The sequence below is a fragment of the Passer domesticus genome, chromosome 1 (genome assembly GCF_036417665.1).
Source record: "Passer domesticus isolate bPasDom1 chromosome 1, bPasDom1.hap1, whole genome shotgun sequence".
In the NCBI taxonomy this organism is placed as follows: Eukaryota; Metazoa; Chordata; class Aves; order Passeriformes; family Passeridae; genus Passer; species Passer domesticus.
In genome coordinates this window covers 51,754,270-51,898,448 of record NC_087474.1, presented here as the reverse complement: position 1 = coordinate 51,898,448, position 144,179 = coordinate 51,754,270, and the positions used below count along the sequence as shown (strand labels likewise).

The 144,179-nt window shown below is 40.6% G+C and overlaps 5 long non-coding RNA genes across 6 annotated transcripts; 2 read left to right on the top strand and 3 right to left on the bottom strand.

Annotated features, from left to right (window-relative positions):
- Window positions 1-3,820: 3,820 nt before the first annotated feature.
- Window positions 3,821-21,461, bottom strand: LOC135300464 (uncharacterized). 2 transcript variants are annotated; one of them, XR_010362326.1, is made up of 7 exons: window positions 21,133-21,461; window positions 20,037-20,871; window positions 19,691-19,824; window positions 14,454-15,171; window positions 11,940-12,055; window positions 8,255-10,783; window positions 3,821-7,303 (listed from the first exon to the last, which is right to left on the bottom strand). It is a non-coding gene; the product is annotated as an uncharacterized LOC135300464 (long non-coding RNA). The 2 variants fall into 2 exon arrangements; XR_010362327.1 differs by lacking the exon at window positions 20,037-20,871 and having other exon boundaries at window positions 3,821-10,783.
- A 1,578-nt stretch (window positions 21,462-23,039) lies between these two features.
- On the bottom strand, window positions 23,040-143,153 carry LOC135300475 (uncharacterized). The gene is made up of 9 exons (XR_010362328.1): window positions 141,657-143,153; window positions 136,520-136,592; window positions 134,287-134,368; window positions 133,586-133,710; window positions 132,169-132,257; window positions 92,759-92,831; window positions 62,224-62,361; window positions 60,896-60,973; window positions 23,040-26,871 (listed from the first exon to the last, which is right to left on the bottom strand). It is a non-coding gene; the product is annotated as an uncharacterized LOC135300475 (long non-coding RNA).
- On the top strand, window positions 97,229-99,053 carry LOC135288057 (uncharacterized). The gene is made up of 3 exons (XR_010351399.1): window positions 97,229-97,438; window positions 97,573-97,804; window positions 98,805-99,053. It is a non-coding gene; the product is annotated as an uncharacterized LOC135288057 (long non-coding RNA).
- Window positions 103,015-130,210, top strand: LOC135300458 (uncharacterized). Its single transcript, XR_010362325.1, has 3 exons — window positions 103,015-115,927; window positions 118,260-118,353; window positions 129,615-130,210. It is a non-coding gene; the product is annotated as an uncharacterized LOC135300458 (long non-coding RNA).
- Window positions 103,728-106,043, bottom strand: LOC135300452 (uncharacterized). The gene is made up of 3 exons (XR_010362324.1): window positions 105,984-106,043; window positions 104,076-104,189; window positions 103,728-103,822 (listed from the first exon to the last, which is right to left on the bottom strand). It is a non-coding gene; the product is annotated as an uncharacterized LOC135300452 (long non-coding RNA).
- Window positions 143,154-144,179: the final 1,026 nt, after the last annotated feature.

Below are 144,179 nucleotides of genomic sequence, written 5' to 3'. Positions count from 1 at the left end.
ACCCATCCTATTGCTGTGCAGACATTCCTATGTTTATATCCAGTAATAAAGATCTTTGCAGTGTTTTCCCAAATGGTTAACATGAAACTGTGTCTGTTCCATATAAAATCCCTTTGAAGAACATCTAAATTTTAATTTAAGAGCAGTATAGTTCTGCTCTGCATTAGTTACTGTTAAATTTCTCAGAAATGCCTTCATGTTTCAATGTCCATACATAAAAAATATGTAGATAGCTGAAAAATCTCTGTGTGTATATGTATACATATCTGATGAACATGTGATAAAGGGACACATATTTATTATTCTGGACCCTGTTTGTAATACAACACTGCTACCTGTATATAATGAGATAATAAAAAAATTATATAGAAAGAACTGGAGTTTCAACTTTGTCATTGCTAACATTCAACCCTTGAGAGGAATTCACCTCAGCTGACCTGGGGCCTCAGCCTTGAGCTAGTTGTCCATATTCCTTTCATAGCCCATGGAGAAAAATGCATAGTTGTATTATAGTTGTATCCTTCATATCTTCCTAAAGTGGACACCTTACACAGCTCTGATGAATCCCTCCTTGCATGTCCTGTCTCTCTGTAAGTTATCTACAAAGTCCAGATAAGGATGCCAGAAATGCTACCAGCCTAAGTAGTCAATGGTGAGCACCTAAATGGGGTGTGAGTAAGTCTGCACTTAGATGATATAGGTGGAGGTCTGACCCTCCACAGAAGAAAATAAAACAAACCAGAGCTCCTCCTGAAGCTCAGGAGTTCCAAATTACTGGATACCTTTGATTGGCTTTTTATTTTTTATCCCAGTTCTCCTTTCCTCATCTGCAAAATTGAGACAACAGTCCCACTGTATCTCATATTTCAGATATCAGTTTCACTGTTTTAAAAATATTCACCCAACTCTTGCTCTCATAACACCTCATAAGTGAGCTTACAAGGAAATTAACAATTCTGTACTCACTGCAGGGCCTGATGATACGTATTAAATAAAGCCTGGGGCCTCATGTCACCTGGGGGAATAAAAATAAATAATGGATGCTTCTCTGAATTGTAAAGCATCACAGAGGAGTGACACTAGCAGAAGACTGGAGTAACACACAGGCAAACTAACATCTTAAATTCCAGTGTTAAACATAGTGAAGTGAACACAACACCACATATACGTGCATGTACCCATTCTGATACATTTTCTGTCTTCTTCTATGCTACATCATCTCTGCTACATAGAATACAGACCAAGCAGGAAGAGAGAAAGTATATCTAAGATATAATTCAGTCCTCTGAACACCAGTGTACAAGTAAATACAGGATAAAGCTCTCTTTATCAGACAGATCCTCTTCTGATTTTTAAGAAAGCTGACTGATCACTACCAAGAAAAAAATGCCACCAATATTCATCCCTCTAAACATGAGACAGAGAGGTCACCAGGACTGGTTTTATTATGAGGTTTCATGTTTTCAGAAGTGGTATGGGGGGGTGTTTACTTACCGTACCAAGACCACTCCTGTGCTGGAAGACACAGTAAATACACATATGAATGCAGAATAACTCTCTGCCTTAGAATTAGAAAAAGAGAGAAAATGAGAGCAAAATCTTGACTGATATGATAAAAATATTCATATGTGCTGATATGAACTCCTCTTTTCTCTGAGTTACCTTTTCTTAAGTTCAAGCTTTGGCTAGAGCAGATTTGCATGCTTTATTCTGGGCATCCTTATCTTAGGCCCGTTGGAATGAAGAGGTTTGACTGTAACTGAATTTTCATCTCTGCTGTGAGAAGTATGAATGTCACTTCAAACTCACCATGACCCTCTGAGGCACAGTGCAGTGCATACCATCAGGCCTTTCTAGGTTATCTGCAGCCCCTCTATGCTGTGTTTCCCTTTGAATCATATACTGTAAGATAAAAATGAATGAAACTTGTTAAAAGAGCACACAGCTAAGTTGAAGGGACACAAATGTATGAGATCAGGTAGGATTTTTGAAAGGATGACTGAAAGAGAGCTCTTTTCAAGCAGCTGGTTACTGTGATAAAAAGCAAGTTTCTCCCTGTCCATTTGGTGTGGATATGATCTCATCTCAGGTGGTTTAAGAAATCACCTCATAAATGTAATTAGGTTGGAAAACCATGCTCACTCAGAACTGGAAGTTTTGGTAGCACGGCATGGATTTCTGGTGAAGTATGACTGGAAAACGCAGACGTGATATCACTTCCCTTATCTGAGGATGTGGAGTTGTCCTAAGACACAGAAGTGCTGGAAAAGCAGCATGGAATGTCAGTAGCTCTAAGTACCCAGGGAGAACAGCCCTGCTTGCTAACTCTCAGACTGTGCCCTCTTTCAAATCTTTTCTACCCACACAGCTCATATTTCTAACACACTCCCAGCTTTCCCAAAGTCAACTACAACACTGAATCGCAGTGGTATTAACAGGACTTGAATCAAAGGACAACACCCAAGAAAACCAGAGACCTCCAGAGATGGACCTCTGGGTTTGTCCAGCCAGCTCCTGTTGCCTTTATTAGCACTTGAACAAGAGCAACTGTGTTTTGCAAGGCTGAGCACTTTGAAGAGCAAGGTCCTTCGGTTTATACCTCAAAACATCGGAGGTGCTAACACCAGTATTTCCAGTGGGGGGATGACTCCTCTGTAAGCAGGAAACTGCTCAAGGACTGCTCTCATACATGCATGGTGACAGACAACATTCCTCTGGGGTTCTTTCAGCAGCGATTCAGCTCCTCCAAGGAACGAGCAGAAAAGTGCTACAGAAGATACTCCATCCATCCTCCTTTTAGGGCTACATAATTCTAGGATATTGGAAAAGTTCTGGAGACAGTAAAGCTAACAAAGACTATTTTGGATATTAACGTCACAACCTTGCACAAGTACATTTGCTAAGGTGACTGGGGTCTTACCACTGAAATTCAAATGCTGATGGATGCAATCATCTGTACAAAAGTATTTTTAAAATTAAAAGCACTGTAGAATGCACAGGGGAAAAAAAAGTGGTTGTCTTTAAAAAACAAACAGAAGTAGCATGTCAAGGTTCTTTCTCCCTGAAGTTTTCTTCCAACACTCATGGTTGAAAGCAATATAAATCTTGAGTGTTGTATTGTACAACAAAGGTTCTCACAGACAGTGTTCAGTAGTCTGCCAGGTATACCCCATCTGAAAATAATGACAATTTTCCATACCTTAGGATAGGTGTACTTCATATAAATGTCAAATAACAACTCAGCCTTGCCATAATTGGGCTTTCTCTGCATTAGAGAAAACCCATATGTTGATTTGTAGTCACCTCTAGTAGAGTAGCTTGCACAGAAGAGATATAATTTAGCCAAATGTAAAATGTAAGCATAATTGCACTTTAAAGAATTGCAGTTTTCAGCTGCATAAACTGAGATAATCTATGATGACCGGGTTCTGTTACATCTGGAAAAAGATTAATTCTCTGACATTGAACCCTGAATTTCTGTTTTGTTGAACTTACAACTGTTTAAAGATTCTTTCTAATATAAACTTGAGATTGGCATATGAGTAGTGCAGATTACTGTGTAAAGCCCCAGCTGGAGCAAGTCTCTGAATGTATTGTGTAATTGACTCACACAGGAAGGAAAGGAGAACCTGGTAAAATACTTCATTCACCTATAAAATGTGAGCTAAATTTTTGTCTCTACCAGTGAACAGCCCTGAATTCAATACAGTTATATACAGGTATAACTGAAAGAAGAATCTGGCCACTTTAAGAAACAAGAAACCCTTTATTTCATTTGTCATTTCTTAGCAAGATATTTGTATAAATAAAACACTGGATGTCTTTACAACTGCAGATCTTGTCTGCAGATCCTACTGGTTTTAAAGAACAAAAAAATGTAGGAAACAAGGAAAAAAGCAAGAGTCTGCCTACAAAAAACTGAATAAAGAGTGATGCTTGAACTTTTTAATAATTTCTGATGTTTTGTCTTATTCTTTTAATGCAATGAAAAAAAAAACCCAATTTCTGTCCTCTGTCCTACTCATAGAATCCACCAGGTATAAAACAACATAATTCCATTGAGATGAAACAGTCTGGACTGGTTTCTTTTAAATGGCCAATACCATGAAATATTATACAAGCAGCGGCAATGAAGATAATTACAGTGGTGATTTTAGATCCCTAATACACTGCCAGTTTGTGATCAATTAATTAGTTTAAACAGCATATGACAAATCCATTGTAAACTGGAGTATCTACTAAGATGAAATATCAAGAACTACTAAAGGTGAAATCCAGCAAGAAAAAAAAATCAGCTCTTGTTTTCTCTTCTTTTCAATATACATTTTTATGGACTTCTTCAGAGGGTGATACTGCCAAACAGTACCCCTCATATTAATCTGGTGGTCTAGCACCATTCAGCTGCTAGTGGCTGTGTTCCAGATACTAGAGATAATTTTAAGTTATGAATTAGATTGCTTGCTGATTCCTCTTGTATGATAATTATCTTCCTAGATGTTGTCCTTGTCTGACAGTCTTACTCACTTAACAGAGATTCTGAGGTACACACACACAAATGCTTGTCCTGCACACCCTACACACAGTGCTGCATGTGCATGTGCGTGCAAACAAACACACAAAGACACGAAAAAAAATTCTACAGGTACATATACCATGTCTGCATCTGAGTCTCTTGAAAGAGACACCCAAAAAATATTATTATTATTTTCCACAGGGACAGTGGCATGGAGCGTCCAAGTATAACGTGGCAACACAGATCCTACAGACTGTATGGCATGGGAAAACTTTGGGGGTTCCCTGGTAACAAACACGAAATAGTTCAGGAAATGCACAGAAACACAGAAGCACAGTCACAGAATACTTTGTTGTCCATTCAGTTATTATTTAGCAATTTTAAATCTGATATTTAATTTTGCAATTCTTTCAGATATTTTACTTCTCAGTTCACTAGCCAAAATTAACATCCTTGTGAGCCAATACTCCAACCATCCCCATGCCTACAGCAAGCATCACCTCATCCAGATGTTCCCTGCCAAAAAAAGGCGTAATGTGTGTGGAATCGGGATACATGTTGTGTTTACCTTAATTTAATAATTATTCTTCTGGATGACAGTGACCACATCTCAAACATTAATAGCCTCTATTGTGTGATCACCGGTATCAATCACAGCTGTTCCATAATGAATCTCATAAAAATATTCAATCAGTGATGGAGAGGGCCTTTGAGATCCACAGAATGAGTTTCAGATGTTTGCAAAGTACTCTGAGGTAGGCTGCAGCTCACACAAGGGAAACTCTACCAGGTGTTTGCAGTTTCATGCCTGCTGCATAAGTAATGTAACCCATAAAAAGGATTTTTTTTTCCTCCTTCAGAGCAACTCAGCCCAGGGAAGCAGAAAAAATAAGAAGATAAAGAAGCACTTTTAGAAATGGAAATTTTGACCAATAGGGGTGAAATTCACTTTAGTGTTATAGCATTGGATAGGGAAAAGGTAAAATATGTTGGGGTTTCATTCTTTTTTTTTTTTTCCTTTTTGGAGAGGGTGGGAGGAGGTGTTTCAGATGTAGATGAATACGTGAATATAGTCTGAATGCTGAAAATCATAATGTGTTCAAATTTGTGACAGAAACACTCAGCATTTTCACAAGTTCTGTGGACTATTTTCTCTCCTGTCTTGAAGAAAGTAACATAAATAAATATATCTAAACTTTTCTCCTGCTAGCCTTGGTCTCAAGCTATGCACCATATTACTTCCCTCTTAAATGATTCCTTTTGATGAAGTACAGTATACAAAACCCTAGATTCTTGAGCTAGAGCACTCTGCAACTGTTCCAAGTTTGAAGAAAACAATGATATGTATTGGTCCTCTATACTACCATACAGAAGACAAACTGGGATAAGGATCCAGAAAGTTTCATACTTGGTTTCAATAATATTTCCTTCCAATAACTGGGGTTGTGTCCACTGAAAGGATGGGATTATGTCCACTGAAAGCCAGGATGCAGCCCTATGTGCTGATCTTGTGTTGTGGATTGATTTCAGGCCATATACCATCACAATTTTCCTTTAAACAATGCTTCTTTTCCCTAAATGCTAGTTTTTCTCCGACTATTGCACATCTCTGACAAGAATTTTTACCCCTTTGACTCAATGTGTTTGTATTAGTGTAGGTGTAGAATCCACTCAATCTTACAGACAGGCCAACCGCTATAACTTAGAAACCAATTATCTCATCCCTTGTACCTTCAAAACGAGGCCATTACACGGCAACTTCCTCTCATGTGAAGCCTATGAGTAGTTGTGCCATTACTCACAAGGGGAAAAACCCCAAACCAGCAAAAAAACAAAAGGCCCAAACCCTGAGAGGGAAATCCCATGAGAGAAAACTGTCTTATTAAAGTTTCCATTGGCAGACCAGCACACCTCAAGAACAGCTTTCTGTGGTAAGTGAAGTTACCTGTTTCTGGAGACCAGTGGGGATGTAAAATTGGAAGAGATTAAGAGGGGGAAAAAAAAAGTTCACCAACATTTATTTCAGCCTTGAAAGTACTGCTGGACTGGACAGCTCTGTTGCATACAAATCTGCACGTCCCAAGCCCAACACAGAGACTTCAGTAGTTGCCATGGCAGAGTACGGTTGGGCTGTCAGTCGGATGTGCTCCTTTGATTCCCTGCCCAGTTCCAGGGTAGCCTCCAGCAGTCTGAGGCCGAGGGACAGCTTTAATTTGTGGCAGCTGGACACAGTCATTGAGGAACCATATGGCAGCTGGGAGAAGCCAAGTCAGGCCAGTGTCTTCCCCTGTCCTGGGATACCCTTTGCAGAGGAGGGAGGGAAGCTCTGGTGCCACACAGATTCTTCCCAAGCCCTGTGTAGCTTCAGCCCTGGATCTTGCAAGGTGTCTTAAGGGGACTGCAAAGGGTTTCATGCTAATTTGTCTCCAAACATCTGTCCAGACACATCCTCCGATATCCAGAGAGATTACAGTCGCTATCTCCTCCCAAGAAATCTCCCACGGAGTTAAATGCTCTTCACAAATTACACAAAAAACAAGACCTTTGCACCAAGCCCATCATTTCTGCACCACTGCAGTAGCAGCCCCCTGGACACCCTCCCATGGTGTATCTTGGGTGCTGGCTGTTCCCGGGGATTATAGATTAGACAAAGCATCACAGATTTTTGAGCTAGATGCTGCAAGGCATCTGGCTTCAATAAAACTGGAAACTGGGCCAAGTTTGGTCTGCAGAAGTTTCTTCCAGGTACAGCACTGACGTCTTATCTCAGCATCTTAGCTTTTCCATACCCTTGCATTAAAAGTCAAATAATATTTATGTGGATACACATACAGCTCATGTTGCAATCTTCTTAAAATAAATTAATGCAATATCTTCATAGCTGATACAGTTACAATACTATAATTATAAATTACAGGGAACAATAAATTATAATACGTCTCTCTGCATCCTTTAGACCCTTTTCTTTGCATTGCAAGACTCAGAGTTGTTGGTTTTTTGGTTTGGGTTTTTTTGGTTGCTTTTTTTTTTTTTTTTTTAAATTTATATGCAACCTAAGACAACAGCAGTAAAAGAAAACTGAAAAATGTCTGTCCAAATCTCATATGTGAAAACAGGTTTTTCTATCTGGTTTAATCTAAAAAAACAAGACAGTCTACCTTCCCAAAATGGCCAGACATAAAAACAACTTTACTTGTGGCTTCAGACATTCAGCAACATTCTGGATTAACTTTAACCATTAGGTAATGTAAGATTAAAAAAAAAAAAATAGCCCTTCCATAAACCTAATTCATGAACCTTCAGCTGAATGGTACATTCATGTATTTCATGGATGCATAACCCAAGAAATAAAAGTTTAATAAATTCTTGTATTCAATTACTGGATCAGGACATGTGTCTTCTCTTTAGGAGGTTTTGAAGTAGATGTCCACACTGAACACAAAACTCAACAAGCTTTTTCATAAATTTCTTGACTTCCTCCACAAAGGTCATTTGGCTTGTGAGCATGATAAGCCATTTCAAAAATTGCTCAGCTCACTACTTTTTGAGGTTCACTAGTGTCTGAAAGATATATATTTAAAAATTTTTAATTAAATGAGAAAAATATACCATATTTAAAATGCTTGCCCTCTGCTACCCATAGGTTTTGCTAAGTGAAAAAAATCCACTATCAGATATCAGAGTCAGTGTGACTTGAAGACAAAGGGAGAAACCTCTTAGCTCATCAGGTTTACACTTTACCTTTTGGCCTCACAAAGCAATCACCAGGGCTCCTTGCAGGCTGGGAAAGCTTTCCTGTAAGATTCAGGCTCTTCTGGTGCAAAACAGAAAACTTTTTCTTTCACGGAGCCTGGCACTCATTTTGAATATGATGTGTGACAATGTGAAAGAGAAAATACATTTGGTATTATGCTACTAAAAGGAAGCTGGATCCTCTCTTTACTGGTTGTCAGTCAGACTGTATCTTGTGGTCTGAAGCTGCAAAAGCAGCTGCTAAATCTGTAGCTGCAGTGATACAAAACTGAGGTATTACTCAGCACTAAGAGCTGCATAAACAAAAGCTGAGAGCAACAATGTGCACTATACTGAGCTCTAAAAACTGCCACATTAACTCATTTCACTCCTCTCCTCTCTCTAGAACCACAAACCCACTAGTTAGGTGTGGGGATTCTGGGCCCCTCTGGCTCTCTGCCTCTCCCTAAGTGGACAGGGAAGGGCTGTGACCATCCAGGATAAGCAAGGAGGTGGTGGGATCAGGGAAAAAAGTTCTGGTAGCAAAACAATGTGGGACAAGGATGGGCTTGCTTTGGTAGTACAATGACAGACTTACCTTATATTACTCTAATGAGATTTTGTTGACAGATTAGTTTGGAGCTGTTGAACCTCAGGCTCTCTCCTCCTCCCTGTGTCTCCCATGGTTTTTACTGTATTCCTTTCTTCTCATGGCTTCCCTTTTGAGGGATAAGGAGAAGATGGGGCAGAGGTGCATGAGGAAGGCAGTCTGCAGCACATGCCCTTCGTTAGCAGGAATGTCATATGAGGATGATTTGGGTGGAGAAGCCTGAGGATCTGGCAGGAGTGAGCTGCAGTGATCAGTCACGCACAGGGCACAGCGAGATCGTAACAGAAGAGAAGAACATAAGCAATGCCAAGGATTTGAGGCTGCTGTGATTTGTATCAGTGCAAACACGTAATGGCAAAAAAATTGAAGTACTTTAAATTTACAGTGATAGACCTCAGGTTAGAATGAGATCCACAGGTCTGAAAAAAGTGGAAAAGGGAAAACTATGCAGAGAGCAGTATGTGAAGGCAAAATGGAGACATAATGAGAGGGTATGCTGCACGAGGATATTGTATCAGCAACTATGGAAATGGTTAAAGTAGATTACATTTTAAGGCTCATTCTGGCCTGCTTGACTATCATGAATATTATAATCAAAAGATTGATAATTCTGATATCCTAGCAGAACAGAAGTATACAGTCCCCAAAAAGTGTTAGATTGTATCAGCGTGGAAATCCCACTAACAGAAATTTCAAAGATCTCCAGACAGATCCTTAACTGCTTCTGTGGCAGTGCTCACTTCTCCAAGACTACATTTTGTTATTTAATTTTTAAAAAATCTCTTATAATAATTAATAAAGATTTGTATCTGAGAAAATAATCTCATTTGCCTGTTAGGTAGGAGGAGATCAAAACTTTGCACAGTGACAGTCCCAGGGGACAAAGGCTGGCAGCTCCAGCACTCCACAGTGCCTCATCAAGCTAATTCACAGTGTCATAGGCAGCAGGAACCCACAGGTGCTAAATACAACCTCCACTAGGCGCCTGTCCTCAACAGGTTTTCCTGAAGAAGCTTGCTTTGTGCAAGGGAGTTGGCAGACATTGTATTCGGAATGAATGCTGTTTAACCAAACCACTGAACGAACCAGCCCACTCACTCACCAAAATGACTGAAAGCAAAGATATTCATTGGGCTCCCTGTCTGTCTATGCTAGAGAACTTACTCGTTTGCCAGAGGTGTATTTCTCATTGTTGCTGTGAAAGGTAGCAAGATTTTCAGAACTTTCAAATTTTCAGAACTTTATCCATAAGTGCTAATGATTCCGCTAATACTGAGAAAGGATACAGTGACAGGAGGAAAAAAGCCAAGTCCTTAAAATAAACTTTTTTTTTTCCAAGCCACAAATAGCATCTTAGCTTTCCTTTTAACAAGCATTCTGAGTTGGATTGCCAATGCTGCTATTGCAAATTTCTGCCAAATTTCTCCTGCAAATTTTACTCAGTTTTTAGTCTATCAAAATCATATTCACCTCAGTTGGAGTTTTATTGGCATTGTAAATGAATGAAAACCCTGAGCAAGGACTTTGGAATGTGACTGAGATATTATATGTCTTTGCATGTGTGTTTATTCATTTTTAGACATTATTATTTATACCCTCTGGAAGCAAGAGAAAAGAAAAAAAATCTAAAGGAGGGGATGTACTATAGGTTAGTTTAACAAAACAACAATGATTTGCATTGCTGCTGACAACTATCTTGACTCTTCAGCACTGAGAAGTGCCAGATGGTGAATTTGGAAGAGTTAGTAGCAAAAAATGTGACCATCCCAGGTTCAGGGAGTCTCTGAAAGAAGGATTTGGAAACTGGAGCTCCACATAAGGATACAATCCAGAAGGAGATCTCACTTTTATTGAAGAGGCAGCTGCAGGTAGCGTGCAGTGCATTAAAAGTTCTTTAAGGTCTCCATTCTATTGTTTATCTCCAGCTGCTGAAAATAAGAAGGAAAAATCTCTTAATAATGTGTATATATATATATATATATATATATATACACACACACATACATACATACATACATATATACATATACATATACCTATACCTATACCTATACATATACATATATATGGAGTTTGAGATGTGTATATGTGTGTGTGTATATATATAGGGGAAGAAGAGACTGACAATGAAGAAGTCAACTTAATAAATAAGTACATGTATCATTGCAAGCAGGAACCTAGAGCAGAGTTCCAGTTCAGTGTTCTGGGGAAAGATTCAATGGCTATACTCATAATATATGCTGCCCAAACAAACATTTTCCGTTGACTGATGTTGCCTGGCAGGATTTCACACCTATACATTTTAATGGGAAGGAGTGGTCACATATCTGGCCAGCCAGGGTTAGAGTGACCAGCTGGCACTGCTGTGTCAGGGAGACAACATATGGATCCAGCCTGAGAGTCAGATGCATGTTTCATTTCTTAACACAGTCAACCCTGCTAGGAGATAGGAGGCAAAAGAAATGGTGCATGGCATTCCTGTCTCAAGACTTTGCATCTCTAGGTACTTACCCAGGAGCCCTCTAATCCCTCTAGCACCAAGAGGCAGACATGATCTGAGTGAGTTACTCCATCTGGAGGTGCATATCCAAGACACCCTGGGTAAATCCCACCTTTTAGGGTACATATTCTTCCTGACTACACTGAAAGCCTTTAGGTGAGATCTGAGTGCCTGAACGGACACATCATTGTCAGCACCTGACGGTGACCCACCTGGCCTCTCACTACCTCCCCAGAAAGGCACAAGTCTCTTGTAAATCATCTTCTTTGGCTCTGACTTTTGAAGGAATATTTTCATTACATTTTACAGCCTGTTGAAATGTCCTAAATGTCTCTGGAAACATTTACAGTGTAGCCAAGCACCTGAATTGCTCTCCTTGTGAGGGAGCAGTAACCAGGTAAACACAAATCCATTTTGTGTTGTCAAAAAAAATTTGCATTAAAAGAAATGACAGGAAGGCATTGCATATCACAGCAACAGGCCATTGAACACATCATGCTTTCTCCAACAGTGGTAGTTATACCTGAAAGAAAGATATAAAGACAGGCATGTTTGAAATTTCCTATTAGTAATGCCCCACTTACCAACTACTTTCAGTTTGGGAGTTCTTGATTAGGATATGGTGCGTGTGTATTTAGTAATCTTCACTGATTTTTCTTCCAAGAACATGTTCCATCTGGCCTTGAACTCAAACTGACTTCTACCAAAAACAGAAGCAAAAAAAGACAAACATCCTGCCTACTCCAGAAGGAGTACAGAAATGTATCCAATAATAGAGAAAGTCCTCAAAGACCATGCTGGCTTTGTAAAAGATAAATAAAGTGACAGAGCAGAAATAATTTGCAATTATATTCCTCTAAAAGTGGTGTTGGGACAGGTTACAGGTGAGACATGTAAACATCCACTGAGTTGCATGAAGGCAGATGCGAGACGCCAAAGACTATGCTAGTCTGGAAAATATTGGCCTTTTTGAAGTCCTGGGGAACTGTAACGGATTATGTCAAGATAATTTTTATATATACTAAGCAATGAAAATAAATTATTGCAGTATAGATGGAAAATGTGTTCCTTTAAACATCCAGTATGCATCCTTGCTAATTAGTAAAAATAGGACATTCTGCTTTTTTCCCTTTCTCCCATTGATCCCAAATTTAAAATACATGTTTTCAAACCTCATACATTACTATAAATTTTAGAATTGTATTCATAACCCCTTATTGCTTCGTAGGTTCATGTATTAAATTAATTTATATTTGAAAATACCAGGGGAAGATATCTCGTAGAATATAAATATTTATTTGTAAAAGCAGAAGTGTAAATACTGAGATAGGAAACAACACTGATATGGAAATCCCATGGCAAGTCCATTTGAATGAAGGCAAGAGAACATGTCAGTAGCATAAGGCATAATATAGGAATTGTGAATGTTCCAAAATCACATGTAATAAACTCAGGAAATACATAGTGAATATGGGAACAGGCTATACAAAATTGCAGAAATAAAGAAACCAAACAACCTGACAAAGATCTCAGGTGACAATGATTTTTTCCTCCTTTTGAGTCTCCAAAGGGCAGAATTCAATTTTTCATGAATGTAAATAATTACAAGAGAAGATGGTAAATTAATTACTTGGACAGAAAAAGCAATGTTGGAGTACTCATAAGGAACTGATATTTAGCTATTGCCTTGTGATATAGCTGAAGATACAAGAGACCTAGAGTAAATTACAGCACCTCTCTGGAGGCTGCTGTGTTCATTAATACCAGAAAGTGTATTTCACATGCTCTCGGGACACTCTTTGGGGTCACTAAGAGTTGTGCAAAGCCAGAAAAACTCCTCTGGCACCTTTAGATGTACCCTTTGAACTCCAGGGCTGTAACAAAGATGAGACATGTGCCTGGGGACCTTCCACAGGCCCAGGTTTTGGGGCTCTGATGCTGCAGCCATCAGAGAATACTGAATGGAATAACAGTAGGAACTGGAGAGACTTTGGCTGATGTTTTCATAAGTTTACTGAGTTCAGAACTGGTCTCTGAGGAAAAAGGATGACTAATGCATAATGGCATAACTTTAAAAGTGAACCTATAGAGACATAGTAGGAAACTACACACTAGTCAGTTTGACATGAGCTGTGAGCAAAAGCCTTTGAAACTCTTTTAAGAGTCAAAAAGGAGAACATTTGGAAAAGAGCAGATTAACAGAAAATAGCCAGCATGGTTTCAGGAAGGGGAGGTCACCACGGCTCACTAGCAGAGGGGAATTCTTTGCGGATGTTACTGCTGGACTAGGGAAGGGGCTGTGGTGCACCATCACTAAAGCTGGGTGTTCCTCAAAGCAATCTGACAAGCTCCACAGTGGGACTAAATGGACAAGGTACAGAGTTTGTGGAACTGGAGGAGACTGGACATTCAGACTGAGTAGGAGCCGAAGCAGAGGCTAAAAATGATGACCTAAATGACGACTTTAAAATTTTAAAGGTGAAAAGTAAAAGAGGGCTCCAAAGTGCTGCAGGAACTTGAACTGGCTTGAATAAAGGAAAAAAAAAGAGAGAGATACAAAACCAAAACAAACAGAAAAGCACAAAAAAGTGAGCAAGGCTTGTTACTGATTTAGCAAAGTGATCATAATCACCAGTCCTAGAAAAATAATAAGCCTCTCAATATACTGTAAGTTAGGTAAGAATTGCTATGGTCTTTTCATACAAGAGGGAAAACAGAAGCACCACAATTGCTCAAGCTAACACCTCCTGCTTCAGCTGTCTGGCTCATCAGCAGCACTTGAAGGAGAAAGGGAAAACCTTGGACTAGGATCCTCACATATAACTAACAAGGAAAATGTTTTTTCAATATCTTGTTTTAAAATTAACATTCTTCAAATCTGAGGGAAAAATCTTGTGATACAAGGGAAAGATGTTGTTTGATTTTCCCTGGGAATCTGTACATTGAATTCCACCCTCTGCCCTCCCTGGTGAGGTCCCTAGTGCTGAGAGTTCTCAAGCACCCAAATTTGACTCAGAGCAATTTTTTCCAGTTACCCTCACAGCAAGATATTTTCCAGCAATACCCACCCTTTATTTCCTGGTAGAAATATACCATACCTGCTGATGTTTCAAAGATGCAGATGAAAATAGCACCATAATGCAATTGCATTTCACCTAATTGCCAGGCAGGAAACAACACAAAGCTGCTCACACCTGAAAAAAAATATCTTAGAGGAAGGTCCACAAACATGTACTGCTGTTACCACCATATTGTTGACACCACTTGCAATAAACCCGCTTTTTATTTAATTAGTAGCCTTCTGCTGTTCCCCAGTATCATGATTCTCAACTGCTGCCACACGGACCCCAGTTCTGGGAGCCATGCCAGAGTGTAGGTGCAGCAGGGAGGCTGCAACCCTGTCAGTGGGGATTGAGTTTTTAGTTTGGTTTTTTGTTTGTTTGGGGTTTATGTTTTTGGGTTTTTTGTTTTGTTTTTTATTTCAAAAAAGTCTAGGTACACAAAGCTCAAGTCTGCCGCCTGGGAAAAACTGTGATCCTGGAGCGCCGTCCAACTGCCACGAGACCAAGCAGCTCTGTTCCAGGCACAGAAATGCTGGGGCTGCTCAGCCTCCTGTGCTATGTTAAACCTCCCCTTGAAGTAATGAATCACAGAGCCACAGATTTCACTGTACAACCTTTTCTAGGCTTCTCCTGCTGTTGACGGGAACTATAAAGGCCAGGACTTTCCTCTGACTGCTTGTGGGTTTCAAGGCCTCTTTTTCCTTTCCTTTTCTGGTGCTTCTTTGCCCTGTCTTACATGTTGTAATTAGCTTTCCTGGAGGAGTTTTACAAGATGAAGATAAGAAACAGCTTATCCCAGGCAGTTGTTTGTCTTCACATTTTCCCTGTGAAAAAAAACTTCTAAGAACTGAGTTTCTATCTGAACCATTATTTGAGGGGCTAGAAAACAGAAATGCTCTGGGCAGTCAAGCAGGGAACTTTAAAAGGAATCCAGCTGAAATGCAATAATGCAAATATTTGAAGGGATTTTTTAGGAATTCCAGGACAACCCACTCCTCCCTTTTTATTAGCTTCACCAGTGCTCGATAAGGTGGTTACATTTTCCAAGTGATTGATAAAAGCCACTTTTTAACCACCATTTAAAAAGCAACTGTGTGGCTGCATGATTGTGTTACCGTGAGAAGTCTTTTGAGCCACGTACAGAGTTGACATTTCCTCTTCCCAATCTCACTATTTTTGTGAAAAGAAATTTGCTTCCCTTTAACAACTAGCTTTTGGAGTCAGCTGAGTGTAGCTGGGAGACAGCATGACAAATATTGCTAAGCCACGGGGTGATTTTTTTTTTTTTTTAATAAAAGGTTGGGACCTGGGTCTCTCCAGATAGTCTGGTACTTACTACCTCTGTATCCTGTGAGTTTGATTTCACAGTCTACAGCTTGGACCACAAATTGATAAAACTGAACTTGGCTTCCCTCACACATTCTTTGCAGTCCTGGTTCTAGTTTCATGATGGAGGTCAAGCTTGTACTTCTTACCAAAATGGTTTCCTTGTTTAGAAAAAACTGTGGAACTCCCTCCTCCCACATGCTGTAGAAGTCAAAATACCAAAAAGCTTTAAAATATAAATAAACAAATTAATGGAAGTCCACAAGGGGTGATTAAACTGGAAGATACAGACATAACTTCTAATTCAAAAGTGCCTAAGCTGCAGACTGCCAGAAAGGAGGTAGAAATATTGAGCATATATCACTGTAAGATAACCTTGTTTTCATGTTAAGATATTCTTTTTGGTAAAGCAATGATGCAGTGTCCACTAAAGAGCTAAGTAGCCTAGCAGATGTTGAACTCAGAGTTGAGCCCTGTGAGGAGGAAGTAATTTTTCACAACACTGAGCTACAGCACATATATTTTATTCTGCACATGTTCCTGTTGCCATCTCTTTTTTTCTGAGTCTTGTTTTGATGTATGTGCAACTTATGTTCAGCTTGTAGAACAGGACAAAAAGTAGGCATAGGTACACACAAGAGGACTACAGCATCTGCTAAGGTAGTATCTGGCTTCAGGGCTGCATATTTAGAGGAGGTTTCTATACAGGGAAGAATGGGAGGTCTAGGAGAGGATTTTAAGATGGATTGGGGATTGAATGGCAGAGAATTTTGAAGTTTGAGGTGGGTTTGGTGAAAAGAAATAAAATTTGGTTCCTGGGTGGGAGGATAATGAAGAAATTAGGCTTAATATGGACACCCTTTTACCTCTGTTCACATGGGCATTTTTAATCACAGTGACCTTTCTGAAGGGAAGAAAACAAACTTGCTTTCTTCCAATATTCTCTTTCTCAAAGACATGCACAGGTAAAAAAATGCACATGTCCCTGACTGTCCAGTTCCTACTCCTCCTTCTCATTTTTGCTACTGGGACCACAGTATAAGTTTTTTATTCTACTGGTAGAGTTTAGGGTAGTGAGACTGTCTTCACTTTAAGTGGTGATCTTGACTCACTTCAGAGAAGTCTGATTGTTGAGCAGCTTCCCCCATGGGAAAAAAACCAACAAACTCCATGGCTCACTCATTCCCCATCCCAACCCATCCTGTCTCCTGCCTTATTGAGAGGAATACGTATTTGAATCTCTGCCTCTTCGCTCCTTCTTACCTAACAGATTTTCAGTCCAAGAGAAGAGGCTCTTTTTAGGTTCTAAGATTACAGGCTATCAAGGGAATGACCCAATTGGAGGTGTTATGGACACCTCATCCCAGAAAATAATCAATTAATCTGAACTTTGTCATGGAGAGACTTGCAGCAGTTTTGGGGTAAGTTGCAAGAACACAGTTTTTCAAAGACATCACAGAAGAAGATAATTGGCTGACCAGAATAATTGCATGAGTTCAAAGTACTTGAGGAAGAGGATAGATATACTGACTGCCAGAATATACAGGCAAACACATTTTTAGTATAAATAATATTAACCAAATTAAATTATCTGCATTATTATGGATTTTTAAAAAGTTTTACATGATTTTTATAAAGGAAAAAACAAGCAAACAATTTTACGAAGGTTTTATGAAGTACTATCTGCTTACTGGGATTGCTTTTTTATTGCATGTCTTTCCTTAGAGGGAAAACTATAGTATTTTTATAGCTCAGGAAAAATTATGAAGTATATTATCTGAAATACTTACAATGAATTTAAGGTGACCATCAAATTTTCATTATATACAATCTCTCTACGTATATACTTGTACATTTTTTTGCCTGTCCTTGTAGTATATGCATGTCAATCAAACCTACAGCAAAATAGAATTCAAATGCCTTCGAACACAAGAAGAAAAGCCAAAGCCAGAAAGTCTTCCAAACCTTACCTCAGCCAAAAAATCTATGGCTAAACAGTCCCTGAAACATTAAGAAGTTAAAAGTTTAGGACCATTTCCACTGCTAATAAATCTATCCTTCATTATTAGCCACCACATGGGTGCTTTTATTTTTGTCCAAATCTCCTACTGACAAAGCAGACAAAAAATGTGGTAAGTTATGTATCAGATTCTCTTGCCCTTGTTGCTATGCACCTTTCCTGTGTGCTGATGACATCATGTCATTTAATTAAGCCCAACAGCTCTTTTCCTTTCTTTTTTCCTTTTTAAGAAAATGGATGTTAAGAACATTCTTTTATGAAATTGTTGTATGGTTTTGAACACATTTTCTCCAGAGTAAAAGCAATGGTTTTTCACGGGCTGTGTTTTTTGGGTTTGGGCTTGGATTCAGTCAAAAATTTTTCTTCAGCATTATTAAAAGAGGTGATAATTGACCTCTGAATAACTGAGAAGAACTAGAAATGGAATGGAAGGAAAAATATGGAAGTGAATATTCAAAATACAGAATGCAGTCTAGCTATCGGTCCTTTCCTCTCCTTGGTAGGCCACTCTAAAAAGGGAGCAAGGAAACAAACAAAGGAAAATGAGGAAGGTAAGAAATATGAAGTGGCTTCTAGACAGACTAGGATTCTTCTTCTCTGAGAGGAGATGACTGTGAGGGGTGACTGTGATATGGATTCTTCAATTATCTTATGTCTTGCACAGCATTTTTAAAGACCATCCCAGCCCATCTGGCTGGTGTAACTTGGAAGTATAGTTGCTAAAATGAACAAAAAAATATGTGCATGAAAAATATTCATGATGCATGAAATAAGAAAGGAAGTTATTCCTTCAGAGAGAGAAAAAAAGAGATTATAATACCTAAAGTATGGGAGATATTAATGACTACTGTAGTGCTGGCAAGAACATGTCAAGAATTGGTGCACATATGCAATTCATAACTTTTTAGACATCATCCTCTTTGCTGCACAAATAGATTTACAGCATGTTTTTAACCAGCTCAGTAGACAGATGAAGAAAATGGTACAGTGTGGCAGAAGGCAAGTATTTTTAATTCCTCCACTACAAAGATAAAACATTCTTAAAAGAAGGCATTTTCCACTCCTTTATCTCCGGCTACTCTGCCATAACAAGTCTCTTGGATTGGCTCAAATTATATGTATGCCAGATTTAAACTCCAGAGTCAAGTACCTAATTTTCTGAGTTTGGAGGTATGGATTACTGGCTAGTACCAGTCTCTACAGCCAATATGAAATTAATCCCAGAGTTTCAAACTCCTTAGTGACCACTGTATGTATTTGCATTTGATCCTTCCAAATCCATGCCTTTGTTTTAGGTACTAGTGGCCTAAGTTATGGAACAGTACATATCAAATCATCAGGTGCATTTATACACTGTCGTTCCATGGCATGGGGATCTGGCTTGAGAGACTGGGTGAAAACAGTTAAAGCCAAAACTATATTTAGAGTGAAGAAACACAGGAAATATACTGAGTGCCCACATCAAAGTGTCTGTGACTACTCTGAATGGCATCTGCACTTTCAGGCTCCCACAGTATTATTTGCTTTAGCATTTGTGGTTGATCTGCAGTCAGACCAAGCAATATACTTCAGGGGTGCATCTGAGGAGATAATCTAAGAAAACAATGGGCTTTTGCTCTGTTTCCTGAACAGCATCATCATCAAAACATACTGAAATCAAAAACTAAAACACAGTGAATCACAAAAGGGTCAAGTCTCGGTCAGGCTGGAACCAGGAGAGTGGCACATATTGCTCTCCCTCCAATCAATGCATTCCCACATCTACTTCAAATTATGGAAATCACCAAGCAAATCCTTCCTGGCCTAAATGGGGTGCTGAAGAAAGGCAAATTAAGATAAAATAATGGAAATTATGGAGGTATTAAGCTGTGGTCAGAAGCAGATTTGAAAATTACATTTAAGTAACCAAAAAACTACTAAATTTCACCTGATGCTTGTGAAGTGGCCACAGAGGTTCATTTGCTCTGGGTCTTCTCCATGGTCACAATCAGGGGGATGTCCGAGTGTCCAATAACTATGTCAGTGGGTGAGTGAAGAACAGCTTTGTGCACCACCCCTTAGCTGTATGCAAAGGATGGAATAAATTAGCAAGACACATAGAACTGCAACATTGAAGCACTGCCCATTTTTGCATGTCTTTCATTGGCTCTTACAAGTTCCACCTGTATTCTTTCAGGCTTGATAAACCTTATTTAAAGAAAAGCTTAGGATCACTTGTCATCCTCAGCCTGTTTCATTACTATATCTGCCCTGGGATAGGAAATGGAAATTACCTATCTTAATTATTCTTCTTAAATCAGTGCTGAGGCTGGAGGAGTGCTGCAGTAGGTGCCGGGGTCGGCTGTTGCTTGTCTCTGCCCCAGCACGGGAAAAAGTGGTTCTGGGTAGGCCGCGCTCTCGAAGAAGGAGTCTGGACTCTTGCTTTCGGTCTTCAGTCGAGTTTATTATTTCTTATCTACAAAGATTTTCTGTCTGTCCAGCCGAGGTCTGTTCAGCAGGACAGCCAAAGGCACTCTCTCCCGCCCACGAGGCGGTTGTCTCTTTTATAATGAAAATTACGTATTCGATATTTACCTTTACTTCCCAATACTTTCTGCCCTTGTTGGCAAGTGTCCTCTTTCTATGAACCAATCCACACATGCCAACATCATCCTGAACATGGATGCCAAGGAGAAGAAAGAAGAAGGACAGGGCACGCCCAAATTCCTCCATCTTGGGACTCCTGATCCATGTACAGAATTCTAGACCCCCCTGTACAATACATAAAACCCCCCTGTACAGTGCATTCTAACTTAAGTTCTAACAAGTGAATAACATCCCCTCACCATTTAGACATGAAATTCTCTCATCTCCTCACCTTCAGGTGTCATTTCTTTAAAAGGATCAAAGTCAAGCCACCAGGTACTTTTGGCAACATTCCAGGGCCTCCGAGCCCCCCAAGGGTTGTCTCGGTAGCTCTGGACATCCGGAGTGACGTACTGAGCTCCCACAGTAGGAACATTCAATTCACTGTAAGCAAGTACAGCCCCTGGCATAGAGCATCCAAATGAAAGGCACCACCAACAATAAAACATACACTGCCAAAAATGAATCCATGAAGAAGGAGACCTGAAAGTAATTTTACACATTATTTTCACAATTTTTTATAATGTCCTTTCTATACAATGTGGTTTTGGTCTGTTTTGTTCTTTACTACAAAACGTATTCTCAAGATAGGCTATTCCTTCATAGAGTCATTTACAATATTAACTGTAGGAACTATTCCTGGACTAGGTAAAACACTAAAATTGGAAAGAGCCTCTGAAGTTGGTTCTTCTAGTTTCTACACATTATCGTTTTTACCCATGCAGAGTTAGTGTAGACACCTACCAGGACAGAACAACAACAAAAGGCTGCAGCAGGACTTCCTGGGGGCCATAGCAGAAGTTTAGTCTATGATCTTTTCTGTATTACGTTCTGAGTCAGAGACTTCTCTGCTTCTCAAAAAAGAGAAAAAAAAAGTGGCTGAGACAAAGTGCTCTACTCTGTCATCATTTTCCATCCTATTTCAGGGTATAGAAGAACCAAAACCCAAGTGCAAATACTATCTTCAACTTTGAAATGCAGAAAAACTTTGAGAGGATAATAATTCACTTAGGACTGACTTACTCATTTTATGTTTCTCAGGTTATATTCTCAACTGAAATAAGTGACTGAGTCTCAGGCACAAATTCATGTATGTCCTTTTCTTTCCGATAACAGGGAGTATCTCACACAACTAAATTTTGTATTCCCTCCCCACATAAGGACTACTTCTTCTTCCATATGCCGTTAATACTTCCCTTGCCTGAGTTCTTCCTACTTTCACTCGGTTCTGATTTGTCTATTTTGATACATATGGGCACAGTATCCCACATGTTAAGTGAACATATACCACATACTTAAATGCCTACTAATATTTTCCATGCTATTTTTTCATGTGGTTCTAATACAAAATTATTCCATTACTTGTTTGGTTTTTGTTGGTTCATGGTTTTTTTACCTACCATTTAATATTTAGCAGACATCATTAATGATGTGATAACATTAAAGGTATTGATTTTTTTCCAAAACAAAGTAATGACATCCAACATAAATATACTTTTGTAAATAAAGACAGCAAACCTGATAACTACTGAAAAATTCTGCAAAAAACAATAACTCATTTTCAATGTAGATATAAGGACTGGTGACAACCAAAGGATCATCAATTAATTCACCACCACATCTTAGATGGTGTGTTTGGCACATAACTCGTGGGTGGTGTATCTGCTGGCTGACAGAGATTCATAAAAAGTTTCTGCCCAAAAGTAATTTCATTACTACACTTGACTCTAAAGTATCTATAAATATTTGTACAATCAAAATTCTTCCCTTACTGATGTGCCTCAACAACACATAACATAGAGATAAAAACAGGCTGAATGAAAATTCTTTTTTAATGTGATGTAAGCCTTTTCTGAAGAAGCTTCAAGGCATGCAGGCAGTTGTTCCTGGTTCATTAGGCAACAGTAGCTCCTACAAAACTTTCCTTCCAAAAACCATTATTTTGCAGTTCAACAAATTGCTATGAGTTTCAGGACCAGCTTATTTTGTGTATCAAAGGAATTAGGAAATTACAGGATAACAGCAGGAGAACATCAATGTCTAATCTCCACAGGCTGTTGTAGTAATTTTGACATCAGATGAACATGGAAGAACCCAAATAATAGTTAATGGTAGAGTGGTCTCTTCAAAAGATGAATGTATTACTAACATTGAATAAATGCTGACATGAAAGCATCACTTTTTAATTTTTTTTTTTTATTCCCATGTGAAAATATGGTAGATTTTCATCTTCTCCACAAACTTTTTAAATTACTTGAAAACTATCCAAGTCCTTATTTTAGCTTCTTTGGAAGCCTACAAACACTTTCACACATGTCCAAGTGGGGGAAGTTGCAGTTAGCAATGTGCAGCTAGCTTTGTATTTCACCATGTGTTTATCACGGTCAGAATATTCACTTCTGAGCATTGTATTCTAAGAGATTTCATTCCAGGAAATGTGTCAGGCAGCAGAAAGCAAATAAAAAGACTCTGATTGAAGAAAACCATGAGAAAGAATGGAAGATGGGATGCATCTGACCAGCAGTCCCTTGAGTTTCAACCAGACCACAATTATCTGCCAAAGAGCTCACTGATGGTGCAATAGCAGAGTCCATCTCAGCTCTGTGCAGCAATTCCATTACTCACAGTCATCCCAAACAACTCACCTCCCAGACAGAGAGGAGCCAGTTGGGGTACATGGTCTTGCATCTCTTGCACATTCCTTCAGGCAAAAAACGTCAACAATTTTTATATAGTTCTGAAAACTAAGCATTTTATAAGGTATGCTTTTATATGCACACATATGTTTAGGTGTTAAATAATGGGTTTTCCTTCAGTTATGGATTTTAGTTCCCCTCCCCTTTCTTCATCTCCTTCTTTATTCATTCTAGGTGTTCTCCTTGCATAGACAACATTTCTTATCTCTATACTTTCAAAATTATTTCCACCTGGAAATAAGTAAGCTATTCCTTTATAACCCATCTCATGGATTTATAAGATACTACTATTACCTAATCAAAATACATGTTAAAAAAAACTTTTTCTTTGATTTTTTTTATTGTAATCAACACAAATTGTTACATTTTGCAGAGAGAATTTGTTTTGTTTCAATTCCTGAATTTAAAAACAAAGTAACTCACCCAAAGAAAACAAAATCAGACCCACATACTATGGCAAATGAAATAAAGGAAAATAACCAGTACTCTCAGAGGGTCCCTTATTATTTCAGCAAATCATAACCCAGCTCAAAAATTTCAGGAACTTTGGATTTTCAAAATGGTTGAAAAACAAATGTAGATAAAGTTTACCAAAGGAGAGGGTTTGGTTTTTTTTTTTTTTTTAGTACAGCTAAGACCCTTGTGTTTTCTATTAATTTGAGGATTATAAAAGATGACAGAATTCATAAATCAAACAAAAATATTAGTCACAAACAGTCCAATACGTTTTCTCATACTCACATAATAAATCCCCTATGCATTCAGGTCATTCCCATGATCCATCTTTATGCACTTTTATTAGACTGGCATTCGGAGATTTCTGATTAGTTCATTCTTACAGTAACAGCAGTTAAAAAGCAGAGATGTAATAATGTACAGACAAACTTTATGGGATATACATAAGACCAAAGAACACAAAGAGATCAACAACATCAGAAGAAACCATCTGGCAGTGAGGTTTTTGTAAACTGTTAAATGTGCTATTGATTTTTATTGCAATAGTTTATCAATAGAGAATACAGATTATTGCCTCCTAATAGCTTCATATCACTGACATTCTTGACAGTAATTGTAGTGTCTATCAAGCAAATACAGCAATCTAAAAATCAGATACATAGAGGAAAAGACAAACCAGGAAATTCAGAGATGGAGATGGGCCATTTAAAAAATATCTGGTTAATACACACATTTTTTTTGAGTACTGCTGTTACTAATGACTTAGTGCATAAAATCAGGACCTACAGACCATTTGTTGGGTGCTCTGGGAACACACACAGAGTCATCAAGAGAAAACTAAATGGAGACACAAGTGTGAGCTGGAAAAAAATGGGGCATTCAGGCCAGATTAATTATTAGTAATACTGGGAGGCCAACATGAGGAGACGTGATTTGAGATGGGACCTCAGATATCTATCAGTGTTTCCTTCTCCCCTAGAGGAACAGTGGCTCCCAACAAGGAAGAATAAGTGGGGGAAGAAAGAGGAGAAACTACAGGGATACTCATCTCTAACCTGAGCCTTAGGAGTGTCTCATCTTCTCCTCCTGATTCCCACTAGGTAACATTTCCAGCCTCTCTTGGTCCTTCTCTATGTCAGTTGCAGCAGACAGGTGAGTTTGACCTATATACATACCATTATCAACAAAGACCAACATCAAGTTTGGATGTGATTTTGATAAGCAAGATGTTCTCTCTCTTTCCAAGGCAGGGAAGAAAGACTGGTGCCAAGATGGAAGTGATTTTATTAAGTACTAGGATGATAAGTAATGTTCACAGGTCTGCTCACCTGCTGTATAACACTTCTGCCTGTACTCTACAAGTACCTGAGTTTTAATTTCAGCCTTATTACTTGAAATTGCATTTTTGCACAGCCTTCAGGGTCCCTGTCTCGCTAGGGAAGAGCAGGGTGGGTATATGACTCATATCTGAGCTCTGGGATGTGCATTTGTATCTGCCTTGCAGGGTTCATCTGAGTAGCAGTGGCTAAGAAGAGATCAGGGCTCCCCACTCCTCCCAGGTGTATCAGAACTCTCGTGGATGACACAGCCTTTGGAAAGTACATGGTGACCAAGTTTGTCTTCACAATCTCTTTCTCTTTTCTCTCATTTTCTGACAGCTCCCAGGGTCCCACATCAAACTGGCTCCCCTGTCCAGTTAGGTGCAGCTTCACAGCTCTTAATCAATTTTCTGTGAAGGCATACAGCTGCACTGGAAGTAGTGAGGAGTAAGGAGTATGTCATCCAAAACAGTCTCTTATTTATGGTCAAAGTACAAAATGGACAAATAACAGAGCACACCCAAATGGTCTTATCTGTCCCAATTTTTTCACTTTATGTAGGTCCCATCCTTCTTGTGAAAAACTGTAGATATGTCAGGTGAGTGCTGAGGCACTGGGAACTCTTTTGGAGGTGTCACTTAACAGCACAAGTTCACCTTCAGCAGGATGCAAGGAGTACCCTTAGCCTGGGCTTGGAAAAATTTTTTTGTACACTTGGCATAACTTGTGTCTAAGTTTATGGCTGGAGCTTGGAGTCTTCTGGTTCTGAATACCAACCAACTCTGCATGTGGCATCCTAAATTTCTACATTTAGTAGAAATTTCATGCAGAGATTTAACAAATGTTGCCGTGCCATACTGTAGGAACATGCCTTTCTTTAAGCCCTGACTTACTCCTAATATTATCCACAATGGGTGAGTCATTGTTACTGTAAACTCTGAGGGAACTGAATTTGAGGATTTAAGAACAAAGAACACAGACCTTAAGGAAACCAGGCTTCATTACCTACATTGATTATGGAACAGCTTGTTTCTATATATATCACTTAAGAATCATATAGAGCATGGTCATTTTATTTCTGAGGAACATGATTAAGCATCAGACATGTGCACTTTGTTTATGAAGGTGTATTTTTCCATAGTGCATGTAAGGATATTTTCAATGGGTTTAGCTAGGCAGCTCATGTTTTCCTTACATAGCTGAAACATTGAACTTGATTATTGTACCTCAGATTAATTAAAAACATGAAACAATGTGATTAGAAACACTGTAATGAAATTGCAGCAGAGCCAAACTGACATTATCAGAACAAAACGTTCATGTCCCAGTCCAATTTTTAGCCTGTTTAAACCTCCCTGAATGAAAGCATTGCTTGTCTGTTCACTTGACTGCTCACATGTCACTTTTATTGCCAGGATTTTTAATTTGCAAGATATTGACATAAAAATCAACAACAACACATAAATACAGGTTAACCCCTTTCCCCCTGTGCAGTAATAAACTATCTCTTAAGCACTAACCCACAACTGCCAGATGAAAGAGAACAAAGCTTTTTGTACTACTTTTCTGTCAGAAAGGCTAGCCATTGTGTTACTTTAGCAGTTTGCTGAATAAACTAAAAAGAGGACTTCCAAAATGCACAACTGAAATTACTGAGCTATTGAGATGCAATTAGAAAGGAAATTAATATGGACAGTGGGGTGCCTTAATGTAAAATGTGACAATGATTAATCAAAGGAAACCTGGATTTTGAGCAGTAGATATTTCACCCAACTAGCAAAGATAACTTACATTCTGTTTTCATAGTCAATTTTGCATTTGCTCAGAAAGACTAAGAGGCTCAATAATTGCAACAATATATTAAAAAACCAAACAAACAACAACAAAAAAAAAAAAAACAACTAAAAGACCCATATGAAAAGCAAAGATATTCATGCAAATAAATTACCAGAGCTTTCCTTCAATTCCTGCCGTAGAAGGCAAAGACTCCAGACAGCTATACACCAGGAATTCTGTGGGACAGGAAACAAGGGACTCTTCATTACTGGAACAAAACACTCATACTTTCCAGAGAAAAGGTCCTAATTTTTCCAGAGGGCAGACCACATTTAGGGGAAAATCACAGGTTAAGAACTGAAATGGGCCATAAGTGAAAACAGAGTTAAGACATTAAACATATGCTAAGTGCAGTAAACACTTTCATAGTTCTTTTGCAGTAATAGAAATCAGTTACCAGGTAAAGTTTTATACCTTAAATATAACAGCTGTATGCATTTTCTTTTAATTGTTGTATTCTTTTTATTGATTCACTGAACTTTTCCAACTGTTGGATTTTTACAATACATTGCAGCTTAGCTGCAGAAGTCAACAGAATATGAAGGACACAGTATAGATCACTTTCCTAACATCACAAGCTATAATTAAACTTGGTTGTAAAAACTGGCAGAGCCACCATAAACCCATTCAACTGAAAAATATTCCAGTCTGAGGAACAAGTGTTCATTTTTAAGATGTTCGGAGCAGCAGTTGCTCAACCATGGTGCCTATGAAGGGGAATTTCCATGTTTATTTTCTTCATAACATCCTCCACAGTCAACCTTCCCTATTCTGTGTGGCCACAGGAAAGAAACAAGGTCCAAGGCATTAACTTAATATTACATTTCAGAAGATTCCAGATATCTCCAGCTTTCAAAGTGTCATTAATCCCAAAGTATTTGCAACAGACCCTGTAAGTAAAACATGGATTTTCTGAAGGGACTAAACTGATGATGGACAAAAATGTCCTCAGGGACAAATCAGTCTTGTGTCCTAAGCTCAGCTTATCTGATAGAGCTTCAAACCTACACAATTTACAACATTTTTCTTTTTACAGTCCCTCCTTTGCAGTAAGATGTAGGTCTCAGACATCACTGCAGAAAGGTTGATTTGTAGTGAGATGCAGCACACAATGAGCCATCCCTGTGGGAGGAAAATAATCCATGCAAAATTCAAAAGGAACTTATGTTTACTAGGACATCCCATTCTGCCTTGTTTGTGCTAAACAAAGAACCAGAGGGGACAGGAATGTCTGCTCAGGAGCAGACAGAAAAAATCTCAAAGCGGATTCACAGGCCTCTTTCAAAAATGCATGAGAACCCTTCCACTACTCTCGCTGTGGAGTTCTTTGCTGGAAAGAAGTCACACACAAGGCTTTCTTCACTTGAAGGTCTATTTGGATATAATTTGTATACTTGGTTTCTTTAGGATGCATGAATTTAATTAGAAGCACAAAAACTGGACAATAGCATCATGATGAGGAATGGGGAATGGATGCCTGGTCAGATTCAAGAACCTTCATGTTTAGTAGAAAGCACTGTAAAGATCATGCCAGTTTCTCAAGTCTCCCTAGGCAAAGACACAGAAATCAGGTATCATGCTTTCAGTATTCCTTACTGGAAGAGGAACCAAAAATGTGCTTGGCTGCTGGTTAGCAGAGAGGTAGGCAGGATGAATTGAGACTGCTCTCTGATGTGAAGAGCACTGAGAAATTAAATACTGAAAACTTTCCACTGTGTCATACTAACTACAATATTAAAACAAGACTAGTCTCCTTTTCCTGCCCAGCTTCATCCTACCAATTTGAAAGAAAAATATTACTCTGTCTAATCTGAAGAACAGCGGAGAAGTTGTGTGGTAACTCTGAGAAGCAGAGGGAGCTCACCCTGAAGTATCTGCTCTACTTGCTTTATTTGTATTGATGAGGACCATACAGGGGGTCTGCAAGCAGTTTGTAGCTAAGACTGTACAGCAAGACACTCTGTTTTCAGAAATCTTCTACATTTTAGAAAAAGGATTTATTAATAATACACAAAGTGTGAAATGTGAACTTGCCCAGGTGGGTAAGTAAAGCAGAATCTGTTTGGGATTCCATAGTGGCTAATCAAAGCTGGCATTACCTCCAGATGGCCTAAAGGCCAATTTAACCCAGCTTAAAAGTATGCAAACCATTGAGTGATTATACAGATTGTTTTGAGAAAGCTGAAAAAAGGTCGATTTAGGCTTATAGTTAGAAATACATGTTTGGAGTAATACAGAGGGATTTTTAACAGCAGTGAAGTATGTTCTGCAATAGAACATCAAAATCACAAGGAAGAAACAGCAGGGAAAGGATAAATGGTGGTGTTTTGTACATGACAGTGAGCTACAGTGGTGGAAGAATCAGTCTTACAAGTCTCTTTTGGAATGTGGACAGATTGCAGCAATGCAGCAGTTGAAAAACCCATGCATCTGTGAGGAAAATTACAGAGGTTCAAGTGCAGACTGAGTTGGTCAAATTAGTTAATAAAAAAATTATGTAAATACTTGTGTTATTGTATGTGAAATGTATAGCATATTAATTAATCCCTTTCTTCCCTACAGGATATAAGGATATGGCCTTGATTTTGGCAGTGTATAAAAGCAGAACATTTAAACCAGAGAAGGCAATATATATATATATATATGCATTCAAGAGGATTGTCATTTAGGAAGTACAGGGTCTGATACAAAGAATTTCTGCAGGATCTCTTTGAAAAGCCTTGTGTAACGCAAGCTGCAGCTCCCTTTGAATGCCATCTTGAATGACTTTTTTCCTTGGAATACTGACCATCCACAGAGCTTTTAAAGCATCAATCATTACTGTGGGGATATTGCAGGAACACAGGGATTTACATCTCATAGTTATCTTCCTCAGCTGAGACCTACAGTCACCACTAAAATGCAAATAATAAATATTAATAACTCTTCCTAAGAGTTAAAGTGATCATTTCAGACAGTTAAATATTATTGAAACAGGCCCCTCATGTGCTTGTCTCATGCGTATTTTTCTGCTGCACTATAAGCACAGTAAGAACAATTTAAGTGTATGCCACGTATTCATTACATGTCTTTCCTTACACGGGATCATAGCAGTGAGTCAGTGGACCAAGCTCCACTTTCAGTTACAGCAAGGTGACTCTGGAGTAAATCACTTGGATTCAGTTGAATTACACTGGTATATAACTGAGAGGAATTTCCTCTGATAGATATCATTTTCATGCATGATATACGTACGTTCTTCAACAGTAATTAAGACCAGATGTTGCTTCATATTTATGCTGTAAGTCCATGGCTATTGTTTTTCTCTGATACCTCAAAAGACAGTTTTCTGCCATTCCCACACATGGCCGGTACTTTCCCACACATTCTACAGCTAATAAGTTGCAAAGATTCCCGTGAACAAGTACCTAGCGCAGCAATTCAAAATTGAAAAGCTTGGCAAGGAGTTAGGCAACAGGTGCCTGGTATCCATCTATTGTGTATTTACAGCTGGAGGAATTGCAAGCTGGGTCTTTCTAAAAAAGGTTTGGAACTCAGTGTCCCCAGAGGAACGTGTGCCAAAGGCTTGACACTGGGGTGGGGACACCAGCCACTCTCCAGGGACTGCAGCTACAGAAGGGAGTGAGGCACAGCGTGGATGCGGGCTGTAGAAAGCGGATATAAGATGAAACACACAAGGCAAAAGGAGCAGGACGTGTCAGCAGCGCAGAGTTAAGCAAACAGTACCTCAGGTGAAGGAAAGGTAGAGATGCCCATATGTGGTGAACTGTGATGTTGTTGGTTCAGCCAGAAGAGCAGTGTGCTACCACGTAAGGCAATGTTTAAGGTCATTGGGTGGTTGCAGCACTCAGAGGTCCGATATAAACACCATGTTGGGCCAAATAAACCAGCTTCTGATCATCGACCAGCCAGGGGAACATCTGACAGCACGGGGGCCAGGGGGTGTCTGCACAAGGGGCACATGCAGGAAAATAAGGTTAATTTACATTTTCACACTGCCAGTCCTGGTACTTTCCATACGTGTGCTGGGCTTGGGAAGACTCCAGAAAAGCCGGCCAAGATTGTCAATTTATTCAAGCTTTGAAGGAAAAACCCTGAAAACTTTGAAGCTATATATATCCATTATATATTATACATCAATATAATTTTTTAACATATATAATATATAGGTGCATACACACACAAATATGTGTGTTTGTGTATGTATGCATATTTTTAATGTTCACAACCCTTTGCTTGCCACCTCTTAAGCCAAAAGAAAAACATCTTACAGTGACAGAAACATTAGAACCACTCTAGGAGTTAAAAAGGATACTGATTGATAATTGCAGTCACCATCTCTGATTCAATTAATTTCTCAGACATAAGCTCTCCATAAACACACAATGAAAGACTCTTTCTGTGGGGTAGAATATTACCCTAGAAAAATTTGCAGAGGCTACATTGAGGTTCTTACAAATTTATTACCCTGTTTATTTTCTATGACAAAAGCCTCTAATTGTGTCAGTCATAAATAACTGCTGCAGTGCAGGCTATAGGTTTTTATCAGTAATCATATTTCTGTAAAGACTAGCCTTTGCTGAACTGTTTCACTGAACATGAGTGAAAGCTTAGAACCAACTTTGCAAACAAATTCTTTAAGTATTCAGAGCTGAGTGAAGAACAAGCCTAGATTTTGAAACAAGATCCTTTTTTCCCTTCTGATTTCTTCATATATAACAGCCAACTGGGGGAGGTCATAGATTCATAATTGGATAACAAATTCTGTGGTCTTCATAAGAGTACAAGTTAGGGTTTCTAAAAGCCAAAGGATATTGATGCTTTGTCTTTACTGGGTTACTACCTTTTTTTGCCCCCAGACGTACTCAGAGTATGCACTTTGTTATATGCCTGTCCACTATTCAGCCCAAAGGTTGTTTGGACCTGGACTGTAGTTTAGAATGTAAGCACATCTGCAGTACAAAAATCAGAAAAGACAACCACTGAAGAAAGATATATATGCTTTTCTTTATAAAACTTTCCAAGGTATCAGCTCAGTATGAATATTCTGTTTCAAGCAGATGAAAGTATGGATCAGATTTCAGAAAGTACCAGGATGAATTCTTACAGAACAGAACTTCTCTTTTCTAAAACTTCAAAAGCACTCCTCCTCCTTTGCCCTTCCACAGATATCCATATGTGCCTTTGGGGTTGTGTATGGTCAGAGGGAAGCAGAACAGCCACCAACAGAGAAACAAAACCATTGTCTACATCTCCACTGCCCCTTCCAGCTGCCTTGCTATAACTTAAATGATATCTAGGTGCAGAGTAGCTGCTTTTATACAGTAAGGTAAACATTTTGCTCGTAGAGGCAAGAAGGCATTTTGAAGGCTTTACCTTCTCCGTACTGCCAGGTCTCGTAGCTGTAATTATTGTTTGTTTTGCTCAGAGCTCCAGATTCTGGAGTTGTGAAAAATCTAAGCTTTCATTAAAAGAAAAAGTAGGTTTTGTGCCTGCAGAGACAAGTCTGAAAACATGAACTTAAGGCCTAGGAGATAAAAAAAGAGTTAGAAAAAAAGTACTTTAAAAGGTATTACCTTAGAAAAAGTTAATTACACTAATTTTTAGGGCTTAATGTATCATTTCTAAAGGCAGAAGACTGGATATGATACACCTTACAGCTAAAAAACTCCTTGCAAATGCAGATAACTTTAGTTTTCTGAGCACATTTGGCTTCCACAGAGCTTGCAGAAATAATGGAAAGGAAAGAACAAAGTTACAACCTTCACTCCTATAACAATCAAAACTAAACCACCATTCAGCTGCTCAGGCATGTTGCTGAGTGCAGCATATCAGAATACCCTGCCACTGGAAATCATCTGAGAGATGGATGGGAAAGTCCCACACATCCTCATGTAGGTGCTGCTGTGGCAAAATGAGCAGAGCAGGTCGCTGCAGCCCACATAACTTCTGACTGGGGGATGTGTCACCACCTGCCTGCTTCACACTGCCCAACACGAGTGGTCCCTGTGCTGGACCTGGCTCTCCAGTAAGGATAGGAAAGTAGCTCCTCTCCACTAATTTCCTATGCCTTGGTGCATTGACTTTCCCAGCAATAGAACTGAAAGCCAAAATGACACAAAGCTTTGGCAGAAGATGATTCTGCTTTTGTCTTCACAAGGTCAACAAGTATCCCTCCAAGCAATTTCTCCACCCTTTAATCTCTCCTTTTTTCTCCAGATTAAATAGTCAAGACATTTTTTCCCCTATCTTCTTTTTCCTTTACAGCCAAGAAGATGTGTTTGTGTTGCCGCCTCCTCAATGCCTTTTCCATTCCCACTCCTGCCATATAGACTTATATAAGGTGCTGATACCCTTGCAGGCTCAAAATCTATCTTGCTGTAGGTGAAAGCTTTTGCATACACCAGTATGGGATACAGTGCCTCACAAATCACTAAATAAAACTATATGGGGTGTTTTTTTTCCCCAGAAACTAACTTGTTTCACAAATTTTTTACCTTTGTTTTCATTCTGGTCCTGGAAGGCCTCAGAGGAGATACTACACACAAATGCTACTAAAAGGATTGAGAACACAGTGCAAGCACAAGGAAAGGAGAACTGAGGATTGCTGAGGTTCATCTATCTGTGACAACTTTGTAGACATCAGCAGGAAACAGGTGTTGCTCAGGGCAGCAGGCAATGCACAGAAAACAAAATCCCTAAGACAGGATGGATCAGGAAAATCACAGCGTGATCTGTTGTGGTCAGCCAAGGTGCTCTGTAATTTACAAGAAGGTCCCCAGGAATTGTCCATCTGTGCAGCCAGCTATATGTCTGGGGAATACAGATATAACCTCCAGTTTTCTGGGAATGATCTGAGAGCTTCTGGAATTTTGTCAAGAGTCTAAAGTCTAAAGGTAACAGAAAATTGTGTAGCACTTGTTTCAAGTAGAGTAAGCATAAGGAGAGAGGAGGTTCCTCTTATTCAATAGGCTCCATATTTAATAATTAAAATAGTAGAAATAAATAAATAAATAAAAGAAAAATAAAAATTCGTTTTTAAGGCTCACGCTGAGAGTTTGTGTACTATATGACTAACATGTTCAAGCTGTAAAATTGCAGCCATGACTTTACAAGGGGATGAAATATCTATTTCTTAATGTGTACATTGCCCCCATAACTTCCAACTTGTTCCATTTTAATTACATTTCCAATCAGGGACCTTAGTTTTGGCATTTCCCAACTGCTGAATTCTGGTTCTAGTTCTTTGACATTTTTTTATCTTCTTTGTACCTTGTAGCCACAAAATAACTGATGACTAACGCAAATCATTCACTGGGAATGCTGGTCTCTCCTCACTAAACTAGTATCAATAAACAAGTATGGTCATTATTTCACCAGTTTTCATAAAAGCAACCTAAAATGTCCAGTGCAATCCTCCTCTACTTACATTGGTCTCTGTAAGCACTTGAGGCTTTACTTATTAGATATGAATCTCTGCTGCCTGTGCCTAATTTCTTCTGTCTGTTCAAATGTTCTCTTCTCTTTATTGCTGTGTAAAAAACTTACACAAACAACAGGGGAAGCACTGAAAATGGTGCATTAACTATATGTAAATACTCTTGATGCACAGTGTAAACTAACTGCAATAAACAAGAAACTTCCTGTCCCTTGTCACTTTCCATTACAGTTACCTTATGTATTATTTGTTACCCCAGATGGTAAAAAAATTTAAATGGAAACTTGTTTTTATGCTGCCAGTGCTCCTGCAAGCAAAAGAAAGGAGATGCATTAGGAGAGATCAGCAAAAGTGAGTATGGCAGTGACAACACCTAAAGCAGCAGAAATGGTTTGGGGTAACATGCCACTGACGCAAATGGAGAAGGCCTGCACCTTTCTACACCCAAGCTACATTTACCTTTGTAAAATATATGGATAGCCTTTCATTATAGTCAAAAGCAACCAACCCTTACAACTGCTTTCCGTGCAAGTTGTAGCTGGATTTCCTTAAACTGGCTTTGCAATGAAATCAATTAAATCAACATTTCCCCTCAGCATGGATTCTTTCATGCCCTGCAGCAAAATAAATGCATGAGTCTTCTTATCTAGAATAATCCAATCATCCCTAATTTTGGATGCTTGAGAACAGTGGGCAGGTGGAAAGTTGTGGAGACAGAAATTCATTGTCATACCTAAATGCAAAAAGCATAACCAAAGCTGGTATTAATTTCTTAGTATCCCACAATCAGGTCAAACCATTTCCATGCCTGTTCTAGATCCTGCCCTTGCTTCTGTTAATGTCATCTTTCCACAAGGAAGCTTTTGGATATATCCAAGACCCTTTCCCTGTCTCTGAGTCCAGCTGGCATGTTTGGCTGTATTTATAATATTAGTCTCTCTCATCCTCTAAATCACAGTAAAAGGAACTAATAGCATCTGATTTGCAGCCAGACTGCTTTGGGAACTATCCCTGGTCCATGCAAATTCTTGCAGCATGCTTGGAAGTTGTTTGGGAGAGGGCAGGTTGGTGCAGGACGAAACCGCAGCCAGGAGCAGAGTAACGAAGGTGCCAATGACTGAGCTCCAAGGCTCAAACCTTGGCACTGCTTAATTTACAGATTTACCTGAGCTAAGAAATCCAGGAACTGCCCTGAATTGTGTTAGTAATCTTTCATCTTAGATCTGATCTATTGCTAAGAAACTTAATTCTAGCGGTGACCAGACAGTAAAGTCTTTTTTCTCCAGCAACACAGGCTGTTGCATGTTATCAACGTGCAGAGACTTTTGGCTCATTCCAAAGGCAACTCAAGTCAGCGAGGAGCTGGAAAATTAAAAAAAAGAAAAACATGAAAAATCATTGTGCCACTGTACTATTCCTCCATTCCCTCCCTTCAGTATTGTACCCAACTTGAGAGCCCTGGAAGAGGGACTCAAAGAAAGGAAACGGGAATGATCAAAAGTATGAAATGGCTTTCATGTGAGGAATCCCTGAGTAGTCTTGGACTCTTCTGCCTAGACTTGGTGGAGATAAAATAAAGGTCTACAAAATCCAGAGTAGTGAGGAGTGGCTGGATTGTGAATTCCTTTTTCCAATAAATGAACCAGAGCCACCAGATGAAGGTAAATGGAACGAGGTTTGTCACATAGAGAAGTGTTTTCTTTAGTCAGCAATTAGAGAGCCTGTAGAGCTTTTACCAAAGAAATACATGAATGTAAAAAGTTTACATAGACTTGAGGAGAGACTAGACTAGTGCTTGAAATAGAAATCCCCTGGGTGACAAAACAGAAAAGCTTCAGCAAGGCCAGGAAATCCCCTGAGCTGAAAATATTTGTAGGCTGGAGAAAGGAATTACCACATATGGTTGCCCTGTTCTCATCCCTTCCCTCCTAGAGGCACTACTGGGAACAGAACCCTCGACTAGGTGGTCAAGGGTCTGAACTGCCTTAGCCAGTTTTACATCCTCACTGGTGACACCGAAAAACTCTGGATTAAATATTATCTTTTCACCATCCTCAGGGCTGAAGTCACACTGACACTGTTCCTATGGGAATTGCTTTGTTTTCTGAAGGGTCCTGGCCTTGCACAACACCAGGTAGAGGCTGTCAGGCTGTCAGGCTGTCAGGCTGAACACCCCATATCATCTGTATTTACCCTGCAGGGTGGCCAGGTGTCTAAATCAACTTTACCTAATCTCAACAACACTAAAATAAAACATCAACTTAGCCAAAACTTAAGGAACAGGGAAATAATCCTGATGGCTGTGCACTAGGTCATAACCTTGGTTAACACAGCAAAAATAAACTCAGCTTTTTTCCAGTCAGTTTTTCAATGTCTTTCAGAGGTAGTATGGGGATCCTCGCCAACTCTTAGGACTGCAACTTTGAATCCTCCCTGAAATCCTGCCGGATTCAATTTTCTGTTCAAAACTTTGCTTGTGATATTACACAGGATTTGGGAGTAAGGGAATAGGGAAGGGTGAGTATCACTGCATCTGGGATTTGAAAGGCTGTTCCAATCAGTTTTCTCTTCTGCCACAGGAAACAGTGATTTATTGGTGAAATGCCTAATGCAGCTGGGAAGCTCTGCTGAAGTCTTGAATTTGTGTGAATATTTCCCACGTGAGAAAAACCCAGATGGGAAATAGTCACACAATGGGAGGGAGAAACCTGGAAAGCGGTAATGTCAACAGAGATTTAATAGTAGTAGTATGCAGCAAATTGGACATGCAGTGAAAAGTAATACAGTAGCAAAACAGACCAAAGATGTTTTGGCTTGAGTCACTACAAGCTTCGTTTCAGGCACTGGAATGTAGTCTTAATTTCTGGGCATGCTGTTACCTGAAAGATAACTGGAATGAATTCTGAGAAGGGCAGGAAAACTAGTGTGGAAAGAGATCCCAGTTGCTAACAGCACATTCTGACTGAGTTCTGAGCAGGGAGGCACAAGGGGAGGGAACACAGCTATCTGCAGGATGTGAATGCTGAGCCGAGAGGAGACAGCAGAGGGCACGGTGCCTTATCATGAAAGAGAAGTGTTGCAAAAAACCATGAGCTAAAAGTCACGGAGGAGTTTTCTAACGCTGGGATACATTAGGTTGTGGAATGGCCACCAGAGCAAAGATGCCAATTACTGAGATGGTTTAGGTGTAGAAGGGAGGTAAAAGCACAGCACAGTGGGAACATTCTACATTGGTGGACATACACAGATGGGTTGGAAATACTAGGGTTTCTCAGTGCTGAGCTGCAGATTCATGATCTTCTTAGTGAAGATGACACAAAACACTCAAAGGCAGACTATGACACATTTTAAGTCAATATTCAGAAATGGCCCAGGCTTATTCAGATCGACCCATCCCTCATGATCACATATACCACAACCGAACATCTACCCATGCCACACTACAGAGAAGAAGAGAGGGAAAATCACACTTCCTGGTTTGAATACACAAAGCAGGTATTACACAGTTTAAAGTAGTATAATAATCTTGAACTTAAATTGTTCCAAAGCCTTCTATATGAGAAATTATTGCATCACTGTTATTTCACTTAAACTGCTAATATACAATCTTGGTACAAAAGAAATAAATAATGGGTCAGTATTCTGATAAAATAGTTTTTCAATAGCAGTTTTATTCTAGTGCTTTTTACAAAAATCCTCACTCAAAGTCCAGCCCTTAAGACTCAATATTAGCAAGTACTAGAGTGCCAAATTAATCATTCTACTTCCTCACTCTTCAAAGAAAAGGAAATCAAAATTAATAAAAAAACCCTGATGCATATAAGGTTATTGCCCTGCATGTTTGCCTTTGTTTTTTATAATAGAGATTACCACATAATCTTCAGCAAGGATATGTGAAACTTCAGCCTGGATGAAAAGAGTTAACAAACAGCTCAGACATTATTGAGGATCTTCAAAATCACTACAGATGTCACCTACCAGAAGCAGAAATCATAGGATCTGAAGGACAGGTTTAAAGACAGAGTTTGAGACTTAACACTGAATTTCTTGGATATTTTTGCCTTCTCAGACCACTAGAGTTATCTCAGCAGGCTGTATATAAGTCTGATTTTCAGTTTTAAGCAGAGTTCACAAGGTAAATCTCAACAGTGTGGCTTTACAGTGATCCCCTTTCGAAGGCTGAAAGTGAGTGAAGCTGGAAATGTAAGAAGTCTGGATCAGCACAAGGCAATGGTGCACACCGTCAGCATTTCCTACTACTGTTCAAAGCTGGGATAAGGGTGTCTTGTTATCTCTGAGTTTATTATTTTGCAGATCCACAAACTGTACTATGACAAGAGTTACACTTAAAGCTTCAGGAGACAAATTTCTAGGTTTACTGAACTTCAGAAGGCATGTGGGTGACCAGATCCTGGAGTAAATTCTGCAAATTTTTTCATTTGTTTTTCATCCATGTTTAAGAATGCATACTTCTTTACCAACTTCCAATGTAGTAGAAAGAAAAGGCTGGAGGGGAAAGAAATAGTTTTGCACTGACATTTAAACAAAAATCTACTTCTGAAGTATTATGCACTGTTTCAATTCCTTACTCCTCCAATGGCATTCAGCTACCATGTCATGAAGGTCAGCATTTACTTTTACACGTTGGAATAAACTCCTAACAATTAGAAATAACTTTCTCTGGGGTATGGGAGGCAGTGTGTTATGGGTCTCCTGCAGATACAGTGCAACTCTAAAAGTTTACCACTAAATGTTTTGTGCTTTATTCACCTACTTCAACAACACTTAGCAGGCTGGTGAAACAGCAATTTTGGAGAGTGTTGTTCTGTCTTCTCAGATACACTGCCTCTACAGCATCCCTACAGATCTCCAGGGAGGACTGAAGCTTTACCATACAATCTCACAGATTATTTCTGTTGTGTACTTGACCCTAAACAGAGGGAAATTAAACATAACCATTTTGTGGGCTATGAAGCCAGGGAAGAGCAGTCCTATGCCTCAGGCATGGCTGGGAGGCAGCGACCTGAGTTGGGTTCCAGCTTCGAGAGATCAGATTTCATACCACAGTGCTGTGCACTCACCAGTGAATTGCAGCATTGCATCTCTTTGCATTTTCCTCCAGCTGAACAAGGATGATATCAGCTGAAAGATCCTAGAAGTGAAAGAGCTCCTAAACCTAATAAATATTGTTGGCTGTAATTGTAACATTTCAGTCCATCTTCAAATGAGTGTTGTTCTTATAAGGCCAAAGTGTTATTTTCCTTCACCCTCCTCTGGAGTAAACCAGGAATCCTGACAGCAGCTTCAGGGGTTAATATGACAGCTACCCACACGCTCTGCACAAAGTCCAGGCGTATCTTTGTTAAGCAACTAAGAAAGGATTTCTTTCAAGGCTGTGTGGCTTTTGAGCCTTGAAAAATCTTATTAGTCAGATAGGGAGGAAAAAAGTATACATAAGCAATCTGTTGTAGGAATTTAGCAGCTTGTGTATAGAAAGAATACAATTATGCTGGGCTGCATGGCCAAAAGTTTAACGGATCAGACCCCATATGCCCTAACACAGTCTCACTCTGACTTGCTGAGCTGCTTTAAGCCCTCTGTCAAAACGGCATGAGCCTCAGCAATTCACTTCGCAAGTACAAGACACCAGCGTAAGGTAAAGCTGATGCAAGCTGGGAGTAGCTGGATCAGTGAGATATGACTCTCATGTCTAAACAGGGCTTTGGGCTGAGCAGAGCTGGCTTAAAGTAACTTTCTCATCACAAAACAGAATGGATAAACTAAGCAACTAATGCACTTCCTCTGACCCCCTGGTTCTTAACTGTAAAGGGAACCAGTACACTCCATTGTCATCACTAGGTCCTTTTAATTTCAGCACAGTCATTTCTGAGAATTATTAGTGGTAAAATTCCTTAATAAACCAAGTTGCTTAAAAACTCCAGAGAATAGAGGCTTCCAAATCTTAAAATTTTATTAGAAAGCTGTTTTCTCAAAGACTTCATTTTGAAAATTAACCCCAAGGCTTGGAATAACTCTAAAACCTCAGTGGCTCTTAAAAAACTAAGCAACCCTTCTCTTCCCATTTCTTATTCCTTAAATAAACTATTAAACAAACAAAAAAAACCCCTTACATCTTAAGTACTTACAATTTAAAATTTAAGGGTTTTGCTTCAGGAAGCAGTTATACAAATAGAAACATTTTGTAATACAGCAAGCTTGCACCCAGTTTTGTTATGGTGTAATACTGGGCTAATGCCCTTAATTCAGCCAAGGACAAAACACTTCTTGCAGGGTTTTGGGACAGAAACCAGCCTACTGCTTCCCCAGTGAGAACTGCCACGGAAGAGCAGCTGGAAAGCTGCTGCATGTTTAAGAAACATGAGAGAAAGTCAGTTAGGCTTCTTATCACACATCTGAAGAGATCATTCTTTGTCTTATTTACCCATCTAAAACTTGGAGGTAATTCTCTTCCTCTATTGCACCGGTCCTGAGCCTTTGCAGGGCAAAGCATCAGTAACCCCAAGTTGCTTGTCCACACCAAAGCTGGAGCCTGTGTGTCCTTTCCCATCAGTCCTACCGAAGTGTTTTGCTAGTGGTGGGAAAATCAATGTCAGCTCCTACTTGAAAACCATCCCTGAATCTTCTCAGTTCTTCCCTAAGCTAGGTACTCTCTTCTCATTTCCTCTGTGCAGGATTATCCTCCCCCTCTGCTCTCTCTCTGTGTTTGGATGGTGGATATAGCAGTGTGCTTCATGCTCTGCCCTGGGCCCTGGAGTATTCCTGCAATATAATGATTTAGAAGGAGGAGGTTGGTTGATTTTTCTCCTGCATGCCAGGCTGAGGACTTTGTAAGCTTCCCTCTGGTGGGGTGAGTCCTGCTGATTTCAGTGGGAGGTGGGAATGTCCTGCACCTTTTTGAAAAGACAGCAAAGGTCCCCCTGGCAAAGTATCTCACTAAACAAGGGCTTTTTACTATTGCAAAATGGTTCAAAAATTAGACTTTAAAAGCCGTAAATTACCCCAGTAAGCCAAAGAATTTGCATTTGTAAAGTACATGCCTGAGGTGCAAAACACATTAACAAAATATACAAATAAACAAAGCTGTTCAAACCCAAATGCAATTATACATTCAGGGCAAGGTGCCATGGAAATCCATGTCAGCTGTGCATGTATGTTTGAAGGCAACATTATGCCCCGAGTCCAAACTGGTTTGTTTTCCCCACAGGGGAAATATACTAGAAAATACTGGTGCTATGGTATTATTTACAGGGTAGCAGTAGCTAAGGAAATTAATTGCATTTTGCACTGGGCATTGCCAGTGTGCACAGGCACACATCTGAGAACTAGTCCTTTGCCTGAGAGGTGGGTGCTGATGTGCACACCCCTGGCTGTGACCATGTTAAACGCTGGTCCTTACGCAAGGAGGCCGCTGGCAGGCAGCTGGAGGCCATTTAGGTACCAAACCTCCATTTTCACGGGAGGCCTTCCAGCCCACCCAGGAATTTACAGTAATGCAATGTATCTCTGCAGCTGCTATATGCAGGCACCACCCAACCTCCCCTCAGTGGTGCTTCTAAAATACCAAGAAGCTTGTGATGGTCCAAGAACATTGCAACAACACAGAGAGTCATTTTAGTAATCTTCCCCAGCATCCTGGGGACTGTTGTCTGGGTGGACGTAGGACCTTGGAGCAGAATAATTTTTCATATATATATCCTGCTACATCAAGGGTGGATTTGATTACTATACAGTTCAGCCATTCACAACATTTTGCATCACTTTCATGCCTTTCCAGCAAGGACTGTGGAGCCTTCCTGAGGATAATGGAAAAATTAAACTCCACCATTCCTGCATGAAGCACATTTTCCTTCAGCACTGCACCAGTACTGAATGCTTTTACCAGTGTACTAAATTGCCTCTACCTTCTGTTATTAAACACTCATATCCAGCTTTTAGCTTTTACTTCCATATGCCAAACTCTTGTGTTTGATGTCATTCAGTACAATTCAGTGATTTTTAACAAATGCTTTAGAGGGCCCACAGAGGAAAGGCTTCCACCATTGCGGACAAGTCCTAGGGGTCTCCAAAAGGTAACTCAGGTTTCTCCTGTGCAGCTGAACCCCTTGAAGTTCCCTGCTCAAGCCATACAGCTTGTACAGGTGTAGAGACCAGAGCCCAGTGCATGCTGTCTTCTGACTTTGAACTTGGTCTCTGTGGCCCAAGGGAACCTAAGGGTGCAGTGAAGCTACAGATGTGCGTGAAGCATAGAAAAGCTAGAAGTTACACCGGTGGGGGAACACCTGCATGAAATATCAATATGCTTTTCAGAAAGTCACTGCCACCAGGCTAAATGCCCCTACGTAGAGGCTCACACCTACATGGGACACTTTCTACAGGTGCACAAATCAAAAGTGGCTGGAGGCAAACATTCAGAGAGGAGTGGTGGGGAGATATCTTAGACAGGTGTTTTGAAGTGTCACACAGCCACAAGACATGGTTTCAAATGGAAACTTCGGGTGTCTGCTCTGAAATTTTTTTTTGTCTTTTGAAAAGCACTCCTCTCAAAGAAGAAATTTCAGTATATTCTCTGTTTAGACAATGTCTAAAATTACCTGTGTTTTCAATATGACCCTTTTTACTGGTGACAGTGAGACGTAATGTGACACTGACAAGTTAGCTTAGGTTGATTCAAATCTGATGGAGAGAAGCCTGAAACAGTTTTCCTGGCTGTATCCATAGAGCTTTAGTGCCTGAAGGGCTTTTCTGAGCCTTGTTTTGGGATTTCTGGGGTGTGGAACAGAACATATACCAAATTAATTCAACAGAATGAACTGCAAATTAAAAAGCAAACAGTATCTCACCTAGTATGTCCTTGTAGTGTCAACTCCTGCTCTAACCATTCAATTAAAAAACCTTTACATTTCATCCTAACAAGGTCATACATACTTGTGTTGGATTTTCTTGGTTACAAGACAAATGGAGCTCTATTGCTTTTTTGTTTTTGTCAGGTTTACTTTGTCTGATTACAGATGCCAAGTCTGTACCTCCCTTCAGGTAGTTACTGCTTTCTTTCCTAGGCTGGGTTCTAACTGCAGTGGCTTCTATAAGGACAGATCAAACAGAATCCCAGTGGCTGCTGGCCTAAGGTGTTGATCAGAGGCATAATGTGGCCAAGCCATCACCCTACAAGTAAAACTATATTGAAATAATAAATTTTTTAAAAGTAGATTTTGAAGTAACAAAAAAATCCGTATGCATATTCTTCTGTCAAGAAAATTATCATCTCCAGGGGACAACCTTGTGAAGTTTCAAGCAGCCATGGAGTTTCCTTGGCTCCATTTTGCGTCCGCCTGGCACTTTTCAGCTAGTTCTTGAAAAAGCACCTCCCCTGAGCTGTGCCAAGTTCTTCTGTGTATCTGGGATTCACTTCAATCCCAGGCTGAATGAGTCTTCGAAGATAGTGATTCTGTCTCATCTAAGACCTCAACAATCTTTCCACACTGGTTTATTGTAGTATAGTTCTCCTTATGCCTACTTTTTACAGAAAAAAATTTACAAATTAATCTGCATAATCCAAGCATAAGGCATGGCCTGTCTCAAAACACATGAAGATTCCAGAAATCTCTATGGATCTGGTTTTTTCACTGAGGAATCCACATACATGACACTTATTCAAGGCCCATATGGACCTTATCTGGAGTTTTTTTGGGTGATTATGTGACCACAGGATCTTCTCAAAATGCAGTGACTAGTTATGGATGTTGAGCACATAATAATAACCTGGGACAGTGACAATGAAAGCAGGTTTTCTGTGTTTTCACTTGAGCACTGAATATGGAGGGAGCCAGAATTCATAGATTTTCTTGAAAAGCCTGTGAAGTCACTTGGTCAAAACACAGTGAGTCATTAGATAAACTGTAAAAAAGGCATGTTGTTGAGTTATATGTATTCATTTTTAGCTCAAATTTCTTTTTTATTTTGAATGAAAAATATCTGGATAGCAAATTTCTCATTTCTTCTCAGCTTCTTTATGACTGAGATAGAGGCAGAAGAAAATAAAATTCTGATATACTATGAATGCTGATGTAAAATTGATTAGAAAAAGCCCAGTTGTGGAATTTCCCAGCAAAAATTTGAAGCTTGGGGTGGAAAAGATAACAAGCAGACATGCATTTTTTAATGAGAACTGCAAGTAGTGAAATTTGCTTATCAACAGCAAAAAGGGCAGAATTTGGCCTTACCCTGCATGAATATAACAGGAAAACACAACAAAACACATCTCATGAAGTTTAGATTAGATGGGAACTGCAAGTTGCATAGCTCAGATCAGGAATCTCAAACTTTCTAAGAATACAGAGGACCTTGCTTCAAGGGTCTGCATTCAACCTCTCCCAGGTCACAAAATCCAGGGTTATTTGGACCTAATACTTTACAGCAAGGACACAGAAATTTTAATTCAGATTGCAGACAGAACACAACTTCCTGCTGGAACAGACACAAACCTGTCTGTTTGACACACAAATACCTCAGTAGTTTCCATTTTTCATTCTGGAGTAGAGAGTGAATAAATAGTATCCTTCCACCTGGGAAATCTGCTGTTAAGTTTTCCTTTAAATTTTTTCTATGCATTAAACTTGCATATATTCATTGTATCTTGTAAAGATAGTCATAAAGTTTTTACTGTGGATGGATATAGATGTAGATGACATAGATTTGCAAGGAGTAAATAATCAACTGCATGATTATAGGACTGTGTGTTCGTTCTGTGATTGTCTTTAGTACATTGCTGAATGAACCCCTATAGAGCTCACGTTTGTAAAACAGCTTTGTAGTCCTCAGATGAAAGACACTACAGGAGTGCAATACATTATTATCATTATTCAAACAGTAAGTCTGAAATAAAGCATGAAACTACTGCCAGAGTGACTGTGGGGAGGTGGGAACAGGGCAGGGTGCACGAGAGGGTGAAACAGCAGCTGGCATTCTCATTTGCTTCCATTAGCACGGATCACATATCTCTACATGGAGAATCATTTTCTAAGTCTACCTTGGGAGAAGAGAGGGGGAAAGAGAGAGGCATTCATTCCATGTCATTCAGAAAGGACCTTAAAGACCTATTTATTATGCTGCTTCCTTCAGGGAGCTTGCTATAGGGTTTCGATTTCAGCTACGATATACTGACTGCTGGAGGAGGAAAAAAAACTTCCTGAACCACTGCTCTCCCTTCCTCTTCTCAGCCCTGAATTTCACATCAAGCTATATTGTTCTCTTTCCCTTTCTCTGTTTGTAATGCAAAAACATATATGCTCATATACACATACACACCAGAAGATATCTAAGAGCTATGAATATTCTTGTCTCAAGAACCAGGATAGTGGAAGGTAGCCTTGATCCTGCCTAGGATCTAGGAAAAAGTGGAGAGGAATTTGTTTAACCCTCACAGGTGGGATTCCCAGTTATTTAGATCAAAATTCCATTTGACTTGTTAGGTGCTTTAAAGCTGAACAGTAGAGTTTAAATTATTTTAATTTATTAACATAGTCATCAGAGCTCCCACTCTTTGACATGAGGCTCCTGCTCCTAATTGCAGCTATCCTTCTTTACAATGAAGCAACAGTTTCAAATTTCAAATTATTGTGTCAACAGTTCTAACCCAATAAGAGGCTTAGCAGCAAATAAGCTGCATTTGTCTATTCATAGATGATAAATGCAGAGCAAGCAGAAATAATCGGGTTTTTGAACATCCCTAAAACACTGACAGCAGAAATGTTTTGGTATGACCACATAAGAAAGCATAAAAATGTCACCAGTGGTTTCCTGACCTTCCATCTTCATTGTGTTGTGCGTGGTACAAGCCAGGGGTCCTTACACATTAATCACTAATGCAGTCCTCTACTTTTGTATGTTTCCTTTAGTTTACCAGATATTAAAGAGCTGTTGTAAAACCAGGAAATCTAGTGGAGTATTTGGGGGTGGTGGGGGGGTTGGCTGGGGAAGGAAAAGCATTTCATCACAATCCTTATGTAGTTTGAACTGGGATAGCTACATACTAAGTCAATGGGATTAGGCCTGTTTACTTCAGTGAGAAGCTGTGCACATTTTTTCCAGGCATCTTCCAACTGAACAAAGTGAAAGCACAACTCAGGGCCATACTTATATTTAATCATGTGACAATATTTGTCAGAAGTGGGCCCTGGCTGACTATCCTGTGTTCCTGAATGCAGAAGCCTCAACCACTTAATCTCTATCAAAGGTGCAGATAAAAATTTCAGGCTGCCATCACAAATCATCAGTGAATAATAAAGAAATTATCCTTACAACTCATGTAAATTCAACTCAATTAGAGATATATTTGCATTGCACCAAATAGCCAAGCTCCTTTGTGGACCTTCATAGGTGATGCTGAGGTGGGTAAATTATGAACTTGTACTTTTGCCATCCCTTTTAACCCGGCTGGCCCTGCTGACCTATCACAGCACATTGTTTGGCTGCCACATGTTCTGGGACTTCACAGGTCTAACCACAACGGACTGACAGCTCTCACTAGAGTTTGTGACACTTGGGTTTTGCTTCTATATCTGCCAAGAAAAGAAAGGAGAAAGAAGAAGACAGAGATCCCAAGTTGCTGTTTTATTTTTTGTCTCTCTTCCTTCACTGTATTATTGTTCTCTAAAGGCCAGTGGCAAATAGAAAATTATGTGCTACATCGAAAAGATTTAGTCACTGCAAAATGGCTGTTTTGCCTAAATCCTTCTTTTTCTACATTTTCTCCACTGTTCCAGCTGTCCCACTGTTCCAGCTGTCCCACAGCTTTGCACAAGCATAAAGCAAGAAATAAAGTTGTATTTCAAACAGGCAGAAAGGGGAAACATGACAAAAAATACCAGGAGAAAGAGAGGGTTTCATGTAATATTTTATGAGATATAAATAATTTCTACAGTTTGCCCTTTAAAGTCCATTATAGTACGTTAATTGTGATTTTATACACTAAGTGGTGGGGTGTAATCCTCCTCAGTATTGCATTTATGAATAAAAGACTATCACCAGCCTGTGTTAAACACTGGTGAAGGCGTTTCACTGAAGCCTTTGGCTACAGAATTCCATTTCTCTAGCTTCATTCACATTCAAATGTTCACACTGATAACTCAGTTCTCCTCAGCCAGGGAAATAAAGGATACTCTGATGCTTGATTCCACTTTCAATTACACTGCTGCAACTCCAGAGTAGCTCCAAGGAAGTCAAGTTTCACACCAGTGTGAAAATCAGTACAAGAGTGGATTTGGTCCAAAGGCTGCTCTGACAACATGTCAATCAAAGGTTTTTCTGTCCGACTGGATGGGTCAGAGTTGATAGTGTAAAAAACCAGTGACCTGGATGGCACTGCAGAATCCCATTAAAAAAGTGAAACAAACAGGACTGACCCAGTACGTGAGTAAATGCAAAGAACTCCCCGGCCCCAGCGGGTTGCACACAATGAAAGCTGCCTTGAGGCCTCTGACAGTGATGGGGGCGAGGACAGTGACAAGGAGCTCAGAGGAGAGAGGCAGGGGTGGCACGTGGTCTGCCATCACATCCACCACCCTTCCCTGAGGATCCAGCTCTGGAAACCTTGGTGAAATGCATGTGGCCTTGAATCATCCAGCCCTCTTGCAAACATAAACCCCAAAACAAGCCTGGAGTCTGTCCTCAGCTTCACAGCAAGGGGCCGGAGTACTGCCCAGAATTTAGAGCCAGATGTTAACTTTGTAAGCCTTGAAAATATTCCCATTCAAGGTTGTTTTCTTGTATTTGGGCCTTTTTCCAATCTGGGTGTGTAACTTAAAGACCTCCAAAAGTCTGTCTAAAAAAATGTAGAAATTAGAAGACACTATCAATGTATAGATGCTGTATCTGCTCTGATCTATCTGCTCAAATGCTGTGGTTACTGTAAGATTTTTCTGTTTCCAGGAGTGAAAATTAATGCAAATTTCAAGGTGACTGAAATGGGCTTTCAAAAGCAGTAACCTGAAATTTGTATTTGTTTTGAGACAGTTTGAGAAAGTGTCCATGTGTTACATATTTTGATCACTGAAGAACTTCAGCATTAACAACAATTCTCCCTTTCCAGAAAAATCCTTGATTCACACAAGTGAATGTCCCAAATCTGTACCCATATCTATTTGCTCAACTTGATTCCACATAGGCCACTTATTGTTATAACATAAACTATGAATGATGTTTGCATCCCAGATGCAAGATAAGAGAAGAAATGCTAGAACAATAAAGTGCTTTTCTAGGTGGGTCTTCATTCAATTGTCTGCATAAAGGATGGCCTTTCTACAGATAAGGTCTCTTTTCTTGATATTCTCCCAGAAAACTGATCCAAGACCCCAAATTCCATGGAGCAAATATTAATCTCAAGTGAATTAATGTGGAAATCATTAATTTGGAGGGTCATTATCCCCCAGCCACCTATGCTCTTACAATACCCATAACAAGGGCAGCATGATGCATTGTTGCACCAAATAAGCAAAATTTTATATCTAAATCCATCCAAAATACATTCTTTTTAGCTAACTCATGGTTTGTTCATTTCTCTGCAGCATAGTTATCTACCTAATTACTTCTTGCTCAGAGCAGTTAATGCTATTCTACTTGCCATTACCATGCAGTCATGATAACCAGATACTGTGTATTTAACAACACATAGGAAGGACCTGAACACAAAGTAAAAATTAATCTATATTCAGTGCTGCAACACACACAAGGATAAAATCTCCTTGCTAGTGGTCTTGCCCTGCACCATCCAGGAAAACAAGAGCTTTCCAGTTGACTTCAGGGGACTTAGGTTTTCACTGATCAGTTCTACAGAAAGCTTACATGGGAGTTATTGTGACACACAGCTGAAACAGAAAAGATTTGTGGGGTTTACATGTCTCTTAGTATCAGAAGCACGTATCAAAACTGAATATGTCACCGCATTATAAAGCTAAACTTTCAGCTTCTTTATATCTCCATGCCTAAGGGAGAAAGTGGGACTGAGGAGCCCTCAAGCTCCCACTGCCACTTGCACCTCTTCAAGTGCCCTATTTAGCCTTGCTCCAGTCAGCCAGGGCTCTTCCCTTGGTGCTCCAAGCAAAGCAGCAGGGAGAAGCAGCAGCTCTCTCTCCTTCCCAGGGACGATGTAGAGAGCAGTCTTGTGCCATCCCACCAGGGCTGTAGGCAGCTGGTGATTCAGCAAGCCAGTCACAGCCCTCCTGGTGAAGGAAGGTGAAGGAATGCATGTGGAGTGCAGCTGGGAAGGGGTCAGAGGAAGTGCCTGGAAAGCAGTCTGTGCCCATTCACATATAGCCCTTCTATGACTGTTTTCATAAAAGCCTATTTTATTTTACATGTTGTAGATAGGGTTTTTCAAAGAGAAGTGCTATCAAGGCCACAGGCTTCTCAGAATTCCAATTGCTTTTCTTCTGAATGTTTTTAATTCACTCTAGCTTCCCAGCACAAACACAGTAAATATTGTGGCAGCAGTTATTTCAGTGAGTCCAACAGTAAATAAAAACATGTGTTTGCAAGGTAAAGGATAGAGTACGTAAAAAGGAGGCAAGCAGCTAACATGGAGGGAGAGATCACCAGAAAGATTAATGTCTAGCCAGGTTCCACTGTATAAGCCCTGAAGAAGAGTAACCTGAATCTGTAATCAGGGTGAATCATGAAAGGTAGGAAAGAGGAAGCAAAATATATCCTTTCTGAAAAAAGACAAGAATCACCTCCTTTCTGAAAAGACGAGCTGCTGAGTAATCCTGAGAGTCCCGCATCAGCTGGTAAAGGCATTATCAGACCCTCATCCCAAAGGAACTAAACCATGCAAAGACAGTGGTCATCTCTCATCCTCCTTCTACCCACCCTCTTCCTATTCCTTAAGACCACAGGGGCTGAATAGGTACTGGTATTGTAGGCTGAGAATAATAGAATCCACCCATGGACCTGGATTCCTTTTGAAGACTGTAGTTTTGTGTAAAACATGAGATTCCACTCTTCCATGGAGGCTATTGAGGAGCAAGGGTCTAATCCAGATAAACACTTCAAGCTAGCAAGGATAGATGAAGGAAATGAGAAATAACCAACCCACCCAAGGACGTAAGGGTAAAATGCTAAAATGGGAAAAGGAAAAAATAAAATGGAGGAGGAAGAAGAAGAGGGAGGGATGCTTACTATATATCTGTGAGAATTTTATAACAAGTATAGATATCTGTACAACAAAAAAAAGCACTGTCACTGTGGCTTGTATACAGCCACATGTGGCTTCACACCAGCTTATTTTGCTAGCCACACCAACATGCACTGCATATACCTCCAATGGGCTGAAGAAGCCACTACACACCTTAGTTCACTTACACTGAATTTTGTGTGTTTCTCATGCAATCTTTCCACAGCCATCTTCTCATTTTCTAAGTAGATATGTTGTTAGGAGCTTTTCTTATGATTGCAATGAGACATTAGCAGATGTTACAGATAATCAGCACACACACATGCTGCAGAAGGGGATAGCTAAGTATTTAACTTTCCACATTTAAAAGTGTGCTGTTAAACTAATTTTCTTCCACCTGGAAACTGCAATGCAATCCTATGAACATGGATAAACAGCAATAACTGACACAAGACACAAAACCATACGTTAGGCATGTACACGGAAAACCCTTGAAGGGAAAACACTTCAAGACCAGTGGACAAATCCTGGCTTTTGTAAGAAACTCGTCAAACAGGGATGTTATAAATTGAAGTTTATAGAAGGAGATGTAAGAAGCACAGGACAAACCTCAGATAGGCTGTAGTTTCATGTCTGGTGTTCTGAGCAGTAAAGAAAAGGGAGCACAGTTCCTTGTGCTGAATATACAGATGTATGTCAAGGACAGACACATTGAATAAACTGAACTGTTAAAAACAGATCCCTGTTGGCAACCTGAGTCTGCTGAAATGTGGAGTTCCATTACCGATGATGGAGTCTCTGAGGGAAGAGCTGGCAGAGTAACATCTTTTTTCCCACTATAACTTCCAGCCTGACAATGACAAGGAAGAGCTCAGGTATACCAGACTTGCACCTTTACACAGCAGGAGAACTGCTGCCATTATAAATGTCCTCTATAGCGCTTTTGGGGAAAATCGTTCCTGCTAGTGATTCCAAAAGTGAACCCAGACCTGCTGTGATGGAAGAGCTCTCCCAACAACTTCTGCTGTGCCTTTTGGCAATTACACAAATACCTCTGGCTGGTCACAAATACCTCTGGCATCTGCCCAGCCTGATGGGTAAACTGAACCACCCATTAGAGCAACTCCTAGCCACCAAGGCTGAAAGTACTGACAGAAGGAGCTGACAACAGAGAGGCAATTCAGGATTATGGTATCAAAACATTCTGAGAAAACAGAAAGCATTAAGGAAATCACCAGAGCAAGGGCTGCGAAAGAAATTCTGGGAAAGAGAAAAAGGCAGCCATATTTCAAGAAGAAAGATGCACAATAGACAGAAGACTGAGAGCCATGAAGCACCTGTGTAGTCAGAGTAAGTGCAGAACCACATCCTATTGGAAACATAACAGAAATAGTGAGAAGACATTGGACTGAAGTGACACATGGAAAACTACTGCATTGGGTTTCAGGCTGAGACTTAGGAGCCATTTGTGTGTCCACAACATGTGTCTGGGAATCTGGATTTAGCATGTAAGATACCCAGATGCCCTAGAAACACCCATCTTGTCACTGATCCCCCTAAACCTTTTTCAGAACAGCATTTCTCCCTTGGGGGTCAAAGCTGCTGTGGGCCATGGAATGAAAGGGGCAGAAACATCTTTCCTAAAAGACCCCAGAGGACACAAGGGAGGCAAATCCCAGGGCTGATCAGGTAGTCAGGCTGATTACAAAGCAACTCATACAAAAGGTAATCCCAAGCTTCCTGCTGAATGGGAAAAGTAATACTGCTTCAGGGTGACTGGCAGTCATCCCAGCAGATTGGGAATTATCTCATGAGACTGGTACGTGCTTCACACCTGGGGCTGGACTCCCATGAGTTGATCCAAAAAAAGATTGCATTTTGCAGTTCATGAAAACAGAATTTGGAGTATGAAGCCAAGTTTCTAATTTTCAGATTCTACAGCTTCAGAAGACTGAAGCCTCAGCCTAGGCTAGCTTTTCACTGTCAGTAAGAGGGACTGATCACAGCATATCACTACTCTGACAGGATGGTCTTCTAAGGAACATGAGGGGAAGAGGCATGCTCAGGGACCTGGTGTTGTGTTCTGTAGAGGGTCATAACCTAACACCCTTTGCTCAGTCAGCTGCTGGCTGTGCCCTGCAGCAGCAGCATTCATGTGAGTCAGTGCCAAAAGGGAATCCAGGTGCAATGCCTCTTCCCTTGAATGCCTGAAAAAGTACCATCAGCAGCAGACACAGACAGAGATTGATGTCAAAGATACAGAAGATAGAAGTATGCTGCTTGTCAGACAGCATGGACCATCACATGCCAACATGAGACATTTTCCTGAGGACTAGATAGTTACTCAGCATTGACTGAAGGGACAGGGAGACATGTCATGAAGAGCCCAGAGAAGGAGCAGTGCAAAGTACACAGGGGACAGAGTGATAGCCTGCTTGTCACAAAAGAAGCAAAAGATCTGGGATCACAGTGCACATGGATTTTTACCTTGCTTGTCCAATAGATACGTAAAATAAGGACAAGGCTGCAATGGAATGTTCATTATGTGGGGTAGCTACAGATCCAGGATGTCAAGACTGCACATAGAAGGCATCCAGCACACATAAAAGACATCTAGGACATACAGAACGTGGGCCAGGAGACATGGGATAAGCCTCGGCCTATACCAGTGGATCAGAAAAATAGGTTTGTTTCACAACATTTCAGACTGGCAAGTTATGACTCTAGAGAGTCAAGCTGGCAGCATAAGGGGAACAATTTCCCTGCCAGCAGCCCTGATGTGAAGCTGCTCAGTCTTCTGAACACCTATCAGCCATGGTGGCACAGGCCACATCCTTCTTCACCCCAACAGCCAACAGCTAGATGAAAAAACCTCAACACACACCTGGAAGAAGGGAGGCTCCAGAGGCCAGGAAAGGTGATTAAGGAAGTTCTCTACCAGGCCTAATTTTCATCTCATAGGTGTGGGACATCTGCATGGATGTGGGACAGAGGGCAGGAGTTGCCACCTGGAGGAGCTCATGGGAGCCTGTGGAAGCCAGTCTGTCCACGCCCAGCCAGAGCACTGCCTGCATGTGGGGCATCTCATGCGTAAGGGGTTTCAAGCCTATTCAGTATTCTGAGCTTGAAGCATTCTCCATCTCAGCCAGAATGCAAATTGATGTGCAAAATCTTTGAGGGATAAGAGGTGCTTACTCTCTGCTAGACATCAAGGGGGAGGAGTTGGGGTACAGGGTCTGTGACCAAGTTGCAGTTTACTGCTTGCACAGGTCTGGGACAGCTAAGCACCGTGAATCACTCCAGGGGGGCTGTAAAGTTTCATACACTGTGTATATGGCGTTAAAGAGTGCTGTGATATGAGGGGAAGTTTTCTGAGGAGGACATTAAAACAATTTCTTGAACACTCACTCATTAAAAATTCTACTGCTGTTTTAACAAGAGTAGGATGCTACATAAGGCGCTGTGGGCTTTTATTAGGAAATGTGAAGTCATGCCAAACATTCCTGGCTTTTGTCTCATATCAAGCTTAAAGATCAGTTCCCTCAGTGTGTCAGAAGATCCTGGACTTAGCTTTTAAACCTGTGTTGCCAGTTCAGATCATTCATATAAATGATCTTTAACTGCTTCAGACCTTACCTTGTCTTTGCAGAGATAAAACCCCAAAAATGTAATCTGTAATTCCTTTTATCCTTCACTTCCCAGTCCTGCTTCATTCTCTATCCTACTAACTTTGCTTCTGCTGGGCTTTCTGATTCTTCTCTTTTATTATCTCTTCCACAGTGAGTGTACTCAGTCTACCACTTTCACAGCTCTGCTGTGATTGCTTGCAAGCACAGATGAAGGCATTTCCCCCTCCAAGTCAGGATTACTGTTGCTGACCTCGTGCTGTTACAGTACACACCTTTCCATGTAAAGGCAGCAGTATGATTGTCTATGTCACGCTTTCTGGCAACCAGCAGCTGGGGTTTGAGGTTCCTGCAGAAGGAGAGGATGTGCTCGGCCACACAAATGTGCTGCTAGAATGGAGATGGCAGTTGGGAATGCCCTTGGGAGATCCCAATGTTTATTGAAATCAGGACAGATCCTGGTTTCAGCAAATCAGCTGAGACCCTAAGAATGCCTTGCATGGCTAAAACAACCCCAGTAACACAGCACATCTGGTAGCCTCACAGGCAGAGTTAAAAAGAAATAAAACTTCCCAGGGAAAAGGTCAGAACTTTGATTAATAACTCCTAGAAAAGGAAAGTGATTGATGCCAATGTCACAAAAGTTTTGCATTACTGCGACTCCATTAATTTTACTGGAGTCACCACAGTCTCTCACCACTGGTGGAGCAGCACTTTCAGATGGGCAAACTTTGGTACACTATCCCTTTCTTCCCCAAATTTCAAGATATTCACACTCCACAGGTCTGGGAAATTCTCTGGAATAGCTGACAGGGGCTTCAATAAGTGTATCTTAGAGTGTATATTCCCAGCTGCTCCATATCTCACATACTCCCCTCTCCAGTGCTGGCAGGCACAATCCCAGCAGACAGCCATGCATGAACAGCTCAATATACAGGTTCATATTAAATGCCCTATTTATTTGTGGAAGTACAAATATTGATACATTTTTGTTTACTCCCTATTGTTTATACACTTTGATTTGGACATCCAGACGCTGAAATAAGTTTCTAGTCCAGGGCCTAGGTACTGTAGCAGATTAGTCACATAATGAAGCTGAGATGACAACAGCAGCAGCAAGCCAAATGTCTTCTCTTTGCAGCAAAACAGTCTAGGTATTCAATGCCAAGCCTAATCACCCCCAAAATTACTACAGAAAGCTAATTCCTCCAGCTAAAATATTCATGTTACCAACTAAAGCTCCCTGAATCCAGCCTCTTACCATGAGCCTCTTACTGCTTTCTCTCAAATGCATCAAAAGCACCATTTTGGCTATGGGTACATAGAAGAATGACATACTCTTCTCATCTCCTGAGCATTCATGGGTGCTGCAAAGGTAGGCTGCAAGCTTGGGCCCAAGGTTTCCTGTGTGCCCCAGAGATGAGGTTCCCATGCACCTTGGCAGAATAGTCCCTATACACAAGATTAAAATATCTATTTGGCTGTGTTTTACTTTAAGGCACAAAATAAGCTGCCAAGCTGAGGGTTCCCAGGGATGAACATCTCATGCACAATTTTCACATGTGTTCACTTTCCTCAGGTCCGTGTGCAGGAGCACAAAACCCAAACAGTGTATCACCATGAGCGTGGCTGATATTTTGATAACTTACACTGCAACGAAGTCAGCAGAGACCCTCAGGCCAAGCTTGCAAAGACAAACTGGAGGAGTGATTCTATAGCTGGGGCTTGGGTCAGGACCTCAGTGCCATCAAACCCTGATGGACACGCAGCCTCAGGGCTCAGTGTCAGACCTATGAGTGGAAGAGATTGCTGCTGTCAGGCTGGCAAGAGCCTGTCAGAGCACTGCTGTCAGGTCAGGCTAGGCTTCTCACAGGGAGGCTTGATGGCCCTTTTGCACCTGCTGCATGGGAGCCAAAATGAAAGAACAAAATATTCTCCAATGCACAAATAGTGTGTGTTTTGTTTGTTTACTGAACTTTACATTTCTTTCACAATGTATATAGAGCAGAGTCATCGCAGCAGCATATGTATCCAAACAGCAGGAAACAGACTGCCAACGACCTTCTCAGGATATCAGCAAAATAAACAAACATAACATGCACATCAGGTGGTCTGAGTGCCAGCACTAGGATAAACTGAATTTGCAGAGAAAGTGCTGTCAGAATTTCTTTTTAAACCACACCAAGCTGTAAAGCTACCTTGGTGCAGGGAGCAGTCAAGATCAGATCAGTGTGTGAATGTTTTAAAAGGGGCAGATTAATTCATGTGAGCCATACAGCTCAGCTGGAACTGCTGCTCGGCTGCTGGCTTCAGCTGCATACTTCCAGAGGGCATGCTTTTCCTTCCCCTGCAAAAGACCTTCCCTGGTAGGAAGGGAAGTGTCCACTATGGGCACACCTGTGGCGCAGGTGCTGGGCCAGCCTTTGCTCCATGGCTGATCACAGAATCACAGACTATGCTGAGTGGGAAGGGACCCACAATGATCATTGAGTCCAACTCCTGGCCCTGTACAGCACCATTCCCAGGAGTCACACCATGGGCCTGAGAGCATTGCCAAAAACTTCTTGAACTGCGTCAGGCTTGGTGCTGTGACAACTTCCCTGGGGAGTCTGTTCCAGTGCCCAAATACCCTCTGGGGGAAGAACCTTTTTCTAATATTCAACCTAAACCTCTCCTTCAGGCTCAACTGACCAAATGACCTCAGCTGCTCCCCATTACACTTCCCCTCAAGGCCCTTCACCATCTTCATTGCTCTCCTTTGGACAATCTCTAATAGCTTTGTATCTTTCTTATATTGTGACACCCCAAACTGCACACAATATTCAAAGTGAGGCCTCCCCAGAGCAGAGCAGAGCAGAGCGGGACAATCTCCTCCCTTGCCCAGCTGGTGATGCTGTGCCTGATGTACCCAGGACACGCTTGGCCCTCCTGGCTGCCAGGGCATTGCTGACTCACATTCAACTTTCTGTCAACTAGGACCCCCAGATCCCTTTCCATGGTGCTGCTCTTCAGTGTCTCATTTCCTAGTCTGCTCATATATCCAGGTTTGCCCCATCCCAGATGCAGAATCCAGCACCTGACCTTTTGAAACTTTGTATGGTTGGTGCTTCATATGGTTGCCCAGTCCTCTGATGTGTCCAGGTCTCTCTGCAGGGCCTCCCTGCCCTCAAGGAAGTCAACAACTCCTCCCAATTTTGTGTCATCTGTGAACTTGCTTAGTATCTCTTGCAGTCCTGTGTCCAAGTCATTTATGAAGATATTGAAGAGCAGAGGGCTGAGCCAAAGGTGGGGCCCTGTGGAACCCCACTAGTGACAGCTCAGCAGTCTGCTGTCGCCCCACTCACTTTGTGATTGACCCGTGAGCCAGTTGCTCACCCATGACACAATGTGTTTATCCAGCTGTGGGCTGGACACCTTGTCCAGCAGAATCCTGTGAGGGTCAGTATCAAAAGCTTTACTGAAACCCAAAATGGAGGCAGAAGCAGAGAGTCTGTTCTGCCAAACAGAAAAAGGAGACCTGCTCAGCAAGGGTGATTCTGACTGAGAGCATGAATGTGCAGTGTTCTCCCTGGGGCTGAGGGCTTACTGGCAGAGACAGTAAAGCTCTTCACAGCAATCACTTCTCAAGGAACTGAGTCTTGCTCTGAGTAAGGGAGTCCAGAGGAGTAACATACCTACATACATGTTTGTATATATATATATATAAAAAACTATATAACAATATAAATATATATGTGTATATATTTCTATATAATGGGTACATATGGTTAGCAGCTTGAAGTGATTGACTTCTGGGAAAGATGAAAAATGTTACTGAACCCTTGTGGAAAAGCCTGAAAGAATTTAATAGAAAATTACAGCCTTTCTCAAGAATTTAATATAGAATTATATAGGATAGTTAAAAACAACAATAGAAAGGATATTACTCTCTATTAAACTCTATAGGTTTCAGAGCAGTTTAAATAGGGTCTTTTAATGTTTCTGCAAAGATTCCTATTACATCCTGTAGGGCTTTTCCACACAGATCTTAGCAGTCATCAGGGAAAACCTGGTGCCAGTGAGTTCCCAAGCAAACAAGTCAAGTAATTCTGATAATTTATGTTAGACTGAGCTTTGCAGTGCTGCTGCCCCATGAGCCTCTGTGGGACTAGAAACAGCTCAGGGAAACTGGAGCTTTGGAAGGGACTTTCCGTTCTGGTGTCCCAGAAGTATGTGGTCATCATCACATAAAGCAACCTTCCCTCTTTGTGCTGAGTTGTACCTGACAGGGATCTGTTGATGTAATATCTAAATACAAAGGATAGCCTTCATGTTGGACTAAGATATGACAATATACATAGCTGCACAAAGCAGGATAAGGTATCTAGGGATGCTGGCTGGGACACCCTCTGAAAAGCAGTCTCTGATGCATTTTGGCACTAACCACTGCCTTTAGCCAAAATGCTGCCTTTGGCCAAAGTTTTTGTTTCAGATTTATTTTTCTCACTAAATAATACATGTGTGGTGTCTCAAACATTTCAAGCATATTGAATTAGATATGTTAGGAAAGGTATTCTTGTTCATAGTCCTACCTTTAACCATTATAAGAGCAGTGGACAAATTATATGGGCTACAGCACCCATATAAAGTATTACATAGAAAATGCACATATAGTAATATATTATTAATTTACCTCTTTTTGACTCCAGAACATATATTTTGAATGTTCCACTGCCCGTACCAAACACCTTTAGTGGTGTTTAAAATTACATTTTGCACATCTCCCCTTCAGCAAATTCATCCTAAGTATCCTAAAATCTACCTCTCATCACTCATAGTAACTTGAAAAACTGATGCTTATCTTCTTCAGTCTGCACAGCTTGACAGTATTCTATGGCTTAAAAGACTGAATGAAAACCCCAGAAGTGCTTTCATTAACATTCAAACATGTGAGCTTTGTACCAAATCACTCCCTGGTCCAGACAGTGACATGTGCCCATGGCAAAGTACCGCTCCATACAGAAACTATTTTTGTTAATCAGGAGAAATTACAAAGGTGGGAAGCAAAGTAACGAGCTTGCTTTCTGTGTGGTATTGTGGTGTGGTGATTCTACCAAAGCCCAGATAAATTTTCATGCCATTCTTTGAACCCTGCTAGACTCCTGTCACTGGAATGAACCTCAGTATTCTATGACTGAGAGTTTCATAGGCTAAGATGTTGAAAAGCCCTTCAGTTTCATTGAATGCCTTCTGTGACAATTTTTTAAAAAATTACCCAAATATAAAAAAAATGTGCAACTGTACTTCATCATGGAGCTTTTTATAATCTCTTGATATGCTTGTCTTCCCTATCTAGTAACAGCCCCAACTCAACCTACCTGCTATTGATTTTCTTTTAGACTGTATAAATTTAGCTTTCTTAGCAAAAACATACTTTTCAAAAGATGCTCATCCTTTCAAGTCTGAAATTCTGTTATTTTCAAAGTAAAAATAATTTGCTTATGAAACCTCAGCCAGCTGACAACAGTAAGAATTAGTGCACAGGTCCTAAACACTATGCCTAATTCACCCATCTCTGCATCTATCTTACTTGAGTGGTGTTTGAACAGAGAAGGAGGAAGCAAACTGTGTACCTCAGCTCTCCTTATACTTCATCTGGAGACAGACATGAAATTCCCCTTAATATCTACAGCAGAGGCTCAAGATGCTTCAAGGATTTACACAGTCATACAAAATTATTGATGCAAAGCTATTTATTTGTGTAAATACCTCTGCAAGACAAAGTTTCAAAGGCTGGAGGGAGAAGGATGCTATGCATAGTGAACAGACTTGTCTTTGAAAACACATTTTCCAGATTTGTTTGTGGAAGAACTCTCAATGTGACTCACTGGTGAATACTGTAAGACCAGTTGAGACATTAGTTGTGTCTGATTTTTTTTTTTTCTGGTTTTCATTCTTTAAAATCTGCCCATATTCAAATGCTCATTGGAAACACAATTGCAAGAAGGGGAAAATCCCTCTGCCTAGTGAGAGAACCCAAAGGAAGAATCCTTCCAGGGGCAGTCTTATCCGCAAATCCACGGAGACTTATCAGAAGATATACATCCAGAGTTTTTCAAGCTCCCTTTTTGTACTCCTCCTTAGGCCTGAAGTTTGATATCATTATGGGACATTTCCAAGGCAGCAGCAGCAGCCCCTGCCTAATCTTTTCACAAGATGTAAATCAGTTTCAGTAATTATCATATTAGATGGTTTGCTCATGTTTTCTTGCTGGGAAAAAATACCATGTCTTATGAATTCCTCAGTGCTGTAACATCAAAGCAGCAGGATCAGCATGCAGATCCAGAGGGGAGGGGAAACTAATTTGATGAGGATGTATATGTGATAGACAGAGATTTCATTTAAGGGACCATCCTGAATGGTGTATGCCAGACTGAGCCCTGCAATCTTATATACTGGGCACAAAAACATGCATCCAAGGTGCAACCCTTGAAGAACTGAAGTGATAGCTCATACCAAATACAATTAGGAAGAGCCAAAACACCTTGAAACAGCACTTTAGGGAAATAGAGGGAAGATGGGGAATCCTCCCCTGCCAACTGCATAGAGTGGGAAAGAAGACTGACTCAATTTGTGTTTCTGGAAGGGCTCCTCTGGGACTCATGGTGCCACAGGGATACCATACCTCTTTCCCTTGGGTTGCCACCCTGCTGCCAGGATCAACAACAATCAGGCCAAAATGGTCCTGGTCTCCCCCTGACCAGACTCCCTCCTGGTAGTTTTCTGCAGCTGAACACAAATCTCAAGAGCCCAACTAGGTCATTAGCTTGTCTCCCATGAATGCAAAAGTTGTGTTTAGTGAATCTGGCATCCCAGCCCCCAGTCCTGTACCTCTCTGCAGAAATGTCTTCCAAGTGTAAAACCCATCAGCTTCACACCATTGGTTTTTGCTCTCTTCAAATTTTACTCACCTTGACTGAAACTGAGAGAACCCAAGAGTGCTTTAGGGATCAGGGCACACATCCCGCCTTCAGATGGGCAGAGCATTTCTAAAAGAAATGAATGGCATCACTTTTTTGTTCAGGAAAAAGCACCTCTGTGTGTCATACACCAATGAACAATAGGTTCACATCACAGAGGAGTGGTAGAAACAGAGGAAATGAAATTAAATGAGAGAGGAAAACAAATAAATATTACATACTTTTTTCAAGTGAGTCCATGTGCAAGTGATTAACTTTTGCTATCGAGGGAGGATAAAGGGGGAGCCAAGATTCTCTGTAACTGTTTGATGACCTGAACCCAGCAGCAAATATGGAAAACTTCACCAGCTTGGCAGATGCCATAAAATATTTTTATCTTGAACACCTTATGTTTGTGGTCCTAACACTGACCCCAGCCTAGCAATTTGTAATCTCAGGAAGCATTGCATTAGCTTTCACAGAATCCCACTTGAGGCCAACTCTCACAAAGCTGCACATCTCAAGGAAAATTTACAGCCCCTGAACTGGGAATGTGCCACAGTGCAATGACAAACACTAGCTGGTCTGCAAAGATAGAGTGTTCCCATTCTCAGCATCCCTGGGACCAAGGGAGACAGGCTGTTGTTGTTGAGCAGCTAAAGAATGCACACTACTCAAAGCTCAAGAATGTGGAAATGGCAGAGCTTTTTCATAAGGCCATTAAAAATGACATCTTAACAACATCTGCAATTAAAAATGCTCAGAGTTGGAAGAGATCTTCCAAAAAAACATGTGGATCATAGAACTCATTCCGTTCTTATGACTTAAAAATCTGACAGCATAAGCCTAGAAAAATGAGAGAAGTGCCTTTTCCCTGTCTGTTGTTTAAGCAGCTTCCTCAATTCCAAATTTCAGTGACAAATGATGGTTGTGTTGACCCCAGGATGTCCTTCAGCCCTGTGCAGGAGTCCACTGCTACAGATGTTATTGCAGGAAAAGGGTGTTCCTTGTTGTATGTCACACCTCTATATGTCATTAATACATTTCATATTCTGCATATTTAAATATACCTCAAGCTACAAAATAACACAAAAATCTTCTAAAGGGAACTGGATAACTCAAGGGTTTGGTAAAGTAGCTGCACTTTTATTTTCCTGTTGTAGGTTTAGGTGCACCCATCAAAAAGAAGTGGGATTTCTATGGAATGTGATCTTGGCTTTTCTGGCCTTGGCCTACAAAGAGCTGTGGGCTCTTTTTATGACCTATCCTGGTTATTAGCACTATCAAGAAACACTTGCAAGTAGTTTGGGGAAATGGACCATCAGGGCACAAAAGCTCACCTTAAGTCTTCCACTTGATATGAAGGGACTTCGTACCATCACAAGTTACAATTTACATGTCCTACCAGTGAACAGGCATCTTCCTACTCCAAGGCTGGAATAATGCCACCCTTGTCAGAGCTCAAATTCATGCTAAAACTTTAAAAAAAAAAAAAAAAAAAAAAAAAAAAAAAAAAAAAAAAGAGTAAAGGAAAAGTTAGTCTTTGGTGGATTTTCTGGGAGCTACCTGGCAAATAGGATAAAATGGCAGCTATGAAAGGAACATTCAAATTAAAGAAATGTTGGGATAGGGTTAATACAAGTTTGTTAATTATCTGGTAAGGACCTGCTCAGATGTACTTTGTCTCTGCATGTGCACACACACAAACACTTGCTTCAGTGCCTTGCTTGAATAATAAGGCACAACAGGGCAATCATTGTTGTGCCATAATTGCACTCCTCGGGTGTACGCCAGCCACGAACCCGAAGGAGGAGTGCTATCAGCAGCCTGAGAAGTATGATTATGGCCCAACAAGGCATGCCCTGTTGTGACTTATTACAATTAGAAAAGCTATCTACAGTGTTGCAAACCTTGAGGTGAGGGCTACAAGAAATGCTTTTTAAAAGCCTGTGTTCTGGTAGTGCACATTTAAAATGTTGTACCTGCTGCTAGGACTCCCCATTAGCCAATCATATTGCTCAAGTATCCTTTGAATGACATACTTCATGCCTCATCTCAACTCTATGCTGAAAGATTAGAGGAATTAGTAACATTTTTCAACCCTCTTTGAGCTCTCAAGAGACCTGCAAAGCAATAAGTGGTATACAGCAACTGAAATTACATGCCTGTTACCAACACCAAAAAAATATTGTCAAATATCTGGGGACTATTAACTGCTTTCCTTCCAAATCCAAACAGATATGTTCAAGAGACACTAGCTGAAAGGAAAAAAATAGGGGTTTCACCACATGCTTTCATGGGTGCACATCTATCCATTCTTCAGCTTTCAAACCAGGGCCAAATGGGAATGAGAAGAATAGGTATATTTCACAGAGCAATTGTGGAGATTGATTAACACCTATCATGGCCTTGGAGATATTCAACCAGCAGGCATTCCAGACATGCAAAAGCAGCAGGAGAAGCACATATGTACAACAAGCTGCAAAATACCCAAGTGGGAGAAATTGTTCACCCTAAGGTGACAGGAATTGTTGAAACAAAGATGGTGCCTTTTCTGTGTAGGGACCCAGGCAGAAGCTCTGTAGGGAGTGTTTTTTTAGCAACCCTAAATTAACTAGGGACATGGCAAGGATGCAGGACTAAAAATGAACTTGTAAGGCTCTTTACTCAACACAAGAGTAGAATGTGTCCTGCATGTCCAGAAGGCTCTTTCACCTTGAATATGAAAGATAGCTTCAAACAAAGTGATTGTGCACTGGTTCTGATGAATGCTGAGCTCCCTTTAAACCACACTGGAGTAAAAGCTGCCTTAAAACAGTCCTTATAAGAAAACAGCCAACATAGACTTTGCAGCTTCAAACCATTTTGGGGAAAAATAATAAGAGGGGAGGGGGGGGGTTATTGCATACAATATTAAATTCAGAGAGCTTTACAGCCAACATCTGGACATTGGGACAGCTGGAGCAGTGTTGTGTAATGCCTGAGAAGGGCAGAATAAAAAAAAAAAACCTAAGAAATTGCCTGGTGATACCAAATCATCAGCTAGTCAAAACACATTGGAGCTAATGTATATTAATCACTGGAAACCTGAGATAAATTCAGTAAACATTGTCTATTACAATATGTTTTAAAAAAAAATAGTCTTTGAAACAGCACTGTGCTCAGGAGTCTGATCCAGAGCTCACTGAAATATGTTGGAATGTTTCCATTCACCTCAGTGAGCTTTGTGCATTGAGCTTTTTCAAGCCCAGGCAGCAGTTCAAAAATAACTTTGCAGCATTATCCCAATTGTTTATTTGTGTATGAACGGCACTGAAAAAGTACACATGGCCAAGCAGAAAAAGAACACTTATGAATATTTTTAAATTGCCGTCACCAAAACCACTAACAACATAAAAATTCAACTATTTATGATGTTGTAACACTGTCTTTAATAGGGATGGTGGTGGAGAAACTATGTGTAATATAATCAACAAGCTAACAAACACCAAGATTCTCCAGAGGATTTTAATATGCAGAATGTTTAAAATATTAAACAATAGCGAAAATCAGGATATGATTAATAATTTTAACAATCAGTCCTGAAAGGTTCTCTCCAAAATTTGTTCAAACTGTTTCATAATAAGCTCACAAACTGCAGAAAACATGACATATATTTTAATGTGACCCAATAGGATAAAAAGAAAGCTCTGTTTGTCCACTGTTGCCTGAGTTTGGGTTCATCGAGCTGGGCTGAGTAGATTTGAAATGAATCAAGATGTTTAACATCTGCCTCCTGTTATTAAGATATTCTCTTCCTATTTATAAACAAATGCTTTGTTGGGGTTAGGCTGTGGATTCCACAACTCTGTGGACTCATGTTTCCGTAACAATCTGAACTTCAGGCCACAAGTAAAAGGTGCATTATAAGTCTTCTGAAATCTATCAGTGCATGTAGGAAAAAAAGATTAATTAAGAGACAGTACAGTCTGCTTGCTTAGTCTTTCACAGCTGGCATCTGACCATATGCTACAAGACATCACATTAAGGCAAAACCAGATTTTTTTATTAAAATTAGCTCATGAAAAGCATTTCTCAATGTTTTAGTTAGAACAAATGACCTTAAGTTTGTGTGCATTGTCTTGTCAAGACTCTCATGCTACTAAGGCTCTAGCTACTGACATGTGCTTGGAAATCCTAGCACTTCCATAAACACCACAAATATAAAACATCTCCTTTGTTCTCGTAGTTCCTCTCTATTTCTATCTCCTCCCTTTCCATGAGAATTTATGTTAATCTCTCCTTCAATCTGTTTTCAGTCACTGTGTTAGTTTAGATTCCTCCTTTCTTTGTTACATTTGGTTCTTTGCTCCACTCTGGTCTTTTCCAGTTAATGCATTGAAAATGGACCCCTTTTCTCCACCCTTACAGACAGCCTGGTTTGTGTCTCTGCTCTCTCTCACTCACCCTAATGTAACACTTTCCACTCTGCCCTTCCTGACTGCATGTCATTTGCTCTCCCTGTTACCCTGCACTCTGCAGAAGAATAATCTTGCCTAGCATGTCCCTTCCCCTGTCCCCTCCATGCAAAAAACCCCTCAAAACTAGCACCTTTTCCTTCTTTTGAAACTTTGTTCCAGAACAGACTTCTGCCCATTTCAGCTCTGTTCTGTGTGCTGTCTCCATCTTAATCTGCTTCATTTAATACTTAACAATACCTGAATGTCTTTGATTAATATAGCCTTAAAGTTCAAATTTATAGTTTTTTTTCTCTCTGTGCTCACAGTATGTTTAAGGCCAAAACTCTTAAAATACATTACTTCACAGCATATTACTGTAAAACATACAGGTAAGAATTTATATGGATACATTTGCATCCAACTTCATTACAGACAAGCAGAATCTTAGAAAACAAGGATTTCAAAAAAGGAAATATTTTTCGAGAGCAGGATTTTATGAGATCACCTATTCCAACCAGAAGGAATATTAATAAAGCAGGAACAAGAAACATCTGCATGAGATTTCCTAACCTGTTCCTAAAACATGTAATTCCACTATCTCCCTTCCAAGAGACCAGTGATGGCACCTCCTACCAAGTGGCAATCAAATTGTCCTTGCCTCAGCATCAGCCTGTCACTTCTTGCTCTACCCAGAGAGCGCACACTATGTATTCTCATCCTCTTCTGGAGCAACTTTTAATGTACTCAAAGGCTATGATCATCTTTCTCTCTAAGCCTTCTCCTCTTTAGACTAAACAAACCCAAATATTTCAGTCTTTCCTCAGGAGGTCATGCTTTCTAGGCCTCTGAATATTCATGATTTTTCTTCTTTGGGCTATCATTAATTGGTCTCCTTTCTCCTTAAAGCTGAAACCAAAGCCAACTGAGCAATGAATAGAAATAATTTCAGAGCTGATTTACTCTTTTACAATAAAGGAAAGATACTTCCTCAAAGAATGTGCATCCTCCACTTGATGGCTTGGTTTAAATATTACTTGATCTAAAACCACAGTGGGCACCTCAATACCAAAGGTAACATAACTGAGTGTGGTAATGCAGGTAGAATAGCAACACAGTAATTCATAGTCAAAACTTTTTTTTTCCTCTTTCCTTTCCTTCCTTCCCCCCCTCTTTGCTTCCTCCCCCTATTTAATACTTTAAAAAACAAAAAAGATGTATTCATTACCTGAAGTTTTCCATCATTAAAATTCCATATACAAAGAGATTTTGGCTTACAGATTGAAAGGGAGTGATCCTATATGTTTCATTTATGAAACTAAAGTGAATTTAATTCCTTGATTTTGTGTATATCTGTTATATTTTTTAATTTCTAATTCAAAAAATAATCACTGAGCTTATTTCTTAGCCAACAAAAGAAATGTTACTGCAAATGTTGTACATATAAAATAAATATATTCTGATGATTATTTAATTGACTCAATGGAAAACTTGCAAATCTGGTGTCAATTACCTCATGTCCTAAGCAGAAAAAATATATAACACACTCAACATAATATATGGCTATAAACATGATTAATGTCTTTTGAGAATGCCCCACACAAGCACTATTTTCCAAAGATGACATTTTAATGATAGTTGACATGCAGTATGTGGCACATGTTGAAAATCTATAATGTCTTTAAATCTCTCGATGTATGCACATACATGCATCCAATCCCCATGGCATGTACTCTCTCACTGAATTAATTTACATACCCAGGAGGACCGTGTCCATACCTATTTTCAGAGCAGGGAGTTCAGTTAGTGCAGTTCCCTAAGTCTGGTTCATCAGCCCAAGTGTCTTTAGCTTAGATACCAAATGATTCTCTGTAAATCTACCAAAGGATCCTCTGCATGTAACCCATGCTTTGACTTGTTATGCCCCTCAAAATGTTTTCATTTTGGCTCTCTTCACCACAAAACAAGCAGCGTGTTGGCTGCTTCATTGCCTCAAGGCTACTGCACTGTAATGCTGGCCTGACCCAAGTTCACACCAGGTTTTGAACACAGTCTTTGGGCCACTCTCCTCTCTTTCTCCATGTTATTTAACACTACTCATCTACTCAGCACATTCTGAAAAGGACCTGGCTCCTTTTAACCAGAAGGGTCATTTGCTGGATCAAGCACAGATCCTCTGAACTACCTTTGGCTGAGACAAACTTCCACCTGCCCTACAGCTGTACTGGAGACATGAGCTCAGGAAAGTCTGTCCTGCTCAGCATCCTTGGTGTCTCACATTTTTATTTCCATCATCCCCAGGTGTTTATTTTAATGCACACAATGGTTAGGCCTCTGCCTGGCAGAAAGAAGTACAAAAGCAGCAGAGCTTCTCAGGTGCTTTACATACCAAAGGAAAAAAGCTACTGAACATAATTTAACCTACACCTACCTTGCCTTTACCAATTCCAGATTCTGAGTTATGACTCTCTTGGCAACAGTGGCAAAACCATAATGCAAATGTGGAAATATAATCGTAGTACAGCAAAACAAGAACTATTTTCCCTCTTAGCAGAATCAGACTTCTACACCATTTGGCCCAGTATGGCTGTCTCCCCACCTGAGATGGCGTTCAACTCTCACTGAGCTGAGAATGGGTTTGGTTCACAGAAATCATGCTCAAAATGCAGAGCTGCTTAGTATTTTTGCAAGGCAGTGACCTCAGCTGGCCAGTGCCCCAGGAGACCATGTGTCATCATCAAATTGCTGTGCTGGCACAAAAAGTTAAAACCACCCGGCAGCCCCCCACTGCTCCAGCCTCAGAGGGAACAAACCCAAACAGGGCTTGGAGGCAACAAGGCCAGTAACTGAGTTCTTCTGCTGGCTGGCTGAGTGGGTGGGTTTTGGCACTCTCAGCCCATTCCTAAAAGCCATATCTTCTCCTGAAGGGTGGGAAGGATCCCTGTCCCAGGAAATAACTCAGGAAGCGAAGCCTGTGCATGGGGCTATTTCCTGCCTTGGAGAGATATAAAGGGAAGCTGCTGCAGACCAGTGGCTGGAGGGGTGTGCGGGTGTTTGTGCCAGATGGAGGCAGCCACCAACTAGTTTAGCTCCACAGCAAGATTCACATTGCTAAGACCACTTCCAAGTGCACCAGAAACAGGAAGGAGAGTTCCAGTTTACTGGGAAACAGCCTTGTTCTGCCAGTGCCAAAACCCATTTGATCCCTGTTTTCAAAGTTAACCTGCTCAGGAACACGATTATCACCTAATCAAACACCATCTTATTCTCTTTTTATCTAGATAATGAAGGAGACCTGTTTTCTCCTAAATGTTTGAACCAATATGATTAATGAATAATCTTTTACAAAACAATCCAAGCTTGTTTATGACACAGAAGAATAAACAGCATGTGGGAAAGTAGAGTATTACCAGCCAAAAGCGACTGATGTCTGAGTGTGTCAAGTAAAATCTCTATGGGAAGACAAAAATAAATCAAAAAGCATGCATGTATTGCACACGTATCACAATCACAGATATGTAACTCATGTACTGTAGTAGTATTCAGTGCTATTGGATGTCATATCCAATTTTCACGTGGGCCTAAAATGCACAACCTAGATTTGGTGGAGAGTAGATAGAGACAAAGGGGATATCAACTATCAAGAAATAAAGAAGGGCCCTTATGCCACTGAAGTACCAAGTCCCAGGAAAATCTACAAGAGCGTTTGCACAACTGATGTTCTAGAGCAAATAGAGAAATACCTGGGAACACCTGAGAAATAGGGAGTGGTTGAACACTACTCCAGGTTTTCAAGGGAAGTTATGGAGTCTCCACTTGTAGAGATGGTCAAAACAGCCTTGAACCACTCGCTGTAATGACCCTGCTTTGAGCAGAGGGATTGATGTAGGCAACCTCCAGAGGCACCTTCTGACCTCTGTCATTCTGTGAAAGAGACATCAAAGTAAACTGGACTTGTGTTCAATGTCTGATTTTAAGGACTATGTGGGGAGCTGTGGAAACACAAGCCATGCAGAGCTTAGCAAAGAAAGGGAAGATCTTCACTGATTCTGCTGTGTGGTGCTGGGAAAGATAAAGCCTGGGCCAGTATAACCACTGGTTCTGCAGAGCTGGCAAATAAAGATGTGGGCTGGACAATCCACACAAAAGTTTCCCCAGTGCACCTAAGTTATTCTAGTGAGGTTGCAAATGGCTGAATGGGGGGCTGTTGCAGCCCAGTGCTGGCTGTCAAGAAGAAATTCCTTCTGCCAAATAGAAAGGAGCAGTTTTCCCACAAGGAATGAGCAGCTGAGGGAAATTTTGCAGCTCTTGGTGAACCTCGACTGTTGCCAAGCTGCTCCCTCCCGTCAGCCCAGTCCTGTCTCCTGCCTCCCCACTTTCCCCTATGCTTTAGCCACCTGGAGCTGCAGCCCTCCCTTTGGGGTCCTCCTCAGTCTTGGAAACCACATGGTGTTTGGCTCAGAGAGGGCAGTTTTACTATTAGACTTGTTACCAAGGAGGGTGTTCACTCCCTGCCCCATGAAAGTCACAACAGGCTCAACAGAGTGTATGCTGGGCTGGGGTTCACATGGGACCCCGGCACAGATCACTCAGCTCTACTCCCTCCTGTCATCCCTACTTCTTCCTCATGTGCATCCCCTCCCTCCCACCCCAGCACAGCCAGGGTGCACAGACAGCTGCCCGTTACTACTCAGTAGTTGCTCGAATCCCACTAAATGCTTGTCAAAGTGCCCAGAGAGCTGAAAGTGAGCTCTTTAAATTACATTTGTTGAAAGATCCCTGGTGCCTGTTCCTGCTTTTGGTTTTCAGCAACTCTCTGAAATCATAGTTTGTTTTACAGTGATGTTTTGTTTTTCTTTTCCTGCATCCAACCTATAAGTCATGGATGATGCATATTAAACACATTAAATGGGTTTCAGCCGGGCTGTGCACCATGTGTGCACAAGGCTGAGATCTGGGACAACGGCATTTTTGTGTTTACTTTCTATACTGGGAAAATGTATGGTGTGATGCTCCCTTATGCACAGCTCTGGACAGACATTTGGCCTCATTTGAAACCTTAGAAAGAGGTTGTATGGAGGGGAGAGGCAAAACCACTGAGGCCAGGAGGAGGAGGAAAAAGCCAAGTCTGCTTGATGGGTTAAAGCAAAGCCTGGAAATCAGGACTGCTTGGATTGATGCCTGACCGCAGCTGACAACGGACGAGTCTCTTCACTTTCTATGCTTCTGTTTCCCCATCTGTGAAATCTGGCCCCCCTTTCTCAGGGAACGTATATGGAGGAAGTGTTTTCAGGCTCCCCTCACAGAACCATTTCTTTGTATACAGGGAGCTGTCATATATTTTTAGAAGAGTTTTAATTACAAGGAGAATAGCTCCTTCCATTTAAAGAAAAGCTGAGAGTTTTGTTCTTATTATATATTTATGACCATACACCAGGTTCTTAGTTTGGTTTTTGGGTTTTTTTTATCCTGTGCTTTTCCAATTTTCCTATTAATATGTCATAAGAAAATCACGGATGTGTCCAAATTCCAATTCATGGGAATGGAATTAATATCTCCATTAAAATGAAAAAGGGGGAGTAATTTGGGGAAGTTTCAGAAGTGCTGGCGAGTAGTTAAAGTTGGACTCATCTCTCCCATCCCAGTGACTCATTCTGGGAATGGATAGTGCCTCTTTCGTCTTCAGACATTTAACACCTCTCTAACAAGATCTAGCATCAGCTTCGATGTGTGAACAAATAATATGGGGCAATCTAAGACTTCCTAGGACATCTGTCTCTAAGCTGTGTCAGGGCCTGATTCTGTCAGAGGTGGGTGGGAGTTGGAGAGGCTGCACATCAGTCTTTTTGTTTTTAATACCAGCAGTGGGGAATTTTGGTTGCAAGTCATCCCTCCCAGATCATGTTTCTGAAGATGTAAAGAAGAAAACAAAGTTCAGAAAAGAGCAGCCTGCCAAAAGGAAGAATATTTTAATAAGATCTTTCTGACTCTCTCCAGATTACATGTAAATTTAAGTTACTAAGAGAAAATTAGAACCATTTGTTTGAAGTTCAAATCCTGTCTGGCCTTTACTAGGCTAGGTTTCAAGCATCCTGTTTTGCCTAATCTCTGCGTCTCAATCCATCACCTTGATGCACCTTCCCCATGAGAGATCTCCATGGCTCTATCTGAGCAGTTGGACTTGGGAACAAAAATATCAGTGCTGGTGCTCTCTCCTGGCAAGTTTTGTGTGTTGTCAAATGTTTGAGCACAAGAAGAGTATGAAACACCCCAAAGCTGTGTGGTTTCAAGTATCTCAGGCTGAGTAGGTGTTAGAAAATTGAATTCAAACCAAACCCTGTTCTCAAACTTTTCTGACTTTTATCTTCAAGGGAACCCCATAGGCTCAGTTTGGACTGTGGATTCCAAAAATCTGATGGTGCCTCAACTCGCCCTTGTAATTTGGCTGCCAAGGCTTTACCAAAGTTTAAATTTACAGAAGTCCCATCTCAGCTGTGTTGAGACAGAAATCCCAAATTCAATAGTACATGGGACAGTATGGAAACAAGCATTGAATCTTAATTTTTTTAAAATCCATGTTTTCAACAAATTTCTCTTTTAGATATTGAAAGTAGTTTCCAGATCTGAATAACATAAAAACAATCCAGAATTTATATGTAGGTATTAAAATGGTTCTGTTCATTGGGAAAACTTGAGGATATTATAATAAAAAGGTAATTAAAGCACTGTGGCTTCCTGACATTTCTAGCATACTACAATTCATTCTATAAAATTTATAAGCCCTTAATTTATTTTTCAAAGTTCTGAAAGCTCAATGTTTCATTGATATATTCCCCGTGAAACTTACCTTCAACATAACTTTATTTTTTTTGATGGAGAGCTCCAAAAGGTTAGCCAAACTATAGGCACTGAAGGAAAATCCATGCTTCCAATAATTTCTACTCCTGTTTTCCGGGAAACACCTTGTCTTAAGTTTTTGTGGGTTTTTTTTGTTTTGTTTTGTTTTGGTTTGGTTTGTTGTTGGTTTTTTTTTTTTTTTTTTTGGTGGTGGGTGGGGGGAAGGGGGGATGGGCAGGGAGCAGCACAAGTGTTCTGCCTACAGATCTCCTGTGTAGACCTTCAGGGAGGAGGAAGTGGAGATACCACCCCCTTAACAAATTACACGGAGCAGCACAGACTCTTTTTACCAACAGCTTTTAAGGCAACTTTCGTTGGGCACTCACAATGCAGACACTCACAAAGATCAGTCAGCTCTCTCCTGGTGACACCCATGATGGCAAGAAGCATGCCCAGCCAGTCAGAGAAGCAGGCTATGGGAGATATTGATCAAAACCACTCCTATCCATCAGACAAGGTCAGAGTCAAAAGGGAAATGACCTAGTACTGCACCCATTATCAGTCACCTACCAGGTAAAGAGATGACTGTGCTCAGGAATCTCTTTGTCATTGTTAATAATTTTCTTTCACTATATCCCCTCTTTCATTTCACAAATACAAAATCAGGCCTATATTACTCAACAAAACCTTTGCTGCAAGCATTTTGTCAGATTAGATGGTTGCCTGTAAGAACACTATTTTGCAGGCAGTAGAGATTTAGGAAGATGAACTATTGCAGTCTTTGACAATCAAATTGCTGTAACTATGAGAAGACGTGCTGAGAAATCAGCAGTTTCCTATCAACTATCAATTACTATGGTGAGGGGAAAACTGATTTTACAAACCAGAATATGTAAGGGAGAATTCAGTCCAGTATAAATTATGGGAAGTGAGCTTTTGATAAACCCTTTTGATAAAGCCTGCTGACAGGTGGGGAGTACTTGCTGCTTTCCTCCATGCCCTGAATCTTCTTTTCATCCCTTCATGATAAACACGGAGCCTCATGGTGCAACTGCTGTGCCAATGTGGGGTGACTGGTGCTGCTGCAAGCTCATGTGCACCTTGCAGCAAAACATCCCATGGAGCAGAAGAGAGGAAAAAGCCTTTTGATCACTCCTGAACACCCTCATCTCATGCCATCGGCCCCCAAATGTGGCTGATGGACTTACCTCCACCACAGGCCTGCTGAAGTGCTTTTCATGGACATACAGGATGTTGAGGTCCTGAATACTACTGGCCATAGGTGATGATCACTGAGTGGTTACTGAGATGGTTCAGATTTTCCTGAAAGCCCTGACTCCTGAAGTCATCTGGTTACATGAGGAACTCAATTTCCATTTTAAAAGGAAAGATTTCTAGCCCTGGTAGATGCAGAAAAGTTGTTAAAATATAGTATCTAAGGGCTCCAAACATAGTATCCAATGCAAAGAAATTAAATTATATACTTTCAAATTTCTAGTTATTTTACGATCAGTCTTGCAATTAATTTTTTTAATTCCTGACATTATATGCTCAGGAATGAAAGTATCTGCTCCTTGACCTCAGAAAAGTCTTGTAATACTGACAAGTTATTTCATTAAGATATGGCAGCCATTGTGCTACAGCAGCCACCTCTAAAATCTTTTCAACTGCCTGAGGTAACTAAACAACGATACTTCATCATTCACAGGTTGCTTAAGCATTCTCTATATTAAGTGCAGGGAAGTTTAGATAACATCTAATTGCAAAGAGAAGCACTGGAAAGTTTCTGAGGGTGGCAACTGCATACCTAAATGACACTTATTTATTTAGAAGAGCTTAAGACATGCCTTTAATTTATCCTAGGCAGACACAGAGCCTTGAAATCAAAACTCATGCAATATCGCTTGGCCCAGTGCCTATACTTGGAAGAACTTTTTCATCACACCCAAACTAAGAAACTCCTTTCCCAGTTTCTATCACTTAATCATCCTTCTTCTGCAGACACCACCCAGAGCAAAAAACTGGGGTTAGCAGAGAAATCCTTGCTCAACTATAGGGCTGCAGAGGAATCTTTTAAACATGTTACCAAAATAATAATAAAAAGTACAAATTTATTCCCTGAGTTTTGGCTGCCATGATTAATTCCAGAGCTAATTGTTCTCCAGATGTATTAATCCCTGAACATGGGTATTCTGATTGAAACACTGACACAAATGTAGAAATGGTAGTGAGGATGTGATGTAGCAACACTATGAGCATGGCAGTGGAGTAGTCCATGATTTAGTGCTGACAACCCTTCGCAAAACTGTGGTCATGAAGCATAGTTTCAGAATTAACACTTATAGGACAGGAAAGCATCTTAGTGTCATTGACCTGGAATGACCCACTGAATACAAGCCACGGAATCAGTGATTGCCTCTATCACACACTCACTTCATGCTGAGCTGAATTTTTTCAGTGGTTTATATGCTGATACAGGCAAGGCCATGCTCACCATGTTCTCTATCATCCCAACCCTATTACACAAATAGGTTGGAGGCCTCTTTTCAAAGAACCTCCAAAAACACCTTTCAAAAATGTCTTCCCTTCCCCCAGCCCCAGAGCAGCATGCATCAAAAGAAGTTTTTCAGTACTGGAACCGTAACCCTCTCTCTTAGAAACAGGCACTTTGTGTCTCACATAGGCTGGACTGTATTTGGCACTGCTCCAGCCCCATTTGGAATATGCACATCTAGCAGTAGTTTATTAATTGTAGAAACCTTTACCAGTGCTCACTTTCTGTAAGGCACCTTTCCAAGGGAAGGAATCTTGGGCAGCTCCCAGGCAGAGAGCTCTGTGTTCAGCAGCATACAAAGAGGAGTTTCTCACTCCAGGCAGGCACACGCATATGATTCCAATATCCTTACTCTGAGTTTGGAAGCTGCAGCTGCTACTTTAGGCCACAGGAACTGAAAACACCCCAGAGGGAAAGCAAGCAAGAGGTTCAGATCCTGTGTGTAGAGCCATGACAACAGCGTGGTTCGAGCCCTGCTGCAGCAATCAGCCATTGGTGCAGCACATCATATAGTGCTGGGAGAGCTTTCTGAGGCAGGTGGGCATGCAATGAGTAAAAATAGAATGAAAACAACCTAGTTTTCATCAAGAGGAGAAGTGAGGAGAAGAAGCCACGGCAGAGGGTTGTTCTTATAAAATTCTTTTCTGGGTAGGAAAGTGATACTTGTGCATAAAGGCAGCAGTGTAGACGATTTGCAGAAATGCCTCCAACAGCACCAGAGACAACACAGGCCTACCCACAGAATCTGACCCTTAAGAAGGAAGAAGAAATAAGGGTAGCACCAGACCATACTTTCCTACTTATCACCTCTCCTGCTTCACCAGATCTTACTGAGTCCTGTGGGGCCTCTCTGCTCTGTTCAGTTGGTGTCTTTGCTAAAACATTCAGCGACACTGCAGGGAGAAAAGAATCTACATCTCCAGGATGTGTTTGGGCAAGCCAAATGTGGGCTTGTTTGGCCTGACACTCTGCAAAATTCTAAATATACTGATAGCCCTTCAAAACATTTTAGTACTTTATCCATAATCAAGAGTGTATGGCTTTAATAAAATCTGCTTTAAAGCACTTTTTGGTATGCTGTGGGTCTGAAAATTCTCTGTGGTTTGTGGTCACTTGTTTTTCTAATATTTTGGTCAGTGTCCAATCTCACTCGTGTAGCTGGATATACCCATGTAATTTCTGGTAGAATTGAATTTTCCACACAGTACAATTTATAGCCCTCTGGTGTTCCCTGACATGAACAGAGGTTACCGCCAGCCTGACCAACTTTTATGTATTCATGCTTTCAAGTAAGGGGCAAAATAACATTAACTGATCTCTTCAAAGTCCTGTAAAAGTGCTTTAAAGTGGCTTAGCCTTTCCAACAGGAAACAAATTTCACCATCTCCTCTTTTGTGACAGAAAATGTTTCCTGAGGTGTGGGAGACCTCAGAGGGAAAGTTGGGATTTGACAGCTTAAAATCCTGTCACTCATTCTAAAGCACTCAACTACATTTCATCAACCACCAAAGGCCTTCCTCAGAAAGGTGTTGGCTAGAGGGGCTCTGGGGGTGCTCTGGGGGCTGTGGTGAGCAGAGTTGCACTTAGGGCCCTCATCACCCCCGTGGCACATCACCAGCACCCGACAATGCAGCAATCACAGAGTCCTAAGGCAGGATAAAAGGAGATTTTTCCCATGTCCCCCACTGACAGATCTGGCCTGAGGGCAGCCTGAAGACATCTGAGAGATATCTGAGAGGAAGTCCCCAAGGAGCCAGTGGAATTACCTGGGCTGAGGGAAAAAGACCTGGGCATGGATGAGGCTGCTAGAAGTTCTCTGCTGCAAAAATAGCTCCCAGCTGGGGCCATATTCAAAGTCCACCTGAGGAATTAAATCCTGCTTTAGCCTTCAACAAATGAATGCAAGACCCTCAGGATACAAGAACCATCAACCACTGGAGGTGGTTGAGGCTGTCAGGCCTTTTTAGCTGGATAATAACAGCCAGACCAAGGGAATGCCTTCTGGAGGAGCAAAGCAGAGCTTGTCATTCTCATCCTCCCATGTACAGCCAGGGGCAGCCACAAGAAATGGGATGCAGAGATGTTGCCAGGGGTCTCAGGGTTTTGAAGAACCCACTGGTGGAATGCCAGGTGCAGAAAGTATTTTTTTCCGCAAGGTAGATCAGACTGGGGGCAATTGGCCACTCTTGGAGGTCCTGAGATAGGTCCAGGTAGGGCAGATTGGGGTTTGGGAATCTCTTGGGAGGTGTGAGAAGCTTGTGGGAAGAGACACTCAGTCACATGCTCCAGGAATAGCTGATCACCAGCACTGGGGTCAGAAAGCAATGTCCTCCCAGGGCAGATTGGCACTGGTCCTTAGGTGATGTTTTTCCTTTCTCTGCAGCACCAAGCATGACCACTTGTCCTTTGGGTTATTTTGGCCAGGTGCCAGCTGCTCATGCTCTATAGAGGTGGTCCTTGATCCCCGTATTTGGGAGACAGATGAGAATTTCAAGACTCCCAGAGTGGCTCCGAGGATGAAGCCAAGGGATTGCTTCTAGTTTCCTGGGGCACAAAGCATAGCACCTTATCAGGGCTCCTCTGGACTCTTGAGATCATCAGTCATTTAATCACACTGTCATTCACGGATGATTTCAGGTGGGCACATAAGAAGCAAACTCTTCCATCCTTCTGGTCAAGTATCCTCCAGGCACAAAGGGCTTGTAAACAGAGGCAGTTATTTTTCAGTGTTGCATGCCCACCTATCCTTATCCATATCAGTATTACCAGCAGCAACCTTCCTCTTCACTACATGGCTGCAGAATTCATTTGAAAGTTCATCAGCATTTCATTCATTAGCTTTATTCATTCTCCTGGAGAGTCAAGCGTATCCCTAGAGACAGCAGGGACAAGAACTGCATCACACCAGCCCAGCACAATTTGATCTCTTGTATTTTCTCAGAGTGTAGTTGCTCAGTACCTGGGCACTTTCTCCCATGAAACTTCCCAATGGAAGCTCAGTTAATGCTAGTCATGAATATTTCTTCTTTTAAGAGGCAGACACCAGTTCTGAAAGGAGCTGGACTGATACCAGCAGCCCTGTGTTCAGAGCCCACCCACACACCTCATCCATGGCTCAGCTGTGCACCAGAGGCTGGATCTGGCTGTGACTGCGTGGAGCTGGACTCCTGCAGGTTACTCATGGGTGGAGCCCCTTTGACACATCTCTCAGGTTCCACCCTTCACACTTTGCTGTCATCAAGTGTAGGAAACAGGGAAATTCTTTTGAATTTAGATGCAAAAAAACATTGTTCAAGAATTTAGGTTTCCTTGTCCACCTCATATTCTGGATTTTATGGCACACATGAGGCAGAAAAGTTCTATCTCACGGTGTAGTTCTACAGCCTCCATCCTCCCCACCAGCTGCAGCTCCAGCAGAAGAGACACCCCCAACATCAATAAACACTCCTTGCATGAGGAACTGCAGGGTAGAAATAGGTACCACCATGTTAGGTGGAGTGACAGAAGTTTCTGCTCCATTCTGAAAACATTGGAGGAAGCAAGTGCTCTGGGAGGCATGAGTAGATCATGGGGTGACTATAAGCCATGAATGGGATATAAAAAAAGCATTCCTGTGTGTCAAGCAAGAAAAGCAACCATTGCAAAAAGCCCTGTTGAGGGCTCACCTGTACCACCATGGACATTTCTCATTCATACACTTTTTTTTCAGGAAGACCTCCCTGTAAACAGGGATACTTGCAAATGTCCCTTGGCGCACAGTTCAGGAATGGTGAGGAAATCCTGCATGCTCTCTACATCTCTGCAAAGATCATGCTGAGTGAATCAAACCCCTTCCTTTCACCTCTGACCTGTCACAATGAAATAATGTACATGGTATCAATCCCCTTATTTACATAGTACATACAAATTTTGGCATAGATGTATAAAATGACAGCAATAATACCTTCCTTACTCTTTCAGTACTCAAAATACCAAATCCTACAGGAACAAGATATTTGCTAGGGTTTAAGATAAGATCTGAATATCTTCCCCAAAAATAAGGTAGGCAAATACCTCTCAGAAATGTTAAAGTCATAAATGAACTGTGAAGTGCATTAGGGTGGATTGACATTGGCTGGCTGCCAGGTGCCCACCAAGCCACCTATCACTTCCCCTCCACAACAGAACAGGGGAAGAAATACAATTAAAGGCTCAGGGGTTGAGATAAGGACAGGAAGATCACTCAGCACCTGTGTTCTCTGTTTCACTAGTTTGTTTTTAATAAAAACAACAAACTGCATCTCTTTGTAGCAACAAAGGCCCTCTCAACCTACTTGTAACTGCTTTACTCAACAGAACTTTACACCCAAGTATATTAAATGATAAAGGAGACCCACATTGCTTCTGCCAAAACTGTCATGGCCCTTCACCTTGTATGTAGCTGAAATAGTTTCAGGCCCTGTACAAATCTTTCCACCTGTGACCACCTCCTCTAGAACCTTAAATGAACAAGCCATTCCTGTATGAACACTGAGTTCTGCACTGTTAGATGTTCCCAGTCCAAGGAGTTTTAGCTGCTATATTAAAACACTGGTTTTAGTTATTTGGGCTGGGTTTTTAAAATGCCCACAGACTCCCAAGGAGTGCATTCCAACACATTAAAATGTATTATATTATTGCAATATTTGTAGTAGCACTTATTAAAACTGTGTTCAGGGAGTTGGGATCATAAATCCTCCTGGTCTGCATCGGTACTCAAGCTGGAGTATGCTTACATTTGATAGATGGGCTGTAAAATGAGGGCACATTCTCACATGTGAAGTGTGAATAGTTTCTCCACTTATTTATTGCAGTTGATGTTATGTGGGGCCTGGGACAAACTTTGTGTTCCAGACAAAACTGACAGAAGGGGAAATGATGGTGAAAAGAGAGTGCATTGTCAGAGCCCCTGAATAAACATCAATTAAATCTTCCAATTTATTTCCTTGGACTTTGAATCAAACAAATAATTTTAAAATCATTCCTGATGTCCATATGTTCCTTGCTATAGCTGCTACACTATTTCAACACCAAAAGCTTCAGTGCTGGACCTCATTCTGAAGGGCTGAAAAGATGCATAAAAAAGTGCTTGGTTAAAGCAACCACCCCACCCCACCAACACATCCAGAAAACAGAAGTGGGAAGACATTAGAAAGGTTATGCTTGAACAAATGTGCAAAACATACTACTCTATCTGTGCTAGGAATTTGCACTCTGATGCTACTTCTCTAAATAGAGCTGGAGAATGCTGCAAGTGATGGCTAGTTGGAGCTTTTCATCTCAAGCTATTGCCCCTTCTGTAAGGCTGAGCTTTCATTCCTGCACAAGGGCCTCTTCCAGGACCAGGTTTGGTTAATCTCTGTGAAGTTAAATAAAGCTACATCATTCATAAATATTAAAATCCTTCACTCTCTTACCAAGAAAAGGAAGACAACCAAGGCTATAACATGAGATGATGATACATTAATCATGCCTCAATCAGGAAGGCACTTGAGGGAAATCTCACTATCTGCAAGTTGCTTGCAAACATGTTGTTCAACCGTACCGAAATCAAGTGTGCTGTGTTTTGGCTGAAGTAGGCAAGCACAGAGAAGTGAGAAAGGCATAACTACTCTTTATTGAAGCAAAACACAGTAAAAGAGTATTATCCTTCAAAATCAGATACGGAAAACACACCACACTTCAAGAATGCTCTGCGCATTTCAGAAAGGAAGGTGCAGTAAGCAAAAGCCACACATTTTAGAGTTACAGCTCTTGTCTCAAATTTCAAGGGACAGATTTTAATGAAGTTGTCACATGGGTAAGTGGCAGGAAAGGCTCATGAATTGTGAGGGGAGCTGATGCTTTGGGAGCAGACGATAACAAGGAAGGTACTGTAGGCAAGAGAGGATGGCTTTCAGATTGAACTTACATTTTCCTCATTTCACATGAAAAACTCCAGGACTTTATATGTTTCTCTCTTATTTCCTCCTCTAAGTTTACTTTAAGTAAAGAGTATATTTACAAATATCTTATAGCCTTTATTTACTATTAAATATATAGACAATGATAGCACTACCAGAAAATGTGGATGGGAAGGCCACGTAAGTAGGCTCACATACAAGCCTTGGTGATGAGGTATGGGAGAGGCTGTGGCACCCGGGTGTGCACAACACTCTAGTCTCACATGTGCTCAGGTTCAGCCTGTTAGCAATTATAAGGACCAGTGATAGCGAGGACTACTATTTGCAGTAGGGGGGACTGGGACTTTGAGGTCCCAGACAAAATACCAGGATCAGTTGCAATGCCAACTGCTGATGTCTGTGTACTCAGGTGGAGGCGACTCATGAGTGGTGTCCCTCAGGGCTCTGTTGTGGGACTGGTGCTCTTTAATGAGAAAGGTTACAGCCTCATGCTGTGTCAGTGGAGGGTCAGGTTGGACATCAGGAACAATTTCTTCCCAGGAAGAGTTGTCAAGCACTGGAATGGGCTGCCCAGGGAGGCGGTGGAGTAACCATCCTTGGAGGTGTTCAAGAAATTACTTGAACATGTTCCTTAGTGTTATGACCTGGTTGACAAGGTGATAAGTCAGAGGTTGGACTCAACAGTCTTAGAGGTCCTTTCCAACCTAAGCAATTCTGTGATTCTGTGATATCTTTGCCAATAACAGAGTGAGACTGAGTGCACCTCAGTGAGTTTGCAGATAACACAAAGCTGAACAGTACAGCATGGAGTTCAGCAAGGTCAAGTGCACCTGCATCAGGGCAATCCGAGACGTGAGTCTAGACTGGCAGAAGAACTCACTGAGAACAGCCCTGGAGAAAAGGACTTGGGAGTGCTGGTGAACCAAAAGCTGAACATGAGCCAGTGGTGTGTGCTTACAAGCCAGAAGGCCAGTGGTATTCTGTGCTGCATCAAAACAAGGGTGCCCAGAAAATCAAGGGTGGAGATTGTTCCCCTCTCCTCTGGCCTCACAAGACCCCACCTGGAGTGCTGAGACCCCATCCAGGTCTGGGGCTGTCAGCAAAAGTAGGAACAGGTCCAGAGGAATCCACAAAGATGATCAGAGGTATGAAGCACCTCTTCTATAGGCAAAGAAAGCTGGAGTTATTCAGCCTGGAGATGAGAAGGCTCTGGAAAGACTTCATTGTGTCCTTCCAGTACTTCAAGGGGCTTATAAAAAACAGGGAGGGCAGATAGTGATAGGAAAAGGGGGAAATGGTTTTAAATTAAAAGAGGAGAGATTTGGATTACATGTTAGGAAGAAAACCTTTACTCTGAGTGGTGAGACACTGGAACAGATTGTCCAAAGAAGCTGTGGATGCTCCCTGGAAGTGTTCAAAACCATACTGGATGGGATCCTAAACAACCTGGTCTAGTGGGTGACACCCCTGCCCATAGCAGGGGGTTAAGACTAAATGATCTTTATAGTCCTTTCCACACCAAACCATTCCATGACTTATGTTGTAAACATAACATAGGAATGGTAGGTACAATGGGTAAGGCAGAAGGATGTATAGAATGGCAGAGAAAACTAATGTTATTTCGCAGTCATGAATCTCAGTCAGCAGCAAGAACTTGGAATAAAAAGCAATCCAGGATCCCCTTCACTTCTGTCTGCAGCCCCTGTTGATGTGCCCTCAGAAGGTGGTGTGACAGGACAAGCTATGTCTGTGTTAAACTGGCAAATCTGTCTCATGTTCTACTGAACACATGTCCAAACATAACAGAAACATAAACATACCAAATTATGTGTCAGAGGACAAATCTGCCCAGAAAAGTTTCTTGACATTCCAATGAAGAACTGCAACTGAGAACCTATTGAGGCAGCAATCTGTAGCTATCAACTTTGAACGATTACACTCCTGAATACTGTAGGGAAACGGTTTTCCATAGAGGAAATGCCAGTATGAACAGGGAGGAGGCCAACACTTGTGAAAGCAGTGCTTGGCAGAGACTATTCCAGCATGTTTTGCTGCTTGCAGTATTCCCAAGCAAGGGGGACAAGCAGGAGACAGTAAGAGCATAGTAGCCCCACTGCCTTCATAAATTTCAGACTCACCCAGGAGAAAGATGGAACTAGGAGCTTTTTGCATCCATGGATATTCCAGAGGCACTTCAATACACTAAGAGCATAATGGTTCTGATTAAGAGTGTATTTGTCTATGGCAGCACTCCTGCAGAAAGTATTTCTCTCATTTACTATGGTGCCATTAAGCAAGGAGTTCTGTACATCCATAACCTCAGATGGCCCCTGACAGTGGTGGCTGGGGTGCTCAGGAGCTCTGAGTCTGTGGTCCAAAGTGGACAAAAAAAGCCTGGAGAAGCTCTTTTGCCCAAGTCAGATGTGCCATACGGAGTCAGAACTAGAAATAGTCTCTTTGCAGTAGGATGAGCTCCAGGGTATGTCAGATCTCCTATATGATAAGCTTTTAAGAGGATGGTGGTATCAGCTCAGGGAAACTCTGCTAACCCATTACAAGTTTCTAACTGCAAAATTTTGCCTGAAAAGGGAAAAACAATTTCATACTCATTGCTTCAGCAACTGATCTGCCAGTACAGTGTGGTCAGTGCCCAGGCTAAGCCACCACATAGTCATAGTTGAGCCTGAGCTGAAAAATCATAACTTCCTCCACTTTCTTGAAGGTAGAGAGAAGCAAGGGCTGACCTTTAAGAAACGGCCTCACTGGTGTCTACTAACAGGAAAGCAAAACAAGCCAAAATTTATATGAAGCCTGTGGATGGAAATCTGCCAGGTATGCACAGACAGCTTGGGTTTGCAGAGGGGGAAGGTAGGATGTATACACAGGTGAAGATAAAAACCCTGGAATTTCAGTGATTATATGGAATGTGAAGTCAGCATTAATGGAACTTTTGATTCAGATCCCAAATTTTAGTGTTGTGATAGTACTCTCTGATCAGAGATAAGAGCCGTGAAAGTAGAGACAGGAACAGATGGTTTGGGTTAGGGTCAGATTAAACTTTTTTCCTCCAAAATAGTTTCTCGCACATTACATTTAGACCTGAAGTTCCATATTTTTCCTCATGCTTTCATTTGCTATATTTACTTAGACTTGGCTATTTCCTCTTGTACATAATTTCCTGAACCAAGACATAGCAAACCAGTGGCTGCTTCATACAATTTCAACTGTAAGTTTCAAGTTTCATCTATTTCAACAACCATAAACAATTAAGTTTCCTTATCTTCTAGAACCATCATTCTTTCCTGTCTTTGCCATCTCACTATCAACTAAAAACTTAGCAATGCCTCCACTTACATATGTAAAAAGCTCACAGCTCTTCTCTTTTTCATCTGCATAGGGCCTGTAACATGAGCATATTTACTGCATATTTCATCTTCCTGATACTGTTTCTGTAATACGAATTCTGATTTATTCAATTCCATTCACCTATCCAGACCTTCACCAGTTTCTGTCCTGACAGCACAACTTTCTTCTCTATTACCTGGGTGATATCCATATAAAACAGAATTGGAAACTTTACCTTCTTTGCTTGTATTTGCCTAAATACAATCACTCTCTTCTGACACCACCAGTGACGGCCTTTTTATTCATTACACCATCTTCAATCTTTCAGTCTTGATCTTCAAAGTGTAGGTAACAGTTCTCCCAGTTACCTACACTTGGTTGCTATCATCCTTTAACTCCTTCCATTCTCAATTATGGATCTTAAACCATCCTAATTTTCATGTATAAAAAGCGTGCATGTGTGTTTGTGCATGTCTCTCTCCAGTCCTAGATATACACAGCTTACACTCCTAGTCTTGATCACATATTTCTGAACAGATGTTCCCACACTTTCAAACTGAAAGGATGAAAATATGCCTCATTATTCCTCCTTATTTATTATATTAAATTATTTTTGCAATTGCTATATCAACGCAGACCACATTTTCTTCTAAAGTATGTCAAAGAGAAACTTATCCTTTTTCTGACAGGACAATATTTTCTGAGAAAGATGCATGGCACAGAGCCTTAGTGTGTTAGAGGCTGACAGAGCTCCTAGGGCCAGCCTGCACATACAAGTGACTGCTTGTGTACCTATTTGTTGTTCAGCTGTGAGACCTGGTAAAACTAAGAACTGCTTGCCTTGCCAAGGGAGGCACAATTTGCTTTGAAGAGTATCTTCCACACAGAGGTTATGGTCCATTTTTATAACAACATCTAGTTAGGTCAGTGGTTGATGAACTACAGTGTACTGGGATCTGCTTCCTCCTGCTGCTTCTCTGTTACCCCAGCCTCAGGATATTTCCTGAAATAAACTGCTTTCAGGATTTCCTCTAGAATATAAGCCTCATGTTACATTACTTAAGGTGAGATTCAGCCTCCACTGTGTTAAGTCATGTCAATTAATTGACATTTATCTACTCCTTGCCCCTCCCCATCAACTGCCTTTCTCCTCCCTCCTCCGCCTACTCCTTTTCCCGAATCAATCCCTCATGTACTTTGGTCTGTTCAGAGTGAGCCTTCCTTCCTGCCGTCAAGTCAGAGAACAGACACAGGCTTCAGCACACCAGGGGAAAAGGTATTATTATATAATATTACTTAGCCTTTTTAAGAGTGTTTAATGCTCAAAACTGCCCAAGGATGAATTGGTTCATATGATACAGAGCAGGAAATTATTTATAAATGGAGAAACAGAGGCAGAAAGGTAACAGGAGTTGTGCAAAGTGTCACAGAGAGATCATGGCAGGGTCAGAAGTCTCCTGACTTCTAACTCCAGACTTTTAACTCTTTGCTCATTTTCTAGAATGTACTGTTTTATGTGTTTCTTTTATACCTCAAATTACTAACTGGTCTACATTAGAACGCCCTGTATCGTCATTCAGCATACAAAAAGCTGAATTGTGCAGGCACACACTACACATCTCATGGGTAAAGGAGAAGTAGGCTCCCTGCTCCCAAGGCAAAGCTCACAATGACCCTAAAGCCCAGGCTGGCACTGATACTGCCACAGTGTTGGTTCCACAGGAGCTGAAGTGCTCAGCTCTATCCTGCACCCAGAACGGCTGCACCCAGACTTTCAAACCACCTCCAGGTGAGCTGGTGAACCAGCACAGCACAGCACAGCCACACAGAGATACCAATGGGCTCCCTGCATCAGCATGGGCACCTCAGCCTGCTGCTTCTCTCTGCAAAGCCAGTACTTCTCTCCTCTGTTCTGGCAAATCCTAACAGGTGAGGACTCCTATAGCATTCAAAGTTACTTTTGGAGCCTGGGGCCTAGTGCTGGGTCAGTTTAGCCCCAAATTCAGAATCTGGCCATTTATAGACAGAGCAGTATTTTAACATTTCATGAAACCTTGACTCCTTGTAATTTTTTTTCTAATACTTCCTGCTAATTTATGCATGTAAGCATATAAACACATGTTAAAAGTTTTCTAGACTTATGAGTAGATTCAGGTCAAAACTTCCAAAATCTATATACACAGATGCACAGAGACATACACACACACACATACACACACATATATATATATGTGTATATATAAAACCATACAGACTGTTAAAAACATCTGCCTACCCACTGCCTATAACCAGACCTGAACTACAGTGTAAACACAGACAGGCATATCCCCTCTGCATGCAATATGTCTGATTAAATATTTTGTCAACCACCATGTTTTGCTGGGTTGGTAGAGGATTTCCAGAGCATTAATTTTTGTTTTTAAAGGCCTGTTGGATTTAGATGTATCCTCAATTTTTCTGATTTGTTAGATTTTTCAAAGGGGCTCAGAAAACATTTCAAAGTAACTCCAGAGAAAGAGGCTAAAAATAAAATTCTGTAAACTTCAGGAAAAAATACTAGAAGTCACATAATGAATTTACTTTTAGGCTGAAAAATTAACTCTTGGGAAAACAATGGCATAAGGATGCTCCCTCACACATTGGCCTGTGCTTTTCATATTATTGCTGGTTTTACTAGACATTTAAAAGAATCCACAGTACCCTTCATTTATAATTTCAAACAGAAATAATAACAATTACAGTAATAATGGACTACAGCTACCAGGCAGACATCAGACCAGTTTCACTCCTAACTCCCAGGGCTCCCAATCTCCTTTTTTCTTCTTCGTGCAAAGCAAAGCAAAGAGGGAAACCTGCCCAATTTCAGCATGGAGGTGCTGTGCTCCACTGACTCCTCTTGTTCATGGTTTGAACACCAATAAGAACAGAAAACTACCCCCAGTAAAACCTAGAAAGTCAGTAACATAAGAGCAAGATAAGCGCAGGGACTTGACACATATCCTGAGGCAGTGAATTTGAATCCATTCCTTGATCTGAAGTGCCAGACAACTTTCAGGTTTTTGATATGCGTATGCTGCAGTAGCTTTTATTGAAACAAAGAAGAGAAGGAGAACAAAGGATAAGAAGAAGAAAAGACTGCATCTTTTCCCAGTTGTGGCATACCCAGTTCGAAGATTTTACTTGGGTCCACAAAGCTTAATGCTAAAAATGCAATGATAAGCCTGCCTCAAACTGTTGGCAGCACAGACTTTGTCTGTGAACAACTGTGCCTCTCCATTCTGATGTTTTAGGAGACTTTTTATATTTATTAAAAGAGACAGCATGTCTCAATGGAGGGGTCACCTGGAACAGAAGGGGCTAGTGGTGAATTTAGGAAGAGCACTTAAAACTTTACTGATTCAGCCTATGCAAATCTGCCTACTCCACAGCTCTGGCTCCTCTGCACCACTCTACCCTTTCCCTGATCAAGTGATCACGGCACCAAACTCACACGTAGGCACAGTGGGCACAACTCTGCTGAAGTTACAAAACGGGTTGAATTCGGCTTGTTACAGCCACAACACCCTGACCAAGTGTCCATGAATGTCTTATACTCCTCCTTCTTACTTCTACTTCTTGCCTGAGGGTAACAAAAAACTGAGCTCTAATCCCCCTGACACACTCATTCCTGTTTGTGTGTCTTTTCCCAGGCTTCTGTTGTCCATACTGAGCCATGCCTGGTTTTAATCACTTTGCTACTTCTTACATTCAAACCAGTAATTCATGCCCTACTATTTTGTTTGCTACACATCCTCTTAAAAGAACTCCAAAATTAATAAGTCTTTTTTGTAGCCAAGGACTACAGAAGATTACAGCACAAGTGATATTCCCATTTATACCACTCAATGTATGGAATTATGGTTCTTTGGGGAAATTCTAATTAGTTTAATCACATCTTGTGTGGAGGACTCAAATCTACCACATTAGTTTGTGTAAAGATACTCACTTTTTTCACTCCAGATGCATAATTTACTAATTTTCTACAGAGGTAATGTCTGGGGTTTTTTTCTATAGTTATAAACCACTTAACATTTTCTTTCACTGAATATCATTGTATTAATTCTAGTGTATCTTCTCTCTAACTTTAAAAATATTATACAATGCTTTACTTTCATGCTCCATTTTCAAATGGAGGTGGCTTAACTTTTTTCAAAAGAGAAACAATGGTGAGGGTTTTTAATAGTTATTCAAAGAAAATGTTCACAATATTCCTTGGCTCATTGAACCGGTATGAATGCTTGCCTAATATAGAGGCATGTATGTGACAGGTAGATATTGGGTGGATTATCACCTTCAGTCTCTTGAAATCACAAGCAACCATGTAACTACCCACAAAAAATCAGAATTCTCCTTTTTATGTGCAGTTATCCACACAGGTGCTTCCAACACCTACAGGGCAAAGCTGCTCATGTGCTGGCCCCCTGCAGAAACAGGGGATCTGTGGAGCTGGAGTGTCTGGACAAACACAGGAAACAGAGTCCTGTACTAATAAGGAAGACCAAAACACCTCAGGCAGCTCCTCTTCATGTGAGTTGGCCATACAATTGCCAAGCTGATAATCTCTGCTCAATGGGGTGAGTGGTGCAACAAGGAACCTGAGAGATTTCCCAGTATCACTGGGACACATATGCTCTTTCCAACTACATCTTTGGCCATTCCTCACAGGAAAGCAAAGAGGCTTCATAAGTTATGCCTTATGAAGAGAAACACATTTTTTACCTGTGGTAAGACCAGCCAAGGCAACTCTTCCAATACAATTTGACATCTTAACAAGGAGGAAGCACCTAACTTTAATTTCAGCATCCTTTCAGGGACAACACCACCAAAAAACCAACCAACCAAAAAAAACCCCCAAAAAAACCAAAAAAAAACCCACAAAAAACAAAACAAAAAACCAAACCCAGGATGACTGTGATAAATAATTCCTATCCCTCTATCCCTAGTTTATGAATATTGGTGGAAAGAGAACTTTCCTTCCTTGCCCTAAAATCTGTAGCAAGAGGCCAAGGACTTGACTCTTCTGTGCTTAAAAATTTCCACAGTTCCACTGAGAAGCACAAACTGCAAAGACATGTTTGAACTTGTACCACTTAGTTTAATAATTTTGTTTATTATAGCTCTTTTTTTGCTTAAATCCTGTGATATTTAAAAGAACACTAAATCCATCACACCTTAATAAGCAAGCTGTGTTTCAGCCAGCACACAGGACTGTTCAGTATCTGCTTCATGAACACTATCAGCAAATCAGAGAACTTTTTTAGCTATTGAGGGCTAAGGATGTGTGTTTTGACCTCTTCTCTCTACTTCACAGAGACATTCCTGGGCACAGAGTCCTCATTGCCTGCTTGGTAATACCGTGACCTTTGATGCTAGAACCATGCAGCAACACTAACAGGTAACACCAGCCCATCACATAAACGAAAGTCCTTTGTAGTTGTAGAGCAGACATCACAAATCATTCTTCCTGTTGTCGACCACTGATTTTTACAGCCCACAGAGCTTCTACACACAGGAAACACTCTGAGAAAACTATGTGGGAGGTGTTTCATGGGGATTTGGTGATGACCCATCTGATATCCCAGATGTAGCTTATTGCCATAAAGCCCAGGGAATGAAAATTTTTCACATGTTGTGTACTAAAATCAAAACCAGTAAGCAACCCTGATTTTTCAGAAGTTTCAGACTGGATGCTACACAGTATACACTCATACCGTCCTGAGAGCAGTTAGATTCAAAAAGCTCATTGCCCTTATCGTTGCCCCCCCCGCTCCTCAAAACACACAAAAGTAGCACAAAGATAAGCTCTGCTACCAGGCTGACTGTAGATGCACTATACACTGAAAGAAAGCAGCACAATCTGTTAGTAAAAAACAGCTCTAACTACTTTTCTCCCCCTCCCACCCCCAGTTCCAGTGTTTAAAGCCAGCTGCCATTCAGGAAATTAAATTCAATACCTATGATGTGATTTTTGAAAGTGCAGCTTTTCAGCAAAAGGGAGACGAAGTATATCCAGTATTTCTGAAAAATCAGACTATTTAATTGTCTGTCTGACAAGGCCATAAGCTTAACTTGACACCCCTGTTGTGAAAGCCTTGGGCTTCAATTAATGGTGGGTAAGGGATGCATAATTAATATAGCAAGACACAAGGAAATGAATATGTTTAAGTTCTTGCTGCAGTTTTAACTTTGTCACAACACACAGGTTTTCAGTTGGCTTTCTCCATAGAGGTGAATTTCCTGTTTTTCCAGGGTAAATGTATATACCAGAAATTACTCATTAAATGTCAGGAAATGCAATTTGACTGAGTTATACATGCTACTGGAAAAATCTGGATGGAGCAAATTATTTGGTGCCACTTATTTAATAAGACACAACCTTCCTTCTTTATTTATGAATCATTCATGAACAGACATATTTTTACTAGGGATTTTCCTCCTTGCTTAAAAGCAGAAAGGAGATGACATAAGTGAATATATTCACTGAGAAGGTGACATCATTCAAAAGACATTCTTGACTCCAGCTTCAGATACTTAATATTTTCTACTCAGTCCCTGTGCAAAGGTCCAGCACAGGGCTCCTGCATCAGTCCTGCTTACACTTTCCAAATATACAATTTAAATGCAGAGTACCCAATTTTACCTCTGTGAGACCAGACACTAAATTCACAAGCCCCTGAATACATTCATTTCAGAGGCAGTGTTATCCTTAGCAATGGCTACCAAATATGAAGTACAAACCTTCAGACTACTATAATATTCACACATATTTTTGCAAGTAGACAAAAAATGCCCAGTAATTTCCTCCAAGCAAAATTTTCTAGGTAGCAAATTTAAAATCAAAACCCAGGAACCACTGTTTAATTCACAGCCTTGTGTTGCTAGTAAGAACCTCCCATTTGTATTTCCTTATCTTTGAATTATTTGGGCCATCTTATCTTTGAGCTAAGCAGGGCTGTTTGCATATCCCAAAACTAGTGCATTAAATCTCCCAACACCCTTCTGGAAGCTGAGCAGTTGCACACTGCTCTTTATCTGAGGTACTGGAGCGGTTTCATTATGCAAGGTCACATAGTAAAACTAGCTGAAGGTGAGGTGCATAGAATGTTATTCTAAAACTGGAAGGAGGGTTATTTTAATAAAGAACAACTGTGTAACCAGTGAGCAATAAACTTGGGCAAAATTAATTTATGGAAGAAATATTACTAAAAATCTCACAAATACAATTTCCACATATGGGGATATATGGGGAGATGGAAAAAAAAAAACAAAACCAAACCAGAAAAACCCCAGCTTGCAGAAATGCATATGTCATCAGAGGTACTAGGCTATATGAACTGTTTATTGGAACTGTGTCCCTTGTCAATACTGAGGAAAATAAAGAATGGAAAATAACTTTGGAATTGAATAGAGACTTTGTCACACTTAAATTTGATACTTGGAACCCAGGCCAACATTCTGCCAGGACAAGGGAAAAAAAAGTATACAAGAAAATCAGGAATAAATCCAAGATGGAAAAAGTAAAAGTTAAATTACCATCATACGGTGGAGAGAAATATCAATAATTAGGCAAATGCATAATAACCCTATGAAGTCAATTACTTTTATGAGAGTGGGACTGGAAACACGGGCAGCTTTAGGGCTGAACATTTGCAAATAATTAAGACTGGTTAGAATATACAATGGGTGCTGTGTATGATCCAAACAGACAATGAGAAACCAGAAGTATTCAGAGATATTTTTTGATACAACAGAATACAATAAGAACAAATATTTAATTTTTTTTTCAACCTGAGGTAAACCTTTCATGCCCAGTCATTATTGCCCCAAACAGTTTCCATTCAACCTCTTTAGTAAGCAACACAAAAAAAGTTGTAAAAAATGTTTAAGTATACCCCACAAAAGCAGCCAAAAGCAAATGAACATTATTTGTTGTCAGAAGTCCTACATTTTCCTGAATTTTCTTCCAAACTAACTTTATTTCACCTTCCAGCTATGCCTACCTTTGAGCTCCCCAGGCCACAGACCCTATCTTTGCACGTTTGTAAAATACCTCACAACAGATCTCACTGGTGAAAAGTTGCTGTCTCCCTCTTTTTGATGTGAGCCTGCTGTGATTCCAGCTGTTTGAGGCCATAGGTGAGGACAGATCTCCTCTGTGCACTTAACCCGTGATGCTGCTCAGGAGTCAGGGCTGTGCCCAGACAGGGATGAGGTCTGCTGGACCAGGGCTACCTTGGGCCATATTTCTAACTTACCCCAAGGTTTCCTGCTTTCTAGACTGGGAGAGCTTTTTCTCTTGCAAAGCAAACCACTTTCTCTCATGGAGAACTCCAGAAAAGCACTTTGGAAAAAATACCAAATAAAACTTCACTTCCCAGAAGTTTGGAAAGGCAAGGAGAAGTGACAGCACTGAGACCACTCAGCAACCCCATGACAGAGCTGGCACCAGAGTACCCCCATCCCAGATTCTGGCATGGCACTGACTTCACAAAGGAGCAGTAGCAAGCAGGTACTACCCCAAAGAAAGTGACTGCTGGAGTTCACACAAACAGGCACGTGTTTGGTACATGCTGTAGTCACCTCAGCTCCAAAAGCAGATGAGAATTGTTGCTGCTGATGTTTGCCAGTTTCTCATGCTACTTCGAACAAGCACATATAAGTATTATCCTACTTATAATAAAATAGGCTACCCACCGAAACTTAGAATGGATTCTTTATTAGAACAAATATTTTAGATACTCACCATGACAATAGTACATTCTGTTGGAAGGATTCTGGAGTGTTTTTGCAGTTATTTACAAGAGCTGCTCCAAGGTCTGTGAAAATCACAAGTATCTTTACATTAACTTAATGAATTTAGGTGGCAATAAAATTAAACCTTACAAATAAGTCCCGTATTTCCTTTGTAATGCTATTACATAGTAATTGATACACCATTCATCTTTAGAAAAATACACAAATTTCTTAGCTTTTAACAATTACATTTCTAAGGTCAATAAGAAATTACACTCAAGCACAGAATAATTCCATCAGCAGCCAGAACAGATACCATAGCCTGTATTTAATTTCATTTAATACATGTGGTACAAAGGAGAGACAAGCTTTACAATAATAAAAATTAAAGATCAACCACACCAAACAAAAAAAAAAAAGCCCCAACAAACCTATTTTGATGAATTAGCAGTCTGTAATGTACTTCTAGTCAGAGCCTCCAGTAACAGAGCCTAATTTTTTATTATTTAAGAGGTAAGACCAAATTCCTTGAGCAGGAAAACCACATTTGAGTGATTTTACTTAACTTAAATGCTACCTTTGCAAGGTCATTTATCTCCATGTTTATCTTTTCTACCCACGAAAAAAGCTAGTTCCACACATCTAAAATACACCTTCCTTCAAGGTTCAGCTTGAGAATCTCATGATGATTACAATTTAATAAGTTTCTTGCAGCCTTGATGCAACTGTAGGATCACCTTCCTAACTCCATAAAAACCAGTACTCCTGGCCCACTTAAACTAGGGGATCCTAACATCCTGATATATATCAAGACTAACTCCATCAACTTCAGTGAAGAAACAGTTCTGTAAACCTCAAGTATCCAGAAGTGTACTGCATAAAACCTTTCTTATAGATATATAAGTATGCCTGTAAATTTAACTCTTTGGTGATTACACTTGAAAACTTGTATATGCTACACATATACAAATAAATAGTATGAATGGAAACACTGCATGCATTATGAATAAGAACATCAAGTTCACAGTGATCATCAGCAAATCCCAGATAATTTATTTGTTGTCTTTTCCATCTATTCATAAACAAGACCAGAGGAAAGTTCGCTATTACAAGTTCTGTTGCAGACAATGATTTTTCTGATCAAAGTTTTTGAATATGCCAAAAAGACAGCAGAGAATGGAAATGACAAGAGAAAGGGGAGAGAAAGAGTAGTTTAAACCACTTGACTCATCAGAATAGAAGTGTAAATTCACAATATATGGCTGAACTTTGTTGTCCCTGTACATTGACTAGCACTACAGAAAATAATTGCTACAGAGTTTGCAGATTTTTTTCCACAGTATCTGGAAAGGAATTTTTTTTCTGCTATACTGTCATACTTTCCCTGACCTTCTTGTATTCCCAGGACAGATGACTGCATCAAAATGAAAAAAAAAATTACTTGTTTGATTAAAAAATAAAAAATCTGGGAGACTGGGAGAGAAATTATAGAAACAATTATGATGAGCTTTGATGCTTTTTTAGAATTAGAACAATTACCAATGCAAAAAAAAAAAAAAAAAAAAAAAGGCATTTTAATTATCTTTTGTTAGGCTGAAGCCTAAATCCCTGAAGGAAAGTCAGTCCACTGCAGGTGTCTCTTCCTGCATTCAGGCAAATTGGTGTTGCCTGCTATTAGTTTGTGGGGCCCTCGGAGTCAGGATTCTTGGTCTGTATCCCCTGGCTACCCGTTTATTTGCAGTGGGCAGATCTCAATCCTTCTATACCACCATCTTTTCCCAATAAGGATGTGGAAGCTTAATTAGGCACTGGAAAGTTATTTTAGTATCCCAAGTGGATGCTGTCATAGAAGGAAAACGTAACTTTCCATTGAGAGAACACAAGATAACTCGTGCCAGCTTGTTTCACTCCTCTCCAAGAGGCAGCTGTAGTCCTGCTAACTGGCTGTCAGAGTAGAGGGCTTTGATTTTGGAAAGGGCACCAGCAGGACAGCTGCAGTCTGCACAAAAATCCAAAGGATGGTAACTTGGACCTAGCTGGTGGTCATGTTTTCTTTGATTCTGGGAGATTTCATCTGCTGCCATCTCACACAGCCCCATGCAAAGACAAAGGCTTTTCATCATCTGAACATTGGTCCCTCCAGGAAGAAATTAAATTACCTGACACAAAAAAGGGACAGCTTGGAACTGAGGCTGTTTCTGTACTCTTCAGGACTGTTGAATATGTGAATTGAAGTGCCTGAAAAGCAGTTAACTTGGTGGCTGGGTTCCCTACATCCCCACCTGGCCCCATGCTGACTGGTTCCTGTGCAGCACTACTCCAGTGGTTCTCAGCTGGCACTGGAGCCAGGACCATCACGCAGTGGCACAGGTAGCTGTGTTCCCCTTGCCCCCAGCACTCTCTGCAGGGGTAACAAGGGAAACCTCCTCTGAGCACAGTGTACGATGATCACCAGGAAGCAGAGGCACAGGCTCTGCTCCCAGCTTCCACCTTACCCTGACGGACAGAAGAGTGAAGACCTTCATCTGCCTCTCACTCTTTGGGACTAGGACAAGAAAAAGAGGTCCAGTGTTTTTCCCCTATTCTCCAAGGACTCCCCTGAGGAGTCTTCAGCAGTTTCTCTTTCCATCCAAAACAGGGAGCAGCGGTAGCTGACTGGTGTGAAAAAGTGGCTGTGGGTGGCAGAGAGAAGGTAGCAAGGATGAGCCCTGTTCCTTTGGGACTCCCCAAGCTCTCTGTGTAGGACAACTCAGAGAGCTCTCTGGGCCTAGCCTATTTTCCCCTGTAAACAATAAAAATAATGACACAAATTACAGTATCCACAAATTACAGTATCCACTTCTCACAGGTTTGAATCAAAATGGACTGAACTCCAGAACTGCTTCTCAGCTGCCTCTGCATCCTCTGTTCTCCCAGTGCCAAACTCTCACACAGGCTTAATTTTAATTCTCTGCTGCAGAATGAACCATTCAAGGCAATTAGCTATTCTTTTTCCTTTCCTCCTCTAAACATGAAAACTCCTATAAGAGACAGGGGAACTCTATGAGTTTTGCTGCTGGTCACGTAGTTCATTCTGCAGGCTGAGTCATGCTCTGTTCTCTTCCTGATGTTTGCAGCAGTGCACATAAAGGCAACAGACCACCCCGTAATACAAGCACAGGGCCCTAGCCTTCACCATTTGCCACCAAAGTATGTAGTCTCTGTATCCCTTTCAGAACTGGCACATGCACACCTCCTCAGACGTCCAGTTCTAAAAAAAAGTCTGAAGAAATTGAGCCATTTTTAAATAGGCTACTTTTTTTGTACTTTCCCTTCTCCAATAATACATTGTGCCACTCCCTGGATAAAGCAATACAGGTAACCGCAGAAAAAGTACTTAAAAATTAAGAAAAAACAAAATTATATCACTCCCAAACAGGAAAAATACACAGACACTGTTCATTATTCTTGGGCTACCCAGTATAAGTGATACCCAAAGACTGCTCTCCTTCACTGAGAAGCTTTTCCACATCGAGAAATCAAGTTACCTTATAAGAAAGGGATAAGAAACAGCTCCCTCCTCTTACTGGATCAAGCATACTAAATGTTTGTGGTCTCACACATTTCCTTTCAGGCAGTTTTCCTCCCCCTTACCCTGTTTCCAGATCTGCAAATCCGGGTATCTTCCCAGTTCAGCTTCCTGATTCCTCTTGCATTGAATTCTTGAAATTTTTCCATATTATAAATATCTGCATGTTTCACTTGGATATGTCCTAATTTATCTAGAAGAGTTATGGAGAGCTTGAGAATTTTCATTGTGAACTGAAGAGATGGAAATGCTAAGCAAGTAATCTCTTCCAAGTTTTAGTCACTCTTTTATATGGAACAGTCTACAAGATATATTGTTTCCTCTACTGCCTTTAAGATTTTATTACATTTATTCTTGTGGTAGCATTTCAAGTTTCCTTAGCAGTTTCATGGTCCAAATAAGACTTGCAGTTTCAGTGCAAAGAACAGAAAATGAATGGCCAAACTCATAATTCTTATAGCCACTCTTGTTTTCTTTAGAGGATGAAGCCCACTGCCTCTTATAAGCCAGTTCAAATCTCTCCTCCTTATTTGCAAATTTCTTTTGTTTTGCCTGCAATCCATGTATCTATAAAATGAGCAAACTGCCATTTCTGCCCCTGCTCCCAGTCACTCAGAGTAATTCATCAAAGCAAATGATCTGCTTTGCCATGACTGCCTTCTCTGGTCATAGGAAAGTGAGCATTACCCTCCAGTGGAGGTGGCTCTTGGTCAAAGGCCAAATGATTGAATTGGTCATTTCCTGTTTCTAATTTTACACTGCAGGCACTTTCTCCTTGGGATTTTATAAACCTCTTGAAGAAGCTCTTGGACAAAGTCAAACAGGGAACCCCAATGTTTGGAGGACAGCAGAGTAACTGTATGGAAGGGAAAGTTTAGTAGCCTCCCCACAAACCCTGGTGGGTTTATACTTTATATTTCCAATACACACATTCTCTGTGTATTGGAAATCCATGGGGCAGCACACAGATATGTCCTGCTTTCAGAAAAACAAAGTTATATTCTCTGTCCAACGTTGTTCTACTCTCCAGTGCCAATTATATTTAAAATACTGTTGCCCAGGGAAGAGAAGATACCGTGTAACACCCACACAATCAATTTCACAAGGCCATCATGACGGCAGGTGAGTGACTTCCTCCATGGTGTTAGCAAAGGTAGAATCATCCATTGCTTTATGGGGCTAAGCAGAGTACCTAAGAGGTTGGTTTTTTCCTCTTAAAAATTCTTGGCCCTCTAGCAGAACTCCATTTCTCACAGCACACCATTCTCCTATCTGACTGAACTGGTGCCACTCGAGACAGAAGGAGCCATTTAAAAGAGGAGTGTCACTTACAAAGAGGAAAAGGCAAAGGAAGCTGAAGTCACCAGATTTTGTACCGCCTCACCATCTCTGCTACTGCCCATATGGAAGAGGGAGGAAGACGCTTCAAGTACTCTGAACCTTCAAGTTCAACTGAGTCACCTTCAAGACCATCTCTGTAGGGATCAGGTATGGGTTTTCCCTCAAAATGACATTAGAGACTCACACAAAGTTTGCGATCTTGGGTTTATGGAAAATTCCTCAATCCCACCCAGCCTGACAAAAATGAAAGCACTGGCATGTCTCACAGAGGTATGTCATGGTGGACACCCTGTTAATTATTTTTATAAGTCCACTAGACCAGGAACTCATAAAGGGAGCCATTTTTACAGACTGTGCTCATGTTTTGCTCTAGAAGCTATGCAACTCCAGAATAAGCTTTGTTGTGACTACTGAATGCTCAAGTTACATATTTCGGCATGGAAGCTTACACAGAAAAGCCTGAAATTCTAGTAAATATGTTCTACTAGACTTCTTCTGATTTGCATCACTCTGCCAAGGACATGGGCTCAGAACCTCAGCTAGAGGGAAGAGAAGGGACAGCATATGTCATCACTCATAATTATCATGCTATTCTTACCATTCAGTCTCTGGGGAGCCAGTACTTTTAAAGCAGCATTTTCAAAAAAGAATTGCAAGCACATTTGCAGAGACAAGTCCAGTGACAGCTGATCAAACTGGTTAATTAGGCATACGCATAAGTGTAGTTGTGGAGGCAGTAACTACACCCCATGCTCAGTCCCACTTGAAACAGGGCTAAATATGGGAAGCAGAACGGATCAGAAAGCTCATTGAAGCGTTACCGCTTTTGCTAAAGGAAAATGTGAATTCTGCCAAATGCGCCTTCCATGAGAAAGTTTTGATTTTCTCAGAAGTTTTTGATTTTCCATCACAAAACCTAAAATTTTTAGCTCCAGGATTTGCTAACACAACTCACAAAAAGCGGTCATAACAAAAATCATAGTGTCTCTTTTCAGCTTAATTTCCCAGTCATCTTCTTAGTCCTATTGTCTCATGGGAGCAGTAATTCAAGTGCTGTGAGCCCCCCTTCTCCTTCCTCTTTGGCTCTTAGGCTTGAACACATTTTCCACAGTGCACCACAGTATTCTTTTTATTTGGACTCCCACAGCTCACGATGGAAAGAGTCATCTGAATGGGGGACGCCAGCCCTGGAGGAGAGCAGATCACGAGAACCACAGCTTCCATGAGTCACTGTGGTAGGCATATGGGACACAGGGATCAGGCCAGCAACTTCCAGCATTTCCCATTTAAACATTGCTTTTTGTGCCTCATCAGGAAGAGAACCCTGGAGCTTATTTTTTGATACAAATTCACATGCTTAACCATATAAAAAAATAGGCTTATTGCATGGCCTGTTTCATGGTCTCTTTGAAGGCTCTGATTCCTCAGCCTGATTCCATCAGTCCTGTCCCAGACGTATCTGTGACAAAATTACAGCTTTCTTTGTTTTATAATATACTAACAGAGTAGCATCTGGCAATGTGGTTTGGGGTTTTTGTTTTGTTTTGTTTTGACTGGAAAGAAACCTCCCAGTTACTCCAGTCAAATCCCCCAAAAAACATTAAATCAGCATTTTTTAACTTCTGCACAGAGGATAAGGGAGGATTCCCGGACCCAGCAAGTGAGAACACAGGCACCTGTATGCCAGCACACAGGTGGCTGCCACACAATCTGACACCATGGTAAGAGGGAATGGACACCCCTCCATCATCACACAGCCTACACAGCCTCACCATGCAGGCCAGTCAGCTGGTGGGGAAAAGATTTTGGACAAATCCATCCAAGATCATACCCATCCAGACTGTGGGTCAGTTAGAAGGAAAGAGGGCTCCAGGCCTTCTGTCACACACAGTGCCTTTTCCCGTACTTAGAAGAAAGCTCTCTGACTTCCTATGTATGCAGGATATTCCCCCTGCTCCTTTTTATCATTCCTTGTTGTGAAGGCCCTGTCAGTGAAATGTGCATTTCAACAGTGAGTCTCTCATAGCTCTCCTTATCTTTAATTTCCTTCCACTATAGTCTATTTTATAGAGCCTTTCCCTTACTGGCAATTTTTTTCCCTTCCTATTTCAGCTGCAATGGCCAGATCAGGATCAAAACTTCTCACAAGTTAAGGGAAAGTCTGGAGGCAGAAGATGTCATTTAGGTCAAAGAAGAGATGCAGGCCAAATGTGTTTGTCCTTCAGGTCTAGTTTAGACAGATACCTTTTCAGCCTTGTGTTCTGTGACAAAATAATTTCATTTTCTTAATTTCTTAATTTTAATAAATCAGAGTCTTTCCTTCATATAAGATATAAACATCAGGATCAGTATCAATCATTCATTTCATCATCAATTTTCTTAGAAAGGGCCTGTAGGAGAGGAAGGAAAAGCCTCATCCCTGCTAAAAATGTCTTCCTGCAAGCCCGGGAAAGAGGTGTCTCAGTCTCCTAGGTTCTGCCGTTTTCCCTGGGGCCAGGCTGTGTTATAGGGATGGTAGCAGTATAGCTTGGCAGCAGGGAAAGAGAGCAGCAAAATATTTGGGAGGGTGGAGAAGAGGCTGAAAAATCAGACAGACTTTCTCCTCAGTTTGACTTGTGCATGAGAAATCCCTTGCCAATGTCTCTGGGGACACTTTTCCAGTTCATAGGAAATTTTTTTTAAAAAGGAGTTTTCAGACCAATTGGAACAAAGTCAAATTTCTAAAAAAATGAAAACAAAAATCCTCAAAACCTGTAAATACTGCTTTTCAGCAAGCTCTAAAGACGCCTAATCAAACAGTTTGAAAAACCCATCACCTGTATGTTATTTACATATTTATATGTATGTTAGCAGTAATACACACTTTTCCTTTTGGAAACACTTACAAACTGCATGCACAGTCCCAGAAACTGGGAATGTTTCATGCATTATTAAGTAAAAAGTGAGATGGGAGGGGAGTATTTGATGGTGAGTGTAATATTAATCTGTGAACAGCCTGATGATCTCCTGTTCCTGTAACTGAAAAATTTTCTTACAAATGCTTGCCTTCCCCTTCATCACATGCGGCTGGCCATGCAAAGCTTCACTCTTTACTGTTCATGGCAGGTTATCCTGAGAAGGCAATGGGTCTCCTATTTCAGGCCGTAGGGAGGGTCACCTTGTAATAGCACAGTGTGTGATGGGTTTCATTGCACTTGGGATCCAAAGAATTTGACCTTTCAGAGAAATAACATGAAGCAAAAAATGCATTCAGGTCACAGTTAGGCTGAGCTGGGAGTACAGGTGGTGAGGGAGTGCTTTGAACGTTGTCCATGTGGCCTCACTGTGGCTCCACAACAAGAAGTCCTTCCCTTTGAAGGAAATGTATTGGTGCTTTAAATTTAGGGAAGGAAAGGGGAAAATTCATTAAGGGTAGTCCCATCCTTAAATATTCAGAAGTCATGAATCAGGAATCAGATGTTTGAGGAACTGCCATGAGGGAAGGAAAAAAAAAATTGGAAACATTTTTATTTTTTCTGGGGTTTGTGGCTGTCTTTAGAATGCCCCTGGGCCATACTTTCAAACTTCTTCACAGTCTGAGGAGAAGAAACTGATTTCTATAAAAATGAAAACTGAGATTCTCACCTAATTAAATGTCTCCGGGAATGAGAAGTTAGAGGGAAAAAAAACATCAAGTATCACGAGACCTGCGATAAAAATCACAGGATCTGGCAACGCTGAATTCATCACGAGTTAGGAAGTGATAGCACTTGTTCTAGCTGAACAGCAAAAAACAAACAGGCATAAACCTTATTCAAAAATATTTTGCAGGCATGACTGCCAAGCTGACAGCCAACTTCAGTTGGCTGTGAGTAATGCTATTCATTATTTCAGAATATTCATATAGCCAGTAGGTATTTCTGGAAATCCTTGAGAATCCTGCATTTTCCATGATGCCAGAATGATTAATTTGTATTGAAAGTTTGTTACTTGCCAATTATCCATCTACTGCTCAAAAATCTGAGTCACACGCTCAGCAGCCAGAAACAATACCATGCTGTATGTTTAGACATCCGAGATGCATAACGAATATTCAAAGGAGAAAGTTTGCAACCAAACCGCAGGCTGAAAGTTATGCGCTGAAACTGTTCAGCTAAGAAGTGAGAATAATTAATACCTTCTCCAAAAGCTAGACTGATTGCGAGAGAGTATGTATTAATCAGAAAGGCAATTACATTCACAGCAAATATTATTTAGAATTAATACTTGGATGACCACAAGTTGTTAGTTCTAACTACCAACAAATAAACAGAGATGCTCTTCTAGACAGAATATAAACAGATTCTCAGTTTCCATTGCAGGTTTCAGACTATCAGTTTAGCTCTGCTTGTACAAAAAATGGATGAAGCAGATGTACTTCTTAGCCAGGCTGTTTTGGTGCACCTATGCAAAATTCCCAGTAGAGCTAGATTTTCAGTTCAGCATATATTCAAGGTAAACAGTGCACCGTGTGATTTATATATGGGTTATCGTTCAGCCAAAGTCTGGCATTTCATTGATATGCCTGTTATTCAGATGTATTCAGAAGCCTTCCAATGCATGAGTTTTTCTCTTACAGTCACTGTATACACTCAAAATAGATGCAAGAGCCAGATCTTTTCTTTTCCCCAAGGTTAAAGGAAAAAGTGAGATGTCCTTTGCTTTTCCAACTCTTTACCCATATAGAATAATTCATCTGCTGATATTCATAAGGTGACTTCCACCAGCAAATGTAAAGATGTCAGGAGGAGAATTTTTAAGCACATATGTAATTGTTTATGATTGGTATCTGCTTTTATTTAGCATACTTGCTAGTGCTCTCTTTCTGCTGCTAGTCTGTACGAATCTTCCTAGCTCAAGAAATCTGCTCTTTGGGGGACTATATTTCATATTCTTTCACTCTTTGCAAGCTCTGCCATAATAGAATCAATGTATCAAATCAATCCCGCAAAGCAGCCAAAGAGTCAAATGGCAAAAGTAGGAGACTGAGGTGTTTGCTAACGGAAATTTTGGCAGGAAGGGATTAATCTGTGTTTGCCTGTTTCCTATGCTTCTCCTTCCCTTCAAACACAGTGTGGGAGAAGCGAGACACAGAGAAAGTATCTTGTTTTATTCCTGATAGTACTTTTATTTCATTTTACCCCAGAAAGTCTTGCTGAGAAAACCCTTTGAGATTCTTGAAACCACATATTGTTGCGGCCAAGTCTCCTTGATAAATAAAATATTTAAGCACTTTTTTTTTTTTTTTTTTTTTTTTTTTTTTTTTTTTTTTTTTTTTAGCTCCGTACGTCTTTCATTCCTTTGCAACACAGAGCAAGCACAAGCCCGTCAAGGGGTGACAGCAGAGCACCCCACTGCTCCTCCAGCTCTCTCCTCCTAGCAAATGCAATTTATAATCCTGGGCACAGGCATATGCAGTGGGGCACTTCTCCCCTCCAAGCAGGGGGCTGGACAAAGGGTGCGTGGAAAAAACTTATCGCCCCACGCCAAGTTTGCCACTGACCTCCGTCCACCGCAGGAAGGGAGGCGTCCCCACAGTCCCCCCCAGGACAGCGCCCTGTGCCCCAGCCGCGGGCGGGAGATGGCTCCGGGCGGCAGCAGGGAGCGGAGCTGCTGGGTGCCGCTCCCCGCCTGCCGCGGGAGGCACGGCGCTGACAAGCAGCCGCCGAGCAGCGCCGGATCCCGGCGTGAGGGGCCGGGAGCGATCCAGGCGGGAACGCGCGCGCAGCCATGGAGCCGCTGCCGCGCGGGCCGTGCCGCCAGCGCCCCCTCGGGGCCGCCCTCGGCACCGCGGCCGCGCGGGGCCCCCGCGCTGCGGCCTCACCTGCGGCCCGCTACCGGGGCTACCGGGGAAAAAACCAACAAAAACACCAAAACAAAACAAAAAAAATCAACCTGGATTGCAAAAGGGTAGCCCGCATGCCTCGCGCATATGCGTAACTGTCCCAGAGCTGCTTGCTTGAGTTATGGCTCATAATTTTCATGGAAAGTTCTCACAGTTCGCGACCCAGGAGATCCCAAACATATGATTTAATCGGGCATTAGTCAATGTCGAATTTTCCCCTTCCCGACACGTCGTCTGATCTATACCACATTGTCAGCATCTCCCTGCAGCATGTGGGAGGCACAAGGCACCCTGATGGAGGGCTGTGGAGGGAAGAGGGGAAATCAATGCTTGGATTAGGAGCAACTGCAAACCCGGACAGATGTGGCCCTTAATGACACCGCATGCTCATTCTCAGCCTATCGCTCCCATGGCCCCTAACATTTATGGAAGATGACAACGACTTAAGCCACCTTCCAGTGAACACATTTCAGCACACTGACATCGCCTTTAAACTCTCTTTTAATTCTCTTCTTCCAGTGAGCAAACTGCCACCCTTAAACCCAAATTACTCACATGCTTGTAACCACAACCAAACTTCTGCTCTTATTTACAGGGATCCTCACTCAAAAGCTTTTACTTTGCATTAAACCGCACACACAGCTCTTTGGGATGTTGAGTCCATGGTTTCTGAGTAACACAAAAGGAGTGGGATAGGCAATTACTTTATGGAAATGAATATCAAATATGCTACTGACTTGAGGAAAGGTGTGTCATCCTGATGTGTTTATGGACACTAGTTATCGTACTACATGCTCCCTCCTCCTCATGGTAAAAATGGTTTGAATGATGATTTTATTTAGAAAACAAGTGCATTTATATGCTAATGACTTTTCGCTATCCATTGGTTATTATTTTCTTCTCCAAAAATTTCAGGCAACCAATCAACTGGATTGGAAGAAAAACACTTTGCCAGATTTTTTTTTGAAGAGCAAAAGAGTATAGCTATGTGATTGATTTCCACTAAGAACAAGACTTTATGCAATTTAGGCCACAAACCACTCCTCACAAACACCAAACAACTAACAGATGGAGTGGGTAGTCTGCTAACAAAGCAGAGATTGAAATTGAATTCCCCCAAATGGTCTGGCAAAAATCTGTGGAAAACAGGATGTCTTTCTGAGCGATTTGCAAAAGAAGAGAGGCCTGAATTAGGGAACAAATATGCTAAAGCCCTAAGAAGATCTACATACTAGTAGTGTGGCATTTGTTTTCCTTGAAGTTACTAGACTGGATAGACAATCCCAGATTTAGACTGAGGCAGGAGATGTTACTCTGAAGAAAGGCCTACCTCTTCCTCTCCCTGCAGCTGCTCCACACAGACTTAAGAAAAGGCAACATAAAGACTCTCCCAGACTTTTACCTCTTACAGTCTTGATGCTCTTGTCTTGTGAGGAGGCTCAGGTTAATTCAAGACAGAATTTAAGTTAATTCAAGACAGAATTTAAGTTAATTCAAGACAGTAACAGAGCCTTTCTCCCTTTCCATTTCTTCACTTCAGAACCATATAAAGATTAGAGAGAGATGAGGTTATGATTAGTCAGAATAACTTTACTACTAACTAGGTGGCTCAGTTTGTGCATTTAGTCACACAATCATACTAGAAACAGTTTGATTACTGAACTATCTTATTGAAAAAGATGATGAGCAGGAAAAGTATATGTCAAAAGAGAAACTTTGACATATATTAATGCTCTGTGACATTCAGATTATACCATGTTGGGTTGGTTGTTTTGGTTGAGTTTTTTTGTAGGATGTTGTGGCTTTGGACAGCAAGGTAAACTGATTGCCTCCTGAAAGACCTGCGAAGTTGAGTCAATTTCTGTCAGGAAGGATTCTGGGATCCCTGGTATCCACTTGCTGTTATGAAACATTCCTTCAGATCCACAGAAATAGCTATAATTCTCTGTGGTTAAAGCTACCCATTGGAAAATCAGCTGAGAGAAGTGATAGCAATCAAGAAAGGTCTTGGGAAATACGCAATGTGGTATGGTTGCTCCCCAGCAGAGTCTCCAGAACTGAAAGGTCAAGCATTCAAGGCTTTCAGTGAATCTTGTTTATGAAAGTTTTGTATGTTTGACCATGACTATGGTAAGAAATCTCAGTCAGGGGGTTTTTATCTCAAGGAGCTGTCTGACAAAGTTAATGCTGCTTTTGTTATAATGCTTGGCTGAAGTGACTCTTCAAGAACGTCATGCAGAAAGCCCTGGACAGCTAGGGCAGGCAAGGACTGTTCTCTCCACAGCCTGGATTAAACCTGCTGTAGGTGAAAGGACAGGCTGAAGGCATTCTGGAACCCCACAGCTGATGTCTCTGTGTTTCTCTTCAGCCCCATACCTCCCCACCCCTGCTTCTAATCGAGAAGAGAAAGGAAAAGGAAAGGCCACTTGCTACTTCTCCTAAAAGATTAAAACTGATACCAACAAACAATACGCTGCAGCTAAGAAAGCTTCCATGGTCTTGCCTGGCACCAGGAAACTGAAGGGGAAAGCCCTGATGGACAGCAACCATAGATGCTGCACAGCAAATGGCTGTGATTGTGATGACATAAAATGCTTCTTTCTTTTGTGACAAAATGAATACACCTCTTCATTAAAATTAAAATCTGTTGGTTTTCCTAATGATTCTACCAGAAATACATAGTCTGGAACTGTATGGAGTGCTGTTAGCTTGGAAAATTGCTCAACAAGTCATCTCAACCAACAAATCTTTGATGAAGACCTCTAACCAGTGTGATACCTTGGACTGTATTTACATGTCCTGAATGCTACATACAACCTTGGCTCCCTGGCATCTAGAGTGCCCTTTTCAATAGGAACTATTAGGCTAAACAGATTTGTAGTTTTGTCTGAATTTCAGCTATCTGGTCCTTAGTGCACCCAGCTCTCCCAAATAAAATCACAGCTATGAATACCGTGTAAGAACTGAGACATTTCTTTCCAATTCCCTCATCTGAGCCCACAATTTATCCACATTGCCTTCTGTGGCAGAATAATCAGGCACACCGTCGACTAATAAAAACAGAGGAGACGGAAAGGCATAACAAGAAAGCTGTACCGAACACTTTATTCTGCCTGGGATGTAGAAATAAGACTTGACATAAAGAATAACTGCAATGAGTATATGATTTATTGTTTATACCATGTCATAAGACAAAACTCTCAGATATTAGTGGCCTAATAAAGTGATATAATGCTTGCTATGTGTTTATCCATGTGGTAAATAGATAGCACAACTGACACTTGAAGCACTGTAAGGGGAACAATGGCTATAAAATCAGAACTCTGCAAGGTAGTGGCAGAATTTATTGCTAATTCCATCCCTCAGGAAATAAGGAAACATTACTCTCCAGTAATATTCAAATATCTGGTGAATTAAAAGATTATTGGTGACAACATTCCAATACTGCTCTCCTTTCCTCCATCTTTCCTCTGCCATGAGAGCAGGACATGCATTACAGGGTTTGCAGCCTGACATAAAACTCTTGCAGCATCTCAACACAAAAGATGCTCAAACCTAAAAATTCCATTTTACAAAGAGGCTGAGAATGAGACATTGTTCCCAATGCAGAAGGAAAGGTTTTCACAACAAAACAGCCCCCAGTGCCATCTCTGCCACTGTGATTCCTGCATCAGCCTGCATGGCCCAAGGAGCTGACTCCAGCAGAGTAAGGTGTGACCATCTGCATCTACTCTCCATGATAGCATCCTGTGAGCAAGACTGCTACCTTAATGAGGTGGAGATGGCTCTTACTGAGTTGAACACTACACCCTGGAGTAGGATAACCTTCTGGACAGAGATATTTGAAGATTTCTGGTAAATGTGAATATCATAAAAAATATCCCAAACTCTAGCAGCTATACCCCATGAAAGGCCAAGCCTTCTAGCATGCAGGTGGCATCAAATATATTTCCAAATTCAAAACTCTCAGGCCACGCTGTCAAAGGTTCATGTGAAGTGACGTCATCTATTTGTCTTCAGTGAGAAAATGTTCAGCACAGTTCCCTCCCCGGTCCTCATTTTTGGGTAGCTTGTTTGAGATTGTTGTCTACACTCTGATCCTTCACAAAGAGTTATGCAAAAATGAGGCTGTAGGGGGATTAAAGCTTACTCTTAAAGAGCAAGAATGGCATAATGGGGAAGTGAGCATATTAGAGGTGAACAATGTCATCTTGACTCATTGTAGCAAAGAGGAAATCCAATCAATATGTCTAAGTTTTCCAGAATACAGTAATGAAAAAGTTGTTGGACAAACTGAAGAATTCTTCTGTCTATCATGGATCATCTCTTTGTATGAGAAATGAATCCCTTTGAAAGTGCCCCAGTCTAGTTCTATTTTTCTTCATATCCATAATGCCCTCTAACTCAAGTGGTAATTTTGCAGACTTAGACTTGCACTAAGTAATACTTCTTCATATCATGGGGAGACAGTAATACCTCTTCTCAGCAAGTGCAAATTGGCAATAGTCTCTCCTACGAAGAGGCACAGCCTGCTTGTTCTTTCACTGCAATATTTATGTCTGTCTCTGTAACTGTTCCTTTAGCTAGGAGCAAAACCCTAGTTAGGCAAAGCACTGGGAAACTGCCACATGCTCCTGCAACTATATGTTGCCATAAAATAATTCAAACACACTATTAGAGTGTGTAATTTAGCTCATATGTAGTTAGAATATGCAGAGTTTGCCAAGTGACTGCATCCAGCTGGAAAATCAATTTATATATGCCAGTTTAATAAAACCTGAAAGTCTTCCGCAATACATGAAGAAATGTTAGACAACGTTGAAATTGTACATTATGTAAAACCAAACATAGCTGTAAATTACAGGCTGAGTGTGAAGGATCATTTGTCTCCTGCCAAAATTCATATAAACGGTCACCAATTTGGGGACAGAGGGGGAAACATAGCATAATAAAATGAAACTTTGTACAATTCCAAGTAGAAGCTTCCAGGGCCAAATTTTTGGTAGAAGAAACTTTAAAACAAAGTTGACTTTGGCCTTCAGCCCTCTCTTACTGATTTAAATCTGCAGTAGTCAGGGGCTACACTGGTGCTAATGAAAACAGAAAACAGGTGATTTAATGGTGAAGAGGTATTTCTATGTACTATAAGTGAGCCCTGAGCTCTCAGTCTGGCCTAACCACATTGTTTGCCTGCAGAGTTCCCCCTTCACTCTCACTTTAGGAAGCGCTATTTTCTTATCCATTAGGTGTGTTCTGTGCATATAAATTCAGCCCAAGAAGCATCTAGGCTACCCATTCCCTTGCCTGGGCTCTGCTGCTGGCAGCCAAGGTGTCTCGTTAGGAAGAATAAGGTGTTGCCTTGCGATTGCCATTGTGGTGTACAGGTGCAAAGCAGTGGGGTGTCACCAGTTCTGCTCTGGAGAGACAGAGATCAGCATTGCAAACTCCCACAGTGTGGATGCTACTAATTACTGGGCTTCCTTCTGCTCTCAGCAGGGGGATGAATAGAGAAATGGCATACAGATACTCTGGGAGTAGCACTTCCTCCTCGCCCTAGTTCCTTTCTTGAAGCTGTATAGGATGAGTTGGGAATGGCTGTGTTCATGCAGGAGACAAACGTGACTTCAGTTGTCAGACCTATCTCTTAGCACTTTTAACTAACATGAGCAAACAAACTCTCATTAGTGCTAGGGAACACAAAAAACTACAGGAGTGAGTCAGGCTTTATCACACTAGGTTGTTTGCTCTGTTTTCCGGACAAACAACACAAGGCAGGAAAAACAACACTCATCTGCAAAACACTTCCCAGACATGTGTTCATATCTAAAATAACTATTTAGATTAAATTAACTCCTCATCTGCATTTGCAAAAAGGTTTCTCTGCACAGGTAATGTGAGTAAAACAGATATTTAGTACACATTGCTTGCATGCTGCCTACACCACTCTGAATAGGTCTCCCTTTCAGGGTGCTCTTGATGCAATGTGACCAAGAGTAGTCAGACAGAAAATGTTTACAGGGCAGCCAATGTGAATTTATGCTCTTGTAGTTAATTGCTCTGACTTTGCTCTGATCCCAAAATAGGAAAGACAAAGACATTTCATTTAGCACTTAGTATCTCAGGGATCAGTTCTGTTCATTGTAGCATTACAAAAATCTCAAGGAAACTCCATTTAGATCAATGATCAGATTTATGTCAACAAAATCCTGGAAACTGAATTTGGCCCAGTTTTTACCATTTGCATCCTAAAAGCATTTCCAGCTTGTGCATGTTGGATGGAGAAGTTTTCAGATATTCTCGTTATCAAGGCAATTCCTCAGCCTTTCAGATGAATCAAATTTTAGCTAGCTATTTCATCCAAGGTTGTAGGAATCACTCCTTACTCACACGAACAAGGTCTTACGTTGCACCTTAACCTGTAAATCCCCTCACCAGTCTCCTCATTCACCCTCGCTTAGGGCATGCTGTTTGTTGGCAGGGAGTATTGGCACAAGTCTTTGTTTTCACAGAATATACAGTTTCACCTTGGCTTAGCACTTGACATCCTCAGTATCAATGCAGCCACTCACAGAAGTAAAGGTCATTGATTTAAACCACAAGTATTCAAGATTGCTTTTTTACAATCGCCACTGTCCAACATACAATTAGGCTTTAACGTGCAGAATGTGTTTCAAGACCTGCCAGTAATTTTCATTCCATATACAGTAGTTTTTATGCCAATACATGTGCTTTATATCTGATGGCAAGAATATTTAAGAGGGTGGAAGGTCAATCTTTTATAGACAATCCAAAAAATAAAATAAAAACTGAGAAAGATATGGAAATGTGCGTACTCAGCAAGAACCCTAGCAGGAAAAGTTTTCTAGGTGATTAAATACAAAAGTGAGTGTTGTCCAATTGGTAAAACCATTGCAGGATGTGTGTACACCAGTCACAGAAGTGCCTGGAATGCAGAGCCATTCAAGCTCAGCTTTTAACAAGGCAGTTGTGGACCTGGACACAGGCCAGATATAAAAGCCCTGGGCCCAGCATGGGCTAATTTACCAAGCTCTTATGATGGCAATCTAAACTAACCAAGTTTATTGGCTTTGAAACAAACTAGGAACACTCGCACAGCCAGTAACTATTTGTCAGCTGGGGAGACAACAGTGAAGAGCTGAGCACAAAAAGATAGACTAGACAACTTTTCTAACTCTCATCCCCAAGGCACTCCTGACTGTGGCCTTATACCCCAAAAAAAGAGAAATATATACACGGCACCTAGTACAACTGTCTTTCCAGATGCAACAGTTCCAGTTTAAAGTCTATTCACCCACAACTAGTTCTTCTTCCCTTCACTGAAATACAACTATTGATAAAATACATAAAGCAATATTCCACTGTGGTTTGAAATAGACATACTGGCACAGGAGAAAAATTCGGGAGTTATTATATCATTTAACTTATATCAGTGTGATGAAAGCAATGCAAATGATACATGTAGATAAATTTCAGACTACCATGCAAGGTAAAAATAACAGCTATTGCTATGTACCAAACTCGATTTCAATACCTCGGCATGAACAGTTTCTAACTAGGCCACACTCAAGCTTTCTGATGGATGCGAACCACATAACATCACTGGAATTACTCCAGTTCACCTCCAAATGTAATCGGCTCAATGCAATTAAGCCAAAGCTCTCTTCACCTTCAAAGAAAAAAAAAAAGAAACTTCAACTTCCTTAAAGAGTACTGGAAAGCAGGGAAAATAACTTTCAGAAAAATGTTTTCACTCCTAAATAAAGACCTTTCCACATATTGCACCAATTTCATGCTCAATTCAGATAAGCAATAAATATGTATGCTATTTTGTTTAGCTTGATTTTGCCTTCAGTTTGGTGAGTTTGTGTTTAAAAATGAGGAAAGTAGATCTACCATTGTTAATAACAAAAAATAAGGCTTGTCTTTTAAATCAGAGGGTAATAATGTTTTTGAGATTTGAATCACAAAGTTCTTCATCTTCTACCCTTGACCATATTCAGAGAGAGATAGGAATATGTGCCAATCTTTATGAAACAGACCAAAAACTAGTATCAGTAAGAAGGCAAGCCCCTAGATTTTCATCTTGAGGGTTAAAGGAGCCTACTCGCTCCATAGTCTGCCAGGATTTTTTGCTGCTAGCAGGAATTGTGCGCTTAATCCTCCACTCCCTCCTTGGATGCAACCCTAGCAAGAAGTGAATGACAGTTATATCATGAGGGAGTACCACACCACCAGTCCCCATAAATACGTATCACTCAAGAGTGCTTTGAGGATGTAGCCTTTGATTCCAGTGGGGACAAATTTATCTTTAGCCCTGGAGAGACCCACAAGATGGTTCTGTCACTAGCTCTAATGAGAGACACAGATCAGTCACTCAACACATAGGAGGTTCAAGTGAGGGAGAAGGCTTTCCCTTTAAAATCCAGACCCTCACAAGTAATTTTCAGCTAGGTTTACAAAAGTCAAATCTGAGACACTAGTCATGATCTACTAGTGTAGAACAGAACAAGATGGTGAGAAGACAATCCAAGTTTCTATGGACAAAGAAAAAGATGTGGGATTTTTGACAAACAGTTGATGAATGGGAGAGATACAGCTGAAAAGCAATGGTTTTCCAGTTCTGAAGTAGCTTCCTCCAAAAAGAGGTCTTGACCCAAAAGAAGGAATTGCAGATAAGGCATTCAGTACTGCCATAAATATTTTGAGGTGAAAGAGAATGAGGTCAGGTATCTGTATCACTTACATTTTTAAGATTTCCAGAGCATAAGCCCTTCTGTCATCATACAATAATTTTAGCCAAAGCATCTAACATGGAAAACAGCATTTCGGATCCATTTTTATTGCATATTTAGTTTCTAAACAACAAATTACTACCATTTCAAGGGGGCTGCATTTAGTTGAAAACTGACAGTCATATACATTATCTACGTATGTTTGGCAGAAGAGAATATGGGATAAATTTCTGAAGCTAACTTTTACTGAAATCACTTTATTGAATAAAAAAAAAAAAAAGGAAGAAAGAAAAGTTGAAAGCCATTGTGTACTGTGAAGATATTGACACTTTTGAAACGGAAAGGGCATATAGGTCTCTAGCTCCAGGTCCGTTCGTTGAAGAATCTTGTTGGGCTGTAATAATCAAACTTGTAAGATTTAAAGAAAAGGAGATAATTCTGATAAAGGCAATACAATACCCTAAAGGAAAAAAAGCAGAGGATATAGAAAGGTGAGAGAGAGTTCAAATTTTTGCCTGTTCTACCCAAAAAGAAAAGACAAGAGAAGAAAGGATCAGTTGAATTTGAGTCTTTACTGCCAAGAGGGGAAAAAAAAGTGAGACATGAAATTTTGCAACCTACAACCCCCATAATAACAGCAGGAACCATCACAATCTAGCACAGGCAGTTGAACAGTTTATCAAGGAGATTTTTCCTCTGCCGTGGATTTCACTGTTGCAGCAGCACATAGGCTTTTCCATGTTACTTGGCCCTATTCCATGGCTTTTATTGAAGATTAAGGCTTGAAAGAGAAGAGAAAGCAAACAGAAAACAAGTACAGGCTCAAAATCTTGATGGAAGTTTATACTGTGAGTCTGCCTTGTTGCTTTAAACACAATTGTTTTAGCTGCAGGCATTACAGTTTCAAACTGTGAATAGTTTAAAGGCTTACTGAATGTGATTTTATGGAGACATTAAGTGTTTTAATTTCCATGCTTATTTCCAATTCATCATATCCCATCCTTAAAAGGAAAACCAGCCCAACATATTTTCATGTTTCTCATTAGAAGGTATAAGTTCCAGTAAAATATGAAGTGGAGGGCATAAATGGGAAGTGGGAAACTGTCTTTGGTCAAGTCAAGCAGCAGAAGCATGAGCTTGTACATAATTACTTTTAATACTATGTGGAAAGCTGGAACTGATGAGAATCTGATTTTCAGAGTGCTAAGTTTTCCAAGCTCTACTTTGTTATGTTGAGTTTGCAGGTGCTCAGCCCTATTTAGAAGGCTGACAGTAAGTTATGAACTCTTTTTGTCATGGAGAGATGTCCAAATGTAAACCAGTGCACTGAGTCAGCTCCTGGGCTGCCCATGTGCTCCCTCCACCACCAGAGTATTCTCTGACATGCAAACAGAAACAACCCTTGGTGCCTTGTGGCTCACTTCTGTACTCTAGAATCTCAAATGCCAAATATGATTATTGTGTGACACCAGGTCATAAGAGGAGCAATATCTTCCAGGATTGGGGGTGTCACAGCAGCATGGGGAATCCTGCACAGACTGCTTGCTTCTGCCTCATCCTGCTGCATAAGCCCAGGCAGGGTACTTGCTGTCTCTGTGCTCCTCCTTTCTCCCCTCTCCATTTGTCTGTCCTGCTATCCACTGCTGGGGTTTATAACCAGAGGGGCACTGCAAAAGCAGAAGAGAGAGGCCTTCTCCAATTGGTGTATCCCACATCCAACCTCAAGTTTTCACCAAGGAATTCCTGCAGAGCAAAGAATTTGTAACATCCCAAGCCTGTGAGAGGACTAACATGAACTTTGCCTCTCTAAGGGCATCTCAACCCCACACCCCCCAGCATTAAGGAGGGCCTCCAGGAACATTTTCCATGTGTCCCACCATAGCTGTTACTCCTTACACAATATCCCAGGTGATGAGGCTAAGGAGAGCAAGGCAGGGAGCATGACTGCAGCCTGGCATCCAGGGCAGTCACCTGGAGGGGAAGCAGGTATCCAGCAGTGCTTCAAGGCCCTTCTCTGTGAACACAGTATATTTTTTAACTGCTGGGCGTGTAGCATGAGGAGCAGGAAGCAGAAACAGCGACCCAAGTCCCCTGTGGATCCAGCCTCTGTTTTATTATGTGCATGTGCAGCAATGTTATACAGCAGACCTCTGGTCTGGTTTTGTGTCTTCAGGCTGCAGTTTAATGATGAATAATTAGGTTTTGGACAGCTCTTGGCAAGGCTGCCACTGAATACTTTATGCTGTAATGGATGTTAATCTGAAAATTGTGTTTGCAGTTCTGTTTGATCATCTGTAATGAAAGTGGTCAAATTGTAATTTGGTCTTAGTAAAAAAAAATAAATAAATTACCAAATTTATTTCAAATCCTACCCTTGCTTTATACCAGTAAAAACAAGCAAGGATTCCATTACATCCAGTCATCTTACAGAACAACAAGAGATGAAAAAAATTTTTTCAAAAATAATTTTAAAGGGTTAAGGGTTCAACTGAATCATCAAATTGTGGGAATTAGAGTTTTCCTACATAGGCAGCTTAGAGCTCTATCATCACAACATACCAAGATACAAAAATATAAATATTAAGTTATATTAAATGTTTCAAAACATTGTATCTTCCAAGGTACCTCGTTTTGCATTTGACTCTGCTAGAAATTGCAAACATTTTCCTCAAAAATGCCAAAATGCAAGAGAGTGTCAAAGAATAAATGGTACCTGTGTGTCAAACATTGCTCCCACATCTTGTGACAGATATGAAACACAGACTGAACTGACTAAAACACCAATCAAAATACATCCACAAGTGATTTCACCTTCTTATGAGCCAAACCTTCACCTAGAAAACTGTGTGAAATTCAGAATAGTTCCTGACTATATCAGCATGGATGAGAAAGGACGTGGCATCAGAACCAGACGGTGTGACACAGACATGTGACCCAGCAAGACAGTGGCAGAAGCACAAATTATGGTACAAACACAAAATATTTTTTTAAATCTTCATACAGATAATAGCTGAGGGATTAATCAGTGACTGAAACAGTTAAAACATTTTAACAATGTTGAAGTGAGAACTGACAAAATAGGGCAGATGTCTGTCCAAGAATGCCGTGTTGCTCATGCAGTGTCCCCGCCTCTGTGACAGTGTTGTGATGGGACTCTGAGTGATACTGGCCTGAAAGGCTGAAACAAAGGGGATTGCATCCTGAAGTCTTTATGGGGATACATTTCCACTGATTTTAATGAGCGAGAGACAGGCTAGAGCCAATGGCAGTTTAGTCTGGATAAGCAAGGAGACACAAATGAATAAAGATTTCAGCATTTGCCTTTTCCTTTGTAAAGAAATAATAAAAATATACTGCACATGTTGCCTATCTGTCAGCTAAATTCATTTTATCTACAACACTTTATTGGTCTCATGCAGCTCTAGAGAACAATTGAAATCTCAAATTACAAAACCACCTAGTTTAAGGCTTGATAAGTGCTGAAGCCCTCAGACCCTGAAATACAGTCTCCAAGTTCCCATTCAAATTGTCATCAAAGCTATACTCCAACATTAAGTCCATGTCAGCCTTAGTGGAAGCAGATGAGGACTACAGCTGCATCTGGTTTGACTTCCCTTTAATAACTGCAGCCAATTGAGCCATATCAAAGAAAATGTAAGTATTTCCTTAAAAAGCAACTATTATTTTTCTTTCAAGAAAATAATTGCAAAAAAAAAGATAATTTAATATTTAATAAGTCTTATTTAAAAATATAAGACTAAAATACCTACTGGATTAGAACAGGCCAAAAATATCACAGAGCAAGTTACAACATTCTCCCCTTCAGCAAATTCATTCCTGCATAGGAAGAAAAATATTTTAAAAACTCAGCTTCTGTGACAAGAGATAAATTTAAATTCAAATCTGAGCTCTTTGAAGACTCCCACACATCCCTATATAAAAGAATGGCCCATGCAGGTCCTTCACAAGCTCTAGCTCTTGCTCGCTCTGAGGCACTTCTGCCTCTACCTGCTGGAAAACTAAACCGTCAACAAAATGCAGTGGGAGGGATTTTGCTGTTACTGCTGATGAAACCAGCAACACTGGCATGCAACAGGAAGGTACCTCCAGGCATTCAGGAACACATATTAAGCATATTTTCCACTAGCTTTATTAATTTCTTTAGGTCTTTGACAAATATTTAAAGCACTTCTCAATTGCTTATCTAATATCATGGTCATTGTAATGTTAATAACTTTCTCAATCACTGATGTCCATGTTCTTGCTTTTCTTGTCACAGACAGGAATGTTTTATTGTTCTAAAACTGGAGACCTATGGTATACAAAAATTAAATCTCGGGTAGATTTTCAATTTTTAGAGAGCCTTCTCAACAAAAAAGATTCCAGATTTCTCTAGTTCTTTTGCAGGCCAACCACGTCTTACATGTCTCTAACTAATTCTTCATTAGATATTCATGTGACAAAAATCAATTAAGTGGCTGTTTCAGAGGAGAGTTTCTCATTGCATCTGTTGGTAAGCTCTAACACAGCCAGACATGGCTGGAAAGCTGTGACCTGAACCCCTAGATTGTAGTTTACTGATACAGGTATTATATGTGCTCTCTGCTCTTAACTTCTTTCAACCCCTTCTCTGAGCTATGGCTATAAGTCAGGCACCCAGCTGGGTGGATAGAAGTAAATTAAAATTCCACAGTGCTCATGGAGCATAGACACAAATGCAAATCTGACAGACAACATACCAATAAAAATTTATCTTGATTTTTCACTATGACAAAACATTGAAGTGTTTAAAAACATCTGGAGGGGAAAAAAAAAGGGCTACCATCCACAATTTTCCTTTAGAAACATGTTTAAGGGGACTTCCTCTTTGACAAAAGCACAGGTTTAGCATAGTTCTGATTACATGTGACCATTGCTTCCATCACAGATGTGGACGAGTGAATTTAGCAGAGATTTTGGAACTGATGTGTTACCAGCTAAGACAACAAATCGTGTTTCTTTGCTAAACATTTGTATGATTCATATCACTAATAGCTGAAAATATCTCAGGGGTAGCAGAGAGAGAAATACCGTCTTTTAAAAAAGAAAATTTCACATTTATTTTAAAAACTAAAAATCAAAATTTCCCATGTAAGTATTAATGGTCTATTCTTGTATTTTGGGGTGCAGGGAAGATGGGAGTTTGGGTGGTGGTGTTGGTCTAGGGTATTCGTACTATTTTTTGTTCACAGATGAAAATAGGAAAAATTACCTGGTTTTACATGAGTAATTGCAGTTAAAAAAAAAAAAGTCATTTTTTAACCTAAAAAATTCTATTAACAAAAATAAATCCTCAGGAGAACAGATTTTCATGCTTGCCTTTTTTATCATTGAAAAAACCCAAAAAATTAAAAATAATTAAAATTTTCTGCCAAAACCCTCTTTATTTTCACTCTTCAAAGCCCTTTTTAATTAAAATATAAATCCAGCTATAAAAATTCTACAATTTTTCCACTAGTACTTACAAATTGGAAACAATCTTTCATCTTTTCCACACTGGGTAGAAAAAGCTTACATTTAAATTAAGGAGGTGACTATTGCATAATTCTTTGTGTGAGTAAATCACTGAAAGAAACTCTGAGAAATTTATTTGAAATCTGAAAGTAATTTTTTAGTTTGAGAGGGTTTTTTTGCCTTTTACAGGAGAAGCATTGTAATCCATCCCATCCTTGTCGGGAATGTTCCCATTATGTGTTCCTCCCAGTGGTCAGCAGTTTCCACTGGTTCAATTTTCAAAGAAACTTTTAGGCTTGAAGGAGGAAAACCAGAAAAATGTTGCTGATCCATTTTTCAGAAAAAATATTTAATCCAAAAATGCTGGTTAAGGCTCATGGCTATTTCAAACACTCAGGACAGCAGCAGCACTGCTGAGTAGGAGCCACACATGGGTTTGCTGAGGTTTAACTTCATAACTTTACTCACTTCAGCTGCATTTCCTTGAATACAGGCAAAAATCTCAGGCCACGAGTGACTCTTCCAAGGAGAGTTTTCAGTACTAGGGAGAACACAGATGGTAAACTTCAAGAGCAGGAAGCCTATAGGTGAGAAAAGCTCTAAAGTCCTGTGTCTTTGACAAGTTGTTGGGATAAACATTTAGGTTTGTTTGGTTTGGATTACACAGACGTTTTCCTATATATGCCATATCTTTGCTTACTAAAATATGTACTATTTAATGCTTCATAAGTTTTAGAAACACACTTTTCCAAATATTCATGTCAATCCCACTTCCACAACAGCATGTGCTGACAGTATACTAGTTTATTTGTGTAGAAAAAGAACTGGCTTGAATCAATAATTTTTATTATTAGAAAGTGGGCCCAAGCATAACTCACTCTTAATTTTACTGGTGATGGAGAATAAGGTTGAGATGCTAAATTAGAGTCCCAGCTTGCTACCAAATCCTTTCACAAGTTTCATGTTTTCACATGGGCTCATTTTCTTCCTTCAGCTCTAACCATGGTGCAGCTTTGTTCTTACCGCTTTCGCCAGCATTTCCAGGAGCTCAGCTACCACCAGAATAGCTTGTGCTTTAGCACCACAGGACCAGGATGGCAGAGCAGTGACACAAGACCACTGGCAGAATTTGCCCTCAAAAAAAAAAAAGAGACTATAAACAGGATCTAATTCAAAGTATTTAAATCAGGTGGAAGAAATTCCAACACAAAGGAATCAAGAGGGTGTAAAATGCAAACGTGAATACATTTCAATGGCCGGAAATAGTGCTAGCTTAGGCTGATACAGTGAAATTCTGCAAGGCACTTGTGCATCAATGCCACAAGCATTACAGGCCTGCACAGGCTGTGTGAGTACCAGGGCAAAGCTGGTAACCTAGGTAGTTTACTAGAAGTGAACTCCTAATATACATTACCTAAAGCCAAAGTACACATGAAAATGACAAAACACTGTGTTGGTGCTGTTTTTTGTAAGAGTCCAAACTGGTTGCAAGTTATTAGACCTTTACACTTCTCTGTGCCAGTACAAGCAAAGCCTGATGTAAGCATGTGCTCACATCCTTTCCAATCCTCCTGTGACCAAGCATGGGCCACTCTCAGCCAGGAAGCCTCTTTAGCTGCCCTAGGGATTGCAGCAAAATCAGATCTCTTCAGAGGAATGTACAGACACAGATTGCTCCAGTGGCACACTCTTGCCTGATGCACCCAGCATGGCACACCCACAAATCACCACACCTGTGCTCAGTGCACCACTCTGTGCTCCCACCTGGGGTGTAACTTACACCACTGTGAGCTGGAGCCACACATTTTAAACTGCAAAGGGCAACTTCTGCTCATGGCAACATCATTCTAACCTTACTAATTTCGGTGTTGTATTGCACTGGGTTAAATCAGAGATTAATGCAATCTAAGTCTTCTGGTTTCCTTTCCTTTTTAGTGCACTGCCATTTTCAATTCTCTCCTGAGCAGTTGATTCAGAGAATTCAGGACTGCTGAAAGGTTCTGCAAAAAAAATGACTGAAATAGTTTATAAATCCTAGGAGGGAGCATAACTGCACAACATTTGTAGGACAAGGAGCATTCTTTACAGCAGTTATTTTATCCTGTGATTTATACTGGTTTCCTCCATCTATCACATGGCTACAGCATTCAGTCCTTCCTTGTAGGAATTTACTTTTGGCCTCATGCTACAATCCCTCTGCCAGAGGAAAACTTTCCTTCAGTTTGTGGATGTCTTCTGCATTTGTTTTCTGTGTGATGATGTCAACTAACAGCATTAAATTCTGTGGATGCATTTGTTCTGGGGCCCTTGGTGATAAGACGGGGATTAATACCATTTCAGTGAAGAACTGAAAGCATCCCATGATAGTCTGAACTCTAATTCAGAGGTTTGAGGTATAACTCAATGGGAAAGTTTGAGTCTATCCTCCTTCAATATTTACTCAACTGCTTCAATGAAAACAGCTACAAGGAGAGGAACTAACCCAATCCAAGGATGGAGGCACCTCCTCAAACAGGTTCAAATCCTGAATTTGAATCCTGAATGGCTCATGAGCTTTGAGGGCATTTATAATTAAAATACAGATGAGTCTTTTGGAAATTATTCACTTTAGCATTTCATAGAATTCAAGCCCTGACTATTAAATTTCTATGATAAAGATAAATAGATTTTTAAAAAATAATATATTCCTAAATTTAGTTTGTTTGTTTTAAATACCTGCTCAAAATCTTTATATTGTACACTTCCTCCCTCTGACCAGAGTCAAAACTGAGTCTTCAAATATATTTCCTGACACTGCTTCAAGCAGAAGGCTGAGCCAAACCTCTGTCTTACAGCACAGGCAGAGGGGAAGGATCACTTGCACCTTCCCTCTAAATACCAAAAAGCCCACACAGGTCTTCCCAGGAACATAGTTATACAGACCACTCACTTTCATAATATTATGACCACCTACTTTAATTCTCAGGTTATAGAAATACAGATTTAAGGTACAATTAATAGTTTGGATTCTGCAGTTCATAAACCTTCATAAACAGTATTTTAGCTTTCCATCACAGCACTTCCTCAGTTCTGTGCACGCTCACTACACATTTAGCGCAACAGGAACTTGCAGACCAGTAATAAGCAGACCATCAGAGATTCAGAGTCCCTCAGGTAGGAAAGTCCCTTAGGAGGTCTCTGCTTGCCCCTCCTGATGCTCTGTAATCCCTGCCCACATTTATTTTCAAGTTTAAGAATGCTGCAGTGGCATAGAAAACAGTAGCTATGAAGGAAGTCAGGAAGGTTCCCCGGCAAAAGGGTGGCAAGATAATACAGCCCTTCAGATCATTGCAGTGACATCAAGAGTTGTCTCTGCAGAAGGAAGAAGCCTATGGTAGGTCATACAGGTTCCTCTACTGCCATGACAAGCTTGATGCAACCACTCCAGGCTAACCTGTAGCCACCTGAGAGTGAGCAGCTTCTTCATCTACTGAAAAAGCCTGATCAGTCAAGCTTTCTTCAAAAATTAACTCAGGATGTAAAATATTAATGGAGTTGCATCTTTCAGTGAAAATAAAATCTGATAGGAGCCTTCTCCTTAACCCCAAACCAACAAAAGCCACCCAAATTATTTCCTCTGCAGGAAGTCTTTTTGGGGATAAAAGAAGTCATACAGGATTTGGATCACTTTCTGGATTTCTGTGCATCTATCAAATGACAAACAGCAGCAAAGCCAACAGCACCCTATGTCTACTTCGAAGTACATTCCAAGAGAAAGAAAAGAGAGATTCAGAACTAAGAGATCTGGATTGCCTTCACTGTTCACAAGATTTACTTGATAGCTAGGCCAGCAAAAGGTCCCCTTTCCTTCACCTAGAAAGACCCATATTGCTAACTTGAACAAAGGAGGAGACAGAAACTGCAATGCATATTGAAAGTAACGGAGAGACAGACGCAGGGGGTAGAGAATTGATAATGCAGACAGAAGGGGAAAAAAGAAAGAATGAAAAAAGAACTTCTTAAGATTCTTTCTAAGAAAAATGAATCTTCATGGCTCTAGTGCTTTTATTAGAACACCTCGTGCTTTTTTCTTGCTCTCTCTTCTTGACACAGTAAGTTATGTTCAAGCTGCCTGAGACACCTCAGGGAGCTTGTCAGGGCACCTCATTGTTCTTCTCCCAGACAGCTCCTCAGGACTGCAGCATGCAGCACAGTGCTCCAGGGGCAAGTGTGACCACACCTCCAAGGGCTGAGGATGCTGACACTTGGAGTGGTGATAAGAAACAATCAACTGCAACAGGACACAGTGCATGTGCCTTTACAAAATAAAGAGAATGGACACAAAGCAAGTCTGATGTAAAATGAGGTGGAGCAAAGAAAGCATCAAACTCTTTCATGAGAAAGTTACTCTTACTCAAGACAGTACACCAGTAAATGCCACTTTATTGAACCCATAGTGTTACAGCAGCAGCTTGTGGCAGTGGCATTGTTCATAGATAGTGCAGAAAATCACATCTGTCCTAAGGTACTTGCAGTCAGAGATGAAACAGACAAAATGCAAAAGACAAGTATAATCCACATTCTACAGGAGGTATAAGAAAGCATATGGCAGGCTTGATCCATGTTTCACTAGTGGAGACCTGAGCCCAGGTCTCTGCAAACTTGATGCTAAACCTCACCAAGGGGAAAAGATTTCCCTTGGAGAAGGCATGGAGGTGGTGTGCCTGCAATGCTGATTGCAGCTGATCTTATCAGTAGATAATCACAGTCTGTCTAGAAGAAAAGCCATAACCCACATGCCCTGAAAAATAATACCTATATGGTTTTAAAAAACAAAGTAATTCTGTGGAAAAAGCACAACTTCAATCACAAGGTAAGACTTGCTCTTCGTTTCAGGATTCTTGAACTAGGTTAACAAAATGTGCTTGGCCCATCTTTATTTTAGTTTATTCCTTTGAAAACAGAGCTTGCATGAGGCACACTGCACATCTAACTCTTGCAATCTTGGGATAGAAAGTAGCACAAGGGTAAATAATATTACACTTTCCTGACAAAGTGGAGATAGGCATTTAACTAAGATTTCCGATTATCCTAACACTCTGGACAAAACAATACTACTTTGACAAGCTCAAAGTTACAAAGGTACAGCTCCCCACTGAAATTACAGCCCATCCTCGTCTAGCAAACTGCATGTCCAAAATCCTCAATGATGCACAACCCTGAGATTTTCATCTAGTATAATATTTCCAGTCCAGGATGAGGTTACTAAATTGACGAGTTCACTAAACTGATGAGTTCTTTCAAAAATTGGAATCTGAATTGTGAAGGTCAGGCTGAAATACCATATTTTCATGCACTTACAAGCACAAATAGAAGTATTGCTAAATGTCATGTTCATGCAGAAAACAAAAGTGTACATTTCTGTAATTCAGAGGCATTTGAATTCCAGTTCTTCTGAAGTCTAAGAGGTACTAAAGTCTCTTGAAGAAAATCAGGACAATCATCATATGTCATTTTCTTGATTGCTATCCCAACCAGGTGTCATCTTGAACCTACACATCAAAGGAAGATTGAGATTTGCTCTCTCTGGAAGGATGGAGACTTTCCACAATTCAATATGGTACTGAAGTACTTTCCACTAATAATGAACTTTGCTCACTGGATGAAAGATTGAATTTAGGCAATGCACACACAGTTTAAATAGATGCAGACAGACCAAAAACTGCCCACCTACACTAACACTAAAAATATTTTGTCAATTGAAAAAAAAAAACAACAAAAGACAACCCACTAACAGCACCACACTGGAAAGACTGTCCCCAAAACAAGAACTGCAAGCTGACAACATCAAAAGTTAAAATTGCATTTGAGAGAAGTTCTTCTGTTTTGGAGAAGACAGACATGCAAGCAGCAATGCTCCTCATTAAAGCCCTCTTCAAAGTCCACAGCCCCCAGGTCCTCCAGGGAGAAGGGAAGTCTTTTGCTGGGAAATGAGTCAGCAAATCTTTAACTGAACCTTCTGCACTGATCTCCAAGCACCTTGCATACTGCTGACCTGCCTCTCAAAGCAAATATTTGGGAAAGAGCCTGATGACAGTGGCAGACAGGTTAGGAGAGTCATCACCCAAGCAGATACAGGCAAAATGGACACCATTATCAGCTCAGCCTGGATCAAGCAGAAGAGTCAATGGATTCCCACTGGAACCCCATCCAGAAACCCCCATGCAAAAGGAAGCAAATCTGTTACTGCGGGATGAGCACTGGGAGATGCTACCATGTAGATCAGAGACTGTCTCTAAGGCTGGACATGGATGGGGACCCCAGCAGGGTCAGCCAGACAGCAATCCATGCAGAGATATCTGCCCTGCTCTCTCACAGAGGGCAGTGACACAGCAGCACTGCAGGACGCCTTGTGCTGCCCCAGTGATGTGCCTCAGGTGCTCTCTAAATAGTGAGCTGGGGAAATAGAAAGATACCCACCATCTGTCCACTGAAATGTTCAACTCTTGGGAGTATGACATTGGTCCTGTTTTGACATACTTGAGTGTGAAAAAGCTTTTGTTACAAAGTTCATGGAAGTTGTCAGTTCATCAGCAAATAACTGAAGCTAATTATTAATGCAGGCACAAATCAGTGCAGCTGTACAGATCTGTGCCTGCTGGAGATTTGTTCTCTTGGTTTTTTGAGATGTTTTTCATAAGAAGTGAAGGTAAAGGCATCAGCACAGTTTTCCAGGCAGAGGTGGTGCTCCAGTGCATCCAGAGCTGGGATAAGGTATTGTATCAAATTTTGGGTGTTTGCTGGAAATCTTTTAGAAGCCATCTTGCCATTCGCCTGTGAATACTCCTTCTGTACCTACAGGCACACTTAAGCCTATACCAATTTCGTATGAACATAACTAAAGTAAAGTTTCACAAGATTTACCAAGCTTTCCTTAAAGAACCAGACTGAAAAATCTTAAAGAAGCCATAAAAGGCTTCCTACTGGAAAGAAGACATGGGATAAATCTTTAAGCAAAATTGACTTTCTATTTGAATTTAGATTATTTGGCCCAATGTGGCAGAATTTTAACAGCTGTGGCAACTTTAGAAAACTCCTACGTTAAATGATTCCCAAAACATATTTCAGTCAATCACATGGAGAAAAGAATATTTTTATAAAAAACCGGGAAAATCATCATGTTGTACATAATTTCTCTTTACTTCCCCATAATTTAGAACAAGTCAAAGCATAAAAAGAAATTAACTGTGGGTATTTTTAGTAGTTGTTTTCTAACCAGTTATTTCTGTGTTCTGTTTGCATGAGAAATTGAAGGTAAGAGGTTTATGTGCAGATGCCACAATCCTCTGAGATCATCTGTTAACTGCCATGAGACAGAAAGCAGTTTCAGAAGACAGAAAAAACAGTCTTTTGAGAATATTTGCCTCTGGCAGAACTACTTTTTTCCTGTCTCAGTTAAAACTACCCCTAGGCAAAACTAGGCAGAAACATTGAAACATTTGCAACAAAACATGCACTTGCAAACATGCAACCACATACAATTAAGCTTTATTATAAATGTGAAAAAATGTGCCAAACTGGGAAGAATGGTCCTTGCTAGCTTGAATTGTGTAAGCAGAAAATTTTGCAGAATGGCTCATTTTGCTCCAGATAGCAGTTCTGCTCCTAGATCTGAATGAGACAATCTCACACATCTCTCTGATACCCAGCTGCAGATGGTAATCCCATCCAGCAGCACAAACAGATCCAGGAGACAAAGCAGCTCCATAGCCCATGTCAGATGCCTGAAGTTGGATAGTATAAACACTACTCCTTCTGCAAATGGTCAGGACAGAATCTGAGAAACATCGACTAGGCATCCCGAGTTTCATTTTTAGCATGTTGCAGGGCATAGCTGAATAAGGAATTGAAATTGAATGCAAGGACTCATCAGCCAGTGAAGGAGACATTTCTGCCCTGAAAAGGGCCAAGGATACAGTCATGTCTTAGCACTGGTTTTGTCATCACTGCCTTGTTTGAAAAGGAAAACCATGAATAGCAGAAACTGGTTAATTTGTCTGTGTGATAAGAAGAAAACAAAGTATTTCAGTCAATAGGAAGGATCAAAATTGATAGAGTCTCTCACAGCACTGTTGAAATGCTGCAAAATTTTGTGGCAAACAGTGGGAAAGAATAGGCCTGGTAGAACAAATCCTGGCTCTAATGCCCAGCAACTATTAGCATCCACTCAGAAAGAGCAGCCAAGCCCTGGACATGCTACAGTTTTCCACCAAAAATCATATAAACCACCGTCTCCTCATGATGAAAGGCTCAGGTTAAATATAGTCAGGATTTGAACTTGTAACTCCAAAAAGTCAAGACTTCAAGAGCCTCTTACTCTGGTTTGTTAAACTATACCTGAAAAAAAAATCTGTATAGTGTTCAGGAAGACAGAGATACACTGGCAAAATGAATCTCAAAAGAATCTGTGAATAGAGCATGAGCTTTAACATAGCAAAAGGTTGTACATCTAACAAAGAGAGGGAAGGCTTAAATCTGCAAATTCAGAAAAGGGGATCCTGGAAAAGCAGGTTTTGGGGGAGTGTAAGACCCTTCTGAGGCAGCTGGAATGGCAACACAGGAAGGAACCTCCTCCATTTTGGCGATTTCAGTTTCTAAGGAAAGGTGAAAGGACAGTGAGATATAAAAAATTTAAAGCAGCATCATTTTTGCAGATGGGAAATAGTGACCAAACACGGTAGAGCCTGCTGATACTCCTATCGGCACACAGAGAGCACCACAGGGGCTTTGATAGACTCCAAGTCACTGCACCCATCCTAATGTGCACAGTGTGTATTAATATGTTTCATACATTTTCTTTGGCAAGTTTAATGGAAACAGAGGCTTTCAATGAAAAGGCTAAAAGAGCCAAAACTCACAAATACCCAGCTATACTGTCTACACGCGCTTTTATTTCCCCCGCCTTCCTATTCCCCTTCAATAAAAGAGCATTTAAGTGATATTTTTTCCACTTGGCTCATGTGGAAGGTGAGCTGATCTGTACTGTGAAGTTCTATATTGGTTCCTCTTTTATTTTTTCAGAGACCAAAAAGGGAAGGAATAGAAAACAGCCTCTTTAAATGAAATATGCCCTTGTCAAAACAATTTAACAAATGGAAAAGGCATGCCCATTATGCTAGTTTTCCAGAAGTTCATCAACCTCACTGTTAAATCTTAGCATGTAAGAAAAATTACTCTATTTGTTCTTTATGGTTTGTTCCCAAGATCAAAGTGCTGTAGGCTGGAGGGTGTTTGACATCCAAGAAACACTCGTTGCTGCAATATTGTCTGTAGTGCCTTTTGTTAGTTTTGTTTCTTTATAAGGCTTTAAAGAACAGCAGTCAACACTTGCAGCACTGGCATCCCATCAAGTGCCAAACTCGTCCTTTCATAGCACATGGGAGGATAATGTTTTTATGACTGTGGTTTTCTCCTTTCACTAGGTCCTCTGATAGAAGCAACTGGAAATTGTCTTGCATCCCAGTCTCCTCTCACTTGCAAAAGATTTGTCCAACGGGGAAGTTAACACTATTAATCCTCTATTTTAAAGAGCATTAGAGCCTTATATAGATAATTCTAGCAGTTCATGTTGGACTAATCTCTAAATCATTAGAGGCTTCATTTTGGTTTGATTTTTGGTTTTGCTTTGATTTGGTTTTGTTTTTAAATGGAACTTGTTGTCCAATGCAACTTTTTGAGTGGTTTTATTTAGCTCCTATCAGATGGTGGATGATATTCAAAGGGCTGAAAATGTATGTCAGTGACATAAAACTGCTTTATTTAACCAAACCAGTTTAACTGACTGAATTAGCTGTCACACACTGTTTCAGTAGAAAGGTTTCAACCCCTATGTCTCAGTTTCAGAAAAGCAGAGTTTCAGTCAAGTTCAGTTAGCTTAGCTGAGCTAATGTGATTCAAAAAAGCAACTGCTCCAAACCTCACATCATTGTAAGGATGGAAACTTTGTTTACTTCCAGAGGGTAACCACAGTTACAAACACATCCTTTTTGCTGCAAATGGTGAGTTTATTTGAAACAATGAATCAAGTGCAAATGCCTTTTCTACATATAAAGAAATATATTTATTATTAAAAAATAGATAACTTTACATGTCCTGAGGGCCGTAGGTCTAGAACGATCACCTTCCTCAGGTAGTCTAATCCCTGGATCTCAGGAGCAGCCTTCTTACAGATAATCCCCTTTCTAAACTTACTGACCTTTGTGTTCTACTGTGTTTTGTGCTTGGACTGTTCCCATGGAATAGTCAGAGTTCTGAGCTCAGCCACTTTAATAGTTAGGAACTTCTTTCTTAACCCCAACCAAAATGTATTCTCAGCCAGTTTACCCCTCTGTTCCTTTGCCAGCACTGCCCTTCACATTAAGAGTTATTTTCTGATGCTATGTATTTGAAGACAAAAAATTTGCATGCTCTCTCAGGTTTTGCCTTGCCAATTTAAACAACCAACCTCTCCTAGCTCCTGTTTGTAAAACAAATTCTCCATTTCCCTGATCATCCCTATGGCCTTGTCTATGCAAACTTCAGTTTCAGATCATCTTTCTTGAACACCGCTAGTCAAAACCGTATGTGCTATCTTAAATGAGGTCCGATTAAAGATTCCTCTATGCAGCTTGTAATACTTCCTTATCTGGAGTTATCCTTCCTGAGACATCCCAGGATTGCATTTACCTCTTTCATACCGCCATATCTTACAGTGAGCTGGGTTGTTTCCAGCTGCTGACCTCTCAGCTTAGAGCAGCGGGTTTCAGAGGAGCCCCCAAATGCATTATGTTATCTCCTGCATTCAGAAATTATACCCCATTTGTAGTCCTCAACATTATCCATCTCCTTCTTTGCACTATCCCGAACTCTGTCTGTTCTTCTGTCCCAAACTCCCTTTTTACTGTTGGTGCACCCTAGCTTTGTGTCCCTGATTAAAGAATTACACAGAAGCAGTTCTCCAGGGTGAACATTCTAGAACATAATTACCAAATAACTTTTTTCCTGCTCACCAGATACTACATACCCTAGGTACTTTTCAAAACGGTAAGAAAGCCAGATGGGTAAATTGAAGTTGGGAGAAGAAGGAAAGCTATAACCAGCATAACCACAACACTGCTTTAATGGGACACTGAGCAATTTTCCCCTAAGACAGCAGAGTAGAGATGGATGTAACAGGGTAGGCTTCAGCAGGACAAAGGACAGAGCTGCTTATGTGCTCTGGAAGGTTACTCTCTAAAATGCAGTGTGAAAGATGGCATAGCAAAATATGTGCAAGAAGATAATCAAAAAGCCAACAAATTATTTTGATTGCTTTATAGAACAAAGCAAGATCAAAAGAGCAACATAAAGAGGCAAAGGCAAATAGGCAGAACCAAAGACACATTGATTTTGGTACATGAGAGGGTTTCAACTAAACACTGATAAAATACAGGAAACTAAAGGAAAGGTATTACATAATCTAAACAATAAAGACAAACTATGATAATTTCTAGCAAAACCACATTTGTAATGAAATGTGTTCAAATGAGAAGACAACTGAATCCAAGAAGGTACAAGGAGGAGGGATCCCCTCACTAAGGGAGATTCATGTTGTTAAAGCAACTTTTAAAAGATTAAAGAGAATGTTTATATTTAATGTCCAAGAGAGAAAGAAATTAAATCTTTTAAAAAAGAAATTGAAGATTCACAAGATGAAACTCTTCACTTTACTTGAGAAACTTTTGTGAAGAGAAATTTTCAGGGGGAGAGGAAAACAATGACAGATTAAAGCAAATAATTATATGATTTCTTCTTAGCCCTCACCAAAGGCCTTTTCTTTTTTTCTTCCCAGCTAACCTACCTTCTCCTGACTTCCTCCTATTGTAACAAAGGAATCCTTCATTCAGCAGAAACTATTCCTACCTTATACAATGCCTTAGAAAACTGGTGTCAAACATTACAGTCTGCTGAAATTACTGATGTTAAATCAACCACCGATCAATTATTTTTGAAGCCTGCTGTCAGCTCACCTGCCAAAAAAGCTGTGATTTGCTAAATATGCTTGTCATTTTGCTTCAAACGGATTTCACAAAACATGTGTGTTTCAAAACTGCTTACTAGAATAACGACACAGGGATTTCTGCATGAAAATCAACAGCACCAGAAGCCTACAATGTTTTGTCAAGTAAAGAACAGAGAAACAACACAGCAGTCCCTTGAGAACTACAGAATCCAAATCTTCTAGCTGAATAGCTGAGAGCTCAGAGATGCATCCAGGCTCTTACACATGGAGCTGGATGGTGGTCATGTGGGCTGCAAGGACATGGTTCTCTTGTCTCCACGAAGGATAACCCAGTCAAAGAAATGTCAATAGCAGCAAACAGAAACAGAACACAAACAACACTACTTCTTTTTCCCTCTAGGGAAACTTGCCTAGTGATTGTGAATTTAACACTTAATGCATATAAATTGCCTTCTGTGTGGTATTCTTCAGTCAAATAAAGAAAGTAACAACAACCTTCCTTTTCTTTTATTAAATGTTGAACTCTCTTGTTTGGGACAACCCCAAGTGGACAAATAGATTAAATTAATATATATTCTAGATAATTGTGTGCAACATGCATCTGTTTGAAGATGCTAATATGTATTTTAATTATACATAGAATTTTTCCAAGGTTTTATTGAAATGGTCTGTGAAACATAAAATAATGTAAAAATGTAAGCATTATTTAATTTAATCTCTTTTACAGGTGCACATATTTTTATACATATGTATGCACTTTTTAGGAGAAATTTATACTATTTATAAAATTAGAGTGCTCTTTTCGTATTTTTCTGCATTTATACAATGCCACTATGAATAAACAATGAGACGCTGAAAGTGAATGAAATAGTTCATACTCTACAGCTCCCCAAGGTGTTAAGGACAGCGGAGTCAGGAAATGAGCTAAGAAAAGCCCACTCACATTTAAATACTAGTAATACCAGCACATAGCATTAAAAACTTCAAGTAGGAAAAAAACCAAACCTATGGGAACTTAATTAAAAACTCATCTAGAGAAAACAAATAGAAGAAAGTGAACAGGTTTAGAATTTCTCTTTTACAAAACATCACAAATGTATGGTGAAACTCACTGTCCACTGGTTTGCTAAGTGCTGAGCCAAACAAAGGGAAAACCCCGAATAATTTCTCAGAAGGCAATAGTTTATCTAGAATATACAGTAAGCTAGGCAAACTCCTAATTTCCCTTTGCAAGACAGAATATTGCTCAATTAGCAGTTTGCTACTTAAAGTCTTCTTCTACACCCATTTTGTAGGCAAACAGCTTTAATCTCTTTCTTGTACTGAGTGAAGCTTCTCACAACTTGCCTGAAGTTCAAAAAGTTATCCCATTTTTGCCCAGACAGCACAGCATTGACTTGGATCATTTTCTTCTGTCCAGCTGCAGCCAAAGAACCCACGGCTTCCATTTGTTTCATCCCTGCTGCATCTCAAATAGCTGCAGCCCAGCAAAACCTACTGCACTCAGTGCAGAGCTTTTCCTGAATTTCCTCAGTTAATGTCAAAGCATAGGACACACCTCACACACATCTACTGCAGCAGCCCTGAGAAAGCAGCTCAAACATGCAGCCCACTGTAATTCTTCCGAACACCACCCTGCACAACACATCTCAAGTGCCCACATTTCCATATTGATCCTCCCCAACCTGCGGCAATCGTGTTCTCAAACCCATTCCACATCACCACGAATGGAGGAACAAACCATGGATATGAAAGAAGACATAGAAAGGCAATTTAAAGATAAATTCCTCCAAAATACCATGGAAATATACATGAGAGTAATAAAAGGTCAAAAAACAGGTAAGGGCCAAATTATTTAAAAAGAAGCATTTTTACATCATGCCCACAAAAAGACACTCAAATTGCATTTTCTTTTGTGTTTCTTTTCTTCTGCACAGCTCAATGTGTTTGAAACAACCTAAAGAAATTAAATTGGGGGAGGAAAGATAATAAAAATTAATTTGTGACCTCAAATAAATTTATTTTATGCCTAGAATTTACCATTACATTCATCTAGTGTGAGTTCTGCACACAACACAGACCACCAGATTCCACAAAGTAGCTCCAGAATTCAGTCAATATCTTTAGGGCACTCTGTTGAAAAGTCTTTCAGCCTGGAAGGTCTAAGCAGTACATCAAACAAAGCCATTAGATTTCTCTGATTGCAATTACAACCAACACCAGAGAATTTTATCTGCAAACAGCCACTTTTAAACAAAAAAGAAATGCAAAGCTAGTGATCTGAATCCTGCTCACTGCCATATGACTTGCAGTTTCATTCAGAACTTAAAGACTGATAAACAGTCACAAGTTACAAATTTCAGATCTTTTGGTGAATGCGTACCTTTATTCTTTTTTCTTCTCCTCTTCTGCCTTTTCATGAATCCTTATTCAAAAGTGACACATTTGTTCAGTTCAGGGAGATTCTTCTCTCTGGAGGGGAAATAATTTTTATCAGTAAGACTCCCTGGTGATCAGGTAGACTTGGAACTGCTGTTAATCAGCCTTTTTGACATGGTACCTTGAATAGTGCTTCCCATGATGCTTTGTGTGCCTACCTTAATTCTTTCCTTTTGAACTCACCATGACTTATAGGTGTCTTTTTTTCCTTTTGTGTGTCTGAAGTTATCCCTCTATTAACTTTAATTGGAAAGGTACCTTTTGTTCCCCTAGAGTAGTCATATACTAACCACTGAACTCCCTAGGCTCAAATTTCAGGGGTAGCAAGAGTTCAGTTTTCTGACAACTTGTAAAAAAAAAATCCAGAGTAAAAAATTTGATGTCTTTATTTTTGCTAATAACATAAATTATATTTACACTAAAGAGGAACTGTTGCATCAATTTATACCACCAAATACAGAGGATTGTGCTGAAAGTCACAGTGATTTCAAAAGAAAGAAATTAAGGGCAGACACACAGAACATCACAGAACCCTGACCCCTTCCATCTGCAAACCCTACTGAAAGGCATGCTGCTAAAAATAAATAAATAAATAGCTTTTTTCTAAGGCACTGGGAGAAATGTAAGTTCTTTCATAAAGGCAGAGGCAACAAAGCTTTGTTTCCTGTAGACTTGTGCCTCTCCCTCACAATACCACTGGTGGCAAGGGAGAGGGGACACATCCAGGCCAGCCTGCACCTGGCTGTGCTCCAATTAGCTCCACAGCACGGGATGGCCAGGCCATTACCAAGCACAAAATGTTACAGCTGAGTTCCCATCTTTCCCTCAGTGTTTCCTCTCATTTGGGGCCTGTCCACCAACCAAGTTTTTTACAATCAATTTGTCAGACCCTCTGAGACCTGCTGCTCTTCTTGGTCTAGACGAAGCTGTACAGAAGCCCTAAAAGTTTCTGTGAAGTGACAGGCATATACTTTGGATATAATACATTTATCTAAGAAAGTAAAATATCCTCTTGCACTTTATTGCCCCTTCAAGAGATTTGTTCTCACCGACTTCATAGCCTGGTCACGGTCACATAAAATACTAAAGAAAAAAGATATTCCACATTGTGCTCTGAATCAGAAGCTATGTTTGAACCTTTCCAGAAAGCTAAGTTTCATCACCTTTGTGCTGTTCTGCTGTTTGTATCCACAGAATGTGACCCAGTCCTCTTGATTTTCTTTGTTCCAGAAGAAGAATTTGGGCTAAGGACAGCCAGGGCAGCAATACATCAAATTCTGTTGTCCCACAGCTTCAGAAGACCCTGAGTTAAAACAGCAACTACCACCCTCTCTGTACTGGCAGAAGAAAAAAAAACTCACCAGTTGTATGTCAAGGTTTAGCACCTCAACCCTGACATGAAAGTGATGCCCTAGGAGGAAAGACTGCTGCAGTATCCCCTTCCTGAAGACCTGGATAGCCCATGCAGCAGCTACAGCGATGCATTCTGAAAGGGGAAAAAATGAGATGGAAAAGTTTGTAGGTCAAGGACATCACTAAAGGCCAAAAAGAGACTCAACCTGGGGAAAATTAATGTAATTTCTTGCCAATTAAAGTAGAGGAGTGCTGAGACAAAAATAAGTGACCACTTTGCTACCATCCACTCCTTTTCCCAGGCTTGTCTTCTCTCCTGACCCCTCTACTCCCCTACCCCCTGAGGGGTCCTGCAGTCAGCCCAGGGCAGCCCAGCCTCACCCCACTGACAGCCCTGTGGCCACCACCAGAATCTGCCACCAGCCCAGGGCCACTCTGAAGAGCAACGTGACAGCCAGCACCTTTTTAGGGCCAGTGGCATCATCGGGCCACCAGCCGCTGACTCTGGGGAGCTGCGGAGTGACCAGCAGCCCCCAGCCAAGGCTGCTCCCAGCCCACCTCAGCTTGCCAGCACCCAGTCTGCTCATGGCACACGTGGTTTGTCTGCTGACAGAATGCATCACAGGGACAGAAATTGCAGCTCTTAGAACCAGTGGGGAAATTTCTCTTTTCCTACACAAAAAGGCAGTACAAATAGAGCTTTCCTTACCATATAAACAAATTATTTTTTGGAGAAGAAAAATCCCAGGCAGCAGCTTTTCCCAGTGTGATTCAGCTTGTTGGGGAAATTTCTGGGAAAGCAGAATTTTGCAAGAATTTTGGCTTTTAGGTCTGAAGTAACAGGCAGTAATAAAAAGTGAATTAAAATGACCATTGAGCTAAAAGAAGATGCTCGCAGCCACAGCACCAGCGGTGCTGGGACTGCAAGGCTGCCTGGTACCGGCTCCAACATTAGTTCATCTCCATCTGTCTGACTTCCAAATCTCCTCCCTTCCCAGCTGAGGCAGCACACCAAGGAAATGTGCACGGGGACTGCTTAAAAGCAAAGCCAGCCCTGGAAGTCTTCCCTCCAGCCCCAAGAGCAGCCACTCAAGCACAAGCAAGGCCATGCACAGGGTGGGAATAGTCTTTCCTACATTCTCTTTGGGCTGAAGGGGAAATGAAGCTCTGCCATTATGGGAGAAAGGGAAGCAAGCCCCTAGCAGAGGTCATTGACAGGAACTGTGCTGTCATGCCCTGGTGGCAGGGGTGTCATACACAGCTCTGATCTGCAGCAGCCAGATCCAGGTGCCAGTGGTGAGCAGCCCAGTACCCAAGTGCTAACTGCTGCATCTGCTGGAATCGTTCAACAAATGTGTGGATGTGGCATTTGGGGAAGGGTTGGTGGCTTGGTGATGCACACAGTGGTACTGGGCTAATGGTTGGACTCCATGACCTTAGAGGTCTTTTCCAAACTTAACAAGCCTGTGATTCTCCCTCCCTTCTCATCCCACCTTCATTACCAACTTGCAAGCCAGGTGAAGAAAAGACAACTAGCTCCCCTCGGGTGATCCTCTAAAGAAGGCACAGAATGTCTCACAGGTACAAAAATCCTTGCAGGCTGCTCTGCAGCACTGGCAGCCCCCACCCCCCTCCAGCTCCACAACTTGTCTTTGAAACAGCCTGATGACTGATTATGGGAATCTTCCCCATGCGGTACCCCCACACCATGACATCTCAATCATACTTCCATTTCTTTTTTAAAGTAAAAAATGGTTTTTCTGGCCCGCTGTGTTTATCAGTTAGTTTGAGCCAGTTATCTGCTCAGGTTTACGGTATGCAGCCTAGAACCATTAGATTTTTATCACATCTTATGAAAATCATACACAGCTTACTCTTGTAGCTGTATATTACAAGGGAATCATGCACAGAGAGACTGGTTCTCCTTAGATTACTATCTCTGAATTGATGCTGTATGAGGCATCACTGCTTAAAAGGTTAAAACTGATGTAATTTTTGCTATTACAGGTAATTTATGGCTCCTGTGTGTCTGACTTGTCAAATCTTCTTACAGAGATCAAACAGGATCTGTTTGTCGTATGCATTTATCTAACACTTGTTCCTCTGCAAGCTTCAAAACGTAGTAGTTATTCTTTTCTTGGGTGTCAATTTTCTCCTATACATCTTGCCTCTTAGTCCTTGTAAATGTCCCCCTAATGCAAAATGCAGGGATGCTTCAGCAGCAAATATGAGCAATGAGCTTCTTCTCTAGAGGAATTTTTAAAAGATAATTTTTTTTCCTAAGCAGGGCTCCAGTCCTTCAGAGAGGTCTGAAGTCATGCACACAGATGTTTTGAAGCTCCAGCTGTGCTTCAAACCTTGCTGCATTATTTTACCCTCAACTTTACATAACTCTGAGCTGATCTCTGCTGTTGTGAAAGAAATCCTTCAGGAAAACTCCTGGAGAACAAAATACCCTTTCATTGAATAAGGCAGGGGGCTACACACATCAGGTGTACATCCTCAGCCCCTACCTCTACATCTGCATCCACTTCACCTCAGGGCCAAACCCTCATATCCTGCTGTGTCTCCATTCTGTTTCCTGGTCTCACATCGCTGGAAGTCTTGCTCTGCCTTGCACACTCGAGGCTATACCCAAATCACTCGGAGGATGACAAAAGCTGTGACAGTTTCTTGTTTACTCTGCACAGATTTCACAGCAAACTGAGCAGGTGTAAAGGCAGGCAGAGAAGAACAGGAGGGCTCAGTGACAGCACCCCCAGGGCTGCACAGGGGAACACAGGGCAACACAAGGGAACCCTGCTTTCTGCTGTGCAGACCCCTTGGGGTTACTACAGCTCCAAGGGCATGCACTGCAGAGGCAAAAGGCTTGCCAGATAACAGGGAAGAGGGACACTTTTCATGAGGTCTGGGGATTTTGAGGAGTGTCAGTCTTTACGAACCTCTCCAGTACATCCAAGATGGGAAAGGCTGTTGAAAGGACTCACTTCATCCTGTTTGCTCAGCAAGGAACACCTGGAGATGAGAGGATATGCTTCTGATTCAGGCACAGGACTCTCGAGGAGAGGGCACCGGACGGTTCAGCTATAATGTTATTCAATGCCACATGTCCCCACCGGCCAGGAGCACACTGAGAAAGGAGCCCCAGAGGGGCTGAGCCAGAGAAGGGTCCCTCCCGACTCCTGCTTTGCCCGCAGCACCACAGAGGTGCCCTGGAGCTGCCGCCCCACGCAGCGGGGCCCCGCATCCCTGTGCGCAAAGGTAAGGAGCCCGCAGCACTCAGACACGCTGGAGTTTCACATTTAGCGACCTTTGCCCCGTTCTGCTGTCAGAAGGGCTGCATTTCTCAATGGCTATGAGGTGTGAAGTGTCTGGAAACACAGCGCGCTGGCTGTGGAGGAAAGAACTTTACAGAGGAGCTTTGCCAGCTTAACTCTACATTTGCTTTTTTCCTTCCAGTCAGGTATGAAATGGCAAGACGTGGTTAAAGAGGCAGTATGATAGGAATTCTAGAGAGAAATAACATAAATAAATAACTTTAAATAGTAAACAAATCGATATAATTTATTTATTCAATAATACTTAATAAATTATTGTGTAAATAATAATAATAAATGGAATTAGAACAACTACACTTTGCTAAAGGTGAAGTTCTTTGGGTAAATTGACTGAAATTGGTATCTTCACTGACACGCCATTTTTGACAGGGTTTACAGCACAGAAGATTTGTGCTGCAAATGGGAAATAGTCTGAAAATGCACAAACAATTCTTCAAACATATATACAGAACAGGATTTCAGAACAGGATATTTGTGCGAATGCACACAAAGTCTAGAGTTCTTAAGATATAAGGATTTGGCCCAATAATACAATTTGTGTTTGAGAAATGTCAGTCTTTGATTCAGAAACATTTAACGCTTTGCAAAAACTGTTCCTAATATCAGGGACGACTTTGGTCTTGCTAATTGCTTGACATGGTTTTAATGTCAGGTAGAATTAAAGACTGGCAATTAAATAGCAATAAACTGTGAATTGCTGATGCAATATGCTGATGTTATATATGAATTACATGTATGACTACAGAAGCTGCAGAACCACATTAGTTGCAAAACACCACTAACAACCTCATAATAATGATATAACTAGCATCCTGCTGGAAATACTGCCCAGTTCTGTGGACATTTTGCATCCACATTTTGAATCTTTCTAGATTGTTTGAAAAGAATTCCAGTGTATTTATTAAAAAAATCATTAAAATCCTAATAAGTGCAATAATAAATAATTTGCTTCTTCACAGATTAATTTCAACACTGACTTATTTTACCACGCTGATAAAATCAATCCCAATCTCAAATACTATTCAAACTGCCTCAGGATCTGCCATCTCTTTTTTTCCCTAAGTTTGTTTTCAGCCTCTTTTTTTTCCTTCCAGTGTCTTAGATGAGGATCTCTCTTTATCTCTGCCCCAAGCTTTATGCTATAACAGTCTTGAATGGCATATCAGAGTCTATTTCTGAGTACTGGAACAATGTCTCTGACAATATGTATTAGTGTTCTGGCATTTTCCTCTAGAAGAAATTTTTATTTGCCTCAGACAATAGACAATGTCAGGAGATTTGGACAGACACTAAAGAAGAAAAGTGCACAGAAGAAAAAAACATTTAGTCACTCTTCTCTGAAACCACTCCAGTGCTGGAAGCAGGAGTTGACAGAAGGCAGAAATACCAAGAGTCAACTACAAACTAGAAAGGAGCTCCAAGGCTGAGGATTTTTCAAAAGAGAGAGAATACTCTACTTCCTTTGGATGAACTGACCCCTTCAACTAAACAAATGCTAATTTGTTTAGAATCACAGGCCCAAAAAATCATGGGTTTGAGCTTTTATAGTTAAGATATCATGACCTGAAAAGAGTATGAAATTATTTCACTGACTATACCTGCATGATGCCTGTCTTTACAGTAAAACACGAAAAAAGAAGAAACAAAAAAGACAGATAAGAAAGTATTTTTCATTTACGAGTATAACTACATAATTACTAACACTGTCAACATGTGCTGGAAACACCTTCCTGAAAGGAAAATATGTGGTTTATAAAAACACACCAAAGAAGGAGCTAGTGCTCTCATTCAGACAGGACTGATTAAAGGAAATCCATGTGTTATGCCAGACAGACATATGCCTGTTCTGCGACAGTTAAGAACAACAGTGCTGGAAAATGGGCTTCATGTGTATGGTAGAAATACTGACTTGAAATGATACAGTTGAAAACACTGACTTACATTGGCAGCAATAATTTCAGAAAAATTTTACTGCCCAGTTTTCACTTCAGAAAACTAATTGTAGGCTGTATGCAATCTTATGGCCAGGTGCTATGCTGTTTTCTGTTCAGGATATGATAGATATTTTACAGACATCAACCATACAAGATATTGATAGAGAGCCTTGGTAGCATTTGCCATCCATAATGTGTTTTTTTGATAGCAACAACTTCAAAAGCAGAAAACAGAGTGCCTTATTACAAATAATTTTCTTTTGTTCACCAGTGATACATTTACAACATCTCCAGTCTGGCAGGCCCAAATAATTTATTCTCTAAGCTTCCTACAATTTAGAGAAATGCTTTGCACACTATTACTGACACAATCCTTTGAGAAGATGTACTTGAATTTAGGTTATGAATTGGAGGAATTTCAGCTGCCTTATTCACTCGTAATGGTGAAGTGTCATTTTCTCAAAATCATCTTCACAATTAAATCTACTGGAAAAACACACATAACCTTTCTATGAAATAGTACCTTTTTGTAAATAAAAACTCAACAAACATTTCCATTAATTAATCCCATCTGTGAAGGTTAGATACCTTACTCTGAAGGCAGTTTTGTTTTAAATCAAGGTTTCTGCTCAATGGACTCATGCCCTATGAGGCCAAGAGAGCTGGCTAAAATAAGTTATTTCATATGTGCTTTGCAGAAATCTATGTATGCAAAAGTTTATAACAGGAAATGTGTGAATCTGATAACCAAAGAGTAAAACCCACTGATTCATGCCATCAACTGAAAGTGTTAGTACATACCACAAATCAATGCCTCCACATTAGTGACTAACATTTCAGCAAAAATTTACCAGTAAAATCGACAGTGAAACCTCTGCCAACTCATTCCAGAATCATCATCTTGTGCATTAATACTACATGAGAACAGGATAACAGGAAATAAGGAGTAAGAAAAAATGGCAATGAAAGGCAGTGTCCCACAAAGGATGTTCTCTCTGACCAAATCTCAGAACTGGGAAGGAAGGTAAGGAGAATAAAAAGCAGTAAGAGCCACAGCACTTGTGTTTCAAGGCAGAAACATACTGATATCATGCATTAGGTGAATTGTGATCCGTAAAGAGTAGCAATAAATATAATCTTCCTTGCAACAAAGACTTTTTTCCCAAATATAAACAAGTAACTGTCTGAAGTATTGGCACAACCTTGGAGGTTTCTAGTAAGGGGACGAGAAAGAACACCTCTCTTTAGCAGTCCTGTTACTCCTAGAGTCACGTGGAAGGGACACAGTGTAATCCCTCACACAGGCTTTGCTCTCAGAAGTGCATGACCACCTTATCCCAAGATCCAACACAGTCTATTAAACTCATCTGAACTGAGTAATTACAGCAGGTCTTCCTGCAGCCTCCTGGAGCTGCACTGTGCTCATTATACAATGCAAGCACACCCAGGATATGCCACAGGGCAAATTTTGCTCCTGGACCTGTACTGGCAGATCCCAAAATCTTTCCACCAAGTGCCATCGATCTGAATGTCATTTTACAGAGAAAAAGCAACAAGAAGCACTTTCAAAGCCCTCTCCCACAGGAGAACTGTGCAAATGAGGAATTTAAACTTTTTCATACGACTTTCTCCAAATCTATCTTGCAAAAAATACCCTGTTTTCACTTGGGAGTGGTACATTTTCCACACAAAACCTGTTGTCTCCTTGCATCTATGAAAGCTGTAAGAGGCATTATTTACACCAAGCACACAAACCTTGGATATTTTAAATCCCCCCCCCATTGTTTGTGAAGCTCCTGTTAAATGGTGCGGTTCCCATTAGGGGCTGGACAAGTTTTTCCCTGCAATTAGCTGTAATGACACTTCTCCCATTTCAACTCAAAAAACAAAGCCAGTGTAGGGATCATGCAGAAACACCCTTGAAATTGAGAAAGTCCTTTCCTGACATGAGAGATAGAGGACCCAGAGGCTCACATGAAATATCAACTACTCAGTACCAAATTTTTATACAAGTTTTTGCATTTCATATTAACAACAATAAAAGAAAATCTCAATCATTCTGAGGGCTGTATTACTTAAATAAAATTAAAAAAAAAAAAAAAAGATAAAAAGAAAGGGAATATAAAAGGTGAATCAGCTGTTAGCCTCCAGGTAAATACCCTGAGGATAGCTGTTTCCCCGCAAAAGAATTTCAGATTGTTTCTATGCATTTGTTGTTTTGATGCTTGGTGTGGAAAGATTAATAGAAAACTGAGTGAAGTTTGCCCCTTTTGCCTCACAGTGAACAAAAAATATCACTGCCTGTAATCTTCTGTGTCTCACTAGTCACAGGCATGTAGGCATCAGGCAATCAACTGCAATAATCATTAAATTAGCCTAAAATCTATTTCCTAAATTCCAAGTGCAATAAAGGTATGGTGGGCTGTCTGGATTCTATTTTCAATTCTTAGTCTTTTGACCTCTATAGTTCTTCACTCTTCAAGCTGCTCTCTGCAAGGCTGAAGACTAATCATTGCTTTAATAGATCTGGATATCTGAAAGCCTGGCTTCCAGCAAGAGCTGCTTACCACTCATTTAAGCTGCATACAACTATCTCTATTTCCTGGGCTGCACATTTTTGCATCACACAGATTTGTGATCCTGCAAAGATTTATTTTCTTCTTGTATTTGCAGAGTTCTCAGATGAAGGAAGGAATGGTGAATCTGACTCCATGTTCTTAGAAGGCTAATTTATTATTTTATTATACTATATTATATTAAAGAATGCTATACTAAACTATACTAAAAAATACAGAAAGGATACTTACAGAAGGCTAAAAGATACTAAGGAAAAACTCCTGACTCCTTCCAGAGTCCTGACACAGCTTGACCCTGATTGGTCATTAAGTCAAAAAAATTCACATGAAACCAATGAAACAATCACCTGTTGGATAAACAATCTCCAACCACATTCCAAAGCAGCAAAACACAGGAGAAGCAAACAAGATAATATTGTTTTCCTTTTTCTCTGAGGCTTCTCAGCTTCCTGGGAAAAGAATCCTGGGCAAAGGGATTTTTCTAGCAAATACGACCACCACAACCTCTGTTCATTTCAAGTGCTCTAAATGCTTTCACTGAATTTCTCATTGGGGATTTCTCACAGGGCATAAACTGAGTCTCTGCACGAGCAGTGGGAGCAGGGCTGTGCCATGAGTAGATCAAACCAGGAAGCACAGGTGACCCAGCACAGGCCATGCCGTCACTGGCAGAGTGACAGTCCCACAGGATCTGAGGATGGGGCAGAGCCCAGAGGTCACAGCAGTGAATCTCAGCAGCAGCCTCTGAGCAGACAAAGTAACCAGGCACTTCCAAGGTCAGTCCAGCAGACACGGGCAAGAGGTAGGACTGGAGACAGGACTGGGGTCCATCCAGAAGGCAAGGTCAGAGAGAAATATGCCCACAGGCCAGGACTGGGTGCCAAGCCCTAAGCTGAAACTGGTCTCCTGGAGAGAGGAGAGGAGCTGATCAGTGTCAGTAAGGTTCAATAGTGCCCCAAGGACCCTGACCACCATAAGGTTGGAGGGGAAGCTCAGGCACAGTCCAGACCTCATTGAAAATGAACAAAAATGCTGCCATCAGTTTCCATGAGGTCAGGATCTACCTGATGTGCTTCTTTTCTAGCTCCTGTGACATGTACCTCAAATACCCTTGTGTCACATATCAAATAAATAGATAAAAGTTAAGTAAAGTCATGCAACACTCAAAGCACCTCTCAGTCACAGCTGTTAAGGATATTAGCACTGTATCAACCATCAACAAAATAAAAATTCCTATTGTGTTTCTGGCCAGCACTGGAAGGTTTTGAAGTTTTTTTTTCTAGGGCTAGCTGCCAACAGTGCCATGGGAGTGCTCACAGACTGCCATTTCATTTCAAGGCTAATATTGAAATACAGTAAAAATCTGCATTTAAACAGAGCTATAAAGGCCAAAGAAAGGATTCCTCGTGCTTTCAGCAAGTTTTGGATCAAGCAGCATACAAATAGTTTTCATGTGTGAGAGTGACGTTGCCCTCTGCTGGGTAACCCACAACCCAAGAAAGCTCAACTCTTCAGAGTCCCAGCAGAATCAAGCAGATGCAGCCTACATATTTTTGACCCTAGGATCTTTGCAAATAGCCGGTGATTTAGGTTTGTTGTAACCCAAAGAGGAGGTAGGAGTACACTGTTGGCCTCTTTTTATAAGTGCAGAGACAGAAGATACAGGAAGGATGCAGTTTCAGTCCATCTCTTTGTGGAATATGGCCCATTGATTTCCAGTGCAGAATTAGCCCCATGAATTTTTCCAAGGTCATTTGGAAAATCTGTAGGAAAGTCAAACAAAAAGAAAAAATGAAAATGAAATGTTCTATGTTTCATGACTCTCAAGTTTTAAACACACAATGGAAAGAAAAAACAATCTCTCAAATACATTCAGTCCTTAAAACCTCTAGACACCAATTATATACTGCAGTGTACGTCTACATTATTTCTCACCTATATTCTTTTTTTTCCCCCCTCCTTTCACAAAATCAGATTTAATTTTTCTTAAGTAACAGATAAATTACTAGTGTCTATATTATCAGCACTCTATTAAGAGCAGGAATCCAGCTCGATGCCACTAGGACGTTGTAACATTGCTATCTCATCAGTGATCAGACTAAGGTCTAGGGAGTGAAATTTATCAAATGCCATTGTACAGTGTATCTGGAAGGATGATAAACATGATTAAAATTCATTTCACCAACACAGTTGCTCATATGTATTTGATGTCCTTTTCCTTGGAATGGTTAGACAAATTGCACAGTTCCCTAAAATGAAATTCAGTCTTGGATTTTATACAATGTGCCCTGATAATACAAATCAATATTTTGACAAAACATATTTTTGCCTGAAGATGAAGTATAATGTGTAATAAAATACATTTAAGTACTTTATAATTTATCCTGAGAGCACAATGCATGTGACCAAATGTCATACATCATTCCATAGGTGGAATACATAATCTATACTCCTTTAAGAAGCAACTGCTCTGAAAGAGCACACAATTAACCAATTAATATTCAGAAAATATTTAAAATTAAGGATCAGTGTGAAACCTCTTGAAGGTATGCGTTGTTAAACACAATTTATCTGCAAAATCACCATTTTCTCTCAAATGCAGTATCATAATCTCCAATTACTTTCATTTTTAAGACAGAGTACATTATCTTCTGTGTGTCAACTTGCTTTTGCCATGGACCTCACAAAGCCTGTTTACACATGTAATATAAGGGGAGAAAAACAAACAAACAAACAAAAAAGTTTCTGTGGACC